The 144,179-nt window shown below is 40.4% G+C and overlaps 1 protein-coding gene across 1 annotated transcript; it reads right to left on the minus strand.

Moving 5' to 3' along the window:
* Positions 1-47,085: 47,085 nt before the first annotated feature.
* Positions 47,086-108,435, minus strand: LHFPL1 (LHFPL tetraspan subfamily member 1). The gene is made up of 4 exons (XM_040265108.1): positions 108,304-108,435; positions 98,663-99,301; positions 86,720-86,818; positions 47,086-48,323 (listed from the first exon to the last, which is right to left on the minus strand). The coding sequence occupies exons 2-4, from the start codon at positions 99,111-99,113 to the stop codon at positions 48,142-48,144; spliced, it is 732 nt and encodes a 243-aa protein (XP_040121042.1). The 5' UTR covers positions 99,114-99,301; positions 108,304-108,435; the 3' UTR covers positions 47,086-48,141.
* Between the last annotated feature and the right edge of the window lie 35,744 nt (positions 108,436-144,179).

Consider the following 144,179-nt stretch of genomic DNA (forward strand, 5'->3'; position numbering starts at 1 on the left):
TGCATAACAAATTATTCCATACTTAGTAGTGGCTTAAAGTAATATCCATTTATTAGCTCACATTTCTGTAGGTCAGAAGTCCAGGCACAATGTGATTGTGTTCTCTGCTCAAGGTCTACCAAGACTAAAATCAAGGTGTTAGCTAGGTTGCTTTCTCATCTGGAACTCAGATTCCTAGTCCAAGTTTGTGTGATTGTATCAGAATTTGGTTCCTTATGGTTTCAAGACTGCGGTCTCCATTTCCTTGCTGTCATCTGGAGGCTGCTCTTAACTACTATAGGCCATAGGCCACCCACATTCCTGACTACATAACCTATTCCAGCAGCAGAAAATCTCTGTCAAGTTGAATTCCTCTTACACTTGAAATCACTTTTGCTAGGAAGAGCCTTTTAAGGGGTCACCTGATTAGGTCAGGCTCACTGAAAATAACCTCTCTTAAAGAAAATTGACTTGAGATTTTTAAAAAATATTTTATTTATTTTAATTGGAGGCTAATTACCTTACGATATTGTAGTGGTTTTTGCCATACATTGACATGAATCAGCCATGGGTCTACATGTGTCCCCCATCCTGAACCCCCTTCCCACCTCCCTCCCCATCACATCCCTCAGGGTCATTCCAGTACACCAGCCCTGAGCACCCTGTCTCATGTATTGAACCTGGACTGGTGATCTATTTCACATATAATAATATACATGATTCAATGCTATTCTCTCAAATCATCCCACCCTCGCCTTCTCCCACAGAGTCCAAAAGACTGCTACATCTGTGTCTCTTTTGCTGTCTCACATATAGGGTCATTGTTACATCTTTCTAAATTCCATATATATGCTTTAGTATACTGTATTGGTGTTTTTCTTTCTGACTTACTTCACACTGCATAATAGGCTCCAGTTTCATCCATCTCATTAGAATTGATTCAAATATGTTATTTTTTAATAGCTGAGTAATATTCCATTGTATGTATGTACCACAGCTTTCTTATCCATTCGTCTGCCAGTGGACATCTAGGTTGCGTCCACGTCCCGGCTATTGTAAACAGTGCTGCGATGAACATTGGGGTACATGTGTCTCTTCCAATTCTGGTTTCCTCAGTGTGTATGCCCAGCAGTGGGATTGCTGGGTGCTATGGCAGTCCTATTTCCAGTTTTTAAAGGAATCTCCACACTGTTCTCCATAGTGGCTGTACTAGTTTGCATTCCCACCGACAGTGTAAGAGGGTTGGTTCCCTTCTCTCTGCACCCTCTCCAGCATTTATTGTTTGTTTACTTTTTTATAGCAGCCATTCTGAATGGCGTGAGATGGTACATCACTGTGGTTTTGATTTGCATTTCTCTGATAATGAGTGATATTGAGCATTTTTTCATGTGCTTGTTAGCCATCTGTATGCATTCTTTGGAGGAATGTCTGTTTAGTGCTTTGGCTTATTTTTTGATTGGGTCATTTATTTTTCTGGAAGTGAGCTGCATGGGTTGCTTGTATATTTTTGAGATCAATTCTTTGTCAGTTGCTTCATTTGCTATTATTTTCTCCCATTCTGAAGGCTGTCTTTTCACCTTGCTTATAGTTTCCTTCATTGTGAAAAAGCTTTAAAGTTTAATTAGATCCCATTTGTTTATTTTTGCTTTTATTTCCATTACACTGGAAGGTGCGTCATAGAGGATCCTGCTGTGATTTATGGCAGAGAGTGTTTTGCCTGTTTTCCTCTAGGAGTTTTATAGTTTCTGGTCTTACATTTAGATCTTTATCCATTTTGAGTTTATTTTTTGTCTACGGTGTTAGAAAGTGTTTGAGTTTCATTCTTTTAGAAGTGGTTAACCAGTTTTCCCAGCATCACTTGTTAAAGAGCTTGTCTTTTCTTCATTGTACATTCTTGCCTCCTTTGTCAAAGATAAGGTGTCCATAGGTGCTTGAATTTACCTCTGGGCTTTCTGTTTTGTTCCATTGATCTATATTTCGGTCTTTATGCCAGTACCATACTGTCTTGATGACTGTAGCTTTGTAGTATAGCCTGAAGTCAGACAGGCTGATTCCTCCAGTTCTATTCTTCTTTCTCAAGATTGCTTTGGCTATTTGATATTTTTTTTGTATTTCCATAGAAATTGTGAACTTATTTGTTCTAGTTCTCTAAAAAAAATATCATTGGTAGCTTGATAGGGATTGCATTGAATCTATAGATTGCTTTGGGTAGTATACTCATTTTCACTATGTTGATTCTTCCAATCCAGGGACATGGTATATTTTGCCATCTATTTGTGTCATCTTTGATTTCTTTCATCAGTGTTTTATATATAGGTCTTTTGTTTCTTTAGGTAGATTTATTCCTAAGTATTTTATTCTTTTCATTGCAATGGAGAGTGGAATTGTTTCCTTAATTTCTCTTTCTGTTTTTCTCATTGTTAATGTATAGAAATGCAAGGGAGTTCTGTGTGTTAATTTTATATCCTGCAACTTTACTCTATTCATTGGTTAGCTCTAGTAATTTTCTGGTGGTGTCTTAAGGGTTTTCTATGTAGAGGATCATGTCATCTGCAAAATGAGAGTTTTACTTCTTCTTTTCCAATCTGGATTCCTTTCATTTCTTTATCTTCTCTGATTGCTGTGGCTAAAACTTCCAAAACTATGTTGAATAGTCATGGTGAGAGTGGGTACCCTCGTCTTGATCCTGACTTTCGGGGAAATGCTTTCAATTTTTCACCATTGAGGATACTGTTTGCTGTGGGTTTATCATACATAGCTTTTATTATGTTGAGGTGTGTTCCTTCTATGCCTGCTTTCTGGAAGGGCTTTTGTCATAAATAGATTTTGAATTTTGTCAAAGGCTTTCTCTGCATCTATTGAAATAATCATATGGTTTTTATCTTTCAATTTGTTAATGTGGTGTATCACATTGATTAATTTGCATATGTTGAAGAATCCTTGCATTCCTTGGATAAAGTCCACTTGGTCATGATGTATAATCTTTTTAATATGTTGTTGGATTCTGTTTGCTAGAATTTTGTTAAGGATTTCTGCATCTATGTTCATCAGTGATGTTGACCTGTTGTTTTGTTTTTTGTGGGATCTTTGTCTGATTTTGGTATTAGGGTGATGGTGGCCTCATAGAATGAGTTTGGAAGTTTACCTTCCTCTGCAATTTTCTGGAAGAATTTGAGTAGGATAGTTGTTACCTCTTTTCTAAACTTTTGGTAGAATTCAGCTGTGAAGCCGTCTGATCTTGGGCTTTTGTTTGCTGGAAGATTTCTGATTACAGTTTTGATTTCCATGCTTGTGATGGGTCTGTTAAGATTTTCTATTTCTTCCTGGTTCAGTTTTGGAAGGTTATACTTTTCTAAGAATTTGTCCATTTCTTCCAGGTTGTCCATTTTATTGGCATATAGTTGCTGATAGTAGTCTCTTATGATCCTTTGTATTTCTGTGTTGTCTGTTGTGATTTCTCCACTTTCATTTCTAATTTTGTTGAGTTGATTCTTTTCCCTATTTTTCTTGATGAGGCTGGCTAATGGTTTGTCTATTTTATTTATCTTCTCAAAGAACCAGGTATTACCTTTGTTGATTTTTGCTATGGTCTCCTTTATTTATTTTTCATTTATTTCTGCCCTAATTTTTATGATTTCTTTCCTTCTACTAACCCTGGAGTTCTTCATTTCTTCTCTTTCTAGTTGCTTTAGATGCAGAGTTATGTTATTTATTTGATTTTTCTCTTGTTTCTTGAGGTAAGCTTGTATTGCTATGAACCTTCCCCTTAGCATTGCTTTTACTGAGTCCCATAGGTTTTCGGTTGTTGTGTTTTCATTTTCATTCTTTTCTATGCATATTTTGATTTCATTTTTGTTTTCTTCTGTGACTTGTTTGTTTTTCAGAAGAGTGTTGTTTATCCTCCATATGTTTGTATTTATAATCATTTTTTTCTTATAGTTGACATCTAATCTTACTACATCGTGATCAGAAAGGATGCTTGGAATGATTTCAATTTTTTTTTTAATTTACCAAGACTAGATTTATGGCCCAGACATGATCTATCCTGGAGAAGGTTCTTTGTACACTTGAGAAAAAGGTGAAATTCATTGTTTTGGGGTGAAATGTCCTATAGATATCAGTTAAGTCTAACTGGTCCATTGTATCATTTAAAGTTTGTGTTTCTTTGCTAGTTTTCTGTTTAGTTGATCTATCCATAGGTGTGAGTGGGATATTAAAGTCTTCCACTGTTACTATGTTACTGTTAATTTCCCCTTTCATACTTGTTAGTATTTGCCTTACATATTGTGGTGCTCCTATGTTGGGTGTATATATATTTATATTTTTATATCTTCTGTGATTGATCATTATGTAGTGTCCTTTTTGGTCTCTTTTCACAGCCTTTATTTCAAGTCTATTTTATCTGATATGAGTATTGCTACTCCTGCTTTCTTTTGGTCTCCATTTGCATGAAATACCTTTTTCCAGCCCTTCACTTTCAGTCTGTAGGTGTTCCTTGTTTTGAGTTAGGTTTCTTGTAGACAGCATACATAGGGGTCTTGTTTTTGTATCCATTCAGCCAGTCTTTGCCTTTTGGTTAGGGCATTCAACCCATTTAAATTTAAGGTAATTATTGATAAGTGAGGCTTTTGAACTGTGGTGTTGGAGAAGACTCTTGGGAGTCCCTTGGATTGCAAGAAAATCCAACCAGTCCATCCTAAAGGAGATCAGTCCTGGGTATTCATTGGAAGGACTGATACTGAAGCTGAAACTCCAATACTTTGGCCAACTCATGCGAAGAGTTGATTCATTGGAAAGACCCTGATGCTGGGAGGGATTGAGGGCAGGAGGAGAAGGGGATGATGGAGGATGAGATGGCTGGATGGCATCACCAACTCGATGGACGTGAGTTTGGGTCAACTCCAGGAGCTGGTGATGGACAGGGAGGCCTGGCATGCTGTGATTCATGGGGTTGCAAAGAGTCAGACATGACTGAGTGACTGAAATGAACTGAACTGATGATTCCCATTGCCATTTACTTTGTTGTTTGGGGTTCGAGTTTGTCTAGAGAAGATCCTTTAGTATTTGTTGAATAGCTGGTTTGGTGGTGCTGAATTCTCTCAGCTTTTGCTTGTCTGTAAAGCTTTTGATTTCTCCTTCATATTTGAATGAGATCTTTGCTGGCTACAGTAATCTGGGTTGGAGGTTTTCCCTTTCATCACTTTAAGTATATCCTGCCATTCCCTCTTGGCCTGAAGAGTTTTTATTGAAAGATCAGCTGTTATCCTTATGGGATTCCCCTTGTATGTTATTTGTTGTTTTTCCCTTGCTGCTTTTAATATTTGTTCTTTGTGTTTGATCTTTATTAATTTGATTAATATGTGTCTTGGGGTGTTTTGCCTTGGGTTTATCTTGTTTGGGACCCTATGGGTTTCTTGGACTTGGGTGCTATTTCCTTCTCCATTTTAGGGAAGTTTTCAACTATTATCTCCTCAAGTATTTTCTCATGGCCTTTCTTTTTGTCTTCTTCTTCTCAGACTCCTATTATTTGAATGTGGGGGCATTTGACATTGTCCCAGAGGTCTCTGAGGAAGTCCTCATTTCTTTTCATTCTTTTTTTCTTTTTTCCTCTCTGCTTCATTTATTTCCACCATTCTATCTCCTATCTCACTTATTCTGTCTTCTGCCTCAGTTATTCTACTGTTGGTTCCCTCCAGAGTGTTTTTTATCTCAGTTATTGCATTATTCATTATTGATTGACTCTTTTTTATTTCTTCTAGGTCCTTGTTGAACATTTCTTGCATCTTCTTGAGATAGCCCTTGTCTCCAGACTATTTATCTGTAACTCCATCTTGTTTTCAAGATTTTGGATCATTTTTACAATCATTAGTCTGAATTCTTTTTCAGGTAGACTCCCTATCTCCTCCTCTTTTGTTTGGTTTGGTGGGCATTTATCATGTTCATTTTCCTGCTGAATATTTCTGTGCCTTTTCATCTTGTTTAGATTGCTATTTGGAGTAGCCCTTCTGTATGCTGGAAGTTTGTGGTTCCTCTTTATTGTGGAGGTTCCTCCCTGTGGGTGGGGTTGGATGAGTGGTTTGTCAAGGTTTCCTGTTTAGGGAAGCTTGTGTCAGTGTTCTGGTAGGTGGAGCTGGATCTCTTCTCTCTGGGGTGCAATGAAGTGTCCAGGAGTGAGTTTTGAGTTAGCTATGGGTTTGGTGTGACTTTTGGCCACCTACCTGTATTTTAATGCTCAGTGTTATGTTCCTTCATTGTTGGAGAATTAGCTTGGTATGCCTTGCTCTGAAACTTGTTGGCTCTTGGGTGGATCTTTGTTTCAGTGTAGGTGTGGAGGCTTTAGGATGAGCTCTTGTCGATTAATGTTCCCTGGCATCAGCAGTTTTCTAGTGTTCTCAAGTTTGGTATTTAAGCCTCCTGCCCCTGGCTTTCAGTCTTATTCTTACAGTAACCTCAAGACTTCTTCATCCACACTGCACTGTATTCCAGAAACATCCCTCAGAAGGCAGTGTTGAGGGTAGAAGAGACCAGAGCAGACACTAGTTAGAAGGCAGCCAAAGCATTCTAGATGAGATGTGATGAGAGCAAAATCAGTGGCAGGGACAGCTGAGCGATGAATTTAGCTTTGAGTTTTCACTGACTGTCCACAATTCTTCACCAGCACGAGACCAAGGGAGTTTTGCAAAATAACCCTCACTCTTAGCCAGGAGCTTACAGCGTCTCCCTTCCCATCCTGGCTGAAGAATCACACACAGTCCTGACTTGATATTTTAATTGCATCAGCAAAGTCACAGCAGTATCTAGGTTTGTGTTTGATTACATAACTGGGAGGTGGTTTATACCAGAGGATAGAAATTTTGAGAGCTATATTAGTTTGCTAGGGCTGCCATAATGAAATACCATAAAATGGATATCTTAAATAACATAAATTTATTTTGTCACAGTTCTGGAGGCTAAGTCCAAGATCAAGGTGTCAGTAGGTTTGGTTTCCTCTGAGACCTCTCTCCTGGCTTGCAGATGGCTGACCTCTTGGTTGCTCTTCATATAGACTTTAATCTATGTGCACCCTTGGTGCCTTTTTCTCTTTTTACAAGGACACCAGTCATATTGGATTAGGGGTCCCACCCTAATGTGCTGATTTTAACTTAATCACCACTATAAAGAACTTTCCCTCAAATACTGTAGCATAGTAAGGTACTAGACATTGGATCTTCAACATATGAATTTGGGGCAGGAGGGGACACAATTCTGCCCATACCAGGAGCCATCTCAAAATTCTGCCTACTCATCCATATCACCTTTTTGAAAAACACAGGTACCTTCAGTTTTGTATTGAGAGTAGCCAAAACAACATAACATACACGGGCCTCTGGGACCTCATATTTATCAGAATACTGAATTCTAATCATACAATAACTATTCCAGGGAGTAAGATTGGTGGTCATGCCATAACAGGGGACTTGAAGAAAAAGGAGTAAAAACTAACATCCTACATTATTAAGCAAGGTTAAGTTTAGTATTAACTGAAGAGCAACCAGCATTTCTGCACTGTGATTTTGACAATGAGAAAAGAGAAGTTTCAGAGCCCCTTCTCTACAGTCCTGATTTTCAACACAGTCTCTCCTCAGCAATGCCTATAGTATCACCTCAAACTTACTGAATCAGAGCTTCAAGACCAAGGTCAGAATATTTGTATTATATTTTTGCCATCTTCACTGGTGAATTTAATTATGTGCACCAGTGACCCAGAAACTAATGTGCCTGGGGCACTGTATTTGCTCAATAAATATTTCTTGAATGGAAAACTCTAGATAATTTTCAGTAGTTTATTAGGTTGCATTTTATAGTCATGTGGAACTTTGAGTTCTGCATATAGACCCAGAGCGTGATGTACCTACTAGTGATGCTCATCTCTAAGATTTATTTCAATGCCAGAAGCAGTGATGTTTGGGTTTCATTCCCTGTTTAGGCTCCAGACAACTTGATGTGATTGCTATTGTTTCTGTCTTGACAAGTGGCATTTTACATGTGAAATCACAAAATCCTAATTATTGATCCTACTGCTTTCTCATCCTTGAGGATAGTGGGGGACTGACTGAGACTCATGGCAGCCTCTTCCTCAGGAATGATTCTGGTCATTGCATTCTTTGGGTCAGCATTATTTACTTCACATAGGGAAACACCATCTTCTGCAGCCAAGCAACATCTTTTTACCTGGTTGATGGATCTCCCTTGTAACATGAAGCTCCTAGGATCTTCATATAATCTTCTTCTGCATAGTTTTAGGCCTAAACAGACATTTCTCTAAAGAAGATATACAGATAGACAACAAATACATGAAAAGATGCTCAACATCTCGCATTCAGTTCAGTTCAGTTCAATTCAGTCGTTCAGTCCTGACCGACACTTTATGACCCCATGAATCGCAGCACGCCAAGCCTCCCTGTCCATCACCAACTCCGGGAGTTCACTCAGACTCACTCACGTCCATTGAGTCAGTGATGCCATCTAGCCATCTCATCCTCTGCTGTCCCCTCCTCCTCCTGCCCCCAGGGGAAATGGAAATCAAAACTACCTCATACCAATCAGAATGGCCATGATCAAAAAATCCACAAACATTAAACATTAAATGCTGGAGAGGGTGTGGAGAAAAGGGAATCCTCTTGCATTGTTGCTAGGATTGTAAATTGATACAACCAGTATGGAAAACAGTATGGAGATATATTAAACAACTAGGAATAAAACTACTATATGACAGCAACCCCACTATTGGGTATATACCCTAAGAAAACCATAATTTGAAAAGACACATACCCCAATGTTCTTGGCAGCACTATTTACAATAGGTAGGACATGAAAGCAACCTAGATGTCCATCGACAGATGAAACTAACACAACAATATGAGGCAGAAACCAACAATGTTGTAAAGCAATTATACTCCAATTTTAAAAAATCAAAAATAAATAATTATTTTTTAAAAATGAAGAATATTAAGATTTTTTAAAGTGAGGTCTAAGAACCTTGTGAATGAGAGAATAGGCCATTACCTGAGTTAACATAGGTCTTTCAGATGGGGTCCTGTACAAGAAAATATCAATGCGTGTGAAAAGGGCAAGGATAAACAGGAGGGGTGGGAGACAGGATTACAGCTCACATCATATCAAAGGACAGCCTGAAGGGCCATCAGAAGTGAGAGGGATAAGAGAGCATGAGAGAGGTGGGAGTCATGGAAACGTTGGGCAAAAAGTGACAGAGCTGTTGGAGTCCCAGAAAACCTACTCTTAATCTCTGCCATGCTGAAAGTGCAGTTTGGGGCTCTGCTGTGTCAGAAACTCCCAGGGAGCCTATTAAAATGCACATTTCTAACTGGATTGTGTGAAGTGGCTATACAACTCTACACGTTTCCTAAAAATTGAATGCATTAAACAGGTGAATTTTATGGTAAATAAATTATACCACAATACATTTGTTTCAATGCAGATTCCTGGGCATCACCTAAGGCCTCTTGAACAAGAATCTCTTGGATTGGAACTCAGCAATCTCTATTTTAACATCGCCTGGTAACTTTGATGCCTGCTGAACTCAGCTGGTAAATAATCCACCTGCAATGTGGGAGATCTGGGTTCAATCCCTGGGTTGGGAAGATCCCTGGAGAAGGGAAAGGCTACCCACTCCAGTATTCTGGCTTAGAGAATTTCATGGACTGTATAGTCCATGGGATCGCAAAGAGTCAGACATGACTGAGGGACTTCCACTTACTGGCAACATTCAGTTCAGTTCATTTCAGTCGCTCAATCGTGTCTGACTCTTTGCGACCCCATGAATCGCAGCACGCCAGGCCTCCCTGTCCATCACCAACTCCTGAAGTTTACCCAAACTCATGTCCATCGAGTCAGTGATCCCATCCAGCCATCTCATCCTCTGTCGTCCCCTTCTCTTCCTGTCCCCAATCCCTCCCAGAATCAGTCTTTTCCAATGAGTCAACTCTTTGCATAAGGTGGCCAAAGTATTGGAGTTTCAGCTTCAGCATCAGTCCTTCCAAAGAACACCCAGGACTGATCTCCTATAGAATGGACTGGTTGGATCTCCTTGCAGTTCAAGGGACTGTCAAGAGTCTTCTCCAACACCACAGTTCAAAAGCATCAATTCTTCAGTGCTCAGCTTTCTTCACAGTTCAACTCTCACATCCATACACAACCACTGGAAAAACCATAGCCTTGACTAGACAGACCTTTGTTGGCAAAGTAATGTCTCTGCTTTTTAATATGCTGTCTAGGTTGGTCATAACTTCCCTTCCAAGGAGTAAGCATCTTTCAATTTCCTGGATGCAATCACCATCTGCAGTGATTTTGGAGCCTAGAAAAACAAAGTCAGTCACTGTTTCAACTGTTTCCCAATCTATTTGCCATGAAGTGATGGGACCAGATGCCATGATCTTAGTTTTCTGAATGTTGAGCATTAAGCCAAATTTTTCACTCTCCTCTTTCACTTTCATCAAGAGGCTTTTTAGTTCCTCTTCACTTTCTGCCATAAGGGTGGTGTCATCTGTATATCTGAGGTTATTGATATTTCTCCCTGCAATCTTGATTCCAGCTTGTGCTTCTTCCAGCCCAGTGTTTCTCATGATGTACTCTGCATAGAAGTTAAATAAGCAGGGTGACAATACACACCCTTGACATACTCCTTTTCCTATTTGGAACCATCCAGCCCATGTTAATGTCCAGTTCTAACTGTTGCTTCCTGACCTGCATATAGGTTTTCCAAGAGGCAGGTCAGGTGTTCTGGTATTCCCATCTCTTTCAGAATTTTCCAGTTCATTTTGATCCACATAGTCAAAGTCAACAGAGATGAATCAAAAAATATTACAGTTGAGTGGGAAAAGCTGCAAGCAGCAGCGAGATTTAGAACATTTTTGTGTGTGCACACTCAGTCCTGTTCAATTCTTTGCGACCCCATGGATTGTAGCATGCCAGGCTACTCTGTTCATGGGATTCTCCAGGCAAGAATACTGAAGTAGGTTGCCCATTTCCTTCTCCAGGGGATCTTCCTGACCCAGGGATCAAACCCAACCTCTCCAGTGTCTCCTGCATTGGCAGGCAAGTTCTTTACCAGCTGAGCCAAATGGAAGCCCCAGAACAATATTTATGTAAATCAGAAAGCCACACAGATTCTGCATGAACACACACAAGCCAAAATAAAAATGTACATTGCTTTTCTTGGAATGGTTGGCTGCAGTAAAGATAGGAGACAGAGAGAGAGACAAGGAGAAAGAGAGCATGCCTTAGAGGAGAGGCTTTTGAACCAATAACTATCAGAACATCTGATTCTACCTTTAAACACATCAGGAGAGAAATAATTCCTTTAGTTACTTTCCCAGCATGCCAGTTTTAGTTTTCAAGTTTGCCTGGTTATGTTGTTTAACTGTCTTCTCTTTCAGTGCCATGCAAGCCCAGCACTTCCTGATCTATTGTGAAAACTTCCATTTGTCAGCAACAAAACCACAGAGCATTGTGTTTACGGTTGCCCATTGGAAGGAATCCCCAGGGAGAAATGAAGGCCTCAGATCTCAGGTTTAACTGAGTCAATTCTCCACTGATGGCTTTCATGCCTCCAAAAACAATCTCACAATTAAATAATTCCAATTCCTGAAATCTTTGCAAGAAAAAATAAGGGTAATTAGTAACAGGAAGCATGCATTAAGAGCATGCAATTAAGCCTCCCCCAGTGTCTCAGTGGTAAAAGTATCTGCCTACAATGCAGGAGGCACAGGTTCGATCCCTGATCCGGGAAGATCCCGTATGCTGTGGAGCAACTAAGACTGTGTGCCACAACTATTGATCATGTGCTCTAGACTCTGGGAGTCACAACTACTGAGCCCACGTGCCCCTAGTACTGAAGCCCATGTACCTTAGATCCCAGGATCCATAAGAGAAGCCACTGCAATGATAAGCCCTCACACCACAACTAGAGAGTAGCCCCCACTCACAGCAACAAGAGAAAAGCCCACACATCAATGAAGACCCAGCACCACCAAAAATTAATAAAAAAAATTAAAAAGAACATGCAATTAAATCTACTGCATTATCATTTATGTCTGATCTTCCTGAGCATAAAATAATTCATACAGACTCCCAGGAGTTATCACTCTTTACCAGAGGTTGAAGACTTCACCAGGGATTCTTAAAGTATAGTTTCCTGACCAGTTGCATCAGCATGGCTTGAGAACTTGTTGTTTAGTCACTCAGTTGTGTGTCTGACTCTTTGCAACCCCATGGACTGTAGCCCACCAAGCTCCTCTGTCCACGGGATTCTCCAGGCAAGAATACTAGAGCAGGTTGCCATTCCCTTCTCCAGGGAATCTTGAATCTTCCTGATGCAGAGCTCGAACCCATGTCTCTTGCATTGCAGGCAGAAGACCACCTGAGCTACCAGGGAAGCCAATAGGAACTTGTTATGGATACAAATTCTTGGGCTCTACCCCAGACTCTGGGGATGGGGGCAGCTATTTTGGTTTTAACCTGACATCTGTGTACCTCAGGGGCACTGAATTACTGAACGTCTCCTCTACATTTAAGAAAGGAGCTAGCTCAGCCACGCTGACAGAGGAGATAAGCCACTTTTAACTGGGTCAAGAAAGGGCTGAAACCCTTTGACAGCGAGTCCCAAGAGTAAAATCCGTGTACTTTATAAAAAGACTGCACTCATACCTCTCTTGCCAGAAGCACCCACAGTTCCCCTATGTTACATGAAAATCTTCTCCCAAACTCCATGTCACAATGCATTCCTGCCCCCAAATATAAAAGAATAACAGTGAATGGGAAACAGACAAGGTCCTCTTTCAGACTTAAATTTTCTAAAGACAGTTTTGCATATCTGCATATTTATTCCATGTGAAGTTGTTTAGAAGGACATTTATAACTTACAGGTGTCAAAGAGCTAAGTAAATCAGTCCATCTGAGGACTTCATTCATTCATTCATTCTCTCTCTCATTCATGTATGTACATTATTAATAAATGGTAGTCTTTAAAACTTAAAATATTTAATTGTTTCTCCATGGTATTTTATATCGGGTCACAAACTCAGTTACCTATATGGACAAGATGGGTAACATAAACAAGTAATATTTCTGATCTGACATCAGAAAACCTGCCACCAGCCTCTGTGTCATAGCACAAAATGCGGCCATGGGCACTGTAGTAAACTGGAGAACACATTGACTGGGGAGTCAGCTGCTACACAGCTCTAGCTGATTTAGATATGAATGATTTTTGTGTTAATTTCTTAAATTTTTAAATGTTGGTCTCAAGTAAACCAGCACACTGTGAAAGCAAAACAAAATATATCAGCTCAGGGACCAACCAGTTTGGGTTTCTTATTTACCTGTACCATGCAGCATTTACCAAAAAGGCATGGTACATGCTCTCTTCCTGCTCTCCAAACCAGTGCTGGAATGTCAGGTAAGTTATGTCATCTACATGTGAAAACCACCCCACTGTCAAAGACCCAACAAGAGATTTGGATTTAGAAAACTGAGATTATCTTGTGTCCTATATGAATTCAAGAATTGCGACCCAATTTCAGCTCTTAATCACTGAGGCTTAGGTCAAAACAATTTTGTTATCTATTCTATTATCATTTATTATAGCACTCATTGTAAGCACTTATTAAGTATTATTTATAACATTGTAATAATTCTCTGGGAGAAAGAGAAGGGAGAATTTGTTTACAGTCCTCTACTATCCTCCCAACAAAGTTACCAGTTTGGGGTTAAAAAAGAGTTGTATAGTTTTGTGTTTTATTTGGCATATCTCTGATTACTAGTGAATTTTTTCATAGACATTTTGATGACATACAACTCCTTTTGGGTGACTGGCTTATTTCTATCTTTTAGCCATTTTTTCACTGGACACTTATTTTTTCAGGAGCTCTTTAGATTTTTTGCATATAGCCCCTTTGCATCCTATATGCATCAAACATTTTTTTCTCAGTTGATATTTTTTACACACTATTATTTTCATTGAGGTATTAATTTATAAACCAAAAAAGTGAACAAATTCTGAGTTTTCATAAAAGTGTGCACCCTTGTGATCACCATCCTGATTAAGATAGAGGACATTTACAGCACACCAGAATTTTCCCTTGTGCTCTTCCCCAAACAATACAGTTCTCACTTCTATCACCCTAAATGGAATTTAACATGTTCTTGAATTCCATAGAAATGAAAATATTCAGTGTATACTCTTTTGTGTTACTTCTTTCACTTAATATAATGTATTTGACATTCACCAATGTTTTGGGGTCTATAGGCAGTTTGTTCTTTACAAAAAATGACTCTCTTTTATTCCATCTTATGAAAAGACTACTATTTCATTATCTATTCTATTATTCAGGGATATTTGGGTTGTTTCAAGTTTGGGGCTGTTATGAACAAAATGGTTATGAACATTTGCTACAAGTCTGGGTAACTACATGTGCTCATTTCTCTTCAACAAATACTGAAGACTGGAACTTCTGGGCCATAGGATAGGCATACGGGAATAAAGGTTTCTTATTACAGTGTCACTTAATTGTTTGAAGGTTGTCTGTATTACATATAAAAAGTTTCACAATGTTCAACTAGTGGTTACTGGAGGGGAATAGGAGGTGGGGCAATACAGAGGTCTGGGAGTGGGAGGAACAGCCTACTGGGTGTAAGGCTCAGGGATGTATTGTACAAACCCAGGGAATAGAGTCAATATCTTATAACAATGATAAATGGAAAGTAACCTTTAAAATTGTGCAAACATTTTTTAAAGTTCAAAAAAGACTTAAATTTCACAGTGTTCTATCAACATTCCTTTTAATGATCAATCAGCTCATAAACCGACTAATCCTTCCATTTTGTTGAAAGTAAATAATTTAAACCATCTGACTTACAAACACATTTCTTTCCCAATTATTGGAAATCCCAACAGTCAAAGCTAGAACAATTTGAAGAAAATAAGTAATGGTACAGGATTATAGCCCATTGAATACAAGAAATATCTGTTAAGTCCATATTTATACAAGAAAGAAAGAAAGAATTCCAGGTAATAAATATAGAAGGAATGTGGGAAATACAAAAACACTATTAGTACACCAAACTGTAACAGAAACATCTACCAATGGATGCTAAAAATAGTGGGCAAAAGTTTAAGGAGGACCTAGACATTTGCAGTCTCAAAGTATCTCTCCCAAGATATGTATTAATTACAAAGGGAACATCTAAAATTATTTCAAAGTAGAAAGTTAGAAATAAATTTAAAAATTGGAAGCTGTGTACTTTTAAGATTTGTCTCATGGGCTGCTGCTGCTGCTAAGTCACTTCAGTCGTGTCTGACTCTGTGCAACCCCATAGAAGGCAGCCCACCGTCCCTGGGATTCCCAGGCGAGAACACTGGAGTGGGTTGCCATTTCCTTCTCCAATGCATGAAAGTGAAGTCGCTCAGTCGTGTCCAACTCTTAGTGACCCCATGGACTGCAGCCTATCAGGCTCCTCCGCCCATGGGATTTTCCAGGCAAGAGTACTGGAGTGCGGCGCCATTGCCTTCTCCAGTCTCATGGGCTACAAACACATAAACACATACATACATATTCTGTATGCTCTACTTCAGTTCTAGGATAATCAAACTATCCTAAAATGCCTTTAAAATTGGTAGACAGAGAGAAAGACACTTAAGAATTTTATATATAGATTAGTAATTTTATTGTTGAAATTATTGCTTATAATTATTCACTTGACAGAATGAGAAAAACATATATAAGCTGATGAAGGAGTTTTTTTCCCTAATTAAATACAACTGGTTTCCTAAAGTCCTGGATATCACATTCTAAAGCATTTTAGAAATCTTTTGTCATACACTTGTACAGAGGCAGATGCTCACTTTTATAAGGGCAATTTTAATCTATACATAGAAATTAACAGCACATGAAAGAGATGCTATAGAACCATTAAGAAGTGAGAGGTCCACAATCTAATCAAGCTCGCAAGTAAAAGAAGCCATAAGCAAAATGAAAAGACAACCCACAGACTGGGAGAAAATATTTGCAAATGATGCAACTGACAAGGGCTTAATTTCCAAAATATACAGATAGCTCATACAATTCAACAACAAAAAACCAAACAACTCAATCGAAAAATGGGCAGAGGACCTAAACAGACATTTCTCCCAAGAAGACCTGCAGATAGCCAACAGGTACATGAATACGAGTTACCACATCACACCGTCGGAATGGCTGTCATTTAAAAAATCTACAAACAATAAATGCTGGAAAAGGTATGGAGAAAAGGGAATCCCCCTACATTGTTGGTGAGAATGTAAATTGATACAGCCACTATGGAAAACACTAGGAAATTTCCTCAGAAACAAAAAAATAGAGTTTCCATATGATCCAGCAATACCACTCCTGGACATATACATGGACAAAACTATAATTCAAAAAGATACATGCACCACAGTGTTCATAGCAGCACTATTTACAGTAGCCAAGATATGGAAACAACCTAAATGGCTGTTGACAGATGAATGGATAAAGATGAATTAATAGTACATATATACAATGTAATACTATTCAGCCATAAAGAAAGAGTAAAATAATGCTATTTGCAGTAACATGAATAGACCTAGAGATTATTTTACTAAGTGAAGTAAATCAGAAAGAGGAAGACAAATACCATATGATATTACTTAAACACAGAATCTAAACTATGACAAAAATGAACTTGTCTACAAAACACAAACAAACCCACAGACATAGAGAACAGGCTTGTGATTACCAAGAGGGAGGAGAAGATGAAGGAGGGATGGATTGGGGGTTTGGGTTTAGCAGATGCAAACTATTATATATATGGATAAACAACAAGGTCCTATTGTATAGCACAGGGAACTATATTCAATATTCTATAATAAGGAAAATAAATGATATAGAAAATATCTTACAATGAACTATAATGGAAAATAATATGAAAATAATATATATATGTATGCATGTATAACAATCACTTTGCTGTACAGTAGAAATTAACACATTTTAAGTCAACTGAACTTCAATAAAATAAATTTTTTAAAAAAGAAATAACAGGTTGAAAAAAGTTATTTCTTACCTGTGCTCTCTTTGGTCTTCTCTCACAGGACTCTTTCTCAGGAATGTTGCTATTGTTTCTAAGCAGTAGTCAGAAGATGAATCATATGATCAGAAGTTTCAGGATGCATGTTCTGCCTTTCTTTTGTGTACTAGGAGGACAACTCTGAAAGGACAGGTGGGAAAAAAATATCTTAGCAGGACACCTTAACTGCAGGCACATTCTTAGGCAGATAAATGTTAAGAATTATACATATGGAAGTTGAAATGATGCTGAAAATTGATTCTCAATATTTCCTTTGCCTGTGTATCCCTTGGGGGCTCATTGTGCTCCCCCCCAGGAAAGGAATACTGCTGATTTTTTATGATGATTCCAGAGTTTCAGAAAGACCTGACAATTTTTGTTTCATTGCTTCAATAGCTTCAAATTGAAAATTAATTATAATGACTATAATTGGTACAAATATTACTACTATTATATGTCATAGTAATAGTTTATATTACATAACATTTTGGGTTTTTCAAGTTTTCTCATATATGTTACTGTTTCATGTCATTCTCTTTGGCCTTAGTTAATCTGTAAACAGAGACTAAGGGAAAGGTTTGGGTGCAGGTAGTATGTTAGAAAAACAACTCAAAGGAGAGAGATAGGCAGTGAAATGGGAAAGGAGAGAAAAATGATACATTCTTGAACCGACTATCTTCATGGATAATGGGGAAGCTGAGGAAACTCAAAGAGGGTGTCTCAGAACTACTAGCCCAGGGGAAAATGAGGAAAAGAAAGTGAAGGTTAGTTGCTCAGTTGTGTCCAACTCTTTAGATCACATGGACTGTAGCTGACCAGGCTCCTCTGTCCATAGGATTTCCCAGGCAAGAACACTGGAGTGGGTAGCTATTATCACCAAGAATACTGGAGCAGATAACCATTCTCTTCTCTAGCGGATCTTCCTGATCCAGGGATCAAACCCAGGTCTCCTGCACTGCAGGTAGATTCTTTACTGTCTAAGCCACCAGGGAAGCATTTATCTATAAACTATGACTTCCATTGGTCAAGGGTGGTTCCAAGAACATTCAATTCCAAGATGTCCTCAAAACCACAGAGTAGGGAACAATAGACAGGAGCAATGGGTCCAATGTGAAGCAGTGTCAGATTGAAAGTCTATGAGGAAATAAACAATGCAGGAGTGGATAGGGTAGGAGGTAAGGTCGAGATGATTTAATACTATACAAGAAGTGTCCTTACATGCCCTGATAGCAACACTATAAGATAGGGTAGGCATTACTGTTATTCTCATTCTAAAAGTATCAACAATCTACTGTGCTATTACTAGTAAATGACTTGGACACTCTCTGACTCAGTTTCCATAGCTGGAAAAAAGCAGAGATTTAGATTTCTTACTCTTTCCATTATGAAAATAACTAAGAGAACAGCTGCAAAATGCTATAAGCTCCCAGAACACAGCTATGTACATCAATTATTGTTATTGTGCTTTATAGTCAATTTGAAAACAAGATGAGTCTTTTGTCATTTTAAAATATTGAATTCTACATCCAGCAAAATTGAAAGATACAGAGAGGCCAATTTTAGCTCTCATTATTTATGCATATCTCCCACTGACTTTAAAGGGAGTTTGGCTCCCTCTGTCTATACATAATTATACAAAGTAATCACAAAATTCCATATTTTAGTTCCCATATAATGAGCCTCAAAAGGCAATAATGAACTACAAATATTCATAGAAAATATTCCTTTCTAATTTTAGGATTGATAATTCATTGCTGCTTCTATTTTGTGCACCAAGAACAACTAGAAGTATGATTACTTCTCAGAATTTATGCCCTCATTCAGGAGATAAGTGACTTCTTTTTTATTGTATTGCATTTGTGGCATTCTTTGAAGGAAGCCATACTGAAACTTGTCCTCCCTCCCTGGCCACCTGTAGCTCCATACTACATCAGTACATCTCTACTTCAAAGTACAAAAAGGAGTCAGTCTATAGGGACCCATATGGATATAGGTGGCATGGAAATGTTGGGCTAGTAAATCACTGATGGCCCATGGTCTGAGCCCTGGGACATACAATTATAATAGCTTGAATGATTCTATTTTTTCTTGATTTAATTGACTGGGTTTTGGTATGGGACATACGATTATAATAGCTTGGGACATACAATTATAATAGCTTGAATGATTCTATTTTTTCTTGATTTAATTGACTGGGTTTTGGTATGGTTATGGAGCTATGACCATAGCCCTCAAGATTGTAATCCATACAATCATGCCCAGGTCATCACAATCACTTTCCTGAGATCCCAGGCCAACCAATGAAATAGACAGAGAGAATCCTAGTACTGTATAATCTTGTGAGAACTCATTTCTTTTTTCCTTCTTCTCCTTCTTCTTCCTCTCTTATTCACTGCTAATTTGTATTATGCTCTACGTCCTATTCTACATTTTAACTCATTAGTCCTTACAATAATCCTATGCAGTAACTGTGTTATCATATCCATTTTGAAAATGAGATAACTTATGCTTAGATGGGTTAAATAAATTGCCCAAAGTCACCCAGCTTGTCAATGACTGAGAAGATATTTAAACCCAGGTCTGTCTGATGCCAAAGTATTTATTTCTTTTAAGTAATATTCTGCCTCTGATGAAAGAAAATTCTGTGTCCCTGGGACATAAGTTATCAGGGCAGATTCACGCTACACATGAATTTGTTATTTCAGTATTCTTGACCTATTGTAGATACAATCACTGTTCCGACCTCCACATCATGCACCCTGGCCATGATAATCTCTGGCTTTGACCCTATCCTGAAAGTTTGTGCCTAATCCCAAAAGTCTTTGGTATGAAGATCTAGAGCCCAGAACATTCATAGTTTTAGTTTCTTCAGACCTTCATGATGCTTATATCCAAAAACCCTTCTCCACCCATTCATTCAAAACACTTTACTGATCTGGGCACTAGATGGCCATTCAGTTCAGTTCAGTTGTTGAGTCGTGTCTGACTCTTTGCGACCCTATGAATCGCAGCACGCCAGGCCTCCCTGTCCATCACCAACTCCCAGAGGTCACTCAGACTCACGTCCATTGAGTCAGTGATGCCATCCAGCCATCTCATCCTCTGTCATCCCCTTCTCCTCCTGCCCCCAATCCTTCCTAGCATCAGAGTCTTTTCCAATGAGTCAACTCTTCACATGAGGTGGCCAAAGTACTGGAGTTTCAGCTTTAGCATCATTCCTTCCAAAGAAATCCCAGGGCTGATTTCCTTCAGAATGGATTGATTGGATCTCCTTGCAGTCCAAGGGACTCTCAAGAGTCTTCTCCAACACCACAGTTCAAAAGCATCAGTTCTTCGGCACTCAGCCTTCTTCACAGTCCAACTCTCACATCCATACATGACCACTGGAAAAACCATAGCCTTGACTAGATGGACCCTGACATTAATGAAGCTTGCAGCCTAATGGGAGAAGCAGACAATACCCACATGTGCACATGCACTTATACAAGTGATAAGTATGATGAAGGAAACAAATAGGGAGTTATTGCCAGAGAAAAAATAGAAGTGGGTCTATTTTAGATTGTCAGGGAAGGACGCTCTGAGGTAGTAAGCTAGAAAGAGAAAGGAGCTAGTCATGTGAAGAGCCAGATAAAGAGCACAGCAGACACAGGGAAGAGAAATAGCAAAAGGCAGGAGGAAAGGGTTTGGATAGTTCAGCAATAGAAATGAGACCAGTGTGGAGTGAGGCAGGAGGAGGATTGAGATGGAGGGGTAGAAGAATACGGAGCTCACCTTCTCCAACAAACACATCAAAAATACATCTACATGTGGAATGTCATAGAAAACCAACTGGAAACTGGCACATGATCTCCTAAACAATCAATCTGCAAGAAACATCTTCCTATAACCAGGTAGGACACAGGGAAAAAAGTCATCAGGAAAGGATCAGTGCCCGTGGGAAGTATCTGTAAAAAGCAGAAAATCTATAGGGGCATACCCTCACTTTTGGGAGTTTCCTTGCCTCCTAAGAAATCCACTGGGCCAAATAGAGGGGCTGGAGTAGCCCAAAATCTACTTGTGAGTGTGCACATGCTGGGTTATTAATGATCAGGGCAGAAAGAGACCAGCACTGGCTACCACTTTCCCCCACTTCCCAGTCTGAAGTGCACACTAGTTGGGGCCACAACTATGCAGAGCTGCTAAGCACTGAATCTCGGACTGGCAGGCCCTAGGAAAGGACTCATCTAGCTACATGGGGACAGCATGGAGGACCTGGGGCTTTGTCCAGCCAGAACTATGGAGTCCTTTGTCAGTGTGTACACAGTAGGGGTGGGTCTGACTGCGGAGTTCACTATTAACCAACTCATGGTGGGGACTGGTCTGGCTGAAGTAGACGTTTGTGTGCACACAAGTGGCATCACAGAAACACAACCTTCAAGTGGACAGCCCTTGGGGAAAATAGACAGTGGTTCATTTCCTGGCAGGAGCAGTCTGGCTCTGCCCTGACTACATGGCAGCTTAGAGCTGGATCTGCGGTGGACAGATTCAAAGAGAGGTCTGCCCCAGAGCAACCCAGGCTCCAAGCAGGAGCACAAGTACCTAGGCTCCTGCAGCCAGCACCTGGGCCCCCAGTACCAGCCCATTCCACACCATAGCCTAGTGCTAGGTCTGGGATGAATATAACAGAGAAAGGGACATGACCTTGGGCTGCTTATGGCCAGACCTGTGGATGTCTACACTGGCAGTGAATAGGTTGGCTGTGACCATATGGGTGGGATTCACTTGCTTCAGCAATCGCCTCTGTTGAGGCAGGGCATGCATGAGAGGGCAATGTAGACTGATCAAAACCGAACATCAGTGCTTCTACTCCAATAACTGGGGAGCAGACCCTGTCCCTGACAAGGCTGTGGTAGCCATGAAGCAATGAGGAAGCCCTGGTCAACATCCAGTGTAGGCTCTGGACACCACAACATCCCCTATCAAGGTTAAATGGCCAGCAGACTCTGAGGAAAGACATGGTTGGAATCCATACCAAAAGCAGCACCAATAATATTGGACTCACACAATTTACACAGGGACATTCCCACATAAAAATACCCCTTCAAAACCACAGTAGATAACTGTTTCTCCTAAATTCATGGAGGTACATTTAAGTAATATTAAAAAGCAGAAGAACTACTCCTAATTAAAAGAACATGAGAAATCCCATGAAAGAACAAATAATGAAACAGACCCCAAGTTCAAAAAGGAGGTAATAAAAATGTGAAAGGAATTAAGAAAGATTCTCAATAGAAATGCAGATCACTGTAACAAGGAACTAGAAACTATAAACAGGAACCAATAAAAATTAGCCAACTCAATTGCTGAAATAAAAACCAATCTAGAAGCAATGAATAACAGATTAAATAATACAGAAGAATGAATAAGTGACTTGGATGATAGAATAATGGAAACCACCCAATCAAAACAGCAGACAAAAAACAAATAGAAAAAATAATAATAATAAAGAAATCAACATATGAAATTTATGGGATAATATAAAGTATTCCAACCTACACATAATAGGGGTCCTAGAAAGAAAAGAGAGAAAAGGAGATTGAAAATGTATCTGAAGAAGTTATGACTGAAAACTCCATAAAACTAAAGAAGGAAGCAAATATCCAGGTACAGGAAGCACAGAGGGTCCCAAACAAGACGAACACAAATAGACCCACACCAAGACATATCATAATTAAAATGGCAAAAGTTAAAGATAAACAGAGAATTCTAAAGACAGCAAGAGAAAAACAAAGAGTCAGTTACAAGGGAAACCCCATAAACTGATTCCTCTACAGAAACTTTGCGGGCCAAAAGGGAGTGGCAAAATATATTCTAAGTCCTGAAAGGGAAAAACATGCAACCTAGGATATTCAATCCAGCAAAATTATCATTTAGAATACAAGGAAAAGTAAAAAATTTCTCAGACAAGCAAAAACTAAAAGAATTAAGCAATACTATACTTACACTCAAATAGTAAAGGGTATTCTATAAATAGAAAAGAAGTTACAACCTTTAGAAAAAAGAAAATCATGATAGGAAAGGCAAATGTATAAAACAATGGAAGATCACTTAAATACAAAGCCAGTACATAGATTTAAAAAAAAGAATAAAATATTATAAATACTATTTTAACTATTAACACAATAAACAATGAAAATAAAAGTGTGAAGATGTAAAATAGACATTAAAATCATAAAATAGGGAGAGGGGAATTTAAAAATCTTTTTTAATGTGTTTGAATTTGAATGGCTATCAATTAAGGGAGTAGATATAATTATGGGTCAACATATTAAACTCCATGGTAGCTGAAATTCAAAAACACACAATACATTCACAAAAACCAAAAAGAAAGGAACTCAGTTTACTACAAGGGACTAAGGGCTCTGGTCAAAATACATAGGCAGATTGGATTTTAAAAAAGAAAAAGAACCTGCAGTATGCTGCCTACAAGAGATTCACTTCAGTGTCAAAAGACACAGATAGACTGAAAGTGAGAATTTGGAAACAGATATTTTATGTAAATGGAAATGGCAAGAAAGCAGGGATAGAAATAGTCATATCAGACAAAATAGACTTTAAAACAAAGTCCATAAAGAAAGACAAAGAAAAACATTATATAATGATAAAAGGATCAATTCAAGAAGAGGATATTACACTTGTTAACATATATGTAACCAACATGCTGCTGATGCTGCAGCTAAGTCACTTCATTCGTGTCCAACTCTGTGAAACCCTATAGACGGTAGCCCACCAGGCTCCCCCATCCCTGGGATTCTCCAGGCAAAAACACTGGAGTGGGTTGCCATTTCCTTCTCCAATGCATGAAAGTGAAAAGTGAAAGTGAAGTCGCTCAGTCGTGTCCGACTCTTTGTGACCCCAGGGACTGCAGCCTACCAGGCTCCTCCATCCATGGGATTTTCCAGGCAAGAGTACTGGAGTGGGGTGCTATTGCCTTCTGTAACCAACATAGGAGCACCTAAACATATAAATAAATAAAAACAGACATAAAGGATGAAACTGACAGAAATACAAAGCTATTAATAGTAAGAGGCTTTAATACTCCACTGAGATCAATGGATGGATCTTACAAACAGAAAATCAATAAGGCAGCAGAGGTCCTAAATGACACAATAGACCAGTTGGATTCAATTCACGCCTACAGGGCACTACATCCCCTCCTCTCCAAAAAATACATACTAAGTCACAAAACAAGCCTCAATATATTTAAGAAGATAGAAACTATTTCAAGAATATTTTCTGACCACAATGGTATGAAACTAGAAATTAAACACAGGAATAAAAATGGGGAAAGAACAAGCAAATGGAAACTGAAAAATATCCTATTGAAAAAGCCAATAGGAAAATGATGAAATCAAAGAAGAAATCAGAAAATACCTCATGAAAAATGACAATGAAAATACAACCTTACAAAACCTACTGGATGCATCAAAAGCAGTTCTAAGAGGGAAGTCCACAGCAGAAAAAGCTTTATACACTCACACACATACACACACACAATCCCTCAAATGAACAATCTAATCTACCAGCTAAAAACGTTAGAAAAAAACAAAACCCAAACTCAGAAAAAGGAAGAAAGTAAATTGAGAAGAAATAAATAAAATGGAAATTTAAAAATAGAAAAAAAAAATCAATGAAGCCAAGATCTGTTTTTTTGTTAAGATAAACAAAATTGGCAAAGCTCTAGCCAGATTCACAAAGAAAAAAAGAAAGAGGTGCAATATAAACAAGATAAGAAATGAAACAGAAGAAATAACTGATAAGACAGAAATTTAAAAAAATAAAAAAACAATAGTGTGAACAGCTAAATTGGACAACCTAAAGAAATGAACAAGTTTCTAGAAACATACAGATGGCCAAAACTGAGCCAAAAAGAAACAGATACTTTGAACAGACAGAGCACCAAAAGTGAAATAGACTCTGTCCAAAAAAAAAAAAGGACTCCCTGCAAACAAAAGTCCAGGACCAGAGAGATTTACTAGGGAATTCTACCCAACAGACAAAGAATTTATATCTACCTTTCTCAAAATATTCCAAAAGACTGAAGATGAGGAAACACTGCCAAATTCATGCTATAAAGTCACCATCACCTTGATACCTAAACCAGACAATACAATACAAAAAAGAAAATTATGGGGCAATATCTTTGATGAATATAGATATAAAAACCCTCAACAAAATATTAGCAAGCCAAATTCAACAATATATGAAAAGGATCATACACCAAGAAACTTTGGAGCCATTCCAGGGTTGCAAGTATAGTTTAACATGCAGAAAATCAATGTCATACACCATGAGAACAAAAGGAAAGACAAAAACCGTGGTCATCTCAAAAGATGCAGAAGAAGCACTTGACAAAATCCAATATTCATTCATGATAAAAACTCTCACCAAAGTGTGTATATAGGGAATATATCTCAACATAAAAAAAGCCATTTACAATAAACCCATACTCAACATAATACTCAACAGTGAAAAGCTGAAAGCCTTCCTGTTAAATTCAGGAGCACGACAAGGATGCCCATTCTCACAATTTCTATTCAACATAGTATTGGAAGTCCCAACCATAGCAACCAGACAAGAAAAAGAAAGGCATCCAAATTGGAAAGGAAGAGGTTAAACTGTCACTATTTTCAGAAGACTCTATATAGAGAACTCTAAAGTCTCTGCACAAAATTATTAGAATAAATTAATTTAGTAAGGTAGTAGGATATAAGATTAATATATAGAAATCTATTGCATTTCTTTATACTCACAATGAAATATCATAAAATTAAAGAAAAGTCTCATTTAAAATTGAGTTTAAAAAAACCTAGGAATAAACTAAGGAAGTGAAAGACCTATATGCTGAAATGTATAAAATATTGATAAAGAAAACTGGAGATGATTCAAAGAAATGGAAAGACATCTCATGCTCTTGATCTGGAAGAATTAATGTTAAAATGGCCATGCTACCTGAAGGAATCTACAGAGTTAATGTCATCCCTATCAAAATACCCATGACATTTTAATCAGAACTACAACAAATAATCCTAAAATGTGTATGGAACCATAAAAAACCCAGAACTTTCAAGGCAATTCTGAGGAAAAAAGAACAAAACTGGAGGTGTAAATCTTGAAGACTTCAGCCTGTACTACAAAGCTATAGAAATCAGAATAGCATGATACTGGCACAAAAATAGATATATGGATCAATGGAGCAAGATAGAGAACTGTTGGGAGCCAGCGTGAAGAACTCCGCCCATGGCAAATGTCATGAGAAAGGAAGCTTGGCATACGCAAAGGCGTGATCAAGCCTCAGGAAACCCCCTGTTCCCGAGCATCTACCCCCAAAACTAGAGTACTCTATGGGGAGCTCTCCCCCATAACCATTTCTCTCAGAGAAGGAGTTAACTTGCAGCTAACAAAAATTCCTGGGTGTGACAAGAGTGTTTCAACTTACGAACTCTGAAGGTTCTCTGGCCTGCCTGATCAGGCTCGTCCGGCCACATGTGATTGTTTACAGCCTCCAAACTGTGAGAGGCACGGGATGTTTTAAAACTTTCTAAATACAGACTCTTTGGGGAAGTTAGAAGATCATTAGTATAGTATTAGTGGGTTGATTAGGAATTATATTGGTGAAGGGTTTTTTCTTCATTTGTCTGCCAATAATTACTGCTAATTCCCTGCCCTGGGTATGACAAGGATGTCTCAGGTCAAACCTTTCTGCTAACAGACTAGCTTTTGTGACAGCCTCTCAACCATAAACAGCACAGAGAGTTTGGAGTATTAGCATAGGGCTTTTTTCATTGATGAGTCAATGACTGCCGCCAGGCCTCCATATCCTTAGGCACCTAGGAATATATTAACCAATGTATTTGAAATATAGAAAAGGAAATATAGTAGTTTTTTGATGTTAGCAATACTAGACTTTTTGAGTTAATGAATCTTCTCTTTTGTTATAGATCACTGTACTTTGTTATAAATCACTATAAATCACTATGCTATGCAAAAATGTAACTTTATCACTATCTTAAGACAAAATAGATCTTAAAGGGAACATTGGTGAAGGGTTTTCATTTGTTGGGCTGATGTTTGCTGCTAAATCTCCATATTCCCTGCCCTTATAATGAATATAACTAGCATATAGGAGAAATAAGTATTAACCTTTAAGATTAATCATGTTAAACCTTAGGTTAAGTAAATTCCTTTCTTGATTGTAACTCACTACACCCTCACCCTAGAGGAATGCAACTTTATTTGGAGGGTGGTGCCTGATTTAAGAAAACATCACCCCTGGAAAAATAAGTTTTCTGGTTAACTGACCGGTATCAGAAAGGGCCATAAAATGTCAGCAGACCTCATGGCCAGAAGATGATGAAACTCATAAGACCTTTGTATAATTTTATATGAAGCACCTGATTGTGACAAGGGTCAGGTCTGCTGACCCCCGCATGACTCTGTATTCATCCCTAAGTATAACAAAGAGGTATATAAACAAACCTGAAAAATAAAGAAATTGGATCAGTTTCTGGAAAGACTGATTCCCCTGTGTCGTTTCTTTCTTGCTCCCCGCTTTCCTGGCTGAATTCCCATCTGAAATGTGGGTACTCACCAAGCCTGCTAATTCTGCCTGGGCTTCTGAGATCGGACCGGGGAGGCCTCAGTGCCTCCTCTCCTTCAGGAGAATGGAAAGACGCCTGTGGCCTACGTAGGTGGTTATTAGTATTCCACGTAAACCAGTTATTCAGCCTCTTTTCTCCATTAATTCTCCTACTACACTATCTGTTTCTAATCTCCCTCTATATCTGTAATTAAATAAGTTTTTTCCAGGACGCCGATTCTGTCCCCACCTTCGAATTACCCTGGATCCACCGGGGCTGGACCCTGGCAGAGAACCCAGAAATAAACCCCACACCTAAGGTCAATTAATCTACAACAAAGGAGGCAGAGTATATAATAGAGAAAAGACAGTCTTTTCAACAAGCAGTGTAGGGGAAGCTGAACAGCTACATGTAAATCAATGAAATCAGAACACATCTTCACACCAAATACAAAAGTAAAGTCAAAATGGTTCAAGACATGACACCAAAAAACCCCTAGAAAAGAACATAGGTAAAATATTCTTGTACATAAATCATGGTGATACTTTCTTACATCAATCTTCCATGGCAAAAGAAATTAAAGCAAAAATAAACAAATGGGACCTAATAAAATATATACACTTTTGCAGAGCAATGGAAGCTATCAACAAAACAAAAAGACAACCTATGGAAGAAAATATTTGGAAACAATGCAACTGACAAGTGTTTAATTTCAAAAATATATAAACAACTCATACAACTCAATATAAAAAAAAAAACAAATAACCTAATCAAAATATGCACAGAAGATTGAAATAGACATTTCTCCAAAGAAAACATACAGGCATATGAAAAGTTGTTCAACATTACTAATTATTAGAGAAATACAAATCAAAACCACAATGAGGCATCACCTCACACTGATCAGAATGGCCATCATCAAAATGTCTTTAGATAATAAATTCTGAACAGGGTATGGAAAAAGTGACACCTCCTACACTGATGATTGGAAAGTAAATTGGTGTAGCCATTATGGAAAACAACCTGGTGATTGTTTAAAAAAAACTAAAATTTGAGCTACCATATGATCCAGCAGTCCTACTCCTGAGCATATATCCAGGAAAGATGAAAAATCTAACTTGGCAAGATACACACAACCCAATTCTCATAGCAGCATTATTTATGATAGCCAAGACATGGAAACAACCCCACTGCCCACCAATAGATGATTGGTTTATGAAGATGTGGTATATACATACAATGGAATATTACTTAGCCATAAAAACAAAAAGAATAAAATATTTTATTCAGTAACATGGATAGACCTAGAAAAGATCATACTGAGTAAGTCAGACAGAAAAAGACAATTATATGATATCAGTTACATTTGGAAATCTAAAAAAATAATACAAGTGAATCTATATACAGAACACAGACTTCAGATACAGAAAACAAACTTATGGTTATCAAAGGGGAAAGGGAGCAGGGGTAAGGGATAAATTATGGATATGAGGTTAACAGATAAAAACTATTATACATAAAATAGCCAAGCATCGAGGAATTACTGTGTAGTACAGAGAATTATCTGGAGAAGGAAATGGCAACCCACTCCAGTACTCTTGCCTAGAAAATTCCATGGATGGAGGAGCCTGGTGGGCTACATTCCATGGGGTCACAAAGAGTCAGACACTGAGTGACTGAGCAACTTCACGACTTCACGACGACAGAGAATTATATCCAACATCTTATAATAACCTATAAAGGAAAATAATATGAAATAGATATATGTAAATATATGGACCTAGTATATGTATAAACTAAATCATTTTGCTGTATACCTGAAACTAACACAATATTGTAAATCAGCTATACTTCAATTAAACAAAAAAAGAAGAAAGGCGACCAGAGTACTTGGAGCTTACTGATCAAGAGAGTAAGAGATTACTAGGAGATGAGGTTGTAGAAAGATGCTGGTGCCAGATCTTGACCAGACTCTGTTGGAGTCCTTGAAAAAGCATTTTTGTTTATTTCTTAAACTCATGGGAAGACTTGAGTTTCTATGTGCCAGAGTGATGTGATATAATTCTTAGTATATAAGATCATTTTGACTATTGTGTGGAAAATAAATTATAAAAAGAAAAAAGTAGAGGAAGAGTGACCAAGTAGTAAGTTTTTTAGGCTTGCAGTTTTTCAGGTGAGAGATAACAGCTTGATAGGATGATAGTCATGGAGGTGGCAAGAAATGGAGAGATCCAACATGTATTTTGATGGTGGAACTTACAAGATTTGCTGATAGACTGGAGGGTGAAGAAAAGTTAACAATCAAGAATGACTCTCAGGTCTTGATCTGAGCAACTGAAGGACATCATTCATCAAGATGGAGTATGCCATGGGAGAAACAGATCTGGGGAGGGGGATGGATACAAGAATTCTGTTTTGGTCATGTTCTACTTGATAGGCCTATAAGACCTAAGTGAAGACACTGAACTGGCAATCAAGTAAATAAATCTGGAGTCCCAGGGAGACATCAGGGCTAGATATGTACATTTAGGAGTCAAAATATAGATGGTAAATAAAACCATGAATCTGGATGAAATCATTTAGGGAGTCTGTTTATTTTGTCTCTTGCCTGCTCCGGTCCCACATTAGAATGTAAGCTCCATGCAAGCAGGTATATCTATTTACTGGTGATTCTTTAGTGCCTATATTTGTTCACTTATTAAAAATTCATTGAACATGCAAAATGAATGATTTTATGTTTCTCATTAAATACCTCTCAATAGATTGCACTTGGGCCTACTCTAGCCTCCTATTCCTTGTTTCTTTCTTTTTTTTACTATATAAGTTTCAGGTAACAGCATTATAATTTGACATCTGTATACATTACAAAGTGATCACCACCACAAGTCTAGTTATCATCCATCACCCATTTCCCTTATCTCCAACTCCCTTCCCTTCTGGTAAGTGCTAATCTGTTTTGAGTTTATTTGTTCATTTGCTTTGTTTAGATTCCACATATGCATGAAATTATACAGTATTTGTGTTTCTTCATTTGACTTATTTTACTTAGCTTAGTATTTTCAAAGTCCACCCATGTTGTCACAAATGGTGGAGTTCATTCTTTTTTTATGACCAAGTAGCATTTCAGTGTGTACATGTATTGTAGCTTCTTTATCCATTCATCCATCAATGGACACTTAGGTTGTCTCCATATTTTGGCTATTGCAAATAATGTTGCAGTGAATATAGGGGTACATATCTTTTCGAATTAGTGTTTTTGTATTCTTTGGGTAAATATCCAGAAGTAGAATAATTGGGTCATGTGGTAGTTTTATTCTTAATTTTTTGAGGAATATTCATACTGTTTCCATAGTGGCCAGTGCAATTTACATTCCCACAAAAAGCGCTTAGGGTTCCCTTTTCAGCACATCCAACATTTGTTATTTTTTGTGTATTTTTACAATAGTCATTCTGATAGGGATGAGGCGATATCTCTTTGTGGTTTTGATTTGCATTTCCCTAATAATTAGTGATGTTGAGCTTCTTTTCATGTACCGATTAGCTCTCTGTATGTCTTCAGGAAAATTACCATTCAGGTCCTCTGCCCATTTTTTAATCAGGTCATTTGATTTTTTTCATTATTGAGTTGTATGAGTTATTTACATATTTTGGATATTAACCCCTTATCAAATATATGATTTGGAAATACCATCTCCCATTCAGTATTTTTTTTTAATTCTTTGTTCTCTTATGAGGAGTCATAGTCACTCATAACAACTGCCATCACATCTCCAAGCTCCAGGGAAAGTTATTATCTGGTCACATCTGCCTCTCCTGATATTTCCCTCTCTATGGGTTTCTTTTGCCTAGGTCTTGTGACTTTTTTACTTACCACCATTCCCACTTCTTTGCCTTATTACCCAAACTTAGGACTTGTACAATTGAAATTCTCATGGGAGTATCTGACTTGAGGTTGGGTTGAGAATTGGCAAAGTCTGCCTGGAGAGGCAAAAGGGGATAAATGCACTAATGCCTGATTTTATCACATTGCTCTAGGCAAATACAGCTCACTACTTGTGCATAGACTGGGCTGCTTAAATGTATTATCTAGAACTTGTAACTCCATAAATATTCCCAGGATGCTTGTAATCCAATTGTACTGTGTAATTTTCTCTAGATACTTTAAAAACAAATCCTCATTGCATGTCCAACCTGAGTGCTACCCAACATGATGTGACATTAATTTAATGCTTCAAAGCAGACCTGTGTTGGTTCAAGACAGTACTCAGTGACAATGTCATTAGAAGCTACCTTCCCTGGGTTATTTCTCTTGATCAGAAACTCACTGAACAATCTGAAACATTCAGATAGCCGGTTTGTTGTAGACTAAGGATATTATTTGCTTTAAAAATGGATACCACTTTAGCAGGCCATATAGCCTGTGCTGCTGCTGCTAAGTCGCTTTAGTCGTGTCCAACTCTGTGCAACCCCATAGACGGCAGCCCACCAGGCTCCGCCATCCCTGGGATTCTCCAGGCAAGAACACTTTAGTGAGTTGCCATTTCCTTCTCCAATGCATGAAAGTGAAAAGTGAAAGTGAAGTCGTTCAGTTGTGTCTGACCCTCAGCGACCCCATGGACTGCAGCTTTCCAGGCTCCTCCATCCATGGGGTTTTCCAGGCAAGAATACTGGAGTGGGTTGCCATTGCCTTCTCCGGTATAACTTGTAGTGGAATGCAAATAGTCATTTTATAGATCAGTTGGTCTGACCCAACTCAACAGGGACTAAGTCATATTACACAGAAAAAAAAAAGAGAGAGAGAGAGAGATGCCTCTGACCTTGGTTAATGCAGTAACTTCTTAAATGGACTTGTGGACTTTCATCTCTTCCGTGCATGTGTTCTCTAGATTACTGTCAGAGAAATTTCTCACTGAGCTATTCACATGCTTAAATACCTCCCATAGCTTCCTCACAGCCTACCAGCTCCTAAATCTCTCTGGCAGCCTTTCAAGACCACCATCGGGCTTCCTTGGTAGCTCTGTGGTAAAAAATTCATGTGCCAAGGCAGGAGACACAGGTTCCATCCCTGATCCAGGAAGATCCCAAATGCTGAGGAGCAACTGAGTCCATGCACCACACTATTGAGCCTGTGGTCTAGAGTCCAGGAGCCATAACTTCTGAAGCCCATGCTCCACAACAAGAGAAGCCACTGCAGTGGGAAGCCCCTGCACTGCAACTAGAGAGTAGCTCCTGCTTCCACTCGCCACAACTAGAGAAAAATCCACACAGCAGTGAAGACTTAGCACAGCCAAATATATATATATATGCATCTCCATTCATTCCCTGCAAATAGGTTCATCAATACCATTTTTCTAAATCCCATATATATATGTTAATATATGATATTTGTTTTTCTGACTTACTTCACTCTGTATAACAGGTTCTAGGTCCATCCACCTCATTAGAACTTACTCAAAAGCATTCTTTTCATGGCTGACACAGTGGGGAAAGGAGAGAATGGGATAACTGGAGAAAGCAGAATAGACATATATACACCACCATGTGTAAAATAGATAGCTGGTGAGAAGCTGCTATGTAACACAGGGAGCTCAGCCTGGCACTCTGTGATGATCTAGAGGGGTGGGTGAGGGGAGGGGAAGGAGGCTTGAGAGGGAGGGAATATATGTATAATTATGACTGATTTGCTTTGTTGTACAGCAGAAAACATCACAACATTGTAAAACAATTTTCCTCCAATTGAAAATAAATTAAAAAAATAAAATGCAAGTCCAATGCCTAAAGCAGGGCACCAATAGCTGGTGCTCTGGGACAACCTGGAGGGATGGGGTGGGGAGGGAGGTGGGAGGGAGGTTCAGGATGGAGGGGACACATGTATATGTGTGCCAGATTCATGTTGATGTAGGCAAAAAACATCATGATATTGTAACTATCCTCCAATTAAAATAAATATTTTAAAAATAATAAAAAATTTTTAAAAGACCACCATCATCTGACTCCACTTTGATGCCTAGTAAATCCTATTCCTCTGAACACAACATATCATCCACCACACTCACCTCTTCCACTTACATAGTTAGGCTGCTCCACTATCAGTCCCTTTCTTCCATCCTGGTGCCATTGTTACGCTCATTCCCACTGCTGTGCCTTTGCTTACCCTGTAGCCTCAATCTGCAGTACTTACCCCTGTTGGCATAAACTGAAATCTTTCATTTATTTTAAGGCCTAGGTTAAAGACAAGCTTTTCTGTGGAATCCAGCCCATGAATTTCCTTCCTCATGTTTCTCTGGTTCCCCCATATAGCTTTCATGTATATATTTTATTGTCATTTTTTTCCATTTTATTAACACTTTTATTATTTCTTTTTTTATTATTTTTTTACTTTACAATACTGTATTGATTTTCCCATATATTGACATGAATCCACCACAGGTGTACATGAGTTCCCAACCCTGAACCCCCCTCCCACCTCCCTCCCCATATCATCTCTCTGGGTCATCCCAGTGCACCAGCCCTTATGGGGGCCATTTCTACATCCCCTCAACACATACACTAATGTCTTTCATTTCTTCTGCTACTTTCAGTGCCCAGAGCTGTTGTAAAATGAGGCTTGCTAATAACAGCATCTAACATCTTCTTATCATTCATCTTAAACTATGTCCTATCCATAATAAAGTTTTCTACTTATTTTAAATTTTCCAGAATGCATATGAGGCTGAGAAAGCCATAGATATTTAATGAATCCTCATTGAGGGAATCAGCATTCTTGACTCTGTCCCATAGAAAACAGTGAAGGGAAGACAGAGGCATAGTTCTGCCCCTCCCCTTCCCCCAGTACCAGTATAATAGTGTGGTTCTCCTTTACCCATTCTGTGTATTCAGTTTCAGAGTAAGACTATATTTGGAAAACAGGGTTCTGTCAACTTTTTATGTATGAAAACCACCAGTAGAGAGCATTTATTGAATGTGTTGAATGAATGCAAATGAGGCCAGCGCTGTGCTAAGCATTCCTATGTGCAATTAGGAAAGAATTGGGGGTTATTAATGGATTCTACACACCAAGGATTTGAAAATCTAAGGCCATGGGGAGCGACTTTCTGGGAACCAGAGTGACTCATCACCTAGTATTTTATGTATTGAGAAGGCGTGGGTATTAATTGTCCATCCTGTTCCCAAAGAGGGAGCAACACAAAGAATAAAGCATCCCTTTCCTTGTGCATTTTACCAGCCCCTCTCCTATTGCCCAGTCCCTTGCCAGTCTTGCCACATCAGAATGATGGGGACCTTGGTTTCTTGCATCTCGGAATCAGGCCAGATAAATTGTGGTGCCAAGTTGGTTGTTTTCTGTTTTAAACACCAGGCTCCCCTGTGGGCACTGGCATTTCTGCGTCGGCTCACATAGCAGGCTGCCTGCCTGAAATCTTCCCCCTGACCCTCTAGGTCCACCGGGAGACTGAGTTGGCATCAGGAAACTGCTTTACCCATAATTCATCTCTGTAATCCTGCACGCCAGTCACCTGAAGCAAAGTGTCCTGCTGCCACTGCCACCAGGCAAAACTGAATCATGTGCAGACACCAATACCCCAGGCTGCTGGCTAAGAATAAGATAAGCTTAAAATAACCTGCACTATTCCCAGCGGACCTTGTTGCCTGCCAGCCTTCTCTTTACCACTGCCTGTGACTGGCTGAGGAACCAGGTAGACAACTAGTTCCTGAGCCCTGAAATAACATTGACAGCAGAAATAAATCTCCTGCCTGAGTTAGAAGCTCATCAAAGCTGAAGGAGAAGATGTTTAATCATTCTGGCACTTACTCAGTTGCACTCAGGATTTCTAGCATGGGCTTCAGGAAACTTTGATCCTCTCCAGTTCAGAGGGGTGGTGGATGTATATGAAAAGTGGAGGTTCAAACACGGTGGGAGAGGTCATTAGTTTTAGTGGCAGGGGAGAACCAGGTGATCTGTGCCTGTGAGTTCAAAGCTTCATTCTTGTACCCAGGCCCCTGGTCTCTGTGAACAGACCTATAATCAAGTTGTTTGAATGAGAACTACAGCTAAGACATGCCTGGTAAGTGGGAAGCAAAGGCTGCTAAGGATGGGGGGCTCCTCTCTGCCCATGAGAAGTCATACTACTCCATGCCACCTCCTCCAGATCTAGGGGCACTTTTTCTAAGAGTGAACATACAATAGGAAGTGAAGGCTTTGGTGTTTTCTAACCTGAGTCACACTTATTTGACCATCTGAGAGTTCCCAAGCCCCGATTCACCACTCCCAGGTTCCCCTCAACCTTCACCTCAGAAGAGACATTTTCCTCTCTCTTAGCACCTAATGGTGGTACCATAGGATGGATTAAGTTCTTGACTCTACCCAGCGAAAAGGCAGATGATACTGGTTCTCTTAGGATTCAAAGAACTTATCAATTACAAGAAGTAGGGATGTATGGGTAAGACTGCAGAATTTACTGACCTGTAATATCAAAAGCAGTAGGATTCTCAGTAGGAACAGGGAGCCAAGCAGTAGAGCATGACTATTATGAAAAATATGCCCAGGTTATTATGATCCTTACCTTTAACTTTATATCCATGCATTAGCAAGTTACTCTTATTAATTTCCTAATTCATTGAAGAGACAAAAATGGCCCAGATAAGTAACATGACCTACAAAAGGTCACCTAGCTGAGAACCATGCCAGAAGCTGCCTGTCTCTTCAAGTGCTTACATAGCCATCACTGTTGGTCCTCTTAAATGTTTGACCATGAGAATAAGTGACTTACAGCAACTGGCATCCAGCCCTGAGAACTGGGGCTTGCAAACAATCTTCCTTCACATATGCATGAGTCTGCTTGGGCTCCCAAAACAAAATACCACTGACTGGGTGGCTTAAACAATAGAAATTTATTTTGTCAATTATGGAGGGCTAGAAGCCCAAGATGAAGGCATCAGTGGGGTTGATCTCCTGAGCTCCCTCTCCTTAGCTTGCAGATGACCATGTTTTGCTCTGTTCTTACATAGCCTATTATTTTATGCACGTGCCTCCTGGTGTCTGTTGTTTGTTTGTTTGTTTTTTACACACACTAATACTATTGGATTCCCACCTCATGACCTTATTTATTTAGTTACCTCTCTAGAGGGCTTCCCAGGTGGTGCTAGTGGTAAAGAACCCACCTGCCAATGCAGGAGACACGGGAGATACAGGTTTGATCCCTGGGTTGGGAAGATCTCCTGGACAAGGAAATGGCAGCCCACTCCAGAATTCTTGCCTGGGAAATCCCACTGACAGAGGAGCCTGGCAGGCTAAAGTCCATAGGGTCACAAAAAGTTGGACACAACTGAAGTGACTTAGCACCCACGCACCTCTCTAAATGCCCTATCTCCAGTGAGTGTCACATTGGGAGTTAGGGCTTCAACATACAAATTTGAAGAAACAGCGATCAGTCCAAAGTATTGGCGTTGAAGCCCCAATACTTTGGCCACCTGATATGAAGAGCCAACTCATGGAAAAGACCCTGATCCTAGTAAAGATTGAAGGCAGGAAGAGAAGGGGACAACAGAGGATGAGATGATTGGATGGTATCACCAACTCAATGGACATGAGTCTGAGCAAGTTCCGGGAGTTGCTGATGGATAGGGAAGCCTGGTGTGCTGCAGTCCATGGGGTCACAAAGAGTTGGACACAATTGAACAAGATCAGTCCAAAAGAACATGAAAACTGTGATGACTGGATACAAAGAATGTTTATCCTCATTCACCCTGCTGCTGCTAAGTCACTCCCTGCATCTATGCAACTACACTTCCAACTTCTTTCCCAACCCCATTCCACAAAGACCCTTCACACACATCTCTATAACCATCATTGGTGCTTCCTCAAGTCACATCCCTTCTACTCCAGCCCCCAAACACCCTGTCCCTGGTTTTGTGGCCTGGTCTTGGGGCTGTCTTTATCTTCTGCATGTGTTTTTCATACATGGGTTCTATGCTCCCAAGAAACCCTATTAGCTCCTCAAGGGCATAGCCCAAATCGTCTTTTTTCTTTTGGAGCACCAGAACAGGTAGCAAACGTCTGGGCACACAGGGGACACATGTACTAAAACCACGTTATGCCCTATTTAATGACATGAGGTGAAATGACAGTAAATGTCACAGCACTCCAGAAATGTTGACTGACTGCTGAGGGACAGAAACAGGGTCACCTCATCCTCCCTTCTGCTCCCCTTTTCAGTATTTTCCAAACACCATGGAAAAGGTCTTGCTCTCTGCTTCTGTTAGACAGTTCTATTTTCTATCCTTACACTCTAGGCAGTGAGAAACTCAAATAAGAATAAAGGGTATTTATCTCTCTCTGAGAGGCTGAGGTTTTTTGTGGTTTTGTTTGTTTGTGTGTGTGTTTGTTTTTGCCTGCTGCAGCTCTGGGGCTCTCCCTCTCCCCAAAAAACAGCTCAATAGCAAAAAGTGAAATTAGGTATAGGGGGCAGGGAGTAAGGAAGAAGGAAGCAAAGAAAGCAATGAAGGTGGAAAGGAAAGCCATTTCCAGCACCATGCTGCCCTTCCTCCCAAGAACAGGAAGAGAGCTGCATTTTGCATGCATGCATGCCTAATCGCTTCAGTAGTGTTTGTCTCTTTGCAATCCTATGGATTGTAGCCCACCAGGCTCCTCTGTCCATGAGATTCTCCAGGCAAGAATACTGGAGTGGGTTGATATACCCTCCTCACATTTTGCAAAGCACCTCTACATAGACAAATTTTTTCTGGACAAAGACCCTAATGGGAACTGAAAGATGAGTGGTCCATACTCTTGATCATGTTTAAAGTGTAACTTCATCATCAGGCTCATCAGCCCAAGAATGAGGGCAGCAAGTGCCTCATGGTTTATTCTTATAAACCACTCCCATCACCTCCCAGATCCCAGAGGGGCCCAGCCTGTCTTATTTAAGACCACACAACATTGTTATTAAACTCGTGTGTGCCTGAGGGACACTTCCTATCTGTTTCAGGGGAAGAGAGAACCGAAGCTGAGCAACTTAGCTCTCTGGCCCTTGTCTTCCAGCCAGTATTTTAATAGTGGCAGGAAATCAGAGAAGCAGCTCAATGATACTCTAAGTCCTGTGAGCAGATTGAGCAGTTGCACCTGGATTAGTGAGCTGATCTATCATCAGTGAGCAGTTCTGGAGTACTTATTGGACACAAGATTTTGCATTAGGGATTGTGGGCCTTTTCCATGAAGATGACATGATCCATGCTTTCAGGAGCTTCACGATCCTGGGACAGAATTCATTCAGTAATGTATTCATTTTTCTGGCTGCCTAACAAATTACCATCAGCTTCATGGCTTAAAATAATATCCATTTATTCATTCACAGTTCTGTAGGTCACAAGTGCATCATGGTGTAATAGGAACCTCTGCTCAGGGTCTTCTAAGCTGTCAGCTGAGCTGTATTTTCGATAGGAACCTCTGCTCAGGGTCTTCTAAGCTGTCAGCTGAACTGCATTTTCATGTGGAAGCCCAGGACTCTCTTCTGTGCTTGTGTAGTTGTGGCAGAGTTCAGAGTTCCTAGTTACCCTGTAAAAGGAAGGGCTGTGCAATAAAGGGAGCAAAAAACCTCTCTCTCCAAATCTGCTAATTGAAAACAACCTTAGCCTGGCAAGAGTTAGGAAAGAGGATTTCATTGTTAATGAATTAATGTTCTACACTACTGCTGACTCAGACCTAAAAGGATGGTGTGGAGATGAGCTAGTCCTGGCTGAGAAAGCAAAACTGTGAAAGAACTTAAAGCTCACATAATAATGAAATAGGTCCTTTTTCCTAGGTTATATTCCAGAGAGTTTAGAGTTTGGTTCAGGATCCTGGAATGCTACTACTGAGTCAGAATTTTGTATAAATAATGAGAGCAAGTCTGACCTAGAAAAGAGAGATGAAGCATATAAAGTTCAGCCGAAAGGGGCTTTGCATTTGGGGGCAGGGGGCAAGGAAGCGGAGACAAAAACGTGACATTAGATTGGGGAAAATAGAGACTTCCCTTAAAGAGCACACACAGGATCTCACAGGCTCTGGGACCCAAGGCAAAAGCCATAATTGAGTAGGAGCTTAGGTAAGACCCACCTGCTGGTCTTGGAGGGTCTCCCCAAGAGGCAGGAGGCAAGTGCAGCTCACCCTGAAAACACAGACACTGGCGGCAGCCATTTTGGGGAGCTCCTTCTACCACAGGGTACTGCTGCTCCTCCCTCTAGCTCATTAACCCCAGGACCCAGTCCTGCCCTGGCCTAACAGCCTGCAGTTGCCACTGTTGGGGCACCTCAGGCCAACCAACTAGCTGGGCAGGGACACAGCCCCACTAGGCAGCACACAGGTTGCCTAGACCCTCTGAGCCCACAGCTGCCTCTGGACAAGGCCCTGCACACCAGAAGGCCCAGCTCCGCCCACCAGCCCCAGAATGCCCTGGGCCCCAGCTCTGCCTTCTAAGAAGCTTGCTTTAGCCTCTGAACCAGCTGCACCCACCAGGGGGCAGATACCAGATGCCAAGAAAACCACAGTCCTGGAGCCTGTGGACCCAGCATGCTTATCAGTAGGCCAGACCCTTCCCTTAGACCAGCTGGGTCCTGGCCCTGCTCACTAGCAAGCCAGTACAAGCTTTGGGACACTCCAGACCCCCAAACCCAGTGTCAAGAACTGCCCATTCCCCACCACCAGCGATCTGACATCTACTCTGGTTACCCTGGGTCCTGCAACCAGACACTGGGACCCAGTTCTGCTTGCCAGTAGTCCAACACTAACCACAGGACCTGGTTTCATCCACCAGTGGTTGGGGAACAGCCCGAAACTCTTCTGAACATGGACTCCACCCACTAGTGAGCCAGCACTAGCCTAGAGATACTACTCTGGGAGTCATCAATATTTAAATCAGTGGTTCTCCATCATAGATGCAAAGTAAAATCACACGGTGACTTACAAAACTTGCATATGTCAAGGCCCTACCCTAGACCAATTAAAGTAGAACCTCTGAAAGTGGGCCTAGGCATTTGCAGGGTTTAAACTCTTCAGCTGATTCCAATTTGCAATCAAAGCTGAGACCAACTGGCATAGAACAGTGCTTCTCAAACGTTAATGAATAAAAGTCACCAGGGGACTTTACCAAAATGCAGATTATGATTCAGTAGGCCTGGGGTGGGGCCCAAGATTCTAAATCTCTAATGCCATCCCAAGCTTTTGGATTAAAGCTTACACATTGAGTAGCAACAGTATGAAACAAAGTATTAGTCACTCAGCTGTGTCCAACTCTTTGCAACCCCATGGACTATAGCCCACCAGGCTCCTCTGTCCATGGAATTCTCCAGGCAAGAATACTGGAGTGGGTAGCCATTCCCTTCTCCAGTGGATGTTTCCAACTTAGGGACTGAACCTGGGTCTCCTGCATTGCAGGAAGACTCTTTACCATCTGTGCTACTAGAGAAGACCAATTCTAATGTGAACCAGGATTCAAAATTACTGTTAATCAGTGCAAACTGAAAAGTATGACTCCACTGGATGGTTAGTGCCTCCTATAGCTCCTGGACACTGAGAAGCAGACAGGAGAGGCTGTCTCAGAAAGCTTTGTAAACTCAGAGAAGTAATTTGCCCAAGAACACACAACTCACAAATATCTGGGCTGGGATTCAAACCTTGATCTGTCTGGGAACTTTCCTGGTGGTCCAGCAGTTAAGACTCTATGCTTCCAATGCAAGGGATGCAGTTTCAATTCCTGGTCGGGTAACTAAGATTCCACATGCTGCACAGTGTGGCCAAAAAAGCAAAAAAAGAGAGGGGGGAAACCCAACCATTATTGACTCCAAAACCTTAATTGTACAAAGAGATATCTCAGGGGGGAAAGGCAATGTTTCCCCAAATGAGATTCTAATAGGCCACACTGGCAAAAGGCACTATGTCTCTGGAATGATCCCCATGTCTACCTCTCCATCTACCCCTCTTTCTTCCCTTTGATCTTTCCACTAGCTTTGTTTCCTTTCTGTAGTTGCCACCACATCTTTCAGAAGTGGAGGCACTACATGAAAAGGAGCCAACATTGCAGGCTGCCCTCATGGAGGCCAGCCAGATTTGATGTCCTCCTTCTCCAAGTACTGTGCCCTGGAGCCTCCTTTAAGGAGAGAGAGGAAGATGCAGGATACAGTGCTGCAGTCAAAACCAAACATTCTGTTTCCCACTACTTCTGCCTGCTGACATAGCAGCAGCTCTGTAATGAAAATCTATATCATTTGTGTGCACACATAGCAACTGTTTATTTGCTGTTAGCTTTGAGGACACAGTAGGGGTTCGATACATTTAGAGAAGAGATCAACACTGGGAGAGTCTAATCTCATAAGTAGACAAAATGAAAAACGAACCCAAAAATGCATCCCTCCATATCTGAAAGAGAGGCCAGTAATAAATATCTTTCAACTTCAGCCCCCCTCCAGCTCAGAAAAATGCCTTTAAATCAGTGATGCAGAACAGAGATGACTCCTTGTAAGGAGATGACTCCTTCTGTCTGCTTGCTAAAAAAGCTTTACTAGGTCTGGTTGGAGATTGATTGTGAGTTCTAGAAACCATACAACTTTCCTCTCAGGCCACTGAGTGTGCTACCTTCCATCTTTTACAAAATGCATGCACTATTAGTTTTCTGGAAACTTCCTTTTTTTCTCACCAACAGACTTCCTGGGACTAAATACAATCCAGAAGCTTCTCCACATTAGTATTTCTACCAAAAGTGAATACCTGATTGAAGAAAGTGTCCTTATCACATTTTGAAGGGGCCAGACCTCTGTCTTAGTGCAAACTGTTGGACAGTTTATAAAATCTCTGGTTGCCAGCAGCTTCCTCATGCCTTCATCCTCCCAGGTTTTCTCCTCATCCAACCCAAACCTCATATTACCACCTGCTCTTGCAGAAACTCAGAAACCAGAGCTGGTCCATTTTGGTTTGGGCACATGCTCCTGTAAGGCAGGGACCCACTGCCTGGAAGTCACCAGCATCTGAAAATCAATGCAGGCAGCTACTCCCCTAGGACTGGCATAATGAGAGGTGACATTAGGGAGAAGGATCATTCAAGACAGGTCTGAGTGACTTGAGACCTGCAGTGTACTGAGGGACACCCAAGGTGGAGAAATTATAACCCTACAGAAAGTAAAAGAGGAGAGTGAAAAAGTTGGCTTAAAACTCAACATTCAGAAAATCCAGCTAATGGCATCCAGTCCCATCACTTCATGGCAAATAGATGGGGAAACAATGGAAACAATGACAGACTTTATTTTCTTGGACTCCAAAATCACTGAAGATGGTGACTACAGACATGAAATCAAAAGACGCTTGCTCCTTGGAAGAAAAACTATGACAAACCTAGACAGCATATTAAAAACCTTTGCCAACAAGGTTCCATCTAGTCAAAGCTATGGTTTTTCCAGTAGTCATGTATGGATGTGAGAGCTGGACTGTAAAGAAAGCTGAGAGCCAAAGAATTGATGCTTTTGTTTTTTTGTTTGTTTGTTTTTTTAATTTATTTTTTATTTTACTTTACAATTCTGTATTGGTTTTGCCATACATTGACATGAATCCACCACGGGTGTGGTTGAAGACTCTTAAGAGTCCCTTGGACTGCAGGGAGATGCAACCAGTCCATCCTAAAGGAAATCAGTCCTGAATATTCATTGGAAGGAGTGATGCTGAAGCTGAAACTCCAGTACTTTGGCTACCTGATGCACATTGGAACTGACTCATTGGAAAAGACCCTCCTGCTGGGAAATATTGAAGGCAGGAGAAGGGGACAGAGGATGAGATGGTTGGATGGCATCACTGACTCGATGACATGAGTTTGACTAAGCTCCTAGAGCTGGTGATGGACAGGGAAGCCTGGCGTGCTGCAGTCCATGGGGTCGCAAAGAGTCGGGCATGACTGAGCAACTGAGCTGAACTGAATAGGCATGTCAATTGGGTAGGTGCTGTCAATCTGACATTCCTTCTTGAAGGAATATCCTGCTAAGTAGACTCTTCAGAATTGCTCAGTTGGTTTTGAGCTAGCCTGCCACCCATCACCCCTCTACACACAAGATCTAAGTGGTTCTGAGAGTCAGAGAGGATCCGTGGTTAGGCACTCGATTTGTGTGTACAGGAGGGAGCATGTTAGCCAGTCAAGGGTGAGACAGACCCCTGTCTCTCAGATCCTCCCGTTGCTCTTTCAACCCTCCCCTATCCATGGGCTCTCCTTCCTCTCTACTTAACAGGGACAGACAAGGAAGGCTGGCTTAGCGTCCAGAGTCTGCTCTAGGCCACAGAGGGGAAAAAACAAGCAGACTAGTCAGATGTCTATTCTGTACAAAAACAAGACTTGGCAGGAAAGAAACCAGACACCGGCAGTGAGGAATTTAACTTCAAATTGAACAAGGGGCTGGATCCCTCTTTGAATATAAGCCCCCGTGTGCCTGGTTTCTTCATAGGAAAAAAAAAATCCCTTTTAAATCCTATCCCCTTTCCCTGGAAAAGGAGAGGAAACTGGCCAACAAACTAATACCTTATACAAGATGACAGTCATTTTAAATGGTTCTTTTGAATTAATCCCTTTCTGCTCAGTCTCCTCTCTAGGGTATACCTACTTCACAGTGTGTTCAGGTATCTGAGCCAGGGAGGGCAGCGAGGCATTGGGGAAGCAATGTGGAAGGAAATTGGGAACTGAGAACACTCACTGAGCTGTTATTTTCCTTTTGCCTCTGAAATCCCCAAGGTCCATGCTCTGCCCTTCTCTGCCATGCTCTGTGCCAAAGGAAGCTCACCTCAATGAACTGTAGCAACAGGCTTTTTTGTCAGCTGGCATCTGGCTGGGGCTGGCTAATGGTGGGCAACAGTAGGAGATCCGAGAGCAGGAAGAGAGGGAAATAAAGATTTTGTGCCCCTGCCTCCCTCCCAGGTGTGTTACATTTAGGCAGTGGGCTTCCCTGGTGGCTCAGACAGTAAAGAATCTGTCTGCCAATGCAGGAGTCCCAGATCCAATCCCTGAGTGGGGAAGATTCCCTGGAGAAGGGCATGGCAACCCAGTATTCTTGCCTGGAGAATCCCATGGACAGAGGAGGCTGGTGGGGTACAGTCCCTGGAGTCACAGAGTTGGAAATGACTGAAACTTATTTTTACTCAACTCTTCTGCCTAAGGACACAGCTCCTATCAGATAGCCCCTCTTACATCACTAGAGTTCTTGCTGGGCTCTAATAACACAGTTTTCCCTTTGCCCCTTCAGCGTTTGGGGTGACATCAGCTCTCCACCATTCATCGTCTCTGCATGCCCCATCATCATGGTAGATTCCCTGAATTCTACCCGTACCACCATAAATATCCCCTTCATTAAGCTCAGCTATGAAAGCTCCTTGAGTGTACCATCTGTTTCCTGCCAATACCCTAACTTAAACACTTACATCACTTTCACAAATTTTATCCTGCAGAATTTCAAAAGGTTCCCTAGACTTCTGAGAAGAAAGATTACCTGATCCGACTACCTTTTCTAAAAAGATGGATCTGCATTTTCTCAAATGACAGACATATTCTCCATATACCAAGCTCTCCTAAATTAAGGTTGCATTATTGTGCTTACACAATAGAAATGAAGTTTGAGCCAGTTCCATTTTTGTTTCACCTGTTCTTAGTCATCTTTTTCAGGGAAAGAGGGTGCTACAAACCTAATTACATTGTTTTCCTCCCAGTGAGGTATGCTCAACTTTCTTTACCTTAAATACTTAATCCAGTTTCATGGGGAAAATACTTGCCATTAATTCAAATATCAGTTCCCTACTATCTGGTGTTCCTATGTTATTCCCCATCTTGATGAAAGCCTACATCCCAAAGTGATCATACCAAAATTTTCACTTGTCCTCACCATCACAAAACCACTAGACATCAAGTGTTATGGGATCTATTTTCTAGATGCCTTTATAAAATTTTAATATGTTCTATTTAACCCAGTATACCCCAAATATTATCATTTCAACATTACTTGGACTTTTGGCTAAAAGCAAATGTAGTATCTGTTCTTATCAGTATAAAATTATTAATAAGGTATTTTAATTCTGGTATGTAACAAAATATTCTAAATATCTTCTTTCAGATTAGCCCATCTGCTCCAGCCCCACAGTCACTGCCTTAGTTCAGGACCTGATTGTCTTACACCTAGCCTATTGAAATATCTATAGCCTCTCCCTATTTTCTTCCATTCTCCCAACATTTGTCAAACTGATCTTTGAAAAACACAAATATGTTCACATCACTTCCCTTTCAATGGCCCTCCTTTAGGATAAAATCCAAACTCCTTATCCAGGTTTAGAAGATCCCATTAATATTTCCCTTTGCAGCCTCAGCTTTTGCCACCTCTCTTTTCACACCTTTATTCGTCATTCTTGTGATGGAGCCATGTCTTGTCAAGTCTCCATGCCCTGCTTTCCATGTTCCCTTGTATGGTACACACTTAGCCTTTGCTAACTCTCCCTATTCATCTCTCAGACTCATCTTAGACATCATCTTTTCTAGAAATATTTCCCATGAACTCCTTCATCCCCAAATTGGTTTAACAGTGCCTGTATGTGAACCTTTAACCCCCACCCCTTCACTTATTAGCACTTAACATACTGTTTGACAATTATTTATTTACATGTCTGTCAATACCCTATCACATTTAGGGTAACTGTATCTTTATCTTTTTCCCCCCAGTACTTAGCATAGAAAGTGGCATATAGATAGATATTCAAAAAGTGTGTCCTGAATGAGTGATTAAATGAATGAATGAGCTCATGAATGGAGTATACACTTGAATTCACTTACCTCCATAAGGCCGATATATGGACCCTGACTGGCCCTTCTTAGGATGGCCTGTAACTAATGAGAACACTTTTTGCCATTTCTCTCCTTCCAAGTAGGGCTGTCCTGGACTGTATAAAAACCACGCTGCAGTGATTAAGAATAGAAAAAGATGAACTGGCCTTTTGAGTCACAGGCCGTCCCTAGTCCCTAAAACTGTACTTGTGGAACAATAGAGCTAGCCTGAATTAATTAAGGAAGAGTAGGGGAGATAAATTCTCTTCCTGAGAAACACCAAGTTCCTCACCATCCATCAGCCTTGAGCACAGATGGGATGGAGGCCAGGCCTAAAAATACATCAGCCCTAGGTGACATCAGGACTGTGTTCTTTTATGTCTAATTCACCCCAGATGGAAGGGAAAGCACTTGAAAGTCTTTGAAACAGGCAAAGAAACATGTATCATGCTGGGAATGACTATAGGGGCAAAAGGCCACTGTGGATTTCCTTGTCAGTGAAAATGAACTCTAGTAAGAATTTCTATAAGGAACCAGCAGAAACATCCTTGTCATCATCATTTTGAATTAGTATTTATTGAACACACAACAAATGCTAGTCTCTGCTCAGAACATCTGATGAAAACCATTCCTGTATCTATAAGGGACGAGGGAATACTTGCCACTATTTTAATGCCAGTCACCCAGCCAGAACACAAAATGAACTCTTTTGAATATTTTCTAAAGCATAATGAGGAAGGAATCTTAGGCTACATGCAAGCATCCTTGATTACTGTTTTTTTCCACTGGCAGTCGCTCTCCTCACAAGCTTCGTCACAACCAGAAAGGAAGAGAAGCAGGAAAAAAGAGGAAGAGTCAAGGCACAATCATGAGAAAGGCATAAAAAATTGGGCAGGGGCACTTCATAGATGTTTGCAGATGGCAACAAATATCAAGGGAGGACCAAAGGAATGGAGCAGTAGGAACCAGCCCTGTTCATCTAATGGCTCCTCCCTGCACTAGTGTTTTTGTTGTTGCTATTGATGCTGTTGTTTGGTCACTAAGTTGAGTCTGACTCTTTTGTGACCCTATGGATTGCAGCCTGTCAGCCTCCTCTGTCCATGGGATTTCCTAGGCAAGAATACTGGAGTTGGTTGCCATGCCATTCTCCAGGGGAATCTTCCTAATTCAGGGATGATTGAACCCATGTCTCCTGCATTGCAGGTGGATTCTTTACTGCTGAGCCACCTGGAAAGCCCATAAGTGTTTTTACCCAACCTTTAAGCTTTGGGGTAAGTGAGAGAAGATGCAGACTTCTGAAGAACTGCTTGATTGTACAGCTTTCAACTGAGGATCTTTCTTATTATTTTGTATTAAAGGGCACTTTGGGACTTGGAGGCCAGTGGGTACTCACCAGCTAGATAAACATTTGAGAGAATTATTATCCTTGGTGAATTTTGTAAATAGCCACTGACCCACTGATTTAAGGCAAAGTGAAAATGAATGATGAGTTAAAAAGCATACAAACACTGTGTTACATGACTGGCAAGTGGGTAGCAACTGGCCTAGTCTTAGTACTTCTTTTCAAGGCTCCCTTCCCTCCTCTTTCCCACCCTCTCCAATTCTGCCAGATCTCAAGGTTTGAGGCAGTGGTCAAGCTCCATGGTATAAGAATTGGTGTTTCTCATGATGCTCTCCACCAACATGACAGGCTTGGGATTTCTTCCAGCAAAGCAAGAGAGCCAGGTGCAAATCAACATGGCTGCAGCTGCGCCACCTCCAGCACAGTAATAGGCCCAGCCAAGCCGACAGGTACCTGTGGAAACAGCAATAGAGACATAAGTGTTAGATTGTCTTCTCATACATTCTCTTGGAGATGTTAAGGTTAAAGTGAGAGTAGGAAACAGTGAATGAGACTAGGCTCACTCTTTTCTCTTTCTTCCTTTGCTGATGGCCGGTATTAGCTTTAGCAAGAGGTTATAAAATGTTATTTTGTTACACATCTGTAACAGAATGGGGGTGGTGTGGGTAATGGCAGTGGTGGTGATGCTAATGACAATGATGACAAGAACAACTTGATCAAGTGTCAAGAACTATGTTAAATTCTTTAGACATATATCTCATTTAACATTCTAGTAACTATAGGAGTTAGGTACTCTTATTATCCCTACCTATCTTATACAAGATGAGGCAACCTAGGCACAGGTTTGTGGAAAATCACACAGATAGGAAGTGGTAGAATCAGGATATAAACACTTGCTCATCCTAACTCTGCAGCTTCGCACTTTTAACCACACTGATATACTACACTGCATGAACTGTTTTCAAAGAACTATATCCTGTATCATGGGGAAATTTGCAGGCAAAATCAAATAACTTGCTCCATGCCATGTGTCTCTATTCTAACCTAATCTTTCAACATCCAGGGAAGAAACATGCACTGGAATCAAGGCCAATCTTCTAAGGGGTAGTTTCAGTCTGAAGGATAATGGGAAAAGTCACCTGTTCACAAACATCCACCCCACCCATCATTTGTTCTAGCACAGGTAGATTCTTTCCTTTGAAGTATTTGAGTTTTTTCAGAGATCCATCAGAAAAAGTCAATGCCCAAAGAAAGAGAGCTATTATATCACAAGGGATCAGAGTAATAAGTAACTGCTAAAATCAAGTGCTTAAGCGAATAGGACTCCAGAAATTGGAGTAGATGCCCAGTGATACAAAATGGCAGAGGAATCCTGAGGAAAAAAAAAGTGGCTTTCACCTATATTACAGTCTTACAGAAAGCAAGTCCTGACTATAGTCAGTCAGTGGCGATGTCAAGACTGATTTTCAGGGCAATTTACATGTATTAATTGAAGTATAGTTGATTTACAAGATTATATTAGTTTTACATGTACAGCATTGTGGTTCAGTACTTTTACAAATTATAGTGTTAGTCACTCAATCATGTCCGACTCTTTGAGACCACATAGACTGTAACCCAACAGGCTTCTCTGTCCATGGGATTCTCCAGGCAAGAATACTGGAGTGGGTTGCCATTCCCTTCTCCAGGGGATCTTCCCAATTGAAGGATTGAACCCAAACCCAGGGATTGAGCCCAGGTCTCCTGCATTGCAGGCAGATTCTTTACCACCTGATCCAGGGAAGCTCTTACAGATTATACTTCCATTAAAATTTATTATAAGGCAATGGCTATAATTCACTGTGCTATACAATATATCCTTGTTACTTCTCTATTTTATACACAGTAGTGTGTATCTCTTAATCCTATACCCCTATCTTGTCATGCCCCCCTTTCCTAGTCCCACTGGTAATGAAGTTTTTATTCCATATCTGTGAATCTGTTTCTATTTTGCCATATACATTCATTTGTACTATATTTTTAAATTCCACATATAAGTGATATCATACAGTACTTGTCTTTCTCTGTTTGACAAATCACTAAGCATAATATTGTCTAGATCCATTCATATAGCTGCAAATGGCAGAATTACATTATCAATATTTTTATGACAGAGTAATAGTCCATTACATTGGGTTGGCCAAAATGTTTGTTTGGGTTTTTCCATAACATCATATGGAAAAAACCTGAACAAACTTTATATATATATATATATATATATATATATATATATATATATATACACACCACATCTTCTTTATCCTTTCATCTGTTGATGGACATTTGGGTTGCTTTCATATGCTTTTTATTGTAAATAATGCTACTATGAACATTGGGATGCATGTATGTTTTTGAATTACTGTTTTCATGTTTTCCTGATATATACACAGGAGTGGAATTGTTAGATCATACAGTCATTTTATGAGGACTCTCCAAACAGTTTTCCATAATATCTACAGCAATTGATATTCCCACCAACAATGTACAGTGTTCCCTTTTCTCCATGTCCTTACCAACATTGGTTATTTGTAGGCTTTTTTATGAAAACCATTCTGACATGTGTGAGGTGATGTCTCATTGGTTTGACTTGAATTTATGATAATTAGTAAATATTGAGTACCTTTTCATGTATCTGTTGGCCATCTGTATATCTTCTTTGGGAAAATCTCTATTCATATCTTCTGTCCAATTTTATTTATTTTTTTATTAAAATATAGTTGATTTACAACGTCATATTAGTTTCAGGTATACAGCAAAGTGATTCAGTTTTATTTTTAGATTATTTTCCATCATAGGTCATTAGAAGGTACTGACTATAGTTCCCTGTGCCATAAAGTAGGTCGTTGTTGGTTATCTATTTTACATATAGTACTGTATATTTTATTTTATTTTTATTTATTTATTATTATTATTATTATTTTTACTTTACAATATTGTATTGGTTTTGCACACATCAACATGAATCCGCCACGGGGGTACATGTGTTCCCCATCCTGAACCTCCCTCCCCCCCCACCATCTTCTGTCCAATTTTAAATTGGTTGTTTGTTTTTACAATATTAAGTTGTATGAGCTATTTTTTAATATTTTGGGTATTAATCACAGTAGGTCATGTTATTTGCAAGCATTTCCCTCCATTTCACAGGTTCTCTTTCTATTTTGTTGATAGTTTCTTTTGCTGTGCAAAAGCTTTTAAGTTTAATTAGGTCCCATTTGCTTATTATTGCTTTTATTTCTTTTGCCTTGGAAGACAGACACCCAAAAAAGGCAATGCTACAATTTATGTCAAAGAGTGTTCTGCCTATGTTCTTTCCTAGGAATTTTGTGGTTTTGGGTCTTACATTTAGATTCTTAATCCATTTTGAGTTTATTTTTGTATGTGGCATGAGGAAATATTATGGCTTTATACATAGCTATCCAATTTTTCAGGCACCACTTATTGGAAAGACTTTTTTTTCTCTGTTGTATATTCTTGCCTCCTTTGTCATGAATTAATTGACCATAGTGTGTAGGTTTATTTCTGGGCACTCTATTCTGTTCTATTAATCTGTCTGTTTTTGTGCCAGTACTATGCTATTTTGATTATTGTAGCTTTGTAGTATAGTCTGAAATCTGGAAGGGTTATACCTCCAGTTGTTCGTTTGTTCTCAAGATTGCTTTGGCAATTTTGAGTATTTTATGGTTCTATATGAATTTTAGGATTATGTGTTCTAGCTTGGTGACAAATACTATGAGTATTTTATTAGGGTTGGGTTTTAATATTTAGGGATTAAGTAGGGATTAAAAGATGCTTATTCCTTGAAAGAAAAGTTATGACCAACCTAGACAGCATATTCAAAAGCAGAGACATTGCTTTGCCGACTAAGGTTCATCTAGTCAAGGCTATGGTTTTTCCTGTGGTCATGTATGGATGTGAGAGTTGGACTGTGAAGAAGGCTGAGCACCGAAGAATTGATGCTTTTGAACTGTGGTGTTGGAGAAGACTCTTGAGAGTCCCTGGGACTGCAAGGAGATCCAACCAGTCCATTGTGAAGGAGATCAGCCCTGGGATTTCTTTGGAAGGAATGATGCGAAAGCTGAAACTCCAGTAATTTGGCCACCTCATGTGAAGAGTTGACTCACTGGAAAAGACTCTGATGCTGGGAGGGATTAGGGGCAGGAGGAGAAGGGGATGACAGAGGATGAGATGGCTGGATGGCATCACCGACTTGATGGACGTGAGTCTGAGTGAACTCCGGGAGTTGGTGATGGACAAGGAGGCCTGGAGTGCTGTGATTCATGGGGTCACAAAGAGTCGGACATGACTGAGCAACTGAACTGAACTGAGGGATTGCATTAAATTTGTAGATTTCTTTCTTTCTGTTGTATAGCCATTTTAGCAATATTAAGTTTCCTAATCCAAGAGCATGAGCTAGCTTTTCCATTTCTTTGTATCACTTCAGTTTCCTTCATCAATGTTTTACAGCTTTCAGAGTATAGGTTTTTCACCTCTTTGGTTAAGTCTGTTCCTAAGAATTTTATTCTCTTTGATGCAGTTTTAAAGTGGATTTTTTTAACTTTATTTTTCTGATAGTTCATTAACAATGTATAGGAAAGCAACAGACTTCTGTATATTAATCTTATATCCTGCAATGCTACAGAATTTATTTATTAGTTCTAATAGTTTTTTGGTGAATACTTTAGGTTTATTTATATGTTGTATTGTGTCATCTGTAAAAAGTGACAGTTTTACTTCTTCATTTCAATTTGGATGCTTTTTCTTTTTCTTGTCTAGTTACTATGGCTAGCACTTCCAATACCATGTTAAATAGAAATGGCAAGATTGGGCATCACTGTCATCTTCCTGAATTTAGAGGAAAGGATTTCAGCTTTTTACTGTTGAGTGAGCATAAGTTAGCTGTAGGTTTGCTATAACTGGTCTTTATTATACTCAGATACATTCACTCTATATCCATTGTGATGAAGGTTTTTATCATGAATGGATATTGAATTTTGTCAAAATTTTTTTCCTGCATCTATTAATCATGTAATAATCATGTGACTTTTTATTTTATTAATCTGTGTATCACATTGATTCATTTGTAAATACTGAAGCATTCTTGCTTCCCTGGAATAAATCCCACTTGATCATGGTATATGATACTTTTTATAGTTTGTTGAATTTGGTTTGCTAATATTTTGTTGAGGATGTTTTCATCTATGTTCATCAAACATATTAGCCTGTAATTTTCTGTTTTTGCAGTATCTTTGTTTGCTTTTGGTATAAGAGCAATGGTAAAATGAAAGTGTTAGTTGTTCAGTTGCATCTGACTTTGCAACCCCATGGACTGTAGCCTGCCAGGCTCCTCTATTCATGGAATGCTCAAAGCAAGAATGCTGGAGTAGATAGCCATTCCCTTCTCCAGGGAATCTTCTTGACCCAGGGATCAGACCCAGATTTTTTGCATTGCAGGCAGATTCTTTACCATCTGAGCCACCAGGGAAGAGTAATGGTGGCCTCATAGAATAAATCTGGGAGTATTCCTTCCTCTTCAATTTTTTTTGAATAGTTTCAGAAGGGTAAGTATCATCTTTTCATATGTTTGGTAGAATTCCCATATAAAGCCATCTAGTTCTGGATTTTTGTTTACAGGGAGTATTTTTGAAATTACAAATTCAATTTGACTACTAGTGATCAGTTGGTTCAAATTATCTATTTCTCCTTGATCCAATCTTGGCAGAGTCTATGTTTCTAGAAATTTTCTTTCTTCTAGTCTGCCTAATTTGTTGGCATATAACTAGGAATATCCTAGTATTCTCATTATTTTTTGTATCTCTGTGGTAGCGGTTATTATTTCTCCTCTTTCATTTCTTATTTTGTTTACTTGAGCCGTCTCTCTTTTCTTATTGGTGATGCTAGGTGAAAGTTTATCAATTTTCTTTATCTTTTTAAAAAACAGATCTTGGTTTCATTGATCTTTTCAATTTTTTTATCTTTATTTTCTCTCTATCTTTATTTTCTTTCTTCTACTGACTTTTTGTTGTTGTTGTTGTTCTTTTTTTTCTAACTCCTTAGGTTAGGTTGTTTATTCAAGATTTATTTTTTTTTCTTAACGAAGGCCTTTGTTGTTATAAACTTCCCTCTTAGAACTGCTTTTGCTGAATCTCATAGATTTCGATGTGTTGTGTTTCAATTTTCATTTGTCTCAAGTATTTTCTGATTTCCTCTTTGGTTTCTTCATTGACTCATTGATTTTTTAGTAGCATGTTGTTTCACTTACATGTGTTTGGGCTGGAAATGGAGGGGCTAGAGCTGGAGCCAGTGTGAGGTGGGACTTCTGCTCAGTGGCTGTTACCACCCTGTCAAGGATTGGATCTGATCCCATCTTGCTGGAGGAAAAGCTCTGAAGTCTGAGCTCAAGCTGACTCTGTTGCCTTTATGCATGTATTTTCCCCTCTCCCTAAACCAGGACCCTTGTCCCAGAGATGGAGAGTGCTAAAGTAAGGGGGCTTCTCTGCTCAAGTCAGCTGCAGACAGTGATTCAAACTGTCTCCAATAAGCTGCCTATATGGACGACTGAAACTGTTTCCTCTCTGCTCAGACAAAGCCTCAGATACAAGATCCCTTTGTTCCTCATAGCTGACTACTGCTCCAGCCTCTGCCACCCATGCTACCATGCCATATCACAAGGCAGGCAGGGCCCATGTGAATTCTCAGTGTAAATTGGGGATTGAGCTATAGTGGAATCCTCAGAGGTCTAGGCTGCTTCTGATACACTGCTTGAATAAGCACCCATGATAGCCACTGCTATTCTACCAAGACTTTGCCCTAGGACCTGATCACCTCTGTATCCCATGGTTGAGTCTTCTCCTTGGTTGTGGCTGCCCCAGATCCAGTGCTGCATTGTGATGTGGAGTGAGTAGGGCTGGAGCATTTTCTTGGTTTGGGCTGGGGCACAGCAAGGCATTCATGGGAAACTGGGCAGTCACCAGAGAAGAGCTCTCTATGCCCTGCCTAGGGAGCAAGCAAGCATGTGTACACAAGCACATGAGCAGAGTTCAGGCGTCCCACAACCCTACTCCACCACCCTTCAATAATCCCTGTGGTTTTCCAACCAGCCAAAATGGCTTGTCTCCTATACATAGGACCCCAGGACTGGGGACCCAATCTGTAACTCTCACTGTCTCCATCCTTACATTCTCCCTTCCCAGGGACTCAGGTCCTTTTCTTCCTTCCTATCAAATTACGTATGTATCTTTCATTTAGACTTGCTTGTGCAGGAGTCCTTTTGCCAGTTTCCAGATAATTTTCAGTGAGACTTGTTCCACACATAGTACATTTTTGATGTTTTTATGGGGGGGATGTGGTCCCCAAGTCCTCTCTCTTCACCATCTTGATCGATCTCCCCTCATGACAATTTATTTTTCAATAACCAATTATTTTCACATGGTTCCCACTGACTCTTAATTTTCTTTGTTTTTATTGTCTGGTTGGCATGTTATATAAAGAGTCTAAGATATCCCCAAGTTAGGCTGCTTTGCTTTTCCATTAGGGCCAGGCTAATTTATCCCTAATTTCCCACCTTAGAAATAATCTTTCTACCACCAAGGCATCACTCATGCTGTCTCTCTTGCTATAAACAGCTTCTTTCCTTTTATTCACCAATTCATATCTTCCCAAAAATACTCTTCAGGATTCAGCACCTCCAGGAAATCTTCCCTGGCTAACCCCAGTGAGCTCAAGTCACCTCAACCAGGTAGCCCTCCAGGAATTTATCTATATACCACTTACATAAGTATATCTGTTAGACAAAATGTTGGAATAAATATTTTCATATCATGTATTTTTCATTTACTCTTTACCTCATTCCAGATTGTTGGCTCAATAGAGTAAATATATTTGTTTCTTTTTTGATAATGCCCCCCCTGCTCTGTCAACAGTGGATGCTCAGTATGATTTAGCCTAACAATACTTCAAAGATAGATATATTTGCATTTTCAACCCTCAACACCCAAAACTATGACTTAAAACTTGAATTAAAATGACAAAACCAGCTATTCTATTTGTTTCTGGAATGTGCTATAAGGCATAAGCATATTCTGTTCCTTTTGCCTAAAATGTTTATTGCATGTGCATACATACATATACACTTCCCACCACTCTGTGTAGTCAATGTTCAATCATTCTTCAGAGCTCAACTCTGAATGTGAAAGAGAAGAAAGGAATCCAACTTTCTGAGTAACTGCAACATGAACAATGACAGAACTCTGGGAAGAGTAAAGTGAAAAATAACATCTTGAGGCAAGCAGACAATAGATCTGGTTCCCCAACTCCAACCTTGTCACACCTTCCTTTAGACACACACTTTTTCATTCACTCAGTCACTCAGTAAAAGTAGGAGGTTTTATATACTTAGGGTTTCACAGAGTGAAAATTCTAGAGAAGGGCAAACCTTCCAGTTTTGTCATCCTTACAAGGAAGGCTACAGGCTATATTGTACTTATTTCACAGACAGGAATTTGAGGCTCAATTTAAAGCCTTTAGAAACTCTCTCAGAAACAGCAGGTACAGGCAGGGATCCAGATCAAGTATCTTTACTTTCAATCTGGTTCTCTGCCCTCTATTGTTTTTCTCATCCTCCCAAAAGCCTCTTCCGGGACCCTTAATCTGTAAACCGTACAGAGGAGGATCCTGTGTCAATTTGCAGTAGACTCACTCACCAGAGCTTCTTTCCTAACCCCTCAAATGAAAATCTCCTGTGCTCATGTGACAGAGTAGGCAGGAGCCAGCTTTGTGGAGGGGCCACTGTTGGAGAGTTTCCTCCTCTCTGCAATCCTTCCAATCTAGTCTAGGCAGGTATCAGAAGTCTCAAGCTGCTGCTTCAGTTTCCTATCTGGTCACTCCCACCCCTATTGGAGGGGCAGAGCTTTTTCTATTAGGTCCATGCACCCTGGGGCCAGGGAAAGACTTGTTTCTGTAAATGAAAGGAATAAATGCATAGCATGCCATTACTCCAAAGCCCTAAGCAGGAAGAAAGCTGACACAGTGGGCAGCTCCAGAGTGAAGAGCTAGCTAGAAAGGTCTTAATAAACCTTATTGAAGCCAAGTCAGAACCAGGTATCCCTGGGCTAAAAGCCAACACCAAAGTGCCCCCATTGCCACCTGAAGTGCAGAATTTCCTCTCACAGAGATGCCAGTTAAGCCACAGAACAGCATCTAAGCCCAAGGCTGCTATCACACAGGAAATCAAAGAGAAATAGAAGAAATATATCTCCTATCCAATCCTCTCCCAACAACCCTACCTGTTATCTACCTGAGGGAACAGAGAGGTTACAACATTAGCATTGCAAACGAGGGGAAAGAGCAAACCTTTTAAGAACTACATTTCCAAGTTGAGAGATGCTGTCATTATTCACATACTCCACAGAAAGCTTGGACACTGGTCTCATGGCCTACAGAAGAACTTGTGTTTTCTGTGGAAGGATATAAAAGTAGGAAGCCGTGGGAATAAGCTACCACACTTTACCTCCAATCACCTTTTAGTGAAGCCCCATGGAACATCACCAATCCCTAAATTCTATTTCTTAAAATACAGTTGATTCTTCTATTCATCTGACAAATATTTATTAAGTATCTGCTATGTGCCATACATTTTGAATACATCATCTCATTTGATTCTCACAACAGCCATGATTATTTCCATTTAAAGCTGAAGATTTAGTAATCTCAGAAACTTAATTACTTTACCAACTTATAAGTGTCAGAGCTGAAATTTGAATGCCAGGATCCGTTTCAACCATGCCAGGAGAGTGGAATCAACAATACAAGTTATTATGGCCCAAGTTTTATGAGAAAGTATGATACCTTTGGGCTTCCCAGGTGGCGCTAGTGGTAAAGAACCCACCTGCCAATGCAAGAGATGTAGGAGACTCGAGTTCAATCCCCGAGTCAGGAAGATCCCCTGGAGAAGGGCATGGCAACCCACTCCAGTATTCTTTCCTGTAGAATCCCATGGAGAGAGGGGTCTGGTGGGCTGTAGTCCATAGGGTTGCAAAGAGTTGGACATGACTGAAGCAACTTAGCACACACACACACGCATGATACCTTCACCTAATTAATTCACTATTCTTGGTCTCAATTTCCTTTTTCTAAAGTGAAGGGAATTTTACTGGAGACATTTCTAAAGGCAGCTTCCAATTCAAATTTTCCATTCTATTATGAATATGATAATAGAATGAGAGACATACAAGTAAAAAATGTACATAATATCCAGGGAAAGAATTACTTGTAGCTGAGAGGATTTAGGTTCAGGTAGGGTTTTGTAGAGTAGCTAGCATTTCAACAAGACTTTAGTCATGAGAAGTGGGCATTCTGGGCAGGGGGAGAGGTTGGTGAGCAAAGTTACACAAGTGAGAATGCAGACCACATGGTTTGGAAACAGCACTCCATTCAGAGTCATTTCAGAAAAGAAGCTGTAGATGGCAAATAATGAGCTGAATCTAGACAAGGAAGGATCATGACTCTGTCATCTTTCCCACCAGGAGTGGAGAACAATGGTAATTTCTGATCAGATAATGATATGATAGAACAAAGTTTCTCATCCTTGGCACTATTGACATCTCAGGCTTTTGTCGTAATGGGGGTGGGTAGTGTTGTTCTGTGAATTGTAACACCCTGGCCTCTACCTATTAGATGTCTTCAACTTATCCCTGCTCCACTGAACTGTGAAAACCAAAAATATTGACAGACTTGGCCATGTCCCCAGGGTGGAGGTATTAAGAACCACTGAGTTAGAATTACATTTTGGGAGATTAACCTAAAAGCTCTATGTAAAAGGGATTGGAAGTAATCCTGTGCTACAGGCAGAGGCCAGTTAACCAGAGGCCACGGATGCTGCAACACATCCAACAATACGCAAAGCAGCCTCCCACCACAAAAAAATCATCTGGACAAAAATGTTCATATTTTCAAGATTGAGCAACTGTCATCGAGGTAAACACCACAATTTTATACTTTGTATTACCTCCAAAATGAATCTTGATGACTGAAAGATTACCCCAGAAGAATGGATTCTTCTTCCTTAAGAACAGCTATGCATGGTTCCTCACTGACCTGGCAAGCTGGCTGAAACTGGGGCCTGGTCAGCCTTGAGCATTCTAGTGTGCTAGCCCAGGGAAGCTGGGGAAGGTCAAGGAGAGAGATCTCATAAGGTATTGAGAAGGATCTATTGATTCCCTGAGAGTCAAGAAACTGGAGTCTTTGAAGAAATCTCTTAACCCTATAGGATCTCAGCTCTCTCACTCTTAAAATGGGAGAAAATAATTAAGTACCTTTGTAAAGATAGAGCAATAGGACGAGATGAATTTTTGAGATCACCTTCAGAAATAGCCAGGCTCACAGGTGCCCAGCCTTTCAGCCTGAATGCATGGACTGAGCCTGCATGCTGGAACTGTTCAAGGACCTGTGTCCCCAGAAAATACTGCAGTGAGTTGACATCACACCTGGGGATTGTATCTACATACATGTGTAGTTATCTGTGACATGAAAGACTGGGTGGCAGGATAGGGTGAGAGAAGAGGTCCTAACTGCAAATTAGCTTTATGCAAAGCTTCTAGATAAGCCTTGAGATAAGCCTGTTTCTTTTTGTGCTCTTCTGTATCATTTCTAACACCCTCTCTGTGAGTCATTCTATTCCAGTGTTGAATTTGCTGTGACAAGATCCCTCATAAGAGTTATTAAATCATCACTCAGCAGTGAGCCTGACATTTAAATCAAGAAACGTTGCCTTTTATTCCAAGCTGCAAATCAAATTGGTTTGGAGTTTGACTATTTCCTTTGATTCAGCATTAAGTTATGTTATTACATCTCCACTGTTTAGAGAACAAATTATCATTGTCTGCTACTTAAACTGACCCTCCTCCCTAGAGATCTAGTCCTATGCTTTTCAGGGACTTAGTGTCTGGCCAAATGTCAATGGTTCATGATGAGCAGGTGGGAAGTGTTAGCCATAAGCTAATGCTTTTCGTGGGGCCCAACAGTGGTGTGGGTGTCAGAGTTGGGAATAAGAGTAGGAATGAGTCTGATGGAGAATATTTCTCTGCAGGGGGCATGGTTGTAGTTCCAACTTGAAATCCAACAATGCCAGTGAAGTAATCCAAAGAAAAGAGTCTTCTTGGAGGAAGAGAAGAAAGGCATAAAAAGAGAATGTGCCCACTTTGGAAGATAGTTAGTTTCTTACAAAACTAAACATACCATATGATCCAGCAATCACACTACTTGGTATTTACCCAAAGGAGTTGAAAACTTACAGCCACAGAAGAACCTGCACACAGATGTTTATAGCAACTTTATCCATCATTGCCAAAACTTGGAAGCAACCAAGATGTCCTTCATTAGGTAAATGGATAAGTAAACTGTGATACATCGCGACGATGGGCTATTATTCAGTGCTGAAAAGAAATGAGCTTTCAAGCCATGAAAAGATGTGGGAAAACCTTAAATGCATATCACTAAGTGAAAGAAGCCATTCCCCAAAGACTACATAGTGTACAATTCCAACTATATGACCTTCTGCAAAAGGAAAAAAGATGGAGACAGTAAAAGGATCAGTGGTTGCCATGAGTTGCAGGAGTATGGGAATGACTAGGCAGAGCACAGAGGATTGCTTAGTTCAGTTCAGTTCAATCACTCAGTCGTGTCCAACTCTTTGCAACCCCATGGACCACAGCATGCCAGGCCTCCCTGTCCATCACCAACTCCCAGAGTTTACTCAAACTCATGTCCATTGAGTCAGTGATGTCATCCAACAAACTCATCCTCTGTCGTACACTTCTCTTCCTGCCTTCAATCTTTCCCAGCATCAGGGTCTTTTCAAAGGAGTCAGTTCTTCGCATCAGGTGGCCAAAGTATTGGAGTTTCAGCTTCAGCATCAACCCTTCCAATGAATATTCAGGACTAATTTCCTTTAGGGTGGTCTGGTTGCATCTCCTTGCATTCCAAGGCACTCTCAGGAGTCTTCTCCAACACCACAGTTAAAAAGCATCAATTCTTTGGCACTCAGCTTTCTTTATAGTCCAACTCTCACATCCATACATGACTACTCGAAAAACCATAGCTTTGACTAGACAGGCCTTTGTCAGTAAAGTAATGTCTCTGCTTTTTTTAATAACAGAAGATAGAGCAGTGAAATACTCTGTAGGATACTATTGGGTTGGCCAAAATATTCATTCGAGTCTTTTTCTGGAAGATGTTTTCCCAAATGAACTTTTTGGCCAACCCAAAATAGCGATGGATGCACATCATTATACATTTGCCCGAACTCATAGAAGGTACAACACTAGGAATGAACCATAGTGTTCAAACATGGGCTCTGGGTGATTATGTTGTGTCAATGTAGCTTCATCAGTTGTAACAAATGCACCACTCTGGTAGGGGTGTTGATAATGGGGGAAATTATGCATGTGTGGGAGCAGATAGTATATAGAAAATCTCTGTACCTTCCCCTCAATGTTGCTGTGAACTAAAACTTATTTATTAAAGTCTTAATAAAATGAGAGAGAAAGACTGAGGGAAGTCCGTCTTTTCGGTTTCTCAAGTCTTCCCTTTTAGAATCATTTGATCAGATGCTAAGCTCCTAAAAGGCTGGAGGAGGAGACAGAGAAGCAGAGATATAGAAAGAATATAGCAACCACTAACACCTTGAAAACTGATGAGGGCTAAATGAAATGGAATGGAATTTATAAATACATTAAGTTTTGATTTCACACGTGCTACTGCTGCTGCTGCTAAGTCGCTTCAGTCATGTCTGACTCTGTGTGACTGCATAGATGGCAGCCCACCAGGCTCCCCTGTCCCTGGGATTCTCCAGGCAAGAACACTGGAGTGGGTTGCCATTTCCTTCTCTAATGCATGAAAGTGGAAAGTGAAAGTGAAGTCGCCCAGTCGTGTCTGACTCTTAGTGACCCTATGGATTGCAGCCTACCAGGCTCCTCTGTCCATGGGATTTTCCAGGCAAGAGTACTGGAGTGGGGTGCCATTGCCTTCTTCGTTTACACATGCATATGTACTCAATCGTGTCCAACTCTTTACAGCCCCATAGACTGTAGCTCACCAAGCTCCTCTGCCTATGGAATTTTCCAGGCAATAATACTAAAGTGGGGTGCCATTTCCTACTCCAGGGGATCTTCCCAACCCAGGGATTGAACCACATCTCATGTCTCCTGCATTGGCAGGTCTGGTTCTTTATGACAAGCGCCACCTGAAAAGCCCTTGATTTGACACAAGAGTTGGCAAAAGTCAAGTTCTGAGAGCTAATACTTCAGGAAAAGACTTGCTTGTGACTTGAGATCAGTGGGGAAAAGACCTAGATATTAGTGTGGTAGAGGAGAAGCTGATGGAGACAAGCCTTAAGGTAGGGGAAGAAGGAATAAATTTGCTTTGAAAATATAAGCAGCTCCAGGGTGTAGAGAGAGGACTGAAATCCTGTGCAAAGAGAAAATACAAATTCCAGCAACTTGTGGAGTCCGAATGTTGGGAAGTGGTTGATGAAGAATGCAAAGAGAACCATATTAACAGCTGTTGTTTGTTGTGTGTTTTTTTTTTTTTTTGGTCTAATTTAGTCCAATAACCAGGAAATTTGAAAAACACTGCTCAAGCCTTAGGTAGGCAAAATAAGGGAAGGAGAGACTGCAGGATGTAGAAGGACCTGCAGTGGGAACCAGCATAGTGCTCTCAACCTCAGTACCCAGAGCAGAGGGATGGCATAGATATGAGCTACACAGGATGTCTGGGGCTTTCATAGCCTTCATCATATCAAATCAGGCTGCCTACACTGGCCCTGAGGGAAAGACCCTCAGCTACAGAGAGATACCTAAGTTTCCTTTGGAATTCCAAGGAGTAGTTTGAGAGGAGAAGGACTAGAGAGAGATCAAAGGAGGCAGTGAGACTAAATAAGACAATGAGACTAAAGGGGAAGGTGGAAGAATATGAGAAGAAAGGCAGGGGGAGTTTGTTCAGAGAGAACATTAGGAGAAGAGCAGAACACTTGAGAACACAATGCACACTGACTTGAGGTATTCAACAGACCTCTTCCTCATGAGGGTCCTATTTTTTCAAAGCAGACTCAGCTCAGGAAAAACAGGTACTCTCTCCATCACTGCAGCACCCTCTAAGCTTATGAGACCAAATCTTCAACCCACTGCCCCAGTTGCTGCTTGGTGTGTGTGGTTGGTGGACTAGGAAAGCAGTGAGGAAGAGGGCAGGTTTTTACTTGCTTACTCAACATATTTTTTTTCCATGGGGACCTGAATTTAGTGCTAAGCATACTGCTGACTTCATGGTCTCCATGAAAGTGAAAGTATTAGTCGCTCAGTCATGCCTGACTCTTTATGATCCCATGGACTGTAGCCCACCAGGCTCCTCTGTCCATGGAATTCCCTAGGCAAGAATACTGCAGTGGATACCCATTCCCTATGCAGGGGATTTCCTGACCCAGGAATTGAACGCGGGTCTCCTGCATTGCAGGCAGATTCTTTACCATCTGAGCCACCAGGGAAGGCCATAGGTAGCAGCATAAAAACATTTTTAATGCAGGCAAGGCCAAGTTAAATGAGTAGAGAACATTCTCTGCTAGATTCAGTACAGATGCATAATTGTCAAAGATAAAGCAAAGCCAGTGAATTCAAAGGTACCCACACCCACCACAGCCCCCAGTGAAAAGATACCCAAGCCATGAGAATAGCTCTCTTCTCACTAGCTTCACTGAATATGAGTATTAGTAGGAGCTTAGATTGGAAGCCAAGAACCTATGGAAGATTCCAGGAGCCTCTCAGGCTTCCTTGTTAGAGACGAAGGCAAATCAAACAAACAAGAAAACTTCTGAAAACTTCAGTAGTTCAGGTAACCATATTATTGCTAGTGTAGTGAGTAGTAAAGTCGCTCAGTCATGTCCGACTCTTTGCGACCCCATGGACTGTAGTCTACCAGGCTCCTCTGTCCATGGGATTTTCCAGGCAATAGTCCTGGAGTGGGTTGCCATTTCCTTTTCCAGGGGATCTTCCCAACCCAGGGCTCGAACCTGGGTCTCCCGCATTGTAGACAGATGCTTTACCATAGCCACTATTTGGCTGGCTCAGTCAGGTCTGCCAGGGAGGTAAGACATTCTGAGTTGCCAACTCCATCTTGGTCCAACCTGATGTTCTAAAAAAGCAAGGGAAGACCAGGGCACTTTCTAGAAAGTCAGGGTAGCACTCTGTAGAATCAAGTCCTCACAGTGACAGAGATTTGGTTGATTGTTTTCTTGTTTTTACACAAACTTCTGCTAAACAAATTGAGTCCTATTGAAATCTTCCCCACCACTACTGAGCATTTGATTCTCATCTGTCCTCATACTTTGCCAGCCTGCTTTTCCTATTTATATCATTTCTGGCATCACTAGCCTGCGGTCCAGCTACTCGGCTCATGTTTTTTATTCCACTGGGGGTGAGGAGAAGGAATTATGTCTCAGACCAATATAAATTATGCTACTGGGTCTTTACCAAGATTGACCCCCTACTTGCCCCTGAAAAGACCTCCATGTCACTCTGTGTTGTCCTTTGTATACTCCATCAACTACACTTAGGGTTCACTGGAGGCCCAGTGTAAAAAAAAAAATTCGCTGCCAATGCAGGAACTGTGGGAAATTTGGGTTTGATCCCTGGGTTGGGAAGATCCCCTGGAGATGGACATAGCAACCCATGCCAGTATTCTTGCCTGGGAAATCTCACGGACGGAGTAGCCTGGCGGGTTACAGTCCATGGGGCTGCAAAGATTTGGACATGACTGAAACAATCGAGCACACACAGCACACTTGGAGCAGCTTCTCACAAGAACTTTGGGAATTACTATAGACTAAAAGTCTCCGTCCCCCAAATTCCTATGTTAAATGCTAACGCTCAGTGTGATGGCCTTTGGAGTTGGAGCCTTTGGGAGGTGTTCAGGTCATGAGGACAGACCCTTAATGAATGGAATTAGTCTTCTTATAAAGGAGGAGAGCTCCCTTTCCCCCTTCTGCCATGTGAAATACAGTAAAAGGATGGTCATGTACAAAATAAGGAAGCATTTCCTTACCAGACACTGAATCTGATGACACATTGATCCTAGACTGGCCAACCTCCAGAACTGAGAGAAAAACATTCTGTTGTTTATAAGCTACCCAGTCTTTGGTATCTCTCATAGCAGCCCAAACAGACTAAGACACGTACTCTCCCCAAGAGACAAGTTTCTTTTTTTTTTAATTTAAAAAAACAGCTAAGGAAGTGTTGAACCTCTAACTCAGTATGAGCTCTGTAGGATATTTGACCTCTATGAATAAAAAATTAGCCCCTCTTCTCTAACATCTGCTCAATAGACCTCTTCTTGCATCCACCTGAATTTTCTCAGCTAATTAGGTCTGCAACTGGAATATAAATAGCTAATATTGGTCAAATGCCTCTATGTGCCAGGCACTGTGTTAAGCTCTTTAAACATGTTGTTCTCACATATGCAAGATCAACAAATCAGATGAGTAAAAGGGTACCAGAGACAGATGTAGAACAAGGAAATACAGTATTAGTGTGATGAGTCTTATGAAATAGAGTGACAAAGGGGTACAGATTAGGGGGGTCAAATCCAGTTTGAAGGGGGCAGGGTGTTTTCAAGAAAAAATAAAAAGGTAGGTGAGGAAGACCAGGAGCTGACAGTGGCTCAGATCATGAACTCCTTATTGCAAAATCCAGATTCAAATTGAAAAAAGTAGAGAAAACCACTAGGCCATTCAGGTATGACCTATATCAAATCCCTTATGATTATAACTGGAAGTGACAAATAGATTCAAGAGATTTGATCTGACAGAGTGCCTGAAGAACTGTGGACAGAAGTTCATAACATTGTTCAGGAGGCAGTGATGAAAATCATCCCCAAAAAGAAATTCAAAAAGGCAAATGGTTGACTGAGGAAGCCTTACAAATAGCTGAGAAAAGAAGAGAAATGAAAGGCAAAGGAGGAAAGGAAAGATATACCCATTGAATACAGAGTTCCAAAGAATAGCAATGAGAAATAAGAAAGCCTTCCTAAGTGAACTATGTGAAGAAATAGAGAATGGGAAAGACTAGAGGTTTCTTCAAGAAAATTAGAGATACAAAGGGAACATTTCATGCAAAGATGGGCATAATAAACAATAGAGATGCTGTGGACCTAACAGAAGCAGAAGAGATTAAGAAGAGGTGGAAAGAATACACAGAAGAGCTATACAAAAAGATCTTAATGGCCTGGATAACCACAATGATATGATCATTCACGTAGAGCCAGAAATCCTGGAATGTGAAGTCAAGTGGGCCTTAATAAGCATCACTACAAACAAAGCTAGCGGAGGTGATGGAATTACAGCTGACCTATTTCAAATCCTAAAAGATGATACTGTGTGAAAGTGCTGCACTCAATATGCCAGCAAATTTGGAAAACTCAGCAGTGGCCACAGGACTGGAAAAGGTCAGTTTTCATTCCAATCCCAAAGAAAGGCAATGCCAAAGAATGCTCAAACTACCACACAATTGCACTCATTTCACATGCTAGCAAGGTCATGCTAAAAATCCTCCAAGCTTGGCTTCAATATGAACTGGGAACTTCTGGATGTTCAAGCTGGATTTACAAAAGGCAGAGGAACCAGAGATCAAATTGCCAACATCCATCGGATCACAAAATAAGCAAGAGAATTCCAGAAAAACATCTACTTCTGCTTCATTGACTACACTAAAGCCTTTGACTGTGTGTATCACAAAAAACTGTGGAAAATTCATAAAGAGATGGGAATACCAGACCACTTTACCTGCCTCCTGGAAATCTGTATGCAGGTCAAGAAACAATAGTCAGAACCAGACATGGAACAATGGACTGATTCCAAATTGGGAAAGGAGTACATCAAGCCTGTATACTGTCACCCTGCTTATTTAACTTTTATGCAGACTATATCATACGAAATGCTGGGCTGGATGAAGCACACGCTGGAATCAAAATTGTTGGGAGAAATATCGATAACCTCAAATATGCAGATGACACAACCCTTATGGCAGAAAGCAAAGAGGAACTAAAGAGCCTCTTGATGAAGGTGAACGTCAAGAGTGAAAAGTCTGACTTAAAACTCAACATTCAAAAAACAAAGATCATGGCATCTGGTCTCATCACTTTATGGCAAATAGATGGGGAAACAATGGAGACAGTGAGAGACTTTATTCTGGGGGGCTCCAAAATCACTGCAGATTGTGACTGCAGCCATGAAATTAAAAGATGCTTGCTCTTTGGAGGAAAAGCTATGACCAAACTATACAGCATATTAAAAAGCAGAGATATTACTTTGCCAACAAAGGTCTGTTTAGTCAAAGCTATGGTTTTTCTAGCAGTCAGCTATGGATGTGAGAGTTGGACCACAAAGGAGGCTGAGCAATGAATAATTGATGCTTTCAAACTGTGGTGTTGGAGAAGACTCTTGAGAGTCCCTTGGATTGCAAGAAAATCAAACTAGTTAATCCTAGAGGAAATCAACCCTGAATATTAATTGGAAGGACTAATGCTGAACTGAAGCTCCAATACTTTAGCCACCTGATGCAAAGAGCTGACTCACTGAAAAGGACTCTGATGCTGGAAAAGATAGAAAGCAGGAGGAGAAGGGGACGACAGAGGATGAGATGGTTGTATGGCATCATCAACTCAATAGACATAGGTTTAAGCAAGTCTGGAAGATTGTGAAGGACAGGGAAGCCTCACATGCCACAGTCCATGGGGTCACAAAGACTGATACGACTGAGCGACTGAACAACAACAAGGTGAGGAAGGTGAGAAGGGTACTTTTGATCAAAGGGCAGAACACATGCAAGGTTGCCAAAGTTTGAAAGAACATGGTATTTTCAGGGTGGCTGGGCAAGAGAAACTTGGGTGGCGATGGAAATGATAGTTGGGGTCCCTATGGACCATGTAAAGGAATCTAGGATTTATCCTTAAGGCAGTGGGGAAACCATTGCCAATTAGTGAGAATGACACCAGATTTGCAGCTTTGAAACATCACTTTTGAACACAGAATGGGAGACAGATCAGGGCAGTCATGTGCAGTATCTTGAGGAATAGAGAGAGAGAAAGTCAGGGGCTGTTTTCTATAATCCAGATAAGAACTGATACTAAGGGAAAGAAGACAGATTATGGGGTTCTCACTGTATAACATTGCTAGCAGTATTTATTCCTTCTGATGACTGGCATCCTTATAGTTTGGGGTTGACATTACTGTGGTCATATTCATTAGGTAGCCATTGTTATATATATATCATGTCTCCTCAAATATATACATCATGTCTCCTCAAATAAACTACAAGCTCCTTGAAGACTGTAATCTTGAGTTCTGTGAATTACGTACAGTGCTCCATTCAGCATCTTGTATACAGTAAGTGTCCAGAGTATGCTTATTGAGTGACTGTTGTCTATTTTTGACATAATATTCAAATACTTATAAGTGCTAAAAAGCCAGACCTGGCAAGCTGACCTACCTCAGAACTCTGGAGTGAATGCACCCTCATTCCAGCTATTGACTTCATGCCATATCAGCAATGCCAGCTTTGTGTATCATCTATTTCCTTCCAGGTTCCACTGGTCAATAGATATAGGCCATACACACTTTCCTGAGATCCAGGATCCCTGAGCAATAACCAGTGCCTTGTCTCCCAGATGGCTCATTGGTAAAGAATCCGCCTGCTAATGCAGGAGACACAGGTTTGATCCCTGGTTTGAGAAGATCCCCTGAGGGAGGAAATGGCAACCCAGTCCAGTATTCTTGCCTGAGAAATTCCATGGACAGCAGAGCCTGGTAGACTACAGTCCATGGAGTCACAAAAGAGTCAGACAGGACTTAGAGACTAAACAATAACCAATGCCACAAATAATACAATATGTGTATTGCACTTTACAAGCTAGTTTTTCCATCCATTATCTCATTTAATTCTCTTCTGTTTGTTCATTCATCAAGTCCAAGTCAGAGGCAGGAATATTGTTATCAAGGAAGGAAATGAGCAGCCAGATGAAGTGTTTGACCAAGATTTTCACTTGGTCAGAGGGTAGAGACAGGACCAGGCCCACGTGTGCTTGGCAAGTCTGTGGTACAGGGAGAAGGGCCTGGGACGAGGATTACAAGGAACTGTGTTTGAAACCATGCCCTGTCATTTACCGAATCTCTAGGCAAGGCATTTAACCTTTCTGAGTTTCAGGTCGCCCATGGGGAAAGTAGAAGTGACACCACCTAGCTCTCAGAGCAGCTGTGAAGATCAAATGAGATGACACATATAAGGCACTTAGCATGGCACCTAGAATGATCAATACTTCTCAGCTCTGTTTTCTCTCAGCTGAACACTTTTCAATTAATTCACTAGTTCCCAAAAGTGTCTAGGAAGAGCTTTACAGCACAGATTCCTAGGCTCTACTCCAGATGTACAGAGTTGTTCTCTTTGGGGGGAGGGCCCAGATGATTCTGATGTACAGTGCACTGGGGAATCACCTGAACCAGATCATATTCAGAGCTTTTAGGTAAAAAGTAGGAGGGAATCAACATTTATTGAGAATCTACAGTATGCTCAGTGCAGTCGTAGGGGCTTTCATTTGAAAGATATATTTGTACACAATTCTTTCCAGTTCACCTGGATGGGGCTTGGAGAAGATGGTTTGGAAAAGTCATATGACACAATACACAGACATATATTTTCACCCCTGTATCATTAACTTAGCCAGAGAATTGATTTTAGCATGTGCAGAAGTTGTCCCCAGTTTTCTTTCTGTTTCCTGCCTTTGAAACACATTTAATTTTACTTAAAAAAAAATTCCTTCTGGGTCAGTCTAACATATAATAATAGCAGTTATCATTAACATTTACTGAGTGGAGACAGTACTAAATGTTTTAGGTATATAATTTCATTTTATCACAAGAACCCAGTGAAATGGTTGCTGCAGTATTAACACCCCTAATTAAAAAATTATACCACCTGACCACCTAACCTGCCTCTTGAGAAATCTATATGCAGGTCAGGAAGCAACAGTTAGAACTGGACATGCAACAACAGACTGGTTCCAAATCAGGAAAGGAGTACATCAAGGCTGTATATTGTCACCCTGCTTATTTAACTTATATGCAGAGTACCTCATGAGAAATGCTGGGCTGGCTGAAGCACAAGCTGGAATCAAGATTGCCAGGAATAATATCAATAACCTTAGATATGCAGATGACAGCACCCTTATGGCAGAAAGCGAAGAAGAACTAAAGAGCCTCTTGTTGAAAGTGAGAGAGGAGAGTGAAAAAATTGGCTTAAAATTAAACATTCAGAAAACTAAGATCATGGCATCTGGTCCCATCAGTTTAGTCACTCAGTCGTGTCTGACTCTTTGCGACCCCATGAATCACAGCACGCCAGGTCTCCCTGTCCATCACCAACTCCTGGAGTTCACTCAGACTCATATCCATCGAGTCAGTGATGCCATCCAGCCATCTCATCCTCTGTCATCCCCTTCTCCTGCTGCCTCCAATTCCTCCCAGCATCAGAGTCTTTTCCAATGAGTCAACTCTTCTCATGAGGTGGCCAAAGTACTGGAGTTTCAGCTTTAGCATCATTCCTTCCAAAGAAATCCCAGGGCTGATCTCTTTCAGAATGGACTGGTTGGATCTCCTTGCAGTCCAAGGGGCTCTCAAGAGTCTTCTCCAATACCACAGTTCAAAAGCATCAATTCTTCAGCGCTCAGCCTTCTTCACAGTCCAACTCTCACATCCATACATGACCACAGGTAAAACCATAGCGTTGACTAGACGGACCTTAGTCGGCAAAGAAATGTCTTTGCTTTTGAATATACTATCTAGATTGGTCATAACTTTTCTCCCAAGGAGTAAGTGTCTTTTAATTTCATGGCTGCAATCACCATCTGCAGTGATTTTGGAGCCCAAAAAGATAGTCTGGTACTGTTTCCACTGTTTCCCCATCTATTTCCCATGAAGTGATGGGACTGGATGCCATGATCTTCGTTTTCTGAATGTTGAGCTTTAAGCCAACTTTTTCACTCTCCACTTTCACTTTCATCAAGAGGCTTTTTAGTTCCCCTTCACTTTCTGCCATAAGGGTGGTGTCATCTGTATATCTGAGGTTATTGATATTTCTCCCGTCACTTCATGGCAAATAGATGGGGAAACAATGGAGACAGTGAGAGACTTTATTTTGGGGGGCTCCAAAATCACTGCAGATGGTGACTGCAACCATGAAATTAAAAGACGCTTGCTCCTTGGAAGAAAAATTATGACGAACCTATACAGCATATTAAAAAGCAGAGACATTACTTTGCCAAAAAAAGTCTGTCTAGTCAAAGCTATGGTTTTTCCAGTAGTCATGTATGGATGTGCGAGTTGGACTATAAAGAAAGCTGAGTGCCAAAGAATTGATGCTTCTGAACTGTGGTGTTGGAGAAGACTCTTGAGAGTCCCTTGGACTACAATGAGATCCAACCAGTCCATCCTAAAGGAAATAAGTCCTGAATATTCATTGGAAGGACTAATGCTGAACCTGAAATTTCAATACTTCGGCCACGATGTGAAGAACTGACTCATTTGATAAAAAAAAAAAAAAAAGAGTCAGTTCTCACCTGATGCCGGGGAAGATTGAAGGCAGGAGGAGAAGGGGACGACAGAGCATGAGATGGTTGGATGGCATCACCGACTCAATGGACATGAGTTTGAGTAAACTCCGAGAGTTGGCGATGGATACGGAGGCCTGGCATGCGTCCATGGGGTCGAAAAGAGCTGGACACGACTGAGTGACTGAACTGAACTGAATTAAAAAATGGTTTCTGATTTTAAAACGGAGGTTTAGGATACAGTATAATCCTTGAGTAGCAGGGAAAGACAAACACTCATTAAAGGTGAGGAGAACAAAGAAAGCCAATTTATAGAGGGAAATCGAGTGGAGGAAAACGGAAACAAAGAAATGAAGTGTGAATAATGTTCTTTGATCGCAGGACCAGAGGCAGGACCGGGAAAGCGGCAGAGAAAAGAAGAAATCCGCCTGACTTTACTGCCACCTCATGGTGGTCTGATGTATAGACAACTGGTTCACAATTCAGCCTTGTTTCTGTGAGCCTACGAGACCCTCTCCAGGACTCTGGATAAGGAAATAAAGCCAAGTGAAGCTGAGGACCTGCCCTTGGGGACTTTTTAGAGCTTGTCTCCCTCCAGGTGGCGCTAGTGGTAAAGAACCCACCTGCCAATGCATGAGACTTAAGAGACACCGGTTCGATCCCTGGGTCAGGAAGATCCCCTGGAGGAGGGCATGACAACCCACTCCAGTATTCTTGCCTGGAGAATCCCATGCACAGGGGAGCCTAGAGGGCTACAGTCCATGGGTCGCAAAGAGTCAGACACGACTGAAGTGACTTAGCACAGATAACACTCACTCTGACGTCACCAGGCTAGACACCACGCTAGAGATTAACTACTCCAGGGGTGAGCACCTCCTCTTAGATGGGGAATTTCAGGAAAGACAGAGATGTCTCTAAGAACCACCATTTTTTCTATTACATTCAAAATGAACATAGCTTAGCATTCCGTGAGATGTGTAGACTCTGATTACTTTTAGTTTGTCTCTATTTCTAATAGAAGATGGTCAGTGAAAAAACTTGCCCTGAATTTTAGCTACTGAAATGAGAGGGAGGAGGAAGTTACCAAAGCAGCTTTCTCATGTTTTATCACTTACACTTGTTGGGCATTGTTTTCATAAATCAGGTTCAAGTAGACTTTGTCATTTCATGAACACAACCATCTCTGAAAGGAGATAAAATTATCCTCACTTTAGCCATAGGGAAATAGGTGTAAAGAACTGGACTCTGCATGTGAAATCTATAAAAGCCAAAATCATAAAAAAATAGAATAAAATGGTTACCAGGGGCTGGGGGTGAAGAAATAGGACAGATGTTAAGGATACAAACTTGCAACAAATATTAAATAAGACCTTGAGATCTAATGCACAGTACAGTGAATATAGATAATAATACTGTATTATAGTCACCAAACTTGCTAAGAGACTAGAACATAATTATTCCAATCACTACAAAGAAATTATAATTACACAATGTAATATAGGTGCTCGTGATCACTACAATAAAATAAAGAACTAAATCACTTGGCTATGGTCACGCAGTAAGATGGCAACATAACCACTCTACAATTTGTTCATTCTACTCAATGCAACATTTAGAGAGTGCCAAGAGCGAGCCAAGTACCAGGGATCTGCAGTTGAATTAAGTTTCTCCCTCATCCACTGATTCCCTCCTTCCTCCTCCAGCTTAGCCCAGCTTCCGCTCAGGGTGGAGACTCCTCTCTGGGTGGAGACTCCTCTCTGAGTGAACTAGGAGGGCAACTGAAACACCTTAAGCAACACCTAAACCACAAGTTTTCTGGAAAGACTGGCTGCCCAGGGCATTCTAGTTGATGCTGCCCATCAATGAGATGCTTTTGGCAATGCCTTTGGCCAATCCTTGGACTCCACCCCCATGTTGTTGTTTAGTTGCTAAGTCATGTCTGACTCTTTGTGACCGAATGGACTGCAATACACAAGGCTTCCCTGTCCTCCACTATCTCCCAGAGTTTGCTCAAATTCATGTCCATTGAATTGGTGATGCCATGGATGACTGATACTAAAAGGCTCCTTTCTTCTAGGAGGGTTGCCTTAAGTCGATTGGCTTATTTCATCACTATCTTTCTGGTTTTTAAGAACAAAGTAAATATGAAATTGTAAATGTCTCCCCACAAAAGTAGGTGGGAGAGCCAGCACCGCATGACTGAAACCCTAAGACACCATTCCCATGGCTGACACCATTGGAGGCCTAGAGAAACACTTCTCTAAATCGGTTGACTTACCTCCTCAGGAGAAAAGATAATTGCATCCATATGCCATGAAGGTTTTTGGATTGTGCTAATGCTCATGTGGAAGTGAGAAACTGTTTAGAAAAACAGGGAGTGTATCTGGCTGGAAGGAAGGTTTAAATAAAAAAATAAAAACATATTATTTAACTTGTCAAATTCATCCCACATTAAGCATGTGTGAAGCAAGATAATTGGTTCTTTACATCAACAGCTAAATGTAGATTTGTGGGTTTTTTTTTTTATAAAAGCATCTAAAAATGTTGTGTAACATTTTTAGAAAACACATAAAATAGAAGATTTAAAAGGATAAAAAAGGTAGACAGGTCATGACAGGGAGCTCAGTAGGTATTGGGGGCCTCTGGTTGTTCATCAGCTAGTCCAAGGCTCTCTATGTCAAAACAGGGAAACCAAGGCTCAGAATGGGAAAGTGATATGCCCAAGTAAGATCAGGAAAATTAAAACCCAACTGTTCTGAAACCCAGGCAGGGGCTGTTTCTACCACACTCTGCTGCCCCTCTGTGGACATGAGCATGTATTAACCTGTTCTATTGTGCTCTGGTGAGCACAAGAACACTCCGTCCCTAAAGAAGGAAACTGGCAGAGAGGAAAGGTAACAGGAAATCCCTGTAAACTGAAACCATAAAAGATAAACCCCGAGTCACCGTAAAAGGCTTTGAACTGGCAAGAATGACAGGAAATGATGGGAAAATAGAGGAAATGGGCTTCTGAGGGAGGAAACAGGGAGCACACACAAGGCCTTTAGGTAGACTCTATTGTGGGCCATTATCAAGCTGACTGGGTCCCTCCCACCCTCCCTCCCAGAAGTCAAGCCTGGGACATCTTCTCCAAAGAGGCTCTTGAGAAATGGGCTGATTACCTACTAACAGCAGGTTATATTTAGTGCAACCTAAGCAAAGAACTAAAGAGCCTCTTGATGAATGTGAAAGAGGAGAGTGAAAAAGTTGGCTTAAACCTCAACATTCAGAAAACTAAGATCATCGCATCTGGTCCCATCACTTCATGGCCAATAGATGGGGAAACAATGGAAACAGTGACAGACTTTATTTTGGGGGGCTCCAAAATCACTACAGATGGTGACTGCAAGCAAGAAATTAAAAGATGCATACTCCTTGGAAGAAAAGCTATGACCAACCTATACAGCATATTAAAAGCCAGAGACATTACTTTGCCAACAAAGGTCTGTCCAGTCAAAGCTATGGATTTTCCAGTAGTCATGTATGGATGTGAGAGTTGAACTGTAAAGAAAGCTGAGTGCTGAAGAATTGATGCTTTTGAACTGTGGTGTTGGAGAAGACTCTTGAGAGTCCCTTGGACTGCAAGGAGATCCAACCAGTCCATCCTAAAGGAAATCAGTCCTGAATATTCATTGGAAGGACTGATGCTGAACCTGAAACTCCAATACTTTGGCCACCTGATGCAAACAACTGACTCACTGGAAAAGATCCTGATGCTGGGAAAGATTAAAGGCAGGAGAAGGGGACAACAGAGATTGGATGGCATCACCAACTTGATGAGTTTGAGCAAGCTCCGGGAGTTGGTGAAGGACAGGGAAGCCTGGTGTGCTGCAGTCCATGGGGTCGCAGAGTCAGACACGACTGAGTGACTGAACTGACTGACTGAGTGTACTAAATGTTTTTATGCATGTTTTACTTCACTTAGCCTTCTTAATAACCTTAGGAAAAAACATATTTTTATCCATCCCTATTAATGGAAATGCAGAGAGGTTGACTAGTGCACCCAGAGATGCACAACTATTTAAGTGGCAGGGCTCACATTTGAACCCAGGTCTTTCTACTATTAGCCTGTGTTGTTATTCATCATGCTTTGTACAAGTGGCTCTTTGCTGTAATAGAGGCTTTTTCTGAAAACTAAAGTGCTGAGAACCTTTTCATTTCAATAACTGGTATCATTACAATGATGATGATGATGATGATACCAGACAACAACTATTGACAGGCTACTAGAGTCCAAACCCTGTACTAGGTGTTTTGCATGTGTGATGCCATCTGATCCTCACAACAACCCCAGGAAGTAGCAATAAGCTCCCAACTGCTAAAAGATTTGCCCAAGGTCACAGAACTAAAGGTGTAGTGATGATAAAGCCCACTCTTACCACTAGCCAATCCTCTCATGGGTTCTTCTCTGGCTCCTACTCTTGGTGAAGCCAATTAAAGGCTTGGTGAAGGTGGCATTAAATGCATCAAAGCTAAAGCTGAACCAAGATAGATTCATTTGTATGGATCAAGTCCATGAAATTTTTATTTGATATCTAGAGTTCAATTAACAACCATCAAAACACTTTTCTCAGCTTATATCTTTCATTCACTTAGTCAAATTTTGTGAGGAAATTTGCACTTGGCTATTGCTGGCAGCCGTTGTCTGACTCTTCCCTTCTTACTGAATAGGTGATACATTTAACAAACAGATATTGGATTGCCATTGAGCAACATCTTAGTAGTATATATGAGGATCAGTGGGCTAGTCTCAAATCCCTAGTGGGGACTTGAGAAAGTCACTGTGCTTTTTGAATCTTATTAGCTATAAATGAGACCACTGATTGATCTACATGGTCCCTCTCCTTGTAGGTTTCAGTTCAAGCTCATGATTCTTTTTCTCTATTTAAAATATGATTCATTAATTTCTTATTTTTATTGAGATACAGTTGACATATAAAATTATATTAGTTTCAGATGTACAACATAATGATTCACTATATGCATATATTATGAAATGATCACCAGAGTAAGTCTAGTTAACATCCATCACCACACATTTTTTTCTTATGAAGAGAAATTTTAAGATCTACTCTTTTAGCAACTTTCAAATATACAATACAGTATCATAAAATATGACTTCCCTGATGGCTCAGATGGTAAAGAATCTGCCTGCAGTGCAGGAAACCCAGGTTTGGCCCCTGGGTCAGGAAGATCCCCTGGAGAAGGGGGTGGCTACCCACTCCAGGATTCTTGCCTGGAAAATCCCATGGAGAGAGGAGCCTGGTGGGCTACAGTCCATGGGGTCATAGAGTCAGATGTGACTATCATTAACTACAGTAACCATGCTATACATTATGTTGCTAGTACTTATACATTTTATAAACAGAAGTTTGTATCTTTTGACTCTATTTACCCATTTCACCCAGTGCCCACTTCTGGCCTCTGGCAATGTCCAACCTATTTTCGGTATCTAAGAATTTATTTTTATCTTTTGTCGTTGGTTGTTTTTTTCAGATCATACAGTACTTGTATTTGTCTGTCTGACTGACTGATATTTCACTTAGCATAATGCCCTCAAGGCCAATCCATGTTGTTGCAAATGTCAAGATTTCCTTGCTTTCTAAGGCTGAATAATATTCCTTTGTATACATTTTCTTTATACATTCATTCACTGGTGGACATAGTAAGGTTGTTGCTATGTCATGTCTACTATGAATAGTTCTGCAATGAACATAGGGGTACATATATCTTTTCAAGCAAGAACCTTTGTTTCCTTTGAATAAATACCCAGAAGTGGAATTGTTAGATCATATGATAGTTCTATTTTTAATTTTTTGAGTAACCTCCATACTGTTCTCCATAGTGGCTATACCAATTTACATTCCCACCAACAGTGCACAAATGTTCCTTTTTCTCCGCATCCTTACCAACACTTATTATTTCCTGTATTTTTTGATGATAGCCATTCTGACAGGTGTGAGGTGATATCTTACTGTGGATTTTATTTGCATTTCCTTGATGATTCGTGATGTTGAGCACCTTTCCGTGTACCTGTTGGACAACTGTCATCTGCATGTCTGTTTTTGAAAAATGTCTATTCATATCCTCTGACCATATTTAAATTAGATTATTTTAAATTACTGATTTATATGACTTTTCTCTCTCTACATATATATAAACGTATGTATATAAGATACTAGCAGCTTATCAGATATATGATTTGCATATATTTTCTTCCATTTGGTAGGTTACATTTCATTTTGTTGATGGTTTCCTTTGCTGTACAGAAGTTGTTTAGTCTGATGTAGTTCCACTTGTTTAATTTTGCTTTTGGTGCCTTTGTGTTTGGGGTAAAATCCAAAAAAAAAAAAAAAAATCATTGCCAAGATCCATGTCAGGGAGTCTACTGCCTATGTTTTTCTGCTAGGAGTTTTATGGTTTTAGGTCTTATGTTAAAGTCTTTAATCCAATTTGAGTTACTTTTTATGTATGGTGTAAGATGTGGTCCAGTTTCATTCTTTTGCACATGGACATCAAGTTTTCCTGATACCATTTATTGAAGAGACTACCCTTTTCCCATTGTATATTCTTGGTTCCATTATCACAGATTAACTGACCCATGTGTGGGTTTATTTCTGAGCTCTGTATTCTCTTCCATTGATCTATGTGTCTGTTTTTACCCCAACACTATACTGCTTTTGACTACTATAACTTTGTAATATAGTTTGAAATCAGGAAGTGTGGTGCCTCTAGCTTTGTTCTTCTTTCTCAAGATTGCTTTGGTTATTCAGGGTGTTGTGTGGTTCCATACAAGTTAATGTTTTCTTTAAATGAAGAAAAAGAAGTCAATTCCCTAAACTTGACTGGTGAGTAAGAGCCAGGTAAGTGATTTTCCAGCGGGGTAGAGCAGTCACTAGGGGAGGACTGGGACTCCCATGGCACCTGGAAGATGGACTGAGAAATAGGAGAGCAGATCCTAGAAACAAGAGAAGGTTGGAAAGAACGAGTTCAAACTTTTGGAAGGCAAGGGGGTTGAGATATAGTTTGCAACTGTAAGTTTTTATTTTGAGATCTGTATCTTCCCTCTCTGCCTCAGATTGTTTATCTGACACACACACACACACACACCCCCAAATACATACACACACATACAATCTCTTTCTCTCAAGAAGATAAAACACACATAAGGAGTAGATATCCCAGAACACCAGAGAGAGACCTTAGGTAGACTGCATATGATCTTAGAATTTGGAACACCAAAACTTTTCTGTATATCTTTATATCGTTCTTCTATGATCAAGTTTTACAGGACCATTTAGGTGCCTTTATGATGCAAGTCAAACTCAGAGGCACTTTAAAATTTCCCATGAATTTTCATTCCATTGAAACTCTTTGAGAATTCCATCAAGTCCAGCCACTGCCTTATTTATTTGTACTCTGATTATAGTAAAAGATTGATAGGGAACTCAGGCTGAGTCCAGGTGGTGGGGGCGGGGGAGACAGGATGCAATGCTGGGTATTTTCCATGGTGTTTCTAACATTTGTTTCTGAAAACAATAGAGCTAAAGTGTATTTTAAGGGGAAAAAAATCTCAAATGACTCAAGACGCACACTCACCAATAGAGAGGGGGAGAGTCAATGTAGTACGCACAGGACAGTGAATCAGGAGACAGGCTCCGCTCATAGTTCTGACTTTAACTTACTATGTGACCTTATACAAATTGCCATACCTCTCAGGATTTCCTCATTATAAAATAGGCATATTGCCATCTTCTGTGCATGCACTTTTGAGGATCACATTATCTCATATTCATGAGAACACATTGCAAATGTGATGCATTCATAAAGTACAAAGAGACCTTACCTTAGAATCACATGCTAAAGATAACACAATGGTTTTATAAACTAGCTTGAAAACAGCAATCTGACATTAGAAGTATTTGGCTTCTCTCAATTCTCAATGGGGCTCATTTGTGTACCCAACACTTATAGGCCATTGGGTATGAAGGAATCCCATAATAGTTCTGTAGCTCTAAGAGGATTTGAATATCACAGCAAAGCTGAAGTATGTGTATTAGGACATCAGTTGAAATCAACTGAAATATCTGCTTCTATTGTCCTTCCTATCCCCTTCATCTCTCTCAGACCAGTCAGGGTAAGAAACTTTGTTCCTAGGGTAGGGTCCATGTCTTTCTTGGCTCTGAGTCTCTCCCTTCCCAAAATACAGAGCACATAGTAGGGTACAGAGCCTAGAGCAGAATCAAAGTAATGCCATCATTTGACTCTCTACTCCCCAGGACATTCTACTTTGTTAGGAAGCCCATCACCTATTTTAAGTCAAATACTGTGCTAGGTCATTCAATATACTTTTTCTTATTTCATTGCAACTACAACCCTCTATGATTAGCCCACCAGGCTCCTCTGTCCATGGAATTTTCCAGGCAAGAATATTGGAGCGGGTCACCGTTTCATTCTCCAGGGGACCTTCCCGAACCAGGGCTCAAGCTCGCGCCTCCTGCACCTCCTGCGTTGCCAGGCAGATTCCTCACCATCGATCCACCTTGAAAACCCCATGGCATCATTAGTATCCCCCGTTCCACAGAGAAGGAAACTGAGACGCAGACATCAACTGACTTTACCCCACACGTGGCAGAGCCTGGATACCAACCAAGTTGTTTGACTCCAAACTCTGATCTTCCCATATACCATGCTGCCTCTCGAGGAAAAGAGAACAAAAGCCTGGATACTGGACACTCAGGGTACTTTTCTCCTCGTTTATCAACCATCCTCAGTATCTAAGGTATGTGAGAATGCTTCCACACTACCTGAATTTCCAGAGTATTAAAGAAAGGTCTAAGAAGAAAGGCTGTCCTTCTAGCATTAGCATTCCCAAATCTTGTTATTCGCAAGCTTGGTATTCCTGTCACATCACAAAATATTTCTTTTAAATTCTATTACATCTTTTACCATTGCTCCTGGCACCTCTATATTACAAGGGAACAACTGCTAACAGAATTGTCATTGTCATGTATGCTTGGCCAGGTGACTAGAAATGGGTCAAGAATGGCACATGTTTTTAGTGTTAACCAGGAAGCTGTCTATTGTCACCCTGCTTATTTAACTTCTATGCAGAGTCCATCATGAGAAACGCTGGACTGGAAGAAACACAAGCTGGAATCAAGATTGCCAGGAGAAATATCAATAACCTCAGATATGCAGATGACACCACCCTTATGGCAGAAAGTGAACAGGAGCTAAAAAGCCTCTTGATGAAAGTGAAAGAGGAGAGCGAAAAAGTTGGCTTAAAGCTCAACATTCAGAAAACAAAGATCATGGCATCCGGTCCCATCACTTCATGGGAAATAGATGGGAAAACAGTGGAAACAGGGTCAGACTTTACGTTTTTGGGCACCAAAATCACTGCAGATGGTGACTGCAGCCATGAAATCAAAAGACGCTTAGTCCTTGGAAGAAAGTTATGACCAACCTAGATAGCATATTCAAAAGCAGAGACATTACTTTGCCGACTAAGGTCCGTCTAGTCAAGGCTATGGTTTTTCCTGTGGTCATGTATGGATGTGAGAGTTGGACTGTGAAGAAGGCTGAGCGCCGAAGAATTGATGCGTTTGAACTGTGGTGTTGGAGAAGACTCTTGAGAGTCCCTTGGACTGCAAGGAGATCCAGCCAGTCCATCCTAAAGGAGATCAGTCCTGGGTGTTCATTGGAGGGACTGATGTTGAAGCTGAAACTCCAATACTTTGGCCACCTGATGCGAAGACCTGACTCATTTGAAAACACCCTGATGCTGGGAAAGATTGAGGGCAGGAGGAGAAGGGGACGACAGAGGACGAGATGGTTGGATGGCATCACCGACTTAATGGACATGAGTTTGGGTAAACTCCAGGAGTTGGTGACGGGCAGGGAGGCCTGGCGTGCTGTGGTCCATGGGGTCACAAAGAGTCGGACACAACTGAGTGATTGAACTGAACTGAACTGAAGGAAGGTCCTAATATAGGGGCATGTTATTGGAGAATATGGGCAACAAATACAAGCCTCAGAAGAATAAGAGACATGAGCAGTTGGAAGAATGCAACAGTGAATCAAAAAAGGAACTAGGAGGACTTGCCTCAAGCAAAATTCTGTAATTCCTTCATCCCTGTGGATTCACAGAGCAGTGTTTAGTGCACTAAGGAGATGGGCACTGTTGTCCTTAGGCAAATATATGGTGCAGGAGAGAAGGTTAAATAAAGGAGATGAGCAAATTAATGATCCTCTGGTAAACACAATCGAAGGCCACCAACTTGGGACAGAGACAGCCATAAACAAAATTGCCCTTTTGGAAACTAAGTCCTTAGCGGTGGTGATTGGTGCAGAAAATTGCCAAATGATTACATGCAACTCACATCTCCAGTTTTTCACTCTGGTATTTTATTGCTACATTAATCAAAGCACCAACTGATTGTATTAGAATAATATTATGCCCATACCAAAATCCAGCCAACATTTCAAGAAACAAATCTACAGGTTAACAAATATAGATGTAAAAATCCTTAGCAAAATATGAGCAAACCAAACCCAGCAACATATAAAATGGATTACACACCATGATCAATTAGGATTTGTCCCAGAAATTCAAGGTTGGTTTAATATATGAAAATCAATCAATAAATACATATGATTATCTCAGTAAGTGTAGAAAAATCACTTGACAAAATTCAGCATCTTTTCATAATGAAAACACAACACTAGGGACAGATAAAAGGGAACTTTTTCAACCCAATAAAAGCCATCTATGAAAATAGCCTATGCATGCATGTTCAGTCACTTTAGTCATAGCCAACTCTTTGCAACCCTATGGACAGTAGCCCATCAGGCTCCTCAGTCCATCAGATTCTCCAGGCAAGAATACTGGAGTGGTTTGCCCTACCCCCCTCCAGGGGATCTTCCTGAAACAGGGATCAAACCCATGTCTTCTGTCTCCTGCATTGCAGACAGATTCTTTACTGCTGAGACACTGGGAAAGTCCAAAAATAGCCTAGCCAACATCAATACTTAGTGGTGAAAAACTGGATGATTTACCCATAAGATCACAGATAAGACAAGGATGTGCACTCTCACAAGTTCTATTCAACATTATCCTGGAGGTTCAAGCCAGGGCAATTACACAAGGAAAAGATTGGAAAGGAAGATGTAAAACTTCTCTCTTCTCAGATGACATAATCAGGTATATAATAAATCCTAAGCAATCCACTAAAAAATCATTAGAATTAGCAAAGGTGTTCTGCAAGTTTGCAGGATACAAGGTCAATCCAGAAAAGTCATTTGTATTTCTATACACTAACATGGGCTTCCCAGGTGGCACTAGTGGTGAAAAACCCACCTGCCAAAGCAGGAGAGGCAAGAGACCCAGGCTCGATCCTTGGATTGGGAAGATCCCTTGGAGAAGGGCATGGCAACCCACTCCAGTATCCTTGCCTGGAGAATCCCATGGACAGAGGATCCTGGCTACAGTCCATAGGATGGCCCAGAGTCAGATATGACTGAAGCGACTTAGCACACACACATACACCAACAATGAGCAATCCAAAACTAAAATTAAGAAAACAATTCCATATACAATGTCATCAAAAACAACAGAATACCTAGGGATATATGTCAGCAAACAAATTGTAAGACCTGTATACTTAAAACTAAAAAATATCATCAAAAGAGATTTAAGATAACCTGATTCACTGGAACATCATCTTGTGTTCATGGGTTGGGAAACTTAATATGGCTAAAGAGGTTATATACTCCAAATTGATGTATAGATTCACTCCAATCTCTATCAAAATCCCAGCTCACTTTTTTACAGAAATTGACAAGCTGAACCTAAAATTCACAGGGAAACACAAGGGGGCCAGAGTAGCCAAAACAATCTTCATAACTTTAGATTTGGCACTACTAATTGTATTCTTAGATATGACACCAAAAATACAAGCCACAAGAGAAAAATTAGATAAAAGCAGATTTCATTAAAATTAAATAATTTTGTATTTCAAAGGATGTCAGCAAGAAAGTGAAAATACAACCTACAAAATGAGAAAAAGTAATTGCAAATCATATATCTGAAAGGGGTCTAGTGTCCAGAATACGTTAAGAATTCTTACAACTCAACACAAAAAGACAAATAACCCAGTTAAAAATCAGCAGAGGATTTGAATAGGCATTTCTCCAAAGATATAGAAATGGCCAATAAGTAAATGAAAAAATGCTTAACATCAGTCATGGAGGGAAATGAAAATTAAAGTCACAATGAGATATCATTTCACACACATTAGGATGGCTATAATTTTAAAAATGTAAAATAAGTATTGGTGAAGATGCTAGAAAATTGGAACCCTTGTACATTGCTGGTGGAAATGTAAAATGATGCATCCACTTTGGAAAACCACTTGCAAGGTCCTCAGAAGGCTTAAATATAGAATTATCATTTGACATAGTAATTCTGTGCCTATCTAGACATACACCCAAAAGAAATAAAAATAGATTTCCATACAAAAATGTGTACACAAATTGTTATAGCAGTATTATTCACTATAGCCCCAAAGTAGAAAGGCCAAAGTATACATCAACTGCTGCCACTGCTGTTGTTGCTGCTCCTAAGTCACTTCAGTCGTGTCCAACTCTGTGTGACCCCATAGACGGCAGCCCACCAGGCTCCTCTGTCCCTGGGATTCTCCAGGCAAGAATATTGGAGTGGGTTGCCATTTCCTTCTCCAATGCATGCATGCATGCTAAGTCACTTCAGTCTGACTCTGCGAAACCCTATGGACAGCAGCCCACCAGGCTCTTCTATCCACGGGATTCTCTAGGCAAGAATACTGGAGTGGGTTGCCATTTCCTTCTCCATACATCAACTGATAAGTGGATAAATAAAATATAGCTATACAATGGAATATTATTCTTCCACGAAAGGCAGAAGTACTGATATGTTACAACATGGATGAACCTTGAAAACATTATGCTAAGTAAAAGGAGTCAGACCTACAAAGCCACATGTTATATGATTCCATTTATCTGAAATGTCCAGAACAGGCAAATATAAATTGACAGTGGTTGCCATGGGCTGGGCACAGGGAGGAATGAGAAGTGGCTGCTAATGGGTAAGGAGTTTCTTTTGGGGATTGTGAAAATATTCTGAAATTGGATAGTAGTGATGATTGTACAACCATGTGAATATAATAAAACCCACTAATTGTATACTTTAAAAGGGCAAATTTTATACTATGCAAATTTTATATAAATAAAACTGTTACTTTTTTCAGTTAAAAAAATAAACCTTACTTTTTAGAGCAGTCTTAGGTTCACAGCAAAGTTGAGCAGACAGTTACAGAGATTTCTCCTCTGCACCCTGTCCCACACACTCCCGACCACCCTCACTGTCAACATCCCACAATGGAGTGGAAAACTGTTTATAATTGATGAATCAACATTGACACATCATAACCACCCAAAGTCCATAGGGTATATTACAAATCACTCGTGGTATCATACATTCAATATGCTTGGACAAAGGTGCTTAGTCACTCAGTTGTGTCCAACTCTTTGCAACCCGATGGACTTTAGCCCACCAGGCTCCTGTGTCCATGGGATTCTCCAGGAAGAATCCTGGAGTGGGTTGCCATTTCCTTCTCCAGGGGATCTTCCTGACCCAGGGATCAAACCCAGATCTCCTGTGTCTCTGGCATTGGCAGATGGATTCTTTACCACTGAGCCACCTGGGTGTGTCCACCATTATAGTAGATACTCAGTCTGACAGAATAGTTTCACTGCCCTAAAAATGCTCTGTTAAAGCCATTATTTATTTTTTTTTAAAGTAGAATTATAGGAGTAAGAACCCAGTAGGAGATGTGTGCTAAATCTTCAGCTTTCTCTACCCTGGTTAGCAGCATCAGTGTCTTGCTTCTTTTTTCTTCAGTCCCTGCCCCCACAGTTTCTTTTTGAATTTCTTTACTCCTTCCTTCACCTATGGCAGAATCATTGTGTTTACCAGTCAGCCCTACCCTGAGCCAGGAACACTGGACATGCATGCTAGGGTCTTCATTTTGTCACATATTCTTTACAGCCCTTTCCTTATGTTTGTTCAGTAAACATCCCCCTCCAAAAATGAGTCAGGTAAGGCTCAAAAAACAGTCTGAGGCAACAGAGAGAAAAGGGAAGTATGGGAGCATAAGCTACAGCGAATGGGTGGCCTCATTGTTCCAAAATCCTCGACTACAATTGAAAATACTCAAGGAAACCTAGACATTCCATCCTGGTAGTTTGGACAAGTATTTTGAAATCTTCCAGGTAGAGTCTAATCTATTCCCAGTTCACAATAATGAATTTAAGCCATTCTCAGAGAAGTTGGCAACCATAGAAGAGTCCAAAGTTATTTCTGTCACCCATTTTAATATTTAACACCTCTTGTCATTAACATGCCAGTAACAATGTAAAAATGCCAGTAACAATTCCCAATGTTTAACTTAGGTTCCTAATGCATGATATAAAACAAATTATGTCTTGTTATATGCTCAGTGGAGAGTGAGAAGAGATACTATTGATTTGTATTTGGAAAATAGTTGCCTAGAAAGAAATACTAATAGAGTCTAGGACTTATTCAAAGGATGACAGATCTGCAGTCTCTAAGCATTTAGAATCCCTCTGTAGATAAAACTGAAACTGTTAGTTGCTCAGTCATGTCTATCTCCTTGCGAACCCATGGACTGTGGCCCACTAAGCTCCTTTGTCCATGGGATTCTCCAGACAAGAATACTGGAGTAAGCTGCCATTTCCTTCTCTAGGGCATGTTCTGGACCCAGGGATCAAACCCAGGTCTCCTGCATTGCAGGCAAATTCTTTGCCATCTGAGTCACCAGGGAAGCTCTCTGTAGACAGGGAGAAAATCGGTCTGGGTAAAAGTACATAAGGGTGTGGTAAGACATCGTTAAAGAAGCAGAATTTATGTTCAATCCTTGTAAATTATCAAGGCCACATGAGACTGAGCAAGATACCACTTCCCACAAGCTAACACAATGAGAGACTCAGGCAAGCACCACTAGCAAGGCCCCTCTAAGAGCACTTTGAGAAACTGATTCCCCATCACTGCCATCTTGCACAAACCATCTTACCTAACTGAAATTGATTGGAGACATTCCCACACGTTTGCATTATCTCCGGGCTATTCCATCCTAAGGGGTATAATGCACAGCCTGAGCTTATCAGCAGTCCTGGAAAAAAAAATACACACAGGCAGAAAAAAATACAACAAGCCTCTGTCATCCCAACATCCCCTCTGGATTAGCTCAGCTCAAATTCTGCCTCTTTCACTCAGAGTTTACCTTTCCTCTTTTACCCTAGATATCTATGACACTATCAACTCAACAGGATGTCTTTACTGTGTCATGGGTGGTGAGCTGCAACAGATAATAAAGGGGCCAGCTCATAAAAAAAGGACAGTATTGGGGATTGAGACCAACCAATGTACATTTAACAGCCCAAATGTTTTTGACAATGATTCACAAAGCTGAGTTGGCCTCTCTAACCAGAGTCCTCTTCTATCTTGGTCTGATTTACAAAGAACAACAAGGTAGAGACAGCTACTTGTCCCTACAATTCAGCCTTTTCTAAGAGTCAGGTCAGTCCCTACTAGTTGAAGATAGGTCATGATTTCTGTAACTTGAAATCAGTTGCCAGACTGAGATCTACACAAAGTATATACATTATGCAGGCTTCTACTGGTGAGCAGGGGACCACATTCCCTCCTCCAGAAACGCTTCTGAGAGACCATTTCAGCTTCATGCTAAACATTCCTACTTTCTTTAGCTTTCAAAACCTTCCACTGTGCCCCTTGCCTTCATCTCTTTCTGCCCCTTCGCTTCATCTGTCATTTAATTATTAGAGGGCAACTCTGTGCAATCTTAGTGATAACCTTACTGTTCTGACCAGAGATATAAATCTGGGTCTACTTGTTGGCACTGCCTTTTAAGGACATTTGTGTCAACTACAGCTCTTGTTTGCTGCCTAGGTTTATATTTTGTAACCTGGGATCCACTACTCCTTGCCTTTGGTGATCGTGAATTGGACTAAGCATTGGCATCTGACACAAGAGCAACCAAATTCATTGGCTGGCCAGTAATGGGTGATATATCATGCTCTGAAGAGAATAGCTGGGCCAGATTCTTGTCTCTGGAAATTTTAGGAACACAAACGCACTAGTTAGCAGATGGAGCAGAAGATAGGGAAAAACACCGGGAGGTAAAATCAAGTCTGTGTCAAGCTGAAGCCAAGTTTAATCCAAAGTTATGAATAGACAGCAGTTCTGGAGAAGCTGAGCAAACTGATTGGTAAAAGAAGAGAACACAGTGGCAGAAATCAGATACATCATGAAGGGAAACTCCATACTGTTCCTGAAAGAGTTAGGGAATTCAGTCCTTGTCAGTGGCGTTCCACTTTTCTTATGTTATAATAAATCCCCCTTTTCATTGGAGAACTCATGTCTCCACTACTTACAACCAAGAGAGTCTAACTACAAGAATGCTATACTTGAGTGCTACACCACAGGTCATGGGATGGTCACCTACCACGAGTGTGGATGCAGAACCTAATATAGTATGCTGCTGCTGCTAAGTCACTTCAGTCCTGTCCGACTCTGTGCAACCCCAGAGATGGCTCCCCCGTCCCTGGGATTCTCCAGGCAAGAACACTGGAGTGGGTTGCCATTTCCTTCTCCAATGCAGGAAAGTGAAAAATGAAAGGGAAGTCGCTTAGTCATGTCCGACTCTTCACGACCCCAAGGACTGCAGCCTCTCAGGCTCCTCCATCCATGGGATTTTCCAGGCAAGAGTACTGGAGTGGGGTGCCATCGCCTTCTCCGAAGGCAACATGAGCTGTTCTCAATATTCAGTGAGGCCAGAGAAAAAGATACGGACCTAAAGAAAAAATAAGAAAAGTTTAAATAGGAAAACAGAAGGAACTTTCTGATGGTGAGAGAGGGTTTAGAAACTAAAAAGAATGACCAATTAAGGTTAGAAATTCCCTTCAGTGGAATGCTTAAAATTAGAAGACATTCTTATCTGATAGTCTTAAAGGAAATGAAACTGGTCACTCAAAAGACTTTTCTAGGCTCTGAAATTTATCCAGTGGCAATTTGGAACAGCACTCATTTTTTTTCTTACTACAGATAAACTGAAATCATATGATATGAAGAGGTATGCACCAAAGTATGTGATCCCAGAGTATACACAATGGGTTAAGGACAGAATTGGAAACGAAACCGCAGCCTTTTCCTGCTTTTAGTGTCTACCGTTGGAGAGAAGAGTTAATAAAAAATGAGTTTTTCCACACAGAGTAAAAAGAAAAAAACACATGTTTGTAAAAGAACAGCAGTTCTGTATCCCAGCCTCCACATTCAGATCTCTGGGATGGGCATGAGCTCTTGACTTTTCAAGCAGGGGCCTGTGTTAGCTGAATGCCTTTCCCAACATGGCTGGAGAAACCTTCCACCTTCTCCAGCCCTCCTGCTCCTTAGACTTTACCATGCTGAGAAGTTCAAGTCAGAGATTACTTTTTCCAGGAAAACTTTCCTCACCATCCCCAGTGCCTACCCTAAGCAAAGTTACATATTCCTTCCCTCTGCTCCAGAAATATCCTGTGCTTGCTTCTGTGATCAGAATATTCTGTGATATAAGCCCTTAAAACTGCTACCTGCTTTCATTACTGGACTGTGCATTCCTTGAAGGCAGGTATCATATTTCTCTTCAACTATGTATCCTTGTTACCTACTTATTACCTGGTATGTAATAAGTGCTCAATAAATGTACCTGTGTCAGAGTATGCTCTGCCTATCTAACAGACAGCTTCCTTTGTTCCCACTTCCCAAGGGGGGAGCCTTCTGAAAGGATCTCCATGGTAGAGAGGAGAGGTCATCCTAGACACTCAATACAGCTACAGAATTTTAGAGAAGGAAAGGCCTTTGGAGAGTATCTACTCCAATCCCTCTCCATTACAGATGTGGGTGCTGAGACCCAGAGAGGGAAAGCAATTTACTCAAGGTCGCAGAGCCAGTTGCTGGCAATGCTTTTCTTACTAATAAAAGAGATCCTTAGAAGTGTTGTTCTTCTAGAGACAGGTGTCCAGAAATGATCACTTTTTGGCAACAGTATCTATAGCAGACACTAGGAATCTTATAGGCATTAAGATTCAGAGAAACAGCACGATGGCTTAAGAGAACAATACAATATTATATACTTGAAAGTTGCTAAGACAATAGATCTTAAATGATCTCACCACAAAACAATTATGTGAGGCGATTTATGTGTTCTCTAACCTTATTGTGACAATCCTTTCACAATGCATATGTGCATCAAATCAATGTATTGTACACCTAACACTTACACAATGTTATGTCAATTGTATTTCAGTGAAGCTGGGGAAAAAGAGAAAGAGAAAGAGATTGGGTTCTGTAGTCCCTAGACCTAATTTCAAATTTCAGCTCTGCCCCCTAGAGGCTGTGTGACTTTGGCAAGTTACTTAATTTCTCTGTGCCTCAGTTACCTCATCTTTAAAATAGGAATAACAGTACTGTAACTTACAGGGCTGTTTCAAAAAGTAGTACTCATAAAGCTGCCAGGCACATAGAATGTGCCCAATAAAGATTTATTACTATTATTAAACAGCAGCCTCTCCCTCTGGCTTTTCCTTCACTTTCTACTTATATTCACCATGCTAATTTCTTCCTCACATTTTTGTCCTCATAACAGCTGAAAAGTCAAAAGCTGAACAACGCTTGATTTAAAAGTCACCTGCTTGGAGTTGTTTTCTTGCAATTTTTCTCAGGCACCAAGCCAGAAAGTAGGAATCTGCCAGGTCTGTGTTCTGTCCCAGTGCAGGTGGCCACATGCTCTTCTCAACCTGCCCTACCACCCCTCCCATCCCCCATTCTCCCTGCTGCCTTTCAGAGTGCTGCTGCTGCTGCTGCTAAGTCACTTCAGTCGTGTCCGACCCTGTGCGACCCCAGAGACGGCAGCCCACCAGGCTCCCCCGTCCCTGGGATTCTCCAGGCAAGAACACTGGAGTGGGTTGCCATTTCCTTCTCCAATGCATGCAAGTGAAAAGGGAAAGTGAAGTCGCTCAGTCGTGTCCGACTCTCAGCGACCCCATGGACTACAGCCTAGCAGGCTCCTCCGACAGCTGAGCACAATAGGTTGTAAACATACTTCATGGACTTGTAACATACAAGTGCATACTTCATTGCACTTGTATCAGAGGATTATATCACATTTGATCATAGATGGATAAAGATGTCCAAGGAGACAAATTATTATAAAAACAAAGTCACAGTGTCATTTATCCTCATTGTTGAAAGGTTCTGTGAAGACCCACAAGATCTTCTAGAACTAACACTCAAAAAAGATGTCCTTTTCATTATAGGGGACTGGAATGCAAAAGTAGGAAGTCAAGAGATACCTGGAGTAACAGGTAAATTTGGCCTTGGAGTACAAAACGAAACAGGTCAAAGGCTAACAGAGTTTTGCCAAGAGAATGCACTGGTTACAGAAAACACCCTCTTCCAACAACACAAGAGAAAACTCTACACATGGACATCACCAGATGGTCAATATAGAAATCAGATTGATTATATTCCTTGCAGCCAAAGATGGAGAAGCTCTATACAGTCAGCAAAAAACAAGACTAGGAGCTGACTGTGGTTCTGATGATGAACTCCTTATTGCCAAATTCAGACTTAAACTGAAGAAAGTAGGGAAAACCAATAAGCCACTCAGGTATGACCTAAATCATAAATAGATTCAAGAGATTAGATCTAATAGACAGAGTGACTGAAGAAATATGGATGGAGGTTCATGACATTGTACAGGAGGCAGGGATCAAAACTATCCCCAAGAAAAAGAAATGCAAAGAGGCAAAATGGTTGTCTGAGGAGACCTTACAAATAGCTGAGCAAAAAAGAGAAATGAAAGGCAAAGGAGAAAAGGAAAGATATACCCATCTAAATGCAGAGTTCCTAAGAACAACAAGGAAAGATAAGAAAGCCTTCCTCAGTGATCAATGTAAAGAAATAGAGGAAATCAATAGAATGGGAAAGACTAGAGATCACTTCAAGAAAATTAGAGATACCAAGGGAACATTTCATGCAAAGATGGGCACAATAAAGGACAGAAATGGTATGGACCTAACAGAAGCAGAAAATATTAAGAAGAGGTGGCAAGAATACACAGAAGAACTGTACAAAAAAGATCTTCATGACTCAGATAACCATGATGGTGTGATCACTCACCTAGAGCCACACATCCTGGAATGCAAACTCAAGTGGGCTGTAGGAAGCATCATTATGAACAAAGCTATTGGAGGTGATGGAATTCCAGTTGAGCTATTTCAAATCCTGAAAGATGATGCTGTGAAAGTGCTGCACTCAATATACCAGCAATTTGGAAAACTCAGCAGTGGCCACAGGACTGAAACAGGTCAGTTTTCATTCCAATCCCAAAGAAAGGTAATGCCAAAGAATGCTCAAACTACCACACAATTGCACTCATCTCACACACTAGCAAAGTAATGCTCAAAATTCTCCAAGCCAGGCTTCAGCAGTATGTGAACTGTGAACTTCCAGATGTTTAAGCTGGATTTAGAGAAAGCAGAGGAATGAGAGATCAAATTGCTAGCATCCACTGGATCATCAAAAAAGCAAGAGAGTTCCAGAAAAGCATCTATTTCTGCTTTATTGACTACACCAAAGCCTTTGACTATGTGAATCACAACAAACTGGAAAATTCTTCAAGAGATGGGAATACCAGACCATCTGACCTGACTCCTGAGAAATCTGTATGCAGATCAAGAAGCAACAGTTAGAACTGGACATGGAACAACAGACTAGTTCCAAATAAGGAAAGGAGTACGTCAAGGCCGTATATTGTCACCCTGCTTATTTAACTTATATGCAGAGTACATCATGTGAAATGCTGGGCTAGATGAAGCACAAGCTGGAATCAAGATTGCTGGGAGAAATATCAATAACCTCAGATATGCAGATGACAACCTCCATTATGGCAGAAATTGAAGAGGAACTCAAGAGCCTTTTGATGAAAGTGAAAGAGGAGAGTGAAAAAGCTGGTTTAATATTCAACATTCAGAAAACTAAGATCATGGCATCCAGTTCCACTATGCATGCATGCATGCCAAGTCACTTCAGTCATGTCCGACCCTGTGTGACCCTATGGACAGCAGCCCACAAGGCTCCTCTGTCCACAGGATTCTCCAGGCAAGAATACTGGAGTGGGTTGCCATTTCCTTCTCCATCAGTCCCATCATTTCAGGGCAAATAGATGTGGAAACAATGGAGAGTGTGAGGGGCTTTATTTTGGGGGGCTCCAAAATCACTGCAGATGGTGACTGCAGACATGAAATTAAAAGATGCTTGCTCCTTGAAAGAATAGCTATTACCAACCTATACAGCACATTAAACAGCAGAGACATTACTTTGCCAGCAAAGGTCCATCTAGTCCAAGCTATGGTTTTTCCTGTAGTAATACATATATTGATGTGTTTGCTGTGGAGACAAGGGAATATGATCAGGGTATGAAGACTTCAACAACATCAGTAATAGTCTATTCCTTAAGCCTTATGATGCATATATCTGAAATATTTTATACTACACTTTCAAAAATAAATAAGTCAGCCTGAGAGGCTATGTAGAATCCAGAGTGTCAGGCATCAGCTCTTATTCGGGAGGTTTCAGTTCAGTCCAGTCACTCAGTCGTGTCTGACTCTTTGCAACCCCATGAACTGCAGCACACCAGGCCTCCATGTCCATCACTAACCCCCGGAGTTCACTTGGACTCATGTGCATTGAGTCGGTGATGCCATCCAGCCATCTCATCCTTGGTCATCCTCTTCTCCTCCTGCCCACAATCCCTCCCAGCATCAGGGTCTTTTTCAATGAGTCAACTCTTTGCATGAGGTGGCCAAAGTACTGGAGTTCTAGCCTCAGCATCATTCCTTCCAATGAACACCCAGGACTGGTCTCCTTTAGGATGGACTGGTTGGATCTCCTTGCAGTCCAAGGGATTTGCAAGAGTCTTCTCCAACATCACAGTTCAAAAGCATCAATTCTTTGACGCTCAGCTTTCTTCACAGTCTAACTCTCACATCCATACATGACCACTGGAAAAACCATAGCCTTGACTAGACAGACCTTAGTCGGCAAAGTAATATCTCTGCTTTTTAATATGCTGTCTAGGACCTTAGTTGGCAAAGTAATATCTCTGCTTTTTAATATGCTGGTCATAACTTTCCTTCCAAGGAGCAAGTGTCTTTTAATTTCATGGCTGCAATCACCATCTACAGCGATTTTGGAGCCCCCCAAAATAAAGCCTGACACTGTTTCAACTGTTTCCCCATCTATTTGCCATGAAGTGATGGGACCAGATGCCATGATCTTAGTTTTCTGAATGTTGAGCTTTAAGCCAACTTGTTCACTCTCCTCTTTCACTTTCATCAAGAGGCTTTTTAGTTCCTCTTCACTTTCTGCCATAAGGGTGGTGTCATCTGCATATCTGAGGTTATTGATATTTCTCCCAGCAATCTTGATTCCAGCTTGTGCTTCTTCCAGCCCAGCATTTCTCATGATGTACTCTGCATATAAGTTAAATAAGCAGGGTGACAGTATACAGCCTTGATGTACTCCTTTTCGTATTTGGAACCAGTCTGTTTCTCCATGTCCAATTCTAACTGTTGCTTCCTGACCTGCATATAGGTTTCTCAAGAGGCAGGTCAGGTGGTCTGATATTCCCATCTCTTTCAGAAGTTTAGGAAGGCACTAAGGAATCTGCATTTAATAAGCACACCAAGAAATTCTTATACAAGTGCTTCAAGGACTGCTCTGAGAAACACTGTGATAGAACTTCCTCTCTAAAGAGATTAAACAGCCATTAAAAAGAATACATTTGAATCAGTCCTAATGAGGTGGATGAAATTGGAGCCTATTATAGAGTGAAGTAAGCCAGAAAGAAAAACACCAATACAGTATACTAATGCATATATATGGAATTTAGAAAGATGGTAATAATAACCCTGTATGCGAGACAGCAAAAGAGACACAGATGTATACAACAGTCTTTTGGACTCTGTGGGAGTGGGAGAGGGTGGGATGATTTGGGAGAATGGCATTGAAACATGTATAAGATCATATATGAAATGAATCACCAGTCCAGGTTCCATGTGTGATACAGCTTAGGGCTGGCACACTGGGATGACCCAGAGGGATGGTATGGGGAGGGAGGTGAGAAAGGGGTTCAGGATGGGGAACACATGTATACCCATGGCGGATTCATGTTGATGTATGGCAAAACCAATACAATATTGTAAAGTAATTAACCTCCAATTAAAATAAATAAATTTATATTTTTAAAAAAGAGATAAAGAAAAATCAATGACACCAGTGCATAAAGCCCAGGGCTGAGAGTCAGAAGGCCTGGACCACATTCTCTGCTCTGCTTCAAATCTTCCACATGAGTCTTTGTTAATAGGTTAACTTCTTTAAATACCATTTCCCAAACAGAAAGCCACTTTTATAATCCTTGCTCAACATGGTAAAGATAAGTTAAATGAAGACTGATGACAGCTTGGAAGACTTTTCAGGAAATGCTTGGTTTGCAGAGAAAATAATGGTTTTTAGAAAACACCACCCTTTCCTTGAATCACATTCTCAGTGATCTGTCTCCAGTGGCAATTTTCATTCAGTTTGAAGCATGTAGCATTAGGACCTTACATGGAGCAAAACATTAGTGCCTGTCTGGGTTTGTTGAATTCTATCTGCTTAACTAAACCAAAACAAAAAAGTCCAGAGTGGTAGTTCTCACTTGGTTTGGGGAAAGGGAACACAGCACACACATCAGAGTCACTGGGGAAATTTTTAAAAAAATGTAGCCTTCTCCCTGTTGCTATGTATATCAGTATGGGAAAGAGTGAGAGAGACCATTTTTTTAAACATTCCAGGTGATTCTGATACATTCCCTGCTCTAGAAAGATTCTTGGCCTCCCTCAAGTAACCTGATCCAAGATCTTACACTTTTTCCTGCCAAGACTTCTTTATATTTACCTCTCACCTATTTCTTCTTCAGTTAGCTCTCCATGAAGGTAGAGGATAATTCACAAGCATCTTGCATGTGTATACACAGGGGAATGTAAATAATGACCTTATTCTCTGGGATCAGGGGCCAGCTGGTTGGAAACCTCAGCATCCCTGGGGTTGAAATAATCTCCTGACCAGATGTTTCCTTCCCTGGTTAGAGGAGGGCATGAAGGTCCCAGTGGAAGGCTCTCTGGACCCTACACTTGTCCAGCTGGATTGGCTGCAGGTGGAGCAAATAGGACCCAAGGGCCCCATCAGGTCACCTTGCTGAATCTGACTCAGGCCAGCAGTTCTTTATTTCTTCCTGTCTCTCCCACTTCCCACCGCTCATCTCTGTGGACAGCCGCCAAACTGGGGAACAAAAGTCAGGCAGAGGGGAGGGAGTAGTTCTTAATGGATACTCCATCTCTTCAGTGGTTTGAGGTCTGGCAGAGATAAACCAAACCTGAAACAAATGCACTCCTCCCCCTGATATATTTTGGTTAATGCACTAGCTGCTGAGAAGCAGTCCGGCCTGGAGCAATGAAATCAATTTCCCTCAGTTGAACAACAGGCTTCAACTTAACCCCCACAGCTCTTTCTCTTATGTCTTTTATCCATGTAGCTCAAAACACTCTTCAGGTTTTGCTTTCTGCTAATAACAGTGCCCATCTCTGAGGAGTGAGGCACAAGATCCCTGAAGAACCTTGGATAATGGTTGTATGCCAAGGGATGCCTAGAAAATATGATACATTCAAGCAGGCTTTACCATTCCTTCACATCTGATATAACCTTGACAGGCTCCAGTTTCTAAAAGAGAAATGAAAATGACTCTTAGTTGGCTGGTATTACAGATGGGGAAGTTGTGGAAATTCAGCCATCTGTCCAATATTATTCCCTTGCCCAGAGAGAAACCTTGTAGCACACCTTGGGTCTTAATTCTTTCCATGACTACTGTCAAATGGCATTTTATTCTTGAGTTTTAAAGATCTTCATCTAAACGTAAACACTGTGACTATGTTCCTATGAGCAATAGCTAATGGGGAATATAAAATGGCACAATCATATGAGATGAAACTTATACTGATGTTTCTGTTGCTTCTGCATGACATCTGCCACTCAGTTAAAGTTCTTCCCCACTCAATTCATGGATTAGTTCATTAGATTAGAATGCTAATTCAAATTACAATGAGTCTAAGGAAAGAGGGAAACAGAAAACATCACCTTAACTGGCACAAAAGAGAATCCGGTACTTTTCATAAGAAGGCAAGGAAATCATAATATCTTAGCTTAGGGTTTCTCAACCTCAGCACTATTGACATTTGGGACCAGATATTTCTTTGTTTTGGGGAGTAGGCAACTGTTTTATTCTTATGCATTGTGGTATATTTAACAGCATCCCTCACCTTTATCCACCGATTGTCAGTAACACCCTCCCTAATATGTGATAACCATAAATGTCTCAAAGACATTACTAAATGTCTTCTGGTGGAGGTGGGGGGTGAAGGGTGTAAAAAGTCAGTCCCTGATGAGAAGCACTGTCTTAGCTCATCACTATCATTGCACCCCAAGACCACTTGAATGCAGTCATTGGAGAGAAGAAAAAAATTAGGATCTGGGCTATCTTGCCAATGAACCAATTCAAGGAAAGAAGGGAAGTGAACATGAGAGAGGTCAGTCATTTGCTTAAAACCACAGGGCAGCTTACTGAAAGAGCCAGAAGTGGGATCGAAGTTTCCTGGCTCCAGTCACCCACACTGTGCTGCTAATGGAGATGACAGTTATAATGAATAGGAATTCTAAAACTTCAGGAACAACAACAAACTTCAGCCATAGATTCTACCAGCACTTTTTTCCATTTCCCCATCCAGGTGTGAAAAATAGCTCATATATTCACACACATATTTGCCTGTGTCTAAACTTGCCTTTTTCTTCTCAGTTCAAATGAAACCACTCCCATTGCTTTCCTACTGTCTGCCTTTTTAGCATTTTGTTCTTTCTTAGCTCATCCACACACTGCAGCATCCCAGGTCTCCTGCACTAAATTTAGAGGCAGACTGAATGAGGGAAAAGATAAGTAGAGTGAGTTGGGGCCAGAGGAAACCTGGATAGACTATTGATGGCTACCAGTCAGGGCTAGCCTTAGATGTTGCCAGATAAGCGGTCAACTGCAGTCTGCCTGGCAGCTAGCATCTCACTATTAGAGATGTATTTTTTTGGTGAGGACTGCATATTAAACTCATTCAGTAATTAGCATCTTTGTGTATGTGTTAATGAGATCACGGTCCTCAGATAACTACCAGTGATCAGGGATCTTAGAGGTCAAGTTTATTTGGGAACTGTAATACTAGGGTATAGAGTTGTATACCCTACGAGTAGTGTACTAGGCTGCTTCCTCTGCAAAGCAGACCTGGATAATACTGTTAAATGGGCACTCTGCAGGCAAACGAATGTGATGAAAATCAGGGCCAAAAAAACAGATATCAATTCTGCCTACTAGCCAATCTTGCTGTGAATAAAACTCTGATGTAGATTGCGCTTTGGGGAGTCCCAGACCAGGTATTTCAAAGGAGTCCCCATTCAGAGACTTGTTGTTGTTGTCCAGTTGCCAAGTCATGTCTGATTCTTTGTGACCCCCTAGACTGTAGCACCCAAGGCTCCTCTGTCCATGGGATTCCCCAGGCAAGAATACTGGAGTGGACTGCCATTTCCTTCCCCAAGGAATCTTCCCAACTCAGGGAATGAACCTGTGTCTCCTGCATTGGCAGGCAGATTCTTTACCATCTGAGTCACCAGGGAAGCCCATTCACAGCCTTAGCACATTCACAGCCTTAGAGTTGGACAAAGAGGAGAAGCTCAGAGTGGATTTCCCTGTAAGGCAACACGCCCACTATGCCCACCCCTGCAAAGCTCCCCAACCTCTCCAATCTCAGCCACACAGTCTTACCTCCCACAAACTGTGCAGCTCCCATGCAACGTCCCATCATTCTGGAGATGAGTTCTTCCATGCAGCAGCCCAGGACAGCAGCCAGTGCCACCAGGAGCAGCAGAGCACAGCCAGCACCTGTCACCACCGTGCACATCTGCCAGGCCAGGCTGGGGATGGCACTGAAGCTGGCATAGCGCCCACACTCTTCAACCATGATCAGACTCTGCCCCTCTCCCCTCACAGGGTAATTGCACCTCCGGAATGTGCTGAATGACACTGGCTTCCCCAGCTGAGATCCAAAGAGCCAATAAGGCAGGAAGTAACTTGTAGAACTGGCCACGGCGGTAACAAGGGACAGGAAGGCCCAGAGGGTCCCCACCAGGGTCAGGCTGCTCCTCATAGTCCCAGGTTTCTCGGTGGGGATGGGGAGATGAGTCGGTTCACAGCACCAAATGCAGAAAGTCGTCATGTAGGCTCCACCAGGCTAGTTTTCATCTGCCTGGCCAGGCCCAGGGCTCAGTCATGTGCTTCTTGGCCCTTACTTCTGGATAAGGTTATTGTCTTGAGGACCATTTGGGTCCCTATTGGATTCTGCTCTCCACCACTTTTCCCATCTTCCCTTCCTTCCACCTGGTTCAGACTTCTATGATTTCTAGGCTGCAATGGAAGAACCACAGAAGTGAATTAGTGACTGTTCCGTCTACTCCAATGCAGCCTGTCTGAGTATGTGAATGCTAAGTCATTTCAGTTGTGACCAACCCTTTGTGACACTATGGATTATAGCCTGCCAGGCTCCTCTGTCCATGTGATTCTCCAGGCAAGAATACTGGTGTGGTTTGCCATGTCCTCCTCCAGGGGATCCTCCCAATCCAGGGATTTAACCCACATCTCTTACATCTCCTGCATTTGCAAGCAAGTTCTTTACCACTAGCCTCACCTGGGAAGCCCAATGCAACCCAAACAGACAGCTTTTAATTCTTGACATCTAGCTGGGAACAAGGGGTAGGAGGGAGGCCTGAATCAAACCTAGGCTCTCCAGAGAGCCCCCAATTTCTGATGGAATGACCTTGTTTACCTGAGGCTTGGAAGGAGGTACTGCCTCAAGAGGGCCAGGAACCAAGGTGCTTTCAGAGAATGAAGGAAGAAGGAAGATCACTCACAGCACCTGCCCATACTCCAAGGGAAAAGATGGAAGGAGCACTCACCATGGAGTTAAAGCATGTGCCCATTTGACCTTAGTAGGATATCCAAGAGAGCATTAACTTGGGCTTTCTCAGTATTGCATCAGTTAGGTTTAAATGGGTAAATAAAATAAGGGGCACCTAGTCTTATTCCCTATGTTCATCACTGAGTGAGCTCTGTTTAGTCACTTTTCCCCAAGAACAAAATGGGAGGCACCTTCCCAAACAGTGAGAGTTGTTTAACACTAAACTGTCTACTAAGAAAAGCTGCCCAGCCCTTTGCTGAACATAATCATGAAAACTTCTCTCTCTGAAACAGATCTGCTTCCCCCTGCCTGGCCACAGGAACATAGATCTCGAGCTGTTAAGGGCCTTTCAAAATGCCTTTTGGAACAAGTCATCTCAGATTCAAGACGCTGAGTGCCTTTTTAGATCTAATCTCCTCAGCCCAGCTCACAAATGGCTTTCACAGACCCCACTGTCAAAAATCAACTGCTTCCCTCCCAACTACATTAATCTGCCATTGCATTCTGGCCTGTTTCTCGATGAAAGCAGCCAGAGACCACACTGCAGCCTGCTGACAGCACTGTGAACATCTCCAGCAAACAGATGGTGGAATCTGTTTCAGAAACTTCTCCATGATTCATCACCACTGCTTAAAGTTACAGGTGGTGGGAAAGGGGAGAGGGGGGTAGGGGACCAAAGGCAGGGAAATTATAGGAACTGTCCTTGGGGTCACCACCTTGCCAGTTGAGACATGGCCAGAAACAAGTAGCAGTTGTACTCAGGGTCTCAAGGACCTTGCCCAGCCATGAGCCATGTCACAACTGTCATCAAACAATGTCTGGCATGAAGCAGGCACTGCCATCCAAGTATGTTTAATGAAACCCATTCTAGAGAAGCATCCAATTTCTAGGCTGGCAGAAATCTTGATGAATCACCTAATTCAACCTTTTTTTTTTTTTTTTACATATGGGGAGGTGTGGCCTTGTAAGTGGGTAGTGATTTCCCCCAAATCATGGAGAAGCTAGCAAGCAGCCAGATTGGAATAAGAAACCCAACCTACAGATGCCTAAGCCTGTACTGTTGTACTCCACAGTGCAAACCAACCTCCTCCTCTATCACTTTACAAATGGAAATACAGAGAGGAAATGATTTCCTCAAGGGTAAAGAACTAGTGAAGTACCCTGGCTGGATCAGAGTCCAGTTATCCAATTCTTAGTATAATGCTCTTTTCTTGCTTCACCACAATTCCCCTCCCAATATAGATATATTGTGTGCTGTGTGTTTTGCGCAGGAAGGGAGCAGAGACTATAAATTGCAGGTGTTTACTTTGGAATGTTAGGGCTTGGGAAGAAAGTGCCCTGAGCTGGGCTCCAGGGAATGAGGCTTTGTGCCTGAGAGTTGGGGGAATGAAAGAAAGATGTGATGCAGGGTTGAAAGCCAACAGGAGAAGTGAAACTTGTCTTGAGTAATTGCTGTTAGAAAGCAGGTATGCTTGGCCGCAATGAGGTAATGCCTCTGCTTGCTATATTAGAGCATGTAAGATTATGGAAAATGCAAGCAGCTCTCTTTTATGAGATCACTTCCTGGTGAAGAAGCCCAGGCCAGAGGATGAGAGGAAACAAGCTGATAAACAGCTGCTGGGTGCACCATCATATTCCCTTCCAAGACCATTGTTTCATGTGCTCTGCCAAACAATCAGGTAAGTAAGAAAGGTAGCACCCCCTGGTTTACAAATGAGCAAATATGGAATCTAGAAAAATGGTACTGATGAACCCATTTGCAGGGAGAGAATGGAGATGCAGATGTAGAGAGTGGACTTGTGGACACAGTGGGGGAAGGAGAGCAAGATGAATGGAGAGAGTAGCACTGACATATATATACTATCACGTGTCAAGTAGATAACTAGTGGGAAGCTATTGTAGTCCAGCCTGGTCCTCTGTGATTACCCAGAAGGGTGGGATGTGGGGAGGGGAGGGAGGCTCCAGAGGGAGGGGGTATATGTATAATTACTGCTGTTTTGCATTTTGTATGGCAGAAACCAACATTGTAAAGCAATTTTTCTCCAATTAAAAATAAATTTTAAAAAGAAAGCTAAGGAACTTGCCCAAATTTACACAGTGACTCAAATGGCAGCACCATCATTTCTCACCTCTCACTTCACCCTCCCCATATTCTTCCTCATCTCCCCAAAAGTGTTTTGACGAAAAGCCTCCATGGTTTCCCACCCACAATGGCAAATCTGTTTGAGGATGATGAAAAAAAATCAGACAGGAAGGACAGGCAAGGCAGGAGGAAAGCGACTTTCTCTACCCAGCATGTCACCACCAGGACCAGGGCATTAGATGTTTCAAGTTTGTAGTCAGAACTAACCCATATGTCCACCATGAATGTTTATCATCTTGAGATCAAGTCCCAGGACAAAAGCCAATAGAAGGGCAGAGAGTATAAGGCAGAGAAAGGGACTAAATCAGTGAGTGGTACCCAGACTATACTAAAATAGGAGGAGGGCTTCTGATATAAGGTAATCACCATCTGTGCCAAGTCAGGCTGTTTAAAAAACTATAAGACTACCAACCACTGTTATCATCATTTCATTTTAAAGATGCCATTTTGAAGCCAAGAGATAGGAAGGTGGAATTACAAAATTCAGTTTAAATTACATATGTTTAGCTTTAGAAAAACTCATTGGCTTTCAGAATTTAAATTAAATACTTTCAACTTCAGGAAAAACTTTCTCCTTATCTCATTTAGAACTAGGATGTCCAACCATGCTAGTTAACTTGGGACTAAGGGATGTGGGATTGTCAGGGATGAAACTATTAGTAGGAAAGACCCCAAATGGATGAGTTAGTCATTCTTTCTAGGACTAGAAGTGTGGTGAGCCAGCACAATCCATGGACAGCAGGTTGAGAATCACTGACACAGATAATTTTCTCTTGCTCTCTCTCCAGGACTCAAACAATAAAAAGTGAAAAGTGACCATGGAATTAAATAATGGAGAGATGAAATCTTTATATCCTGAAGGTAAAATCTTTCTGAATCATAGGCTTGACCTCATGCAGTCAAAAAAGGGAGGTCAAAGATCCCATTGCTCAATATTTTCTGAGCACAAAATAAGCCCCAGCCCAGCTTCTCCTATGGCAATGGGCCCTGTGGGGTCTGCATGTACACTGTTATACGTTCACACAGAGAAATGCATTCAACCAAATGCTTTGAGTTACTGCACCACCTGTCATGGAGTAACCTCCCTTCATGACAGCCCTCCAAAGCAATCAAGTTCATTCCCAGGAGCTAGCCAAGTCTCTTTTACATTCACATAAATAAAAGTCATACACAATGCTATACTTCACTTTACTTCTCTTGCATATTTCATGTAGCAATCACTTTGTTTCCCTGTCCTGGAAGGCCTCACCACACAGCCACACTGGATTTCAGAAACCAAGAACTCACCCTGGTGCTCCTGCTAAATGGTCCAGTAACCAGGTATTGCTAGGTTGGCTACTGTCCCTCTTTCTTTGTTTATCACATGGTCTCTCCCCCTTGGTTGCTCTGTCTCCTCAATGGATCACATGCCTGTTTCTGAGGGTGGCTGTCTGAGATGCAGTGAGTGTGGCTAGAAAGTTATAATGACCAGAGTGGAAGCATGAAGACTGTTCTAAATTTATTGTCCTTACTATAGACTAGTAGTAAGGATACTGTGGTCATTCTAAAATAGACTCATGGATAGAGGTCATTTCAACCTATAAGATGCAGGAAACACTGCTAAGTCATACATATCAAATGATCATCTATACTGCTTTTAAAGAACTCTAGAGAAAAGAGGACTCAACAGTTTTTCTCTGTAGCTTGATGACTCTCACTGTCAATAAATCATTTATATCTCATTTTAAACCTTTTTCTGATACAGTTCAGTTCAATTCAATTCAGTCGCTCAGTCGTGTCCGACTCTTTACAACTCCATGAACCTCAGCACTCCAGGCTTCCCTGTCCATCACCAACTCCCAACTTAAGACCAATTCCTTTGGTCAGGTCCTCAGAGGAAATGGAGGACAGATTGGCCACTGTCATCCAGACAAGAGCCCTTCATCAACACAGATTAACTCAGATTGCTGGTATCTTGTGCTCAGTTGCTCAGTTGTGTCAAACTCTTGCAACCCCGTGGATGAGCACTCACCAGGCTTTGCTGTGCATGGAATTCTCCAGGAAAGAATACTAGAGTGGGTTGCCATGCCCTCCTCCAGGGAATCTTCCCAACCCAGGGATTGAACCTGTGTCTCTTGCATCTCTTGCATTGGCAGGAGGACTCTTTACCACCTGAACCACAGGGGAAGCCCTGCTGGTACCTTACCTTTGGACTTTTCCTCCCCCAAATGAGCACTCTACCTCTCCCTGTGGTGTCTCCTTCCCAAGCCTGTAATCATTTGTTCTCAACTTTTCACTCCTGTGTATCCCTACTTATATGTGAGCACTTACTTAGTATCAGTGAAACTGGAAACATTGCTCTTGTATTTTTCTTGGTGGAGAAAAATAAAGCAAATTCTTCCAACACCTAGCTCCTCCCCAGTCTCCATGGAAAAGGACTCAAAACACTACTGGTTTTGGACTGGTTTGTGAGAAGCAGCTTTGTTGGCACTGTTATTGGCAAGGGAATATGAATGGGCATTTCTCCTCACACCCCCAAACAGTGTGCATAGCCTACTAGCCAACTCTTTAACAAATAGTGGGTTGGCCAAAAAGTTTGTTCAGCTATTTCCATAACAGCTTACAGAAAAACCTGAAAGAACTTTTTGGCCAAGCCTATTCATCATACTCAGTGTTGAGACTTTAAGAAATAATTAATAAGCATAGGCATATGGTTTCAGTGCATAAATAGAGTCCTACTCTGGTGGTTCAGACGGTAAAGCGTCTGTCTACAATGCAGGAGACCCGGGTTCAAGCCCTGGGTTGAGAAGATCCCCTGGAGAAGGAAATGGCAACCCACTCCAATACTGTTGCCTGGAAAATCCCATGGACAGAGGAGCCTGGTAGGCTACAGTCTATAGGGTCGCAAAGAGTCAGACACAACTGAGCGACTTCACTTCACTTCACTTCCAGAAAAATTTCTTGCTCTTGTATCGAATTGGGTATATAAGCAACATGACCATTCCAGATCTTTCTGCTTCAGTGCATGCTAAGTCACTTCAGTCATGTCCAACTCTGTGTGACCCTATGGACTGTAGCCCGCCAGGCTCCTCTGTCCATGGGATTCTCCAAGCTAGAATACTGGAATAGTTAGCTATTTGCTTTTCCAGGGGATCTTCCCGACCCGAGATGGAACCTTGGTCTCCTGCACTGCAGATGGATTCTTTACCACAAGTGCCACCTGCTTCAGACACAGCCTCAAAAAGAATCTATAACCATTTTCCAAGTATTTCTCACCTGATTTTCTGCCACCTGAGTTCCCCCAGAATTTTCTCCTCTATACATCTCCACAATAGGCATCTCTCCAGATTCTCCTATGCCTGAAATCATCTCATGACTTATCTACCCCCAGAATTGTGTTTGTTTACCATTCGTATCGTGGTGACTTGAAGACCTCACTTTCTGTAAGGTTTATTGAGGTACACTTGATATATGAAAATCTGCACATATTCAGTGTATATATCTCGATGAGTTTGGACACATGCCTACATCTGTAGCACCATCACCACAGCCAAGACACTGAATATATTCATAATCTTCAAAAAGTTCCTTGTAATGAATTTGGGTCAGTTCTAGTGAGGTGGATGAACCTAGAGCCTGTTATACAGGGTGAAGTAAGTCAGAAAGAGAAAAATATCATGTATTAACCCATATATATATGAAATATAGAAAAACTGTACTGATGAACCTATCTGCAGGGCAGGAGTAGAGATGCAGACCTAGAGAACGGACTTGTGGACATAGAGGGTAAGGAGAGGGTGGAACGAATTGAGAGAGTAGCACTGAAACATATAAACTACCGTATGTAAAACATATAGCTAATGGGAAGTTGCGGTATAACACAGGGAGCTCAACCCAGTGCTCTGTGACAACCTAAAGGGGTGGTATGGGATGGGGGTAAGAGGGAGTTTGGAGAGGGAGGAGACATGGATACTTATAGCTGATTCATGTTGTTGTACAGCAGAAACCAACAAAACATTGTAAAGCAATTATCCTCCAAGTAAAAATAAATAAACAAATTGAAAAAACAAGTTCCTTGTATTGTTTTGTGGGTTTGTGTGTGTTAAGAAAACTTAACATAAGGTCTATCCTTGCAATGTATTTTTGAAGTGCACACCACCATACCACAAGCACAAAGCTGTACAGAATATCTCTAGAAGTTACTCACCTTGTGTAAATGAAACTTGATGCCTACTGAGGAACAGCTCCACGTTCCCCCTTCCTCCAGCCCCTGGCAACCACCATTCTACTCTATGCTTATAAAGACCTCACTTTAGGTCTAAATCTTGTCTTTCAAATCCTCAGCTTTCTTGCTTGTGGATTGTCTTTCTAAGTCTTCTCCCTCCTCCCATCCTCTTTTAATCTGGGGTAGAAAGACTATCAAAAATACCTGTGTTGGGTTTGTTTGTTCATTTATTTGCATTTCTCCATCCTGAAGTGAAGATGTTCACCAGGAGGTAAGATCTTGGGAGGCAGGAAGCCAGGGAGTTAGTGCCGAGAGAGAATCAACCGAGTCATCAATAACCCAGAAGGTCAATTCTAAATAATCACGTTGGCCATGGAGAGACAGGGAAAGCCCATAAAAAGAATCTCCATGTTATATCCTGGGCTATTCCCTTTCTCCTGGGTCTGAGATTAGAAAGGTGGAAATTGGAATGATTTCCCTAAATTTTATATGAGCTTCTCCCTTCTTTGTAAAAATAAAATAAAATACTGCTCATTGAGCTCCCTGTCTTTTGCTTTGGAAAGTGGGGTATCAATCAGAGATCTTCACTCCAGGTCTTATTTTGCCTGGACAGTGCCACCACCTTTAGTGTTCAATTGGTCAGCTAGGAGACCTCTCTCACACCCTCCATGGGTTAGGAACTACTCCAACCAGCCTGCTCTGGCAAGACACAGTTAAGTTCTATCAACAATGGATTAGCTGGTAAAGCATTTCCCTACAACTTTAAGTTAACATCCCCAGCCCTAGTATTGTTGCCCAGTACTCCTTCTACCCATGACCTCCAGTAATGAATAAAATGCCACCACAGCTGACCTCCTCCATTCAATGAATCTAACCAGTGTAGGAAGAAGGTGCACTGAATGCTTCTCCTACTTCAGCAGACATGAGAGGCAGCCTGGCATGTGAAGAGTGTTTTTCAAATGGGGTCCCCTAACACCTCTGCATCAGAATCACCATCAGTACTTGTCCAAAATGTAGACTACAACCTCCTTTTAGGATTCACTACATTAGAATCTATGGAATTTGCATTTTTCAAAAATCCTCAGTTGATTCTGATAGAAACTAATGATTGAGAAATAGCATCTTCATGGACAAGAGTCCAGATTTTGGAATCCAGATCTGGGATAGGGTCCTGAGGTCTGCCCCTTACAAGTTAAATGAACTTGAAAGGCTCACTTAAAACCTCTGAGTTTGAGTTTCCTCTATAAAATGAAGATGATGGAACACAGAGTTCAAGTGAAGTAGCATCTGTGCTGTTATCCTAACACCAGGATAGGTAATTCTCCCATCTACTAGAGAAGACAATATTGTCCCATTAAGTAATAGAGAAGACTCAGAGTCGCTCAAGAAGGAGAGCATTATTCCTCTTCCCTTCCTCCCCTAACCAGTATCTCAGTGACTTCTCCTCACCATGAGACTTCTTTCTGCTTTGTTTCCTACCATGAAACAGAATCATTTGGCCTAGTGTTCCTTTCAAGAATGGATTTATAGCTAAACTATTTCAGGTTTTTCTGGAAATCATCATGCTTTGGCACACAGTAGGAACTCAAATATTTACTGAGCAAATGCAATCTTTTACTTCCAGTCCAACTCACTTCAACATCTGCATTTCAGTTTAACCCCAGCACCCCATTTCAGTACCATAACCCCAATTTTGGCAAGTCTAAGAAGTCAACCCAGCACATCAGCAAACCCGATCCACTTTTATTTTTATAGACAGGTCAGAACAAAATCCTTCCCTCCACTCCCAGAGACACGGACTTCCTCTCCTCAAGTTACCAACTCTCCAGGGGAAACCAACCAGCATTTAACTCTTAGGTCTTCACACCGTGTCAACACAAAACGGGAATCCAGCCCCGATTCCTCTTAGCCTCTGTGTAAACAACAGACTTGAGGAAGTAAAAATGAACCAGTTTGCCTTTGGGAAGAAAACAGCTTCTCTGAGCTGTCAGATGAAAGGGCAGGAAGCCTGAGAAAGGAAGGGGAGGAGGGGGGCTGAGCAAGGGGAGAGCAAACAGTTTCTTATCCAGCTGTTTCAATTGTATTTGGCCCAGTTGCAAATTTACCTTCTGACCACGAAGGCTGATTGACTTGTTCCCTCTCTTCGGACTCACATCTGAGGAAAAACTTCTCCTCACAGCTTGTCAGAGGGGATGGGAATTCCAGCTGCTCTTTGCAGTGATGCCTGAAAAAAACTTGCTTTACCTTTGGGAGAGAGAGGCGGAGTCTAACCTAATGGGAATTAACTCCAAACATGCTGGAGTCTTCAAAGTCAGCCTCAGACATGCAGGCACTTGTAGCTCAGCGGGCACAGCATCCCAAACCTCATCCTCACGGATGCCAAGTCAGCTGTGCGAGAGTAGGTGAGAGTGTGTGCATGCATGTGTGTGTGTGTGTATGAGTGTGTGCAGGCATGTCCACACTTGAACTGCATACCTGTCTCACTTCCTCACCTGCTGCCCAAATGCCTGCTGAGGAATAGAGGTTCTCCCTAACTTCCCAAACCCTAAATAATCTCACCATGTATATTACATAGCAGATTTACATGGCTGGAAATGACTCAGTAGACACATGCCTGAAGGGAGTAGGACAGAATAGACTCTTTTCCCCAAACTGATTTCCACTATATGACAGGGAAGGTGCTCCAACAGGGCCATCCATGACTCCAAGGTGTCGCAAGTTTACCTTGAAAAAGTAAAAATCACACATTAAAAAGGCTAAATAATACTTTTTTAAAAAATGACAGTACTATCAAAAAATAATAGCAGCACTACCAAAAATCAATGTTTAATATCCCAAAGCACCAATAACTGTTTTTGAGAGAGAGTTGAGAAGTCTGGAGATTCATGAAGTTTTGCCTGACACTCTGCTCCAAGGTGATGTCATTTCTCCCACCTCTAATGTCCCTGGCACTCTATATTTATTTCAGGAAATGTATTACCTTCTACCTTGTATCAACTTTTTGCATATATGTCTCCTTTCACCTCTGAGTTGCCTTGTGAACAGGGAACTTGGCTGAACAAAATGAGTTAGAAGAAAGAATGGTAACTAGCTAAACTTACTAGAGCATACTGTTGTGTTGTTGTGTGTTAGTTGCCCAGTTGTGTCTGACTCTTTGCAATCCCATAGACTGTAGCCCTCCAGGCTCCTCTGTCCACGGAATTTTCCAGGCAAGAATATTGGAGTGGGTAGCCATTCACTTCTCCAGGGTATCTTCTTGAACCAGGGATCCAACTGGGGTTTCCTGCATTGAAGGTGGGTTCTTTACCGTCTGAGCTACCAGGGAAACCCGAATAGAGCATACTAGACTGATCCAAAGAAACTCTCCTTCCATAATGGCCCACTTACCTTCTCAGAATGCTATGGAGGTTATCAGGCCTGTTATAATTCAGAATATGAGAGCAAATGAACTAGCAGTTTAGCACATTCATTGTAGCCTGAGTATTTAACGAAGTTGTTGAAATTTTTCCCACAGGCATTCCTGTCTTTCATCAGTGATATAGCCTTATATTCATGAATGTATGCATTTGTCTATCTTGCTACTTTCCACCAGCACTTTCTAACCATTTTTTTTCCTGCTCCAGCACACTGATAAACCACATTCCCATCTGTAATAATGGCTTACTAAGGGAGTTTCTGGGGGAGGAAGAGGTGACCCCATAGGTTGAATGTCAAACTTTCAATAGTATGAACTCCCAAGATAAGTTTTATAATCTTCCTGTTCATGTCCTCTTGAGCACCACTGCTTCAGATATGGGACTATATAAAGCGAAATGCTGACCCTTTCCCATTAAAAATAAGTCAATATTAACAGACACTGTGTGTGAGATATGGCTGAAAATTTTGACATCAGAAAGATAGTGATTCCATGCTATGCATTGATAATGATTGCCTTTTGCTTAGTGGCTACACCTGACATTTGGGTAACATCACTATCTGCAATTCTAAGAGAGCTAATTTTTACTTACCTTTTTTTTTTTAATCCTCTTTTTCCTGTGCCTCCAGTTCTTTTGAGTGGAATACCATGGAAACGTAAATGTATGCTAAATAATAATCAAATTTATTGAGTAAAGTTTTGTTTCCTGTTCTTAATTTAACAATTGATAGTGACCTTGGGGAAAAAAATTGCTGGCATCTTGCAGCTCTTGGTAAATTTACATCTGAAAAGCCCTGCTTCCATAATATCATATGGGAAGGACTGAGAAGGGAACACATCTTATTAGTCATTTAAGGGACAGGGTGATATATAATATTTTAATAATACTAAAATGGATATTGGTCAGGGACCCGGGGAATACTTACATTCTGCCTTTGATCAGTATGAAACAAGAGATCCTGCAAAGATAAAATATGGTGACAGGTGATTCACCCCCATTCTTAGTTTGCAAAACACTGCTCTGTACAATAGAATTTCCCAAGCAGAATCAACACTCCCACAACATTTGCAGTCTAGACAAGGAGTCAGCAAGCTGGAGCCTGTGCCATGCACCAAATTCAATAGGCTGCCTGTTTTTGTAGTTTTATTGGCACACAGACATAACTTATTCATTTATGTATCATCTATGGCTGTTTTCATGTTACAGCTGAAGAGTTGAGTAGTTGTGACAAAGATTTCATGGTCCACAAAGCCTAAAATATTTACACTCTGGCTATTTAAAAAAAATTCTGACTACTGGTTTAGATCCACACCAATAGATTATAGCAGAGATATTATGTTGTTATAAGAAAGATGTTGATAAAAAAGGGAGGGAAAGTGAAATAAAGAGAAGATGTATAGAACAGTCTTTTGGACTCTGTGGGAGAGGGAGAGAGTGGGATGATTTGGGAGAATGGCATTGAAACATGTATAATATCATATAAGAAACGAATCGCCAGTCTAGGTTTGATGCAGGATACAGGATGCTTTGGGCTGGTGCACTGGGATGACCCAGAGGGATGGTACGGGGAGGGAGGAGGGAGGGGGGTTCAGAATGGGGAACACTTGTACACCCGTGGCGGATTCATGTTGATGTATGGCAAAACCAATACAATATTGTAAAGTAATTAGCCTCCAATTAAAATAAATAAATTTAAATTAAAAAAAAGAATGCACTAGAGATTAGAATAAGCCAAATATTCGCTAAGTCTACAAAAATGTATTTCTCTGTTAACTGGCTATTTTTTGAACCTGAGTTTATGTACTTCTCCAATATGCTTTAAGTCTTTAACTGACAATTTTATAGACATATGTCACATACCATGAGGGTCACCCTTTAAAAGTATAAAATATGGTTTCCTTTTTTCTTTTTACAGAAAATGTGGTATGTTTATTTTTTTTTAATTTAAATTTAATTATTTTAATTGGAGGCTAATTACTTTACAATATTGTACTGGTTTTGCCATACATCAACATGATTTTTTTAGTATATTCACAAAGTTGTACACTCCATCACTGCAATATAATTCCAGAACATTTTAACCACCCCCGAACCAAGCTAGCATATAACTTAAATTATTTTTCCTCTTTTGTCAGAGCTGCTTTTTCTTTAGGGGCTACTTTTTTAAAAATTTTAAATAAACTTTCTTCTTACTCTGGTTCTATGCTCTGTTCTAGTCTTACTGGAAGGGATCATTTATTTCCAGAGCCCCATTGCCTTTGAACCTGGGAGAATTTGCATTATGTGCATACAAATTTAAAACCACATAGATCCTATGACCTGTCACTCATGCAGGTTGCATGCAGTAGCTACACCTTGCTTATACTATATTTTCAGTTCTAGACTGAAAACCTAGAAATGAAATTTATATTTCTTTTCTTTACATTACCAAGAGATTAAAATTTTATTGAAGTATAGTTTATGTACAGTGTTTTATTAGGTTCTGCTGCTGCTACTGCTAAGTCACGTCAGTCGTGTCCGACTCTGTGCAATCCCATAGACAGAAGCCCAACAGGCTCCTCTGTCCCTGGGATTCTCCAGGCAAGAACACTGGAGTGGGTTGCCATTTCCTTCTCCAATGCATGAAAGTGAAAAGTCAAAGTGAAGTCACTCAGTCGTGTCCGACTCTTAGCGACCCCATGGACTGCAGCCCACCAGGCTCCTCCATCCATGGGGTTCTCCAGGCAAGAGTACTGGAGTGGGTTGCCATTGCCTTCTCCGTATATTAGGTTCAGGTGTACAATATATTGATTTGACACTTAAATCTAATACAAAATGATCACCATAAGTCTTGCAAACATTTATCACCATACAAAGTTATTATAGTATTATTTATATATTCCTTATATTGTATATTACCTACCCTTGTACACTTAATTCTCTTCACCTATTTCATCCAACACTTGCCCCTTCTCCCACCCCCCCTAGCAACCACCAGCTTGTTCTCTATGAGTATGTTTCTGTTTTGTTTTGTATATTTATTTGATTTATTTTTTAGATTCATCATATAAGTGAAATCATACAGTATTAGTCTTTCTCTGTCTGACTTATTTCACTTAGCATAACACTGTTTAGATCTGTTCAAGATGTCCCAAAAGGCAAGCTTTCATTTTTTAAATGGCTGAGTAATATTCCATTGTATATAGATACATACATCTTCTTTATCCATTCAGCTATTAATGGAGTTTTCACAGTGTGGATGAAACTTACATTTCTTTGTTGTATAAAAATTAGAACTAACAACTTTTTGTTGAGTTTTCTTATTACCCTCAGATGATGACCTTATTAGTGTTAACCAGTGATGTGTTGGGCAGGTAAATACTTAATTTAATAACTGGTTTTGGGTGTCATGAGAGCAAGAGAGCCCTGATTGGTGACATTTGCTGATCTCCATGGTGTAAATACTCCCACCATGGCCAATTTAAAGCTACCAACTTGAAGTCAATGAAAGTGGAGTTGGAAAGATACATACACAGTCTACTCTCACAAGCTGGTACAATCCAATTCCCACACATTACTGGAACTCAGATTCAGGGAATTACTTCAGTCTTGGTTTGTGCAGATTTATAAGTTGTATACAATATTAACCAAAATACAATAGCTACCATAGTTGTTTATGTGTTGCACACAGACGTCTCCCCACTGTCAACACACTATTCAGCCAACACTGAAACATATCAAAAATTTTTACTGCACCAACTTAGAGTCTTTAAAGTGCAATGGGTGTATTATTAAGAAGTAAACCAAAGATAACTTGTTTATGGATACTACTGACTGCTTTAACAACTTCTGAGAGAGAATCTTTATTATATTTATAATAATTTTTTAAAAAACAGATTGCAATCCTTTTTTAAAACTTAATGTACAATGTTTTTATTCCATCTTGTGCAGTATAAATTAAACTAAATTTTATTATATTAACTATGAGTATCTTTCTATAAGCATGTTTATATGGAAAGTAACTTTTAAAAAGAAAAAATATGGAAAAAGTTTGTCAGCAAACAAAATTCTTAAAATGTCCTATATATTAGGTGGAGAGATCCATCACTCATGCTGTTGTTTCCCTCTTGGAGAAAGGCTACCTGACAATTACTTCTTAATCACTAATGTGTGCCAGACTCTGTGTTAGGTGCTGGAAACACAAGAGTTAAAGATAGACAAGGTCCCTTGTGAAGTTTACATTCGACTCAAAGAGATGCAAAAGATTAAACAAGCAAACAAACATGATAATAATGGATAGTGATGAATACTGAGTAATTTAAAAATAGTAATACTGATAGAGTAATGAGGTTGAGGAAGACCTACTTTACTTTTGTTTTTTAACTTTTTATTTTGTTTTGGAGTATAGCTGACTAACAATGTTGTGATAGTTTCAAGTGGAAAAAAACATGATAATAATAAACAGTGATGAATACTAATTTAAAAAATAGTTATACTGAAAGAGTAATGAGGTTGAGGGAGATCTACTTTTTTTAAAAAATTTTTTGTATTGGAGAATAGCTGATGAACAATGTTGTGATAGTTTCAGGTAGACAGCAAAGGGACTCAACCATTGGGAGAAAATATATGCAAGTGATGTGACTGACAAGTGATTAGTCTCCAAAGTCGACAAACAGCTCATGAGGCTTGACATCACCAAAGCAAACAAACCAATCAAAAAATGGGCAGAAGACCTAAGTAGACATTTTTCTATAGAAGACATATAGATAACCAAGAGACACATGAAAAGGTGCTCAGCAACCCTAATTATTAGAGAGATGCAAATCAAAACTACAATAAGATATCACCTCACACAGGTCAGAATGGCCATCATCAAAAAATCTACAAAGAATAAATGAGGGAGACCTACTTTTTTTTAAAATAAATTTATTTATTTAAATTGGAGGTTATTTACTTTACAATATTGTATTGGTTTTGCCATACATCAACAGGAATCCACCACAGGTATACACGTGTTCCCCATCCTGAAGCCCCCTCCCTCCTCCCTCCCTGTACCATCCCTCTGGGTCGTCTCAGTGCACCAGCCCCAAGCATCTTGTATCCTGCATTGAACCTGGACTGGCGATTCATTTCATATATGATATTATACATGTTTCAGTGTCATTCTCCCAAATCATCCCACCCTCTTCCTCTCCCACAGAGTCCAAAAGACTGTTCTATATATCTGTGTCTCTTTTGCTGTCTCACATACAGGGTTATCATTACCATCTTTCTAAATTCCATATATATGCGTTAGTATACTGTCTTGGTGTTTTCTTTCTGGCTTACTTCACTCTGTGTCATAGGAGACCTACTTTAAATAGAGGAATCATGGAAAGCTTCTCTCATGTGGCTTGGAGTGTACAAGCTTAAGAATGAGAAGTAAGAGAAGAGGTGGAAGAAATTGAGTGAGGATTGTAAATGGAAAGGCTCTGTGGAAGGATCTTGGCATACTAAGGAACAGAAAGGCCAGTGGCACTGGAACATAGTGAACCCAGCAGGAGTGGTACCAGGGAAGGGTGGAGAGGTAAGCAGAGGGCAGCTGCTGCAAGGATTTGTGTGAAAGTGTGAAAGTGTTAATCGCTCAGTTGTGTCTGACTCTTTCGATCCCGTGAACTGTAGCCCACCAGGCTCCTCTGTCCATGGAATTCTCCAGGCAAGAATAATGGAGTGGGTTGTCATTTCCTACTCCAGGGGATCTTCCTGACTCGGGGATCAAACTCAGGTCTCCTACATTGCAGGCAGTTTCTTTACCATCTGAGCCACCAGGGAAGCCTAAAGTGAAAGTGAAAGTTGCTCAGTCATGTCTGACTCTTTGTGACCCCATGGACTATGGAATTCTACAGGCCAGAATAATGGAGTGGGTAGCCATTCCCTTCTCCAGGGGATTTTTCCAACCCAGGGATCAAACCCAGGTCTCCTGTATGACAAGCGGATTCTTTACCAGCTGAGCCACCAGGGAAGCCCACTAGGTTTCTAAGACCACACAACTTCATATGTACTGCTGTGAAAACAGGAGCAGCTACAAGGAAACGGTAACCATCATTTTATTTTTATCTCAGGGCTTCTGAGGTACTACTATTCACAGATTATTAGCAGTAAACTGAGGTTTAGTACTTTATCACTTAGTCTGCCTTGACCTAATCTAAGTCATTATCTTCCAGTCTTTGACCCTTGACCTGATTTTCTGATATGGCCAGATCAGACCAATGAGAATACACGTCCTAGTTTAAGCAATTATCTGATTTATATTTGAAATCTGTCTTCTCTTTTTTAAAAAAAAAATGCAATATTAGCATTTCCAGTTCAGTTCAGTCGCTCAGTCATGTCCGACTCTTTGCGACCCCAAGGACTGGAGCATGCCAGCCTTCCCTGTCTATCACCAGCTCCTGGAGTTCACTCAAACTCATGTCCATTGAGTCAGTATGCCATCCAACCATCTCATCCTCTGTCATCCCCTTCTCTCACCTTCAATCTTTCCCAGCATCAGAGTCTTTTCAAATGAGTCAGCTCTTCGCATCAGGTCGTCAACGTATTGGAGTTTCAGCTTCAACATCAGTCCTTCCAATGAACATTCAGGACTGATTTCCTTTAGGATGGACTGGTTGGATCTCTTTGCAGTCCAGGTCTTCCTCAAAGCTTTCATCTGTTCCAGGTAATCATCTTACATTTATGATCACCAAACTTCACTTTTCCTTTCCCTTTGAGCCTCTGCATTCAAGGTACCCCAATGCTGACTAATTATGAAATTGTCTTGCCTAGGAACAGAAGGTCTATTCTCATGCATCAGTCAATCAAAAAGTGACTAGAATTCTATTCCTAGGGCAATGTTCTAAATGATGGTCCACATAGTTTAAAAAAAAAAAAAGTCTTCTCCCAAGTCTCTCAACAGTATTTCCTCTGTCCTTCTTCTCTATCTCACCTCTCCCTGCAAAGCCATCAGTGTAAACTCCTGTCTTCACAGCCAGCCAAACCATGTGGGGAGTGTCTTCTGATAGCATAACTGATTTTCTAAACCACCCTGATTCATTTCCCAGAGGATAATCTGAGGTATAAGAGTTTTGATGAAACAAGAGAAGCAGCATTCCAGAACCAAGAAATCCTTATTATCCTTGTCTCTGATCCCTGAAGCAAGTCATGGAGCTTTGGCAATTTGGGGACCTCACTCCCAAAGATTGGTTTCTGGGCACCCCATTGGTTATCACAGCATTACTACACTTCCCTGGCTTTGCTGACCGGTGTAGCCAGCTGGGCTGTTCCAAAACACCTGGGCTATTATACTCCAGAAGGACATGAAAAGAATTGAAATGATGAGTGTGCCTCCTGCCAGTTCAGTAGGGAAAGTGAGGGTTACAGGATAACCCCCAAATGCTCAGGAAATGAGATGTAGAGCTCAGGAAATATACGACAGCATTTTCCATAGAGGTAATCTGATAGGGCTAGTGGCTGGCCAGCAGAGACAGTGCTAGGAGCCAGTCTACTTGCCCACAAAATCCCATGAAGCGACAGCCGCAGGAAAAAAGGACTACACAATAAGAAAGGCCCTGCTCTATGAACCTTGGCTTTGTTCTCTGGGTGAATGTTTGGGTGCTGGGGTAAGACCACTCGAGGGCATATTTGGGCATTTGCCTAGAGACCATGTATATATGGTATATACCATGTTTTCCTGGCAGTTATGGGTAAAACACAGTTGGCAGCCAAAGTACCTGCTTTCTGGGGACATCATAGGCTCATCTACGTGGCAGAAAACAACAAAATTCTGTAAAGCAATTATCCTTCAATTAAAAAAATAAATAAAATCAGAAAAAAGAGCATTATTATTAAGGATAAAATAATATATTTTAAATATGAAAATAAAATTTTATCCACATGTGGGTACTCAGTCACTTCAGTCATTTCTGACTCTTTGCGACCCCATGGACTATAGATCTCCAGGCTCCTCTGTTCATGGGATTCTCCAGGCAAGAGTACTGGAGTGGGTTGCCATGCTCTTCTCCAGGGGATCTTTCCCACCCAGAGATCGAACCTGGGTCTCCTGCATCTTCTGCATCACAGGCAGATTCTTTACCACTGAGCCACCAGGTAAAGAAGAACTAAAAAAATTAATTAATTAAAAGTAAAATGCCTTCTATCTAGAAGACCTGCCTCCAAGGCTGTCATCATGGATATTTGCTGGGAATTAGGGGCAGACATTGCCTCATCTGCACAAGCAGAACTTGCCTTTTACTTAGTAATTGACCCTTAAATTTGAATAGTACAGTTGTTCCTCACAGCAGCCTTATAAAGTAGACATTACCTCCATTTTCAGGGCAGAAAACTGGAGCTTAGAAAAGTTAAATCGGGAGATTTCCCTGGTGATACAGTGTCTAAGGCTCCATGCTCCCAATGCAGGGGGCCTGGGTTTGATCCCTTGTCAGGCAGCTAGATCCCACAGGTCACAATTAAGAGTTTACATGCCACAACTAAAACGATTTCACATGTGGCAACTAAAGATTCCACAATGAAGATCGAAGATTTCATGTGCTGCAACCAAGACCCAGCCCAGCCAAAAATATAAATGAAATATTTAAAAAAAAAAGTTAAATGGCTTTCCTAAAGCCAGGGAGCTCTTAAGTAATATATTCAGAAAAAGACTTGGAGACAGAAGACAGGTTGCATGGGAACAGAGGGGATGGGTCAAAAGGAGTATGAGAGAAAGGGAGAAACATGGCATGAACCCTACATTTCTGCTTTGAGAAACGAGGTGCATGGAGACATCCTTCATTAAAATAAGAATAAAGGCAGATTGCAGTGTGACCTCCCTACATCCTCTCTCTTTGGTGATGGATAGTGAAGAACCAGAAATAACTGAGTTCATCTTGGCTGTTAGAAGCATCTCTGGAATATACTAGTACATAGTAAATAGATAGTTTATGTGAGCCTGAAGCTCAAAGGGAAGTCTATACTGAAAGTTCAAATGTGGAAGACAGAAGCCCCAAGAGTAGATTATAAGACCAAGGTGTTTGTCAAATAGGAGGGCTGAGGACATGAATAACCCTGATAAAGTTTATCTCCACATTAAAAGGATGGCTAAAGAGACAATACAGTCCGTGGGGCTGTAAACAGTTGGACACAACTGAGCAACTTTCACAAAGAGATAAGATGGTGGTGAGCGCTTTGCAGGTAGCTCAGAGGTAAAGAAGAATCTGCCTTCAATGCAGGAGACACAAGTTTGATCCCTCAGTCAGGAAGACCCCCTGGAGAAGCACATGGCAACCCACTCCAGTATTCTTGCCAGGAGAAATCCATAGACAAAGAAGCCTGGCAGGCTACAGTCCACGGGGTCACAAGAGTCAAAGGGGACTGAGCGACTGAGAACGCACACAAAGAGACAAGGACCTATGAAGGAGACACAAATTGCTCAGTCCTCCCCTTATCATCCTGCTTCCCACACACCACAACCACTCAAGAACAGAGCTGGCTCAGGAAGGATGTGGGGGTATGGAGGCTGAGGCAGCAGAGTGGTTAAAAATCTTTCAGTGTTAAGTGCTTTATTGATCAACCAGTGTCCTAAGGTAACCAGGGATGAGCTGTGAGAAACCAATCTCGCTACAGTATTTCCAGGTTGTTTAACAAGTCTCTTTCATTTTTAATGAGTTTTAATGGGCCACTCAGTAGCTGATGCTTGCTGTGCTTGGCAAAGAGCCATCAACTCTGGTACCACCCGGTTTTCTTCCTTGAATTTAGAGAAATATCGAGAAACAGCAGGGAGGCTAAAAGCAGGTTCAAGCACCTTGGATTTGGCCTTGAACAGTCTCTCCTGTGCCTCCTTCTCTACTCTTGTGGGATACCACAAGCTAAATTAATGCTGTGGGAATCACTCCACAAATGAAAGACTCTCTGTTTGACCTTGGGGAGTCACTTCTATCCTTCCCAGAATTTAATTTTCCTATCTAGGGAAAGATTTTAGAAAATTAAAAACCAGCCTCATGCACAGCGGGAACAGATCATTTATTAAGTTCCAAAATGACTTAGAGGACATAGTTGTCAGTATTATACTACTGATGGGACCACTCTGTTCATTCTACAATGAAGTGTTGACCATGTGTTGTGTATCAGAAATACAAGATCCTTGCTCTCACCAAGCTCACGTTCTAGTGAAGAAGAAATTTAGAAAACAAACAAAGTGAACAACTAATAAAATAGAATGATAATGTCTAAAACAAAAATAAAATTTGGTCATAAGATAAGGTGTTGAGGTATGAATAAGGGCAACTTTAGATTAGATGAAGTAGTTCAGAGAGGCTCTGAGTTGATATTTGACATGAGACCTAAAAGATCAGAAGGAGCCAGGCACGCAAACAGCCAAGGTAAGAAACTTCCCTAGAGGGAAAGCAGAGGCAGAAAACAGAGAAAATTAAGAGGCATAAAAATGTTCAGAATGTTTAAGGAATTAAATGTGGGTTAAGAACAACTGAATGTCCATGTGTAGAAGAGAGAAGTTGAACCCCTATTTCACTCCACATCATGTTCAAAAATGAACCCAAATGCATTAAATATCTAAATATAAGAGCTAAAGAACATAAAGTTCATAGAAGAATACTTAAAGATACATCTTCATGACCTTGGATTATGCAGTGTGTTTTAGACATGACAACAAAAGCACAAGCAAGGAACAAAAGAAAAAAATATACAAACTGGACTTCACCATAATTAAAAACTTTTGTGCATCAAAAGATACAATCAAGTTAATGAGAAGACAACCCATAGAATAGAAGGAAATGTTTACAGATTATATATCTGGTAAGGGCCTAGTATCCAGAATATATAAAGAACATTTACAACTCAAGGGCAAAAAAGACACATGACCCAGTTTTAAAATGGGCAAAGGATTTAAGTGAATATTTCTCCAAAGAAGATATGTAAATGATCAATAAGCTGGTGTGAATATAAAATCATGCAGCTGCTGTGGGAAACAGCTTGGCAATTCCCCAAAACTTAAACATATAGTTACCATATGATCCAGCAAGTCTACTCTTACCCATATGCACTCTCCCCCAAAATAAAAACAAGTATTTAAAAATTGTGCATGAAAATTCACAGAAGCACTTTTTGTAATTGCCAAAAGGTTTAAACAACCCAAATATCCATCAATTGATGAACAGATAAACGAATTATAGTATAGCCGTATAAAAGGAATGAAATTATGACACATGGATGAACCTTGAAAACATGGTAAATAAAATAAGCCAGACACAAAAGGCCATATATCATATAATTTAATTTACATGAAATATCTATAATAGGCAAATTAAAGAGACAGAAAGATTATTGTTCGCTAGGGGCTGGGGGAAGGGATAGAGGATTGCTCAATAGGTACGTGTTTTCTTTAGGAATGATGAAAATATTACGAAACTAGATAATGGTGAGGTTTCACAACTTTGTGATTATACTGAAAATCATTTTCAATGGGTGAATTTATATATCTCAATAAAGCTGAGAGGGGAAGGATTCTACTGATTGAAAAAAAAAATAAATGGGTAAATTGAATGATATGTGAATTATTTGTCAATAAGGCTCAGTGGTAAAGAATCCACCTGCCAATGCAGGAGACCTGGGTTCAAAACCTAGTTCAGGAAGGTCCCCTGGAGAAGGAAATGGCAACCCACTCCAGTATTCTTGCCTGGGAAATCCCATGGACAGAGAAACCTGGTGGGCTACAGTTCATGGGGGTCGCAGAGTCAGACACGACTTAGCAGCCAACCAACCAACCAAAGTTATAATCACAAAAAAGCAGACTAATGTTATAGGAAAATAGTGATAGAAGGGGCAGAGATGGAAATTACCTAAGGATACCATCTTCCTAAGGCTACTTGTAGGTCTAAGGCTTATAATGCTAAATATATGCTAAGCAGCTTTCTTGGCCTCATTGTGCTAGGCCCAGGGCCTCTAAAATCAAAGATCAGGGAACCCTCTAACTCAGGGAAAGAGAGTACTTTTCTTTGCATCTAGAGCAGAGGTAGTCCAACTACCCTCTCTAGTCCTGTTCAGGGTATGAGCTTCCATCCAATTCCCACTTAATGCTCCAGAGACATGAATACAACCAAGGACGCAATGGAGTGAGGATATGATATGCTTGTTCCAAGGACATGAAAATTCAATGGTTCCACGTACATAACATCAAAAGCTCTACTATCCAGAACTGTGGCCCAAGGATCACCTTGCTAACATTAACAGCTACATTTTATTGAATGCTTATCTGTGCCAGGCATTATGCTAGGTGTTGCATAGGTTATCTCATTTGAGCCACACAACAATCTAGTGAGGATTTTACACATTTGTAACATGAGTTCAACAAGTGAGGAAATTGAGGTATAGTTGGGTTAAAACCTTGCCTAATATCTCATAGATAAGGGGCAGTTCCCAAATTCTGTCAATCTACACTTGTTCTTAAGCTCCACACCATACTACCCTGTCTCCTCTGACCCTCAGGAATGCTCCTCTTTGTGGAGTTAGAAGTGAAGTGAAAGCCACTCAGTCATGTCTGACTCTTTGCAACCCCATGGACTGTAGCCCACCAGGCTCCTTTGTCCATGGGATTCTCCAGGCAAGAATACTGGACTGAGTTGCTCTTTCCTTCTCCAGGGAATCTTCCTGACCCAGGAATAGAACCTGGGTCTCCTACATTGCAGGCAGAAGAGGGAGCATTGAGATCCTTCTAAAAGTTAGGGGTATGCTCCTAACACCTTATGTTTTTTCTCTGGTAAATTCAGAGGATTAAATAGATAAAGTTTTGGCCAACCAGAGATGTAGCTGGCTGCCTTAAAGGAGATAGGCTGCTGGTGCTGCTAAGTCGATTCAGTCGTGTCCGACTCTGTGTGACCCCATAGACGGCAGCCCACCAGGCTCCCCCGTCCCTGGGACTCTCCAGGCAAGAACACTGGAGTGGGTTGCCATTTCCTTCTCCAATGCATGAAAGTGAAAAGTCAAAGTGAAGTCACTCAGTCGTGTCTGACTCTTAGCGACCCCATGGACTGCAGCCCACCAGGTTCCTCCGTCCATGGGATTTTCCAGGCAAGAGTACTGGAGTGGGGTGCCATTGAAAGGAGATAGGCAGAGTATCAGAAATATCCTATCTGTACACCTTCATGACCCTGCTTCTCTGACTCACCTAAGGCCTGTGAGAAAAGAGTATGTTGGTCATCAGAGTTCAGGCTTTGCTTCCCTCATCACATAAAAACCCTTACTCTCGAACTGTAGCCTAAAGGTGCCCTGAACTAGCAGTCATTGCTAACAAATACTATCTAGTAAGTACTGTGGTTAAGTGCTTTGACAGTTTATCTCATTTGCTTCTGACAGCAACCTTGTGTGGGAGGTACTATGTCATTTTCTTTTTTAATAATTGGAAATACGGAAACACAACTATAACATACTTGTCATAGATCTCTCAGCTCATGAACATACTCAAACCAATGACCAGTTTTCAGTCAGTCAGATCTCAGAGCCCTTGATTTTTTAAAGAAATTTTGGTAAGAAACACATAAATAAAATTTTCCATCTTAACCATTTTTAAGTTTACATTTTAACAGTGTTTGGAAAGGGAAATGGCAACCCATTTCTGTATTCTTGCTTGGAAAATTCAATGGACAGAGGAGCCTGGCAGCCTACAGTTCATAGGGTCGCAAAGAGTCAGACACAACTGAGCAACTTCACTTCTTAACGGTATTATTAAAAGGGGCTTTCCTGGTGGCTCATATGGTAAAGAATCTGCCTGCAATGAGGGAGACTGAGTTTGACCCCTGGGTTGGTAAGATTCCCTGGAGAAGGAAATGGTAACTCACTCCACTATTCTTGCCTGGAAAATTCCATGGACAGAGAAGTGCATGCTACAGTCCATGGCATCACAAAAAGACATGAATGTGTGACTAATATTAACAGTGTTAAATATTTTCACATTGCTGTACAAAAGATCTCCAGAACATTTTCATTTTGCAAAATTGAAATTGTATAACTCCATAATGTTTCTTCATAGTGGTTTCAACATTTTACAGTCCCACCAACAGTGCATAAGGGTCCAGATTTCTCCACATCCCACTCCTCTAGGTCATCATAGAGCGCTACACGGGGCTTCCTGTGTTATATAGCAACTTCTCACCAGCTATCTATTTTACACATGGTAGTGTATATATGTCAATGCTACTTTCTCTGTTCGTCCCACTCTTTCCTTCCCCCACTGTGTCCGCAAGTCCATTCTCTGTATCTGAGTCTCTATTCCTTCCCTGCAAATAGGTTCATCAATACCATATTTCTAGATTCCATATTTTATATGTATTAATATATTTGTTTTTCTCTGACTTACTTCACTCTGAATAACAGATTCATCTACCTCACTAGAACTGATTCAAATTCATTCTTTTTATGGCTGAGTAATATTCCATTGTATATATGTACCACATCTTCTTTATCTATTCATCTGTTGATGGATGTCTAGGTTGCTTCCATGTCCTAGCTATTGTAAATAGTGCTGCCAGGAAAACTTGGGTACATGTGTCTTTTCAGTTATGGTTTTCTCAGGGTATATATACCCAGTAGTGAGATTGTTGAGTCATATGGTAGTTTTATTCCTAGTTGTTTTAAGGAATCTCCATACTGTTCTCCATAGTGGCTCTATCAGAAAACATCAAAATTCTGTAAAGCAATTATCCTTCAGTAAAAAATAGATTAATTTAAAAAAATAAATGATGCACAAATAAAAATAAATTCCCACCAACACTGTAAGAGGGGTCCATTTTCTCCACATTCTCTCCAGCATTTATTGTTTGTAGATTTTTTGATGATGGCCATACTGACTGGCGTGAGGTGATACCTCAATGTAGGTTTTTTTTTAATTTAAATTTATTTATTTTAATTGGAGGCTAATTTCTTTATAATATTGTATCGGTTTTGCCATATATCAACATGAATCCACCACAGGTGTACACGTGTTCCCCATCCTGAACCCCCCTCCCACCTCCCTCCCCATACCATCCCTCTGGGTCATCCCACCCTGTATGTGAGACAGCAAAAGAGACACAGATGTATAGAACAGTCTTTTGGACTCTGTGGGAGAGGGAGAGGGTGGGATGATTTGGGAGAATGGCATTGAAACGTGTATAGTATCATATAAGGAATGAATCGCCAGTCCAGGTTCGATGCAGGATACAGGATGCTTGGGGCTCAATGTAGTTTTGATTTGCATTTCTCTATTAATTAGTGATATGAAGCATCTTTTCATGTGTTTATTGGCTATCCATATTTTTCTTTGGAAAAGTGGTTTTGTTTTCTTAATAATGACCATCCTAATGATTGCAATGTCATTTTGGTTTTGATTTGCATTGCATTTCTCTGATAATTAGAAATGTTGATCATCTTTTTGTATGCTGGTTGGATATTTGTATATCATCACTGGAAGACTGTCTATTCAAGTACTTTGCTCATTTTCAAAATTAGGTTATTTGATATTTTTGAATTGCAGTAGTTAATTATATATTATGGATATTAACCACTTAGCAGACATATAATTTCCAAATATTTTCTGCCACTCCATAGGTTGATTTTTCACTCTATTTTGATTGTGTGCTTTGATGTATAAAAGTCAAGTTTGGTGTAGTCCTATTTGACTATTTTGCTTTTAGTATTCTATATAACAAATCATTGCCAAATCGAATGTCATGAAGATTCCCCATATGTTTTATTCTAGAAGTTTTATAGTTTTGGATTTTATGTTTACATCTTTAATCCATTTTTGAATTAATTTTTGTATATAGTGTAAGATAAATGTACAACCTCCTTCTTTTTTCATGTGGATACTCAGTTTTCCAAATACATTTTGGAGACTATCCTTTCCCCATTGAATGGCCTTGGCACCCTCGTCAAAGGTTATTTCACCATATACATGAGGATTTATTTCTAGACTCTATATTTTATTTCATTTATCTATATGCCTGTCTTTATGTCAGTAACACTTTTGATTGTTGTGGCTTTGTAATATGTTTTAAAATCAGGAAGTGTGAGGTCTCCAACTTTGTTCTTTTCAAATTGCTTTGCTGTTTGGGATCCCTTGAAACTCCACATGAGTTTTAGGATAACTTTTTTTTTCTACAAAAATAGACAAATGGGACATCAAACTTAGCAACTTTTGTAAAACAACAGGGTGAAAAGGCAACCTCTAGAATGGGAGAAATATTTGCAAATCATATATGTGATAAAGAGTTAATAACTATAATATGTAATGAACTTCTTTGATTCCTTTTCTGGAAATTTGCTATGGGGATTTTGATAACAATTGCATTGAATCTGTAGATTGCTTTGGGTAGTATGGACATCTTAACAACATTAAGTCTTATAATCCATGAACATGGCTGTCTTTCCATTTATTTGTGCCTTTTGAAATTTTTTTCATCATGGTTTTGTAGTTTCCAGTATATAAGTCTTTCAACTCCATGGTTAGGTTTATTCTTAAGTTTTTAATTATTTCTAAATGGAATTGTTTCTTTAATTGCCTTTTTGGATTGTTTGTTAATGTACAGAAATGAAACATATTTTTGAATGTTGAGCTTGTATCCAACGACTTTGCTGAAATAGTTTATTAGCTCTAACAGTTTTTTGTTTTTTTTGTGTGTGTGTGTGTGTGTGTGTCTTTGTGTGTAATCTTTAGGGTTTTCTACATTTAAAATATCATCTACAAACAGGGACTATTTTACTCCTCTCTTCTAATTTGGATGAATTTTACTTATTTTTATTGCTTAATTGCTCTGGCTAGAACTTCCAGTACTACGTTGGATAGAAGTGGTGAGAGTGAACATTTGTGGCTTGTTCCTGATCTTAGAGGGAAACCTTTCTGTTTTTCATAATTAAGTATAATGTTAGCTAAGAGTTTTTCATATATGGTCTTTATTATGCTGAGGTAATTTACTTCTATTCCTGGTTTGTTGAGTGTTTTTGTTTTTTTTTTTTTTATCATAAAAGGGTGCTGGTTCTTGTCTCGTGTTTTTTTCTGCCTTAATTCAGATGATCATGTAGTTGTCACTCATAATGCTAACGTGTTTTATTACATTTATAGATTTTTGTATGTTGAGCCATCCTTGTATTTGAAGAATAAATTTCACCTTATTATGATGTATAATTGTTTTAATGTGCTGTGGTATTTGGTTTGCTAGTATTTGTTGAGAATTCTTGCATCAATATTCATCAGAAATGTTGATCTGTTTTCTTTCTTGTATTGTCTTTGGCTTTGGTATAAAGGTAATGCTGACCTCATAGAATGAGCTTGGAAGTGTTCCCTCTGCTTCTGTTTTCCAGAAGAGTTTTAGGAAGATTGGTATTAATTCTTCTTTAAATATTTGGTAAGAATTTGCAGTGAAGCCATCTGGTCTTGGACTTTTTTGGTTAGGAAGTTTTGATTATTGATTCTATATTCTAACTTGTTGTCAGTGAGTTCAGATTTGCTATTTTTTAATGATTCAGTCTTGGTAGGTTGAGTGCTTCTAGGAATTTATTCATTTTTTGCTAAGTTATCCAACATTTTGTACATAATTTTCAGAGTATCCTTTTATAACCTTTTCTTTATTTCTCTGCCATCATCTCTAATATCTCCTCTCTCATTTCTGATTTTAGTTAGTTGAATCTTCTCTCTTTGTTTCTAAGTTAAATCAGGTAAGGGTTAGTCAATTTTGTTGGTCTTTTCAAAAAACAAACTTCATTTCCTTATTTTTTCTATTATGTTTTGTTCTCTATTTTGTCTCTAATCTTTATTATTTTTTTCCTTCTTCTAGCCTTGGGTTTAGTTTGCTCTTGTTTTTCTAATTTCTCAATATGTAAAGTTAGATTGTTATTTTGAAATCTTTCTTTCACTATAAACTTCTCTTATTACTTTTGCTGTGTCATATAAACTTTGGTATGTTGTGTTTTCATTTCATTTGTCTCAAGGTATTTTCTAATTTCCCTTGTGACTCCTTCTTTGATCTATTGGTTGTTTAAGAATGTGTTGCTTAATGTCCACATATTTGTGGATTTCCCAGTTCTCCTTATGCTCTTGGCTTCTATTATCATTCCATCATGATCAGAAAAGACACTTTGTATAATTTCAATCTTTCTGATTGTTAAGACTTATTTTGCAGCCTAAGTTATGATTTATCACAGAGTATGTTCCATCTGTACTTGAAAAGAATGTATATTTTGCTAAGTTGGATGAAATGTTCTTTTTATTCATGTCTGTTAGATCAATTAGTTGGTCTCCAGTGTTAGTCAAGTCCTCTATTTCCTTACTCATCTCCTGATTGTACTTTATGTTATTGAAAGTGGGGTATTCAAATCTATTCTTGTTGTATTATCTATCTTCAATTCTGTCAAAATTTACTTCATATATTTAGAAGCTCTGATGTTGGTGCATAAATATTTATAATTTCTATATCTTCTTGGTAAATTGACCCATTTTTCATTATACAATGTCCTTCTTTGTCTCTTGTAACAGCTTTTGACTTGAAGTCTATTTTGTCTGATATTAGTAGAGCCATCCCTGCTCTCTTTAGCTTACCATTTGCATCATAGCCCTTTCTTTTGGCCACACCCCAATCTACTCCACCCCACACTCCATTGTCTCCCTTCAGGTATCCTCTTGTGGAGTGAGAGAGGATGACCTGAGTTCCTTCTAGAAGTTAGCTGTGTGCTACTAAGCTATTTTGTTATTTTTCCCATAAATGAGTGGACTAAAGAGCAAGTTCTATAATTGCCCATGGGTCTGACTAGCCCCCCTCAGAGGAGGTTGGTAGAGTACTATACATTCATGAGGTTGGTAGAGTACTATACATTCATGAGGTTGGTAGAGTACTATACATTCATGAGGTTGGTAGAGTACTATACATTCATGAGGTTGGTAGGGTACTATACATTCATGAGGTTGGTAGAGTACTATACATTCATGAGGCCATTTTTCTAAAATCTCCCACTGCTCCTATGTAATCACCTCTGACCAATGAGACGGTACTTCAACAACTTAAGTCCTTTTGTAAGGGTCTGTGATATTGCTTACCATTGAAATAGAATGGAGCATAAAGGAACTTCAACCCTTTGAGCCTCCTTCATCTCATCTTTTGCCAAGAGTGTTCTGTGACCTTAAAATCCAGAGTTGGCTGTTTTCAAGGCTTATGGAGGTCTTCAAAGTCTTTTCTGTGAGGGAAAATGAAAAGTACAAAAATGAGAATTCTTGTTATGTCTGTAATTAACTTTTTTGAAAGTCAGGCCCTCTGAACTAACATAACTCTGCTTTCAGAGTGAACCTTGTTGTCCACATCTGAGTACTTAGTTTTTAAGACTACTCCTGAGCCCTTTTATTGAGTGGAACCCTTCAAAGTAATCTCTGAGAGGTCTAACTAAAGGGAATACCACTTATAAGCCAATGCAATGGCAAGAAAACTAGATTTTGCAGCAGTAAGTCTACCAATGACATGCACTTCCACTTTTATCTCCCATGCCACAGCCAGCTTCAGTTCTCACTGACTTCCATCCTTTGCAGAACAACATCTTCCTGTAAATGCAAAGTTTCAGGTTGACCATAGCTGGCTTTGTGCCTGTGGCTCTTTGATAGAAATAAGGCTAATAATAGAGTTTTGTGTGAAAATAGAGAGCTGAATGACATCAAATAATCATGAGGCATCCTGCTGATTAATGGGCCAATTGTCCTGAAGGTCATCTGGTCCAAGCTTGGCTAGAAATTATTAAAATGTGGGTTGTTCCACAAAGCAACAGCTGCCTCTTCAGAGCTTCCATTTTAGCCCAGAATAAGAGATGACAATCAAATTTTTGAATCACACATAGATTGTACCTTTCACTGAAGCTTGCATCAGTTTTTCTTCATTATTCCTAAGAAGGCAACTGATATTTGATGCATTTAACATGATTTTCCCTTTGTGAAATTACCACATATGGAGGCTCCAGGTGTTTTGTATCTTATTCTATGTAATTTCTATAAAAATTGACTTTTCAATATATACATCAAGGTATAAAAAGTGTAGAGTACATACAAATTATAGTTTATTGAACCACTTGTGTATAAGCTCCTGATTTTCCTCCTAGCTCTTCTTACTATCTTTTACTTTTTATATTTATTATTTATTTATTTATTTGGCTATGCTGGGTCTTAGTGGCAGTACACAGGATATTTTTAGTTCAGCATGCAAACTCTTAATTGCAGTTTATGGGATCTAGTTCCCTGATCAGGAATTGAACCTGAGCCCCCTACATTGGGAGCATGGTGCCTTAGCCACTGGACCACCAGGGAGGCAGGGGTAAGGAATGTTTCCCAATGCTTCCCCTTGGGAATAAAGGGAGCCTTCAATAAAAACACTATCACTGAAAACTAAGTTTTGGTAGGCTTTCCACAGGAGACAAACAAACAAACCACATCTTAAGGAGGTAAAAACATCTTTGGTAGATTTCAATGTGGAAGCCCCCATTTTAGTGAGTAGTGTGCAGTGTTTGTGCATCTGTTTTTTGTTTTGTTGATCAATTACATTTTTCTTTTTCTTTTTTAGATGACCACTTCAGCGTTACTAAAGCAAATATTCAGGACAGATCAGAAAGATGACAAAACTTTCTCAACAGTGACTACTTATTCCAGGCCCTCTGCTCACCTTGTCCTTGGGTCTAGCCAATGGATCCTCTAATAGGGAGTTGGCCTTCCCAGGAGGCCTTCTGTGTCTTGAGTTTTGCTAGCTTCTTAGTTAATTTTCAATTCATCAACCCCCTTCCCTCCCACATACACACAAGAATCAATACTCCTCAGACCTCATTATGTAAAACATGCAAAGCATAAAGTTTTCTCTTATAGGTTCTGGCACCACACAAAGGAATGGTGGCCTTCTTGTGTGTTCCCTGCAATCAATACTTTTGTTGCTATTTTTCAGTTTTGAAAATGTTTGTTTTCTTTTATTTCAAAAAATTCTTTGTTTCATCGGCCAAGGTGGGTCCTAAAAACTTAAAAGACTTTCTCACCAGTGTCTATTCTTTAATGGTTAAGAAATGCAGAATCCCTGGGTCAGGAAGATCCCCTGGAGAAGGAAATGGCAACCCACTCCAGTAATCTTGCCTGGAGAATTCCATGGACAGAGGAGCCTGGCAGGCTACAGTCCATGGGGTTGCAAAGAGTCAGGCATGACTGAGCAACTATCACTCAATAGCATACTGTACCCTCTAGGTCAGACCAAGTGATTCCCTTAGGAGCAGACTTGGCATTTGGGCTTTGCAATTTAGATTATAATCAACTGGGGACCTCAATGTGGTAGATTCCTCTGTCTTAATTCTTCCCCCTTTTGGCAAAGCAATGAACTTTCTTATCTTTAAGACAGAGAATAGTACCACGTATTTAGCTAAAGGAAATGTGCACCATGCATTAGAGAGATTTTCTCATGAAGACATAGAGATTTCCTCTTATGATTATACACTCTGGAGTCCCAAAATGTTTTAATCTGAGCATTCTGCTTCCTCTTGAACCCTAACTTCAGGTCTAGCCAATGATAACTCTAAACAAGGAGTTTGCCTTCCAGGAGGCTCTCTGCATTCTGGCTTTTTTTTTTTTTTTTTAAACTGGAAGTCAGAATTTTGGTAAACCTCTTCCTTGTACCTCCACAAAAATCAAGATTATCACTCCATATCCACTTAAGCCATAAAATCTTATTCTAAGTGTACTGGCACCACACAGGAATGGTGCCTTTCAGGTGTTATCCCATGAAGGGATACTAATAGTTACTATATTTTTCAAATGTTATACTTTTTAAATATCAGAACCTCAGTCATGTGGTTGGTCAAGGTGAAATCATTTGTCCTAAAAGATTCACCCTCATCAATGTCTACCTACCTATTCTATCACCTTTAATTTTGTTTGATTTGTTTTTATTTCTTAAAGTGATATATAGTTGATGTACAATATTATATAATTTGGGCTTCCCTCATAGCTCTGTCAGTAAAGAATCTGCCTGCAATGCAGGAGACTGGGTTTGATTCCTGGGTTGGGAAGATCCCCTGGAGAAGGAAATGGCAACCCACTCCAGTACTCTTGCCTGGAGAATGCCATGGACGGAAGAGCCTGGAAGGCTATAGTCCATGGTATTGCAACAGTTGGACCCGACTTAGCAACTAAACCACCACCACATTATATAATTTAAAAGTATACAATACAATGATTCACAATTTTTAAGGTTATACTCCATTTACAGTTATGAAAGAGTGACTAATAGCAGAGCATTTTCATTTATGCAAAAAGAAACCTTTCACCCATTAGCATGCATACTTCTCTGTCCTGTCCAAGCCCCTCAGTTCAGTTCAGTTCAGTTCAGTCGCTCAGTTGCGTCTGACTCTTTGCGACCCCATGAATTGCAGCATGCCAGGCCTCCCTGTTCATCACCATCTCCTGGAGTTCACTCAGACTCATGTCCATCGAGTCTGTGATGCCATCCAGCCATCTCATCCTCAGTCGTCCCCTTCTCCTCCTGCCCCCAATCCCTCCCAGCATCAGAGTCTTTTCCAATGAGTCAACTCTTCACATGAGGTGGCCAAAGTACTGGAGTTTCAGCTTTAGCATCATTCCTTCCAAAGAAATCCCAGGGTTGATCTCCTTCAGAATGGACTGGTTGGATCTCCTTGCAGTCCAAGGGACTCTCAAGAGTCTTCTGCAACACCACAGTTCAAAAGCATCAATTCTTCCGTGCTCAGCCTTCTTCACAGTCCAACTCTCACATCCATACATGACCACAGGAAAAACCATAGCCTTGATTAGATGTACCTTAGTCAGCAAAGTAATATCTCTGCTTTTGAATATACTATCTAGGTTGGTCATAACTTTTCTTCCAAGGAGTAAGTGTCTTTTAATTTCATGGCTGCAATCACCATCTGCAGTGATTTTGGAGCCCAAAAAAATAAAGTCTGACACTGTTTCCACTGTTTCCCCATCTATTTCCCATGAAGTGATGGGACCGGATGCCATGATCTTCGTTTTCTGAATGTTGAGCTTTAAGCCAACTTTTTCGCTCTCCTCTTTCACTTTCATCAAGAGGCTTTTTAGCTCCTCTTCACTTTCTGCCATAAGGGTGGTGTCATCTTCATATCTGAGGTTATTGATATTTCTCCCGGAAATCTTGATTCCAGCTTGTGTTTTGTCCAGTCCAGCGTTTCTCATGATGTACTCTGCATAGAAGTTAAATAAGCAGGGTGACAATATACAGCCTTGACGTACTCCTTTTCCTATTTGGAACCAGTCTGTTATTCCATGTCCAGTTCTAACTGTTGCTTCCTGACCTGCATACAGGTTTCTCAAGAGGCAGGTTAGGTGGTCTGGTATTCTCATCTCTTTCAGAATTTTCCAGTTTATTGTGATCCACACAGTCAAAGGCTTTGGCATAGTCAATAAAGCAGAAATAGATGTTTTTCTGGAACTCTCTTGCTTTTTCCATGATCCAGCGGATGTTGGCAATTTGATCTCTGGTTCCTCTGCCTTTTCTAAAACCAGCTTGAGGCTACCACTAATCTACTTTCTCTCTCTATGGATTTGCATTCTGGACATTTTAGGGAAATGAAATATAATATGTGGACTTTTGTGCCTGGCTTCTGTCATTTAGCATAATGTTTTCAAGGTTTATCCATATTTTAGCTTGTCTCAGAAACTCATTCCTTTTTGTGGATGAAAAATATTTCATTGTATGGATATATCACATTTTGTTGTATCCATATATTAGCTAATAGACTTTTGAGTTGCTTCCATTCTCTGGCTATTGAATAATGCTGTCATGAACATTCGTGTACAAGTTCTAGTGTGGACATATGTTCTCATTTGTCCTGGGTATCTATGACAAGCCTAGACAGCATATTAAAAAGCAGAGATGTTACTTTGCCAACAAAGGTCCATCTAGTCAAAGCTATGGTTTTTCCAGTAGTCATGTATGGATGTGAGAGTTGGACCATAAAGAGAGCTGAGCACTGAAGAATTGATGCTTTTGAACTGTAGCGTTGGAGAAGACTCTTGAGAGTCCCTTGGACTGCTAGGAGATCCAACCAGCCCATCCTAAAGGAGATCAGTCCTGAATATTCGTTGGAAAGACAGATGCTGAAGTTGAAACTCCAATACTCTGGCCACCTGATGTGAAGAACTGACTTATTGGAAAAGACCCCGATGCCAGGAAAGATCAAAGGAGGAAAAGAGGATGACAGAGGATGAGATGGTTGGATGGCATCACCAATTTGATGGACATGAGTTTGAGCAAGCTTGGGAGTTGCTGATGGGCATGGAAGCCTGGTGTGCTGCAGTCCATGGGGTTGCAAAGAGTCGGACACAACTGAGTGATTGAACTGAACTGATGGTATGCCCATCAACAAAGATTTATAATAACTGATTGATTATATAGAAAATTATATAATTATAATTATATAGAAAATTATATAGAAAAATTATAAACAAAAATATATTTAATTATCTGTTATATTTACCTATATAATTACCTTTTTCAGTACTTAGGTCTTTCTCAGTCCTTTGATGAGCTGCTCACAGTCTAGGAATGTGTTTGGCCATCTAGACTCTCAGGGATACATAAGAACTTTTTAAAGTCTATTGGATGTGTCATTCTCCAGCTTTTCATTTTAAGATTTTGGTTAGCTTATTTTTCTTTTGCCCTAACAATTATCCACCACTTAAGGCAATACTGAAGTTAAATAATGCCAGTATATATTTTTGACAAATACCCTCAAGAAAAAGGCTTTTAGGACTATGTGAGCTCTGACTATATCCTTGCAAGCAGGAGCATTCCAGGATCAGTCAAATAATAGCAGTTCTCTTTGAGTAAGGCTTTGAAGGAATTCAAAACTGTCCTGCTCCCTCCAGTGCTCCTATTATGTTGGTTTTTATTGTGATTATGAACTACTGGTTTTCAGGACTACCACTGAGCTGGAAATAATGCAGTGTAAATAAGAGATATTAAAACACCACAAGCTCACTGTTTCGAGATTTAGTCACTTTTCTTAAATAAACATTTCCAAAGTTGCCATAAACTTTTTGTTAATTTCCAGAGCTCTGAAAAAGTTGATTCTGACACATTTTACCTGTTTTTTCATTGCTTTTGTGGAGGAGAGAATTTTCAAATGTCCTTTGCCATTTTTGACACCATTAGCCTGTTATTTAGTTTTCACAGTTATTTTTTGCTTTGTTGTTCCTTCAATTTGGACAGCAGCACGTCATGAGTTCAGCCAAGGTGATCGATCCCCTGTGGATCCTGAAAAGTCAGAAACTTCTTTTCCATTATCTGTCTTATTACTCCCTTGGTCAAGACTACTGACTCTTCTCCTGGCAGCCTTCACACTCTTAGGCCACCGAATTAAGAAGAGCTCACCTTAAGAGGAAAAATCCCCATGACTCCTCAGGAAACTACCTAACTAAACATTTACAAGGTACCATATACAGCTGGGAGTGATCCATGTGGAAACTTGTTTTTCTTCTCCTCTTTTTCTTTATAAGTGAAAAGAATTCCTACTATTTAACAGAGAATAATGTCTCATAGTTCATTAGACCAAACACCCATCATGCATCACTGGAAGGTTTAAAGGTTTCCTCACTGATAGATGTGCAGTCTGCAGCCTTGTTTCAATATCTTGGCTTACTCCTTCCACTGAACCCATGTCTCACTTGTCCTTCTGATTAAATGTGTTCTTGGCTTTGCCCTGAATGCTGCCATATCACATGTGTAACACCTGGAGACTGTCCTGGTGTGGGGCTTCCTGGATGAATGAACCAAAGGGTTCCCTGAAAACCCTGGGGTTTGCTTCCTTTGACTTTGTTCCAAAAACTGAGGAGACTGTCCAAAGGAGACAGTCATCTCGGCTGAGGGCTGCAAGGCACTGTCACTGAAAGATTACAGCACAGTTAGACATCAGTCAGGGAGTCTCCACCCTGGGTTACCACACATTATTAGGTGATGCTGAAGAAAAGGAAAGTCTGCCAATTGATCAATCAATCGATAATAAGATGGCCACCTTACATTTGAGAAAGTATACTTCTTCACACTATGTCTTCTGAGTGTTTATCAGACACCCTTGTCTTCTTGCAAAATTTCAAAAATTTGCAATACTGCCACACATACATGTACACCCCAGTCATTGGATCTTACCCATAAGGTCTGTTACACACATTTCAAATCTTTTAATTCCCATAATTTCTATGAACTTTGTGCTTGATAGCATCCCAAAGTTGAACTGAGCATGGTCTGTATCTAGTAATATAGTCCCCTAATGAGCAAGGTAGCCTGCTGCAGTAACTTGCTATTTACAAAGCACTCTATTGCCTGTATTCTCCATAGTGCCAGTCTCATGCCCTTCTTTACCTATCCCTTGCAAGATATTAAATAAGGTGTTTTCATCCCTGGGATATAGGAGCTTACTATCTCCCCTGGAATTCTATGTTAACAATTGACTTATTTATACTAATTGGTGACTATGGAAATGAGAGCAATTAAAGTATATAGCATTGGTTTGTCCTGCTGCTGCTGCTGCTGCTGCTAAGTCGCTTCAGTCGTGTCTGACTCTGTGTGACACCAGAGACGGCAGCCCCCCAGGCTCCCCCATCCCTGGGATTCTCCAGGCAAGAACACTGGAGTGGGTTGCCCTTTCCTTCCCCAATGCATGCAAGTGAAAAGTGAAAGTGAAGTCGCTCAGTCGTGTCCAATTCCTAGCGACCCCATGAACTGCAGCCTGTCAGGTTCCTCCGTCCATGAGATTTGCCAGGCAAGAGTACTGGAGTGGGTTGCCATTGCCTTCTCCTTGGTTTGTTCTACGATACAATAAATAAAATGCTTCCTTATTTTATTTTTCTCATTATCTCTGACCAGCACTCCCCTTGAGGTAGTCCCACAATGCTATCCATCCCCAGCACACTAAGTGTGCCTGCATTTCAGGATGCTGGAGAGGGCTCTCTCCAGCCTTGGAAGAGGACTATTACTAAGAGAACAGGGAAGACTTAGGGAAGTACATATACTCAGGGGGAAGATTGACATTTATTGAAGGAAAATTTACAGACTTACAAATGGCACTTTTTGGTCACAATTTCAATTAAAAAATCTCAAAGCTGAAGATAGTAAGAGTGAACTGAAAGTGAAAGTCTTAGTCTCGCAGTCATGTCCAACTATTTACGGCCCCGTAGCCTACCAGGCTCCTCTGTCCATGGAATTCTCCAGCAAGAATACTGGAGTGGGTAGCCATTTCCTTCTTCAGGAGATCTTTCCAACCCAGGGGTCGAACTTGGGTCCTCATGCATTGCAGGCAGACTCTACGGTCTGAGCCACCAGGGGAATAACCTATCCATATATACAAAAAAAAAAAAGAAAAAAAAAAAGAAAGCTTCAAGCAGATGCTGGATACCTATTCCAAGATGCTGGATACCTATTCCAGTTCAGTTCAGTCACTCAGTCATGTCCGACTCTTTGTAACCCCATGGACTGCAGCACGCGAGGCTTCCCTGTCCATCACCAACTCCTGGAGCTTATTCAAACCCATGTCCATTGAGTCAGTGATGTCATACAACCATCTCATCTTCTGTCATCCCCTTCTCCTCCCACCTTCAATCTTTCCCAGCATCAGGGTCTTTTCAAATGAGTCAGCTCTTCACATCAGGTGGCCAAAGTATTGGAGTTTCAGCTTCAGTATCAGTCCTTCCAATGAACACTCAGGACTGATTTCCTTTAGGATGGACTAGTTGGATCTCCTTGCAGTCCAAGGGACTCTCAAGAGTCTTCTCCAACACCACAGTTCAAAAGCATCAATTCTTCGGCGCTCAGCTTTCTTTATAGTCCAACTCTCACATCCAAACATGACTACTGGAAAAACCATAGCTTTGGCTAGATGGACCTTTGTTGGCAAAGTAATGTCTCTGCTTTTTAATATGCTGTCTAGGTTGGTCATAACTTTTCTTCCAAGGAGCAAGTGTCTTTTAATTTCATGGCTGCAGTCACTATCTGCAGTGATTTTAGAGCCCCCCAAAATAAAGCCCTGTCACTGTTTCCACTGTTTCCCCATCTATTTGCCATGAAGTGATGGGATTAGATGCCATGATCTTAGTTGTCTGAATGTTGAGTTTTAAACCAACTTTTTCACTCTCCTCTTTCACTTTCATCAAGAGGCTCTTTAGTTCTTTCTAGCAGATATTTAAAATGTTCCTGTGAACCTCACCCTACCCTGCCTCTGGCTAAATTATATGGGAGAGTATATTAAATTAATTGGTAAGGGTTGTGAATGGTGGGGCCAGTGGGGTTTTTCCTATAGTCTGGATACTTCCTTGAGCTAAGAGACAATGGAATTGGAAAGCAAGAGGTATCTGGATAACAAAAACAAAGGCCTGAATCCTGATTCTTGGCAGTGTGGATAGTGAGGCCTCATGACTCTGAAAAGGAAATGGCTATGGGATGTGCGTCTAAGATAGGACCATTAGATATCTCATAAAATATACCAATGTCCCAACAGAAAGATTACCATGTCCCAAGCAGGCACTGAATAGTAGCTTCCTAATGAGTCCCATGAGTCATCAGACAGGGGCAGTATCAACAGGGCTGTGGCAACTTGTGTGAGCTAATAAACAAGACCAGATGGCTCCACTTTTCTCTCTTCTCAATGACTTAGTATTGTGTAAGCTCTCACTGGAAGGAGTGTCAATTGCTCAGGCTGGTTACTGGGTGGGGTTAGACTCTAAATAAAGACAGCAAACTTTTTACTGGGGTTAATGGGAAGGGGAAGAATGTTAACAGGGGCTCCAGATACAATCTGAGCATTATCAGGATCATTGGTGAGGCTGGAAAAGATATTGTTCTAGGACCTAAGGATTCTTCTGGGAAACAGTTGTATGGGAAAGTAAACAAATCTGACTCTCAGAAATAAATTAGTTTCTGAGGATGAGGAGAGGTAGACTTTAACTATAGCATGGTGTATATCAGATTGTATTTTAGGCCAGGCCTTGGAGACTGGAGTCTGAACCCTTTAGCAAGGAGGCTGCTTTACTGCAGTAAATCTCCATAGGACATTGAAAACAAAAGAATCAGTAGCATGGGTGCCAACAGCTTTGGCAGCAACATGATGCATGACCTCTAATACAGTGACAGTACTCTAAGTGCAAGTATCTGCAGTGTTGTTACAACAAAGAATTCAGCATCTACAATGTCACCTGGTTCCAACAAAGAGTTTAGGCACTGGTGTTCCTGGTGAAAGCATCAACATCCTGGAGCCATCTGTGGAGAGTAGCCACAAAATGCATCTTAACAATAGATAGGGACAGAAATGGGTTGAGATCCTTTCGAAGGAGATTGTTTCAGGCTGAGCAAATTAGTCAAGAAGCTCACTTTAAGATCCTATTCACCTCACCGCGAAGCATCTCAGCTGCATTTCACCATCCTTGTCAAAGCAAGCAAAAAATGGCTACTGCCTGGACAACTGCAAGGGAGCGCATCAAGAAAGAATGGACTTTGTAGGTATGGAAAGAACAAGAGTTTGTGGTTGGAAGTAATTAAACTTCATGTGAGATTCTAAAGTTGCTTGCAGAATTCCTTTGGATATATATTTGATATATATCTAGCTTGCTCCTCCCTCCTCTGCCATGCAGGGCAAGACCATGTGGACATAAACATTTTTATCTGAGATGACATCAGTATCTTAACTCTTGTTTAACAGGCACCTAGGGAAAGTGGCAAAGAAAACCAACCAATAAATATCAATGATGCTTATTGTGCACATGTGACAAGAGGTACAGATATGACAAGAGGAACACTGGGAATCTTACAGGAGAGTGAAAAGGTATTTGACTAAGGAGCCCTTTTACCACTACTATGAGGAAAAGAGAGGCCAAAAAGTAATACACTTTTCTAACATTACAATTATGTCTAGTATTACTTCAAGGTAAGTGTAAATGTAGAAAATAACCAGAAACTGAAGAATTCCTACTTCAGAAATGTAGCCTATGAACAAAGATCAACTTTGCTCATTTTCTGACTGAAAGTTTCAGTGCCACAGACCTAAAATTTAGTAGAAATAATGTTGAGACATCTGCCAATGTGACTTATAAGAACGAATTTCCAACTAAAAAGTCCTGACTCCCAGGCACTGTTTTCATTGACATTATTACTGTGTAACAAAAATCCATGTGTGACTGTTTTTGTGACCTACTTGATATAACATACAGATACGGAATATTTTTGTTTAAAACAAAAAATCCAGACAGATTGTTTATCAAGGTTATCTTTTCTGATTTGTTGATATATTATGAACATTTTTACAAATGAATAAGAATTAACCCCCACTGAGTTACACATTTATGTTCCCATCATATGAAATAAAACAGTGGACTTCCCTGGTGGTCTAGTGGTAAAGAATCCACCTGCCAATGCAAGGGACACAGGGTTGGATCCCTGGTCCAGGAAGATCCCACATGCTGCTGGGCAATGATTCCCATGCACAACAACTACTGAAGTCTGCATGCCTAGAGTCTGTGCTCCACAACAAGAGAAGCCACCACAATGAGAAGCCTGCACACCACAACTAGAGAGTAGCCCCTACTCTCCACAACTAGAGAAAAGCCCACACACAGCAATCAAGACCCAGTGTAGCCATAAATAAATAAATACTTCAGAGTATTTATGGAAAATCATTTTAAGAAAACAAAAAAATTAAGTAAAATAGTAATAAATTGAAACTCTCCCAGAAATACCTAAATGTATTTTTTTTATTTATTTGTGTGATGAATATGTTGGTAATTATTCCAGCTATACTTTAAGTAGAATCCTGCTGCTGCTGCTAAGTTGCTTCAGTCGTGTCCAACTCTGTGAGACCTCATAGACGGCAGCCCACCAGGCTCTGCCATCCCTGGGATTCTCCAGGAAAGAACACTGGAATGGGTTGCCATTTCCTTCTCCAATGCAGGAAGGCGAAAAGTGAGAGTGAAGTTGCTCAGTTGTGTCCAACTCTTAGCAACCCCATGGACTGCAGCCCACCAGGCTCCTCTGTCCATGGGATTTCCAGGCAAGAGTACTAGAGTGGGGTGCCATTGCCTTCTCCATAGCATCCTAGAATCCCTCAATCCCTTACCATTCCATGCTATCTGCTTTGTCACCATACCCAAACATCTGTTTTTTTTGTATCTGCTGAGTTCTGCAATACAAAGTTGGCTCCACTACAAGTGAATGCCATTTAATCTCAATTCAGCTTTAAATACTGATTGGCAATTCTTTATTTCTTCACCCCTATGTTGATGTCCCTCAAGCAGCTGTTCAAAATTGTTTCAGTCTTCAAAGGCTCTCAGTCTTCAAAGAAGACAATCAAAGGAAGGAAACAGAACAATTTCAAAAAAGTATAGTTCATGAAACTATATCTGAAATAGAATTTGAAACTGCATATTATAAAAGGAAATTGACTCAGTCAAAGCAATGAGACATATTCGAGTAAAACTACTAGAGTCTAAGGGGGAAAATGTCAGTGAAAGGACAAAATTGCTCATAAAGGAGAGAAAGCCAGATTGTTGTCAGACTTTGACAACAATCATTATGCCAGCAGGAAATGAAATAGCATGTTTAATATACTCAAGGAAAGAAAAGCTGAGCCAAAGATTTTATACCCAGTCTGATTTTCAAATAGAAAAGCAACAAATTTATCAACATATGAGAAATCAGGGAATCTTGTCCCCACAGTTCTCTCCTTATTTTAGAGAATTATCTTTTAACAATCAAAACATCCAGAAATATTATCAACCTAAAGCCTGATGACATTGATCATTAATGGCAGCTAAAATGACAGAAAAGAGAGGCAACCCACATTGTGTACCTCCAAATACAACACACCACTACCTAAGAAGCCAAAAGAAAAACACAAATAAATCCAAATCTGATTAATCCTGTAGAACTAACTACTAATCTACAGGAAACTCAGGACTGAGAAACATATTAAACTGCAACAGAGAATGTCATCAAGTGAAATCAAGACTGTGGGAAACTCTAGAGACAAAGGACACCATTTCTTCAACAAATAAATTACAATAATAGGAGAATAGACCCTAAAATAAAAGAGGCATATGGTGAATTTCCTGGTGGTCCAATGTTTAAGACTTGGCCTTCCACTGCGGGAGGCCTGGGTTTGATCACTGGTTGGGGAGCTAAGATTCCACATGCCTTACGGCCAAAAAACCAAAACATAAAACAGCAGCAATATTGTAACAAATTCAATAAAGATTTTAAAAGAGAGAGAGAGACTTCTGGCAGAGAGGGAAGTATAACTAAACTAGTGCTTAAGTTAAGTCTTTGTCACTCAGTTGTATGTCCGACTCTGCAACCCCAAGGACTGTAGTCTGCCAGGCTCCTCTCTCCATAGGATTTCCCAGCAAGATTACTGGAGTAGGTTGCCATTTCCTCCTCCAGGGGATCTTCCCAATCCAGGAATAACATTTGGGTGATAAACTTATAAAGAAAGAAGTAATTGCTATGAAGGTCAGAATTGTGATTACTTTTGAGAAGAGGAAAGGGGTTGTGAGTAAGGTAGGACATGGCAAAATTCTATTTTTTAACCTAGGTGGTGGTTTTAAAGTTGTCTGCCTCATAAAAACTGGTTGACTTATACATTTGTTCTGTGTAATTTCTTATATCTGTTAGATATTATACTAAAGAAAACTATTTTAAAAATAACTATATATTGCTTCATATACTTTTATGTTAGAGCATTGATGCATTAATAGCCAGTCCAAATACACAGAATTTTACACAGCAGGGCAGGTCTAGAAAGGTCTAGTTGTTTAGAAGATAATGAACAACTTAGGGTTTATGAGGACTTTTTGATGAGGGCCATTCTGACCAGTGTGAGGTGATATCGCTTTGAAGTTTTGATTTGCATTTCTCTAATAATGAGCGATGTTGAGCATCTTTTCATGTGTTAGTTAGCCATCTGTATGTCTTCTTTGGAGAAATGTCTGTTTAGGTGTTCTTCCCACTTTTTGATTGTGTTGTTTGTTTTTCTGGTATTGAGTTGTATGAGCTGCTTATATATTTTAAAAATTAATCCTTGTCAGTTGTTTCATTTGGATTATTTTCTCCCATTCTGAGGGTTTTCTTTTCACCTTGGTCATAATTTCCTTTGCTGTGCAAAGGCTTTTAAGTTTAATCAGGTTCCAGTTACTTATTTTGTTTTTATTTCTGTTACTCTAGAAGGTGGGTCATAGAGGATCTTGCTTTGATTTATCTCATCGAATGTTCTGCCTATATTTTCCTCTAAGGTTTTATAGTTTCTGGCCTTACATTTAGGTCTTTAGTCCATTTTGAGTTGATCTTTGTGTATGGTGTTAGGGAGTCTTCTAATTTCATTCTTTTACATGGAGCTGTCCAGTTTTCCCAGCACCATTTATTGAAGAGGTTCTTTTGCCCCACTGTATATTCTTGCCTCTTTTTTAAAAAATAACATACCCATAGGTGTATATGTTTATTTCTAGGCTATATTGTTTCATTGGTCTATATTTCTGTTTCTGTGCCAGTACCATACTGTCTTGATGACTATAGCCTTGTAATATAACATGAACTCAGGAAGCTTGATTTCTCCAGCTCCATTCTACTTTCTCAAGACTGCTTTGGCTATTCGGGGTCTTCTGTGTTTCCATATGAATTGTGAAATTTTTTATTCTAGTTCTGTGAAAAAATGCCATTGGTAATTTGATACGGATCACATTGAATCTGTAGACTGCATTTGGTAGGATAGTCATTTTCACAATATTCATTCCTCCTACTCAGGAACATGGAATATCTCTCCATCTGTTTATGTCATCTTTGATTTCTTTCACTAGTGTTTTATAATTTTCTGTGTACAGTTCTTTCATCTCCTTAGGTAAGTTTATTCCTAGATATTTAATTCTTTTTGTTACAATGGTGAATGGGATTGATTTAATTGCTCTTTTTGATTTTTCATTGTTAGTATATAGAAATGCAAGTGATTTATGTGTACTGATTTTGTATCCTGCAACTTTACTAAATTCACTGATTAGCTCTAGTAATTTTCTGATACTATCTTTAGGGTTATTGTGATCCACACAGTCAAAGGCTTTGGCATAGTTAATAAAGCAGAAATAGATGTTTTTCTGGAACTCTCTTGTTTTTTCCATGATCCAGCAGATGTTGGCAATTTGATCTCCGGTTCCTCTGCCTTTTCTAAAACCAGCTGGAACATCTGGAAGTTCACGGTTCACGTATTGCTGAAGCCTAGCTTGGAGAATTTTGAGCATTAGTTTACTATCGTGTGAGATGAGTGCAATTGTGTAGTAGTTTGAGCATTCTTTGGCATTGCCTTTCTTTGGGATTGGAATGAAAACTGACCTTTTCCAGTCCTGTGGCCACTGCTGAGTTTTCCAAATTTGCTGGCATATTGAGTGCAGCACTTTCACAGCATCATCTTTCAGGATTCGAAATAGCTCAACTGGAATTCCATCACCTCCACTAGCTTTGTTCATAGTGATGCTTTCTAAGGCCCACTTGACTTCACATTCCAAGATG

Source organism: Oryx dammah, unplaced genomic scaffold, assembly GCF_014754425.2.
Source record: "Oryx dammah isolate SB20612 unplaced genomic scaffold, SCBI_Odam_1.1 HiC_scaffold_23, whole genome shotgun sequence".
In the NCBI taxonomy this organism is placed as follows: Eukaryota; Metazoa; Chordata; class Mammalia; order Artiodactyla; family Bovidae; genus Oryx; species Oryx dammah.

Excerpts from the sequence above, each read along its gene's own strand:
- LHFPL1 (XM_040265108.1), bottom strand. The coding sequence starts at position 99,113 with ATGACGACTTTCTGCATTTGGTGCTGTGAACCGACTCATCTCCCCATC. Across the intron at positions 86,819-98,662 it reads AGCTGCACAGTTTGTGGGAG|GACTGCTGATAAGCTCAGGC; the intron begins GTAAGACTGTGT and ends TTTTTTTTCCAG. Across the intron at positions 48,324-86,719 it reads CTCCAATCAATTTCAGTTAG|GTACCTGTCGGCTTGGCTGG; the intron begins GTAAGATGGTTT and ends CTGTTTCCACAG.